Raw genomic sequence first — 109,444 nt, 5'->3', positions numbered from 1 at the left:
GAACCCCTAAATCAATTACTATATACCCAAAATATTCTTGCTGAAATAAAAAGTAAATATAGTAATTGGGATAACTTCTAGTTCTGCATTTATACACAATGACACCAGCATCTGATTTTCTGTAAGGTAAAGGTTCCCATTGCACATATGTGCTAGTCATTCCTGACTCTAGGGGGTGGTGCTCATCTCCGTTTCAAAGCCGAAGAGCCCGTGCTGTCTGAAGACGTCTCCGTGGTCATGTGGCCGGCATGACTAAATGCCAAAGGTGCACAAAACACTGCTACCTTCCCACCAAAGTGGTCCCTATTTTTCTACTTGCATTTTTTACATGCTTTTGAACTGCTAGGTTGGCAGAAGCTGGGACAAGTAAAGGGAGCTCACTCTGTTATGCAGTTCTAGGGATTTGAACCGCCAAACTGCTGACCTTTCTGATTGACAAGATCAGCGTCTTAGGTGGGACCAAAGGTGCACACTTAACAGGAACACCCAGATGAACTAGAGAGAGAAATATTTAAGACTAGACCCATGCCCACCTATATGGGAATAAATTCTACTAAACCTGAGATTATCGGGGGAGGGGGGAATGCAACAAGTAGATGGTCCTAAGTCAATTCCAGCCCTTGTTATTTGCACATGGAATATCTTATTCAGAAATTGATCTTAAGCACAGGTGCAGTTTGTTAGGTTCATGTTCCTAAAGAGCCACCATCCACTTTTGTGTAGGAAAGTGTGCTTGGGTGGCATTGTGGCTTCACTATGAGTAGTCACATTCGACTAAGGTAGCCAAGATTGGTTCCACCACAAAACAGCGGTCGACTAAAGCGCGCTCGACGAAGCCGCGTACCTGACGTCATCACAGCGCGACGAAAAAAGCACGCTGTGAGCGCTAAAGCTAAAATTAACCCCTAAACCTAACCCTTAACCTAACGCTTAACCTAACGCTAACCCTTAACCTAACCCTAACCCTTAACCTAACCCTAACCCTTACCTTAACGTGAATCGGCTTGCTTTCAAAGCACTTTTTAAAGCGCCCTTTTTTCTCCACGGTCGCTGTTGTCGCGCTTCTGATGACGTCAGCGACGCGCTTTAATTGGGCGCGCTGTAGTGGACTGTGGTTTTGTCGTGCCACGGCCAAGATTCACATATCAAAGATGACCACCACCACACAACCACCACTCCCCAAATACCTCTTTGAGCATTACCCTGAAATGAAAATAATTTAGATGCAATTGTGCTGACCTGAGACTTAGCCAATGCAGGGAAGCAACCTTCGTAGGTTTTTCAGCAGGTAAATTGCATTTATAATTTTCTGCTAGTGTTTACTATGCCTTCAAAGGTGCTATAATAAAGATTTGCATATATCATAAAGTAGCTTCCTCTGGGAAAAAGTGGATGAAATGAGTGAAAATGTCAACACATGCCCAACTCACAAATCAGTAACAGATCTTTGGTCAACACTATCATATTTTGAAGATTTTTTATGATTTGGGCACATGATGAAACGAAAGTAATTTATCATGTACACACATATATTTTAAAAAATAAATTTTCATCAGTGTATGATGATTGTATTACATACTAGTCTTGTCTGAGAAAAATTCATGTATCAACACAAAGCTGCTATCAGCTTTTTAATGTTTCATTGCAAAGATATGCCTTAACCTGCTACTTAAAACATTTAAGATACACCAGTACAATACTCACTTCAATTTGGAGGTGTGTGTGTGTGTGTGTATAATTTAGTGTCACAACCCCTGGTATGCCCCAATTATGGGAGGAAGCTAACTGCTTCCATTATCTGTCTATCGGCTCGTCACAAGAGTCCATCACGACAGAAACCCAATATTTTTACTGTTGCCTTTGTTACATTTGTGCTGATAAATAAATAAAGGGAGACTAATATGGATCTATTTCAAGCTATTTAGCTCTCATTGGGGCATACCAGGGGTTGTGACACTAAATATATACCTACCTCCCTGGCTTCAGCTGATAAGGAGGAGCACCTGTGGCTCAATGGTTAAGACATCTGCCTAAGATGCAATACAGCACAGGTTCGAATCCCAGTAAGGGTATGGCTAGCTGATGAGAGCTAAATAGCTTGAAATAGATCTATACTAGTCTCCCTTTATTTATTTATCAGCACAAATACAACATATATATATGTGTGTGTGTGGGATAAGACACACACACACATTGACTGAAACAAGTAATAGTGAACCAAGAGCTCCATATCTATTACCAAAAGGAATGAGCAGGATCAAAAGCCCTCCAGCTGTTGCTGGATCAGCCACAGTGGTTCTACACTGTATTGTGTATTATTTCTTGCACACAGCAAGTTTCTAATAGACAAAATACAAGGGGTTAAGACTGGTTAGAACTTAAAAATTTTGGTTTTTTTATTCCCAGCTCTGGACAAAAATAGGGCCTAGTGCAATAGAGAGGAATGTGTCGCCAGTATGTAAGCCCCTGAGGCACTTCTGTGCTAAAACACCAAGAACCTGTGTTATTAAAGTTCAAAGTATAAGTTTCTAGCCATCATGGGTCAAAGGAAAATGTTGAGAACATAAAATCCAATGTGCTCATATCTGCATTCTTCCTTTTAAAAAATTGAAGTTTCCTTCTCTCTTCGCAGTTACCATATTTTCGGAGTATAAGACACACCTTTTTCCCTAAAAAAAAAGAGGCTGAAAATATGGGTGCGTCTTATACACTGAATACAGTATTTTTTGCCTCCCGAAACCCCGCCCCTTCACCAAAATGGCCGTGCAGAGCCTCTAGGAAACTTTAGAGAGCCCATTTTTGCTCAATTTTACTCTGCTCCCCAGCCCCCAGGAACACTCTATAAGCTTCCTAAAGGCTATCCATGCCTCGTTTTTTTTTAACCAAAAAAAGGGCCATTTTTTGCTCATTTTTGCCACACCCCCCAGGAACACTCTGCAAGCCCCCTAAAGGCTATTCATGCCTTTTTTGGGAGGGGGGAAACGGGCCAATTTTTGAGAAAAACGGGCTGTTTTGGGGAGGTTTGCAGAGTGCAAAAACTTTTTTAATTTACCTCTTCAAAACCATCTTATACTCCCAAAAATACAGTATATAGTTTCTGCACAGCTAAACAGAGTAGATAGAAATTTTGTCACTTTCAGTAAGATCCCTTTACATTCCTAATTTATACCCGTTGAAGTGATCTGTCATGATTCTCCAATGAGGAGTTTTGGAAATGATGTTCTGTATACAGTCTAAGATTCTATCCTAAAGAGTTGTCCGCATCCTCCATAAAGTTCCCATTGTTTTTAATGCAAAAACCGAAACTGACTTCCAATTGTGAACAGATGTTTCCTAGCCAACATTAAGTACAATGGGTCTGCAAAACCACTGAGAACCTAGAATGTTGTATAACCGTGCCCACCATAATGCCTCCATCACCTGATTTTTTCAAGTTTACCAAGAATAATTCTTAATATGTACGGTGTCCTCTGGCATTGCAATCTTTTAGCAATTTAGCCTGCTGTAAACAGGAAGAAGCCAATCCTAAGGACAGGAAAACCATCACCTGGGTTTTTGATAGAAAAAAAAAATGGTTCTGACCCAATTCCATTCCCTATCGTTTCTATGTCCCCAAAGCATTAATATTGGTGGTATGGTCCATATAGTCCTTATATAAGAACACTCACTGCTAATGAAAACATACCACACGCACAGACATAGTTATAACTCTCTGCCCACTGGAAAGAGCCCGTCTATAAATCCTACATTTATTTTAGACTTTTTTGGTGATTATGTAAAGGTACCGCGCGTTTATCCCACGGATTACAATACTGAAAATTAAGGTGGGAACTCTTAAAGTCTATTTCCATCTAGGACTAGACAGAAGATCATCTACTCCCATTTGCTTTCTTCTTTCCAAAACTGATTACCAGATGACACTTCTCTCTAGAGCAGAACCCAAAATCTGGAGTCCCTCTTGCACACTTTTGCCCTTAACATACAGTCATTTCAGCTGTTCCATTACCCCTTTGTAGAGGGCTAAGGTACCTGGGAATACTAAATCATTTTTTTCCAGTTAAATAGTTATATTTTTAAAAAACAGGGAAGAAAAAATAATAATAATAATAAAAAGCAATCGACTTTGGGCAACAATCATGAAAATTGGAACGAAAAAGGCTACCTGAACAGAAAAGAGAATAAAAAGCTATTTGATTAAAACCTCCTGGCACTTCCAGCAAGCTATTTTTTCTTGCCAATCACCAAAAGAAAGGAGGAGCCATCAGGGCTATCAAATGCTACTGTGGGGAAAGGGAAAGGAGAAGCCATTTGGGTGCTGAACATAAATTATTTCAGCTCAGATGAAGATTGGGAAGTAGGGGGAAAACCATATTGCCTCATCTTTCCCCCAAACTGACAATGCACTATGGTGAGTGAAAAGCTTGGGATCGGGTCAAATAGACAAGATGAGAGAAGGAAGTGAGCTTTTAGCCCTCTGAGCCAGTCTTTTGGGTCACCAGATAACCAGGAGAGGGATGCCACAAAAGCTGGGTCATCATTTCTGCCTCCCTCCTCTCACCAGATATGGTCCAAGCCCTTGCCCTTCCCCACAATGTTGTCTTGTTTTCAGAGGCAAAGGAAGGCTGAAATGGCTGAGACACGTAGCGTTGACAGAGTCCCTGTTCTCTCCCTCCCCCTCACTGGCTTGGCCCGTTCTCCTCAGCCCATGAAGGAGTCGCCCTCGTCTTCTTCGAAGTGGCACTGCTGGAGGACCTTGATGTGATACTCATAGATCTGAGGGCCGGTCCCAGGCGAATAGAGAGGGCCAGTAAGCAAATCAGTGCGCTGCATTAGCAGCAGAGATTTCCCATCAATCTCCTGGGGAGGAATACACAAAAAAAGAACATCATGAGACAAGTGCACCAGCAGCACACTAGGAAGAGGTTTCTTCCTTTCTATAAAGCAGGAAAGAGTTCCAAGTTCTAGTTGATTAAAAACAACACTGAGGCATCCATCACGCATGCATACACACACCCATGCACTGCCATATATACGTTACCTCTCACCAGTCTGTGAGCTGAAAAGGCCATTACAGAATCACCACTGCCTTATTGGAAAGGACTGTATAAGACATCTAGTCCATTACTCTGCTTAGCACAGGGATCTACTAAAGAAATGTGTTCTAGAAATAGATACAGCTGCAACTAGTCTCTCAACAATACAGGTATTCTTATTAGATTTTTATATTACTTTTATTAATCCTTCTTTAGTGACCACAACTGGGACCAGTTACTTCTTTTCGTTAAACAAAGCCAGTTGCTAAGCAAACTATGACTCTGCTTATGATCTTACCATTTCAAACTTCCTTTTGCTTTACAGATCTGAAAATATTGTCAATGAAATCTTAGTTACTTTTATCTCTGTCGTAACTGCAAATGGCTGCTAAGTGAAAATTATACCTGTATTTACAGGTATTTACATTTACATTTTATTTACTTACTAATTTCAAACACATTTATAATAAAACTAAAAACAACCAATCCAATTGAATTGGCTTGGCCAATCCACCATTAGGCAAAGTAAGGCAGGTGACTGGGGCCCAACAGACTCCCTAGCTGCTTGTTGGTGCTTGTCATTCTATTCCTACCCTCTTAAAGTAACCAGGCACCACAGATGTGCCGGCAGATTTTGCCAGTGGGGAAGTAAAATTCAATAATCAGTTGGCTTGTCAAAATGGAATTCAGATGTACATCTACGATTCCTAGGCATCAGAATGGTTTAATTGCCCAAACACCTAAATTTGAGATGGAAATAAGATCTAAAAGATTTAAAATCTAAGCTTTCAGAAAGCCCAAAAGTTTTTATTTATGCAATAAAATTTAAATGTATGCAATAAGCCTTTACTGAAAAGTAAAATTTGCACTTTTGAAGAAGCCAACAAAGAGCACAGGCCATAGTGAAGAATTATGGAGCATGGCTGCGGGTGACTGAAATCATCAGGAGGCAAAAGAAAGATGGGGGAGATCTTTCTGAAAACATGTTTTAGTGAGAGGTACCAAAATCTTGTCACAGCCTGAGCTCAAGAAAACTAGTCATGAAAAGGAGGACCACAAATGTCAAATGACATCCAGTGAGGGGCTGCTTTCTCATCTCAGTTTACCAAGTTTTAAAGGGAGTATTTTTAATGAAACGTAGAACATATATTGTTACCGAAATAAACCAGTGATCACGCAGTATATAATTCTTTTAAGCAGATTGTTCTCTTGAACTACCAAGAGACTGGAATGGCATTGAGAATCACAAGGGTAAGAAAGCACTACATGAAAGAAAGCCATATAACAACTGATATAGCTTTACCCAGATTTTTAAAGCAATTGTCTCAGTCAAATGGGACCCAAAATAAAGACAGAGTTCCAGCACATCCTCCATCAAAATAAGAGACCAAGACTTTTAGGACCTATTTCACAAGCACTTTATAGCTGAAATATAATCCTCCAATCCTTTTTCTGGGGATCCCCAAGATTCTCACCTGCTCCTGAAAAGCCGAAGCTTGCTCAGCAAACCCAGCTTCTGTGAAATAATCCACAACGTCACTGACAGTCCATTCCACAGGGTCCAGAAGGCTTCTCTTTCACTGAACTGGAGGAGGGGGAGAGAAAGTGAAATTGAGATCAGAGGCATTGCACAGCTTCTTCTCCAATCGAGGGATTCCTCATCAGCACCAGATCAGGGATATTGTTCATGCGTACTTATGCATGTACACTCAAACTGCACCGAAAGAATTCATCACAAGTGAATTGTATAGCATCTTTCTGTAGAAGTTTAAATCTGCCTTAAAGCTTCTACTGCAGGCAGTAGAAAAATGCACCAACGTAATACATATTTTCAATCACACTGTCAGGAGAGATTACAACTTAAAACTTAAAAAAAATTAAGAAAATTAAATACCACACATCCAGAAAATTGTAAAGAATATCACAAAACTGACAACTAAATATAATGGCCTTAAAAACATTGGGAATATACAAAGTTATTGGCCTGAAGCTGAAAGGAGGTGTAAGACAATTCTCCTCTCAGGTCAATGCTCTACAACTGGAATGACAACTTTTCATTTTACATTACTGCTACCTAAAGGAGGCAATGAGAAGTTAAGTATATATGAGGCGGAGTGGCCAAATACTCTGGTTCTTAGCTCTAATGATATCTAAAAGGTAATGCATAAAATAGCCGGCATTGTACAGGCATATTACAATAGTTAACATCCAGCCATGCTTGGTAGTTTGCAGCTGGGGTTTGCATTAAATGCTGTTTCCAAACAGCAAGCAAAGCCAATCCAATATAGAGGTCATCAAAACCAATAGGCCAGGCACAGAGAACAGAAGCCAGGATAGTCATGAGTCTCCTCCCAAAACTGGAAGCAACCACCACACCAAGAGTTCTAGCATGGTATGTGACACTTTAAGGATAACAAACAAAACAACCCCAATGTGGATATTTCAACCCCCACAGCTCTTATTTGCAATCTAAAAGGAAGAGGCGGCTCACTTCCTCTAGCAACCATTACGGAGACGGTAGCCAAAGAATACTTATAGCCCTTCTCCTCTTCAGGCTATCTTTTTCTTCTACAACAGTTCCTTTCCCAAGGCAGGGCATATTAGATCCTTGGTGCTGTTGCCATTAGAACCAGTCAATGTGTGTTGGCAGTATGGCAGGGACCATCATAAAAGTACACAGCAAGTGAGATATGACCAAGCTCCCTGAGAGATCTTCAACCTACATTAATTGCTGAAAACACTGCTCTAGACTCCAAAGACAAGTGATAGTAGCAGAAGATGGGGTCAAATGTAACTACTTTTTTCCATCATAATAAACCAGGTATAATTGGAAGAACAGGTTGTGATCTCTGCACAAAACTTACACACAACTGAATGGTCTCCCATCTGCCTGGATGCCAGGTCTCCCAGGAGATGAGGGCACAGAGGGATCAGCCCCTGCAACAGCTTGGTGACACTGGAGAAAAAGCAGAGAAACAAACAGAGATATGTCTTTTTTCTGTATCAGTATAACTGGAACTGGACAGTATACTGTGCTTGGGGTTCTTTAAAAGCAATGAAAAAATATTGTTATCAAAAGAACATTTTAATTTTCAAGATAGTCAATACCACTAACCAGATTCTTGCCTTTCACTTGCCCCAGCTCTAGTTCCACCTACTGAGAGCTCCATATTATTGTATACACATATACATCGACATACAATGCAAGCATGCATGCATTAAATATCATTCAATCCATGTATTAGCATTTAAATGACCAGATCTTTTGCCTTACTATCTACTACGTTTCCCAGAAAAGCCAAGTTAAGCCACTGATTCCCTGTCTTCTGCTACTTCTCCCTGCCTAACCCGTACCTGCTCTGTCTGGTTGCTGATAGGCACTGCCATCTTTCTTGCTGCCTCCCAGATGGTGACAGGCACTTTCTCCAGGCCAAGAGGCCTTTGTGTGACATTGCTCATTTCCTTCATGCTGAGAATGCTCCAATCCTTTGTTCAAAGAGGCTTCCTCTAGGGAGGGCAGGTCTCTGGGGGTGGCACTGCTGAGTGGGACCTCTTTCCCACCATGCTTGCTGTCCTTACAGTCACCATTCACCTGGCCTGTCCCAGGTCTGCTGTAATTGCTGGCCTCAAAATCTTGTGCCACTTCTGAGCCTTCAGACATAGTGGAGACTTCATCCTCTTCTTCGTCTTCGTCCTCGTCTTCTTCACCTTTGATCTCCTCCCCTGTCTTCTATTAATATCACAGAGAATAAATAAAGAACAGCAAACACATTTTAATTTGGCATTCTTATGACTTATTGGGATTTCATCTATTGTGAAGGCAAGTAGTCACACATGGGAGCAAGCACAACTACTTTTGAGACATGTCATTGCACTGTTAGTTACTTTGGATAAGACATCTCATGTCCCAAACCTAGGCAGTTTCTGAGCCATTTTTTTTCCCTTTCCCTTATTTGTAATACACTCGGATATCTCTGAGGGCAGTTGATGCAATCAGACTAAGTGGTGCTGGGATGGGAAACTTCTTAAATGTCTCCACTGCTCTAGCAATGCGCTTAAAAGCTCCTTGAAGCAGGAACAGGAAACTTTTTATCCAGGGAGAATTTTGTGCTACTAAACCACTGCCTCCTCCATCTTCCACCCGCAGCTTCTATGAAAATCTGCGATCATTCTCATCAATTAAAGATTGCAAAAATAATGAAAGAATAAAAAAGGGGGCAGGATTCCTCCCCCCCACCTACTGCTAATCCCTCCTGGGTAATTTCAAGGCTGCTAACTGAACTGGGTATCATTTCTGAGGCGATTACTTCCCGACCCACACTGCATGATATTTTCCTCCCCCTACTCAAGCGTTCATTCACCACTGCTCCCACCACCTCTTGACTTTATTGGAGGTTACCAAATTCTTTAGGTCAAACACAAACTGACTCTTTGTTCTGTGTTTAGATGGAGCCTGGTACGACTGGAGTGGGGGTAGAAGGGGGCGCTGTTCTGGGCCCAATGCACACCGATGGCAGATAAACTAACCTTATGGAAGGACCACACACACACAAACACACAGAGGTGAGCTAAGAAAGCACCCTCCTATGTTGGGAGAGCGTCGCCCGTCCCCCCTCCCCCCTCCAGAGAGTCGACCTTGAAGTTCTCTGGGCGCCAAAAACCAGCCAGAGTCCGCCTTCCTAGCCTTGCCAAAATACTTCGGAAACATACGAGGGAATATTGCCCCGTTTAAAACCACGCACCAATCCTAGCGCCCCCTCCAGTGCGACACGATTTGATTGGGTGCTGCCCTCAACTCTTCCTTCCAGACACACGCACACCTGCACGAGAGCCCACTGACAACATCTGGGGGTTGGGCGCCGCCCGCCCGCCCCCAAACTGGCGGCTCTCTGGCGCCCACTGGCGCCCCTCCCCTCCCCCCCCCAGCATTCGGGCACCCCTCCCTGCGCGCGCACTCCAATCGGTCCGTTTCCTTCCTGGGGAGCCTCACCTGTTCTCAGCCGGTGCGTCCCCTTCGCCCCACGCCAGACCCTGCCGCCACCGCCACCCACTGTTGCCAACCCATCCCCCCAGAGCGCGCCCGGCGTCTCCTCACCTTGTTCCTGTATGGTCTGGCGTTGGGGGCCCGGGCCTGCGCGCCTCTCTCCGCCCTGGGCAAAGCGACGCTGTTGCTGCTGCTGCCGCCGCCACCGCCGCCGCCACCCAAGCGGGTTCTTTCCAGCCTCTCCTCCTGAAGCAGCCCCTGTGCTCGGCCTCGAGTCACTCGGCCGCCCCCCGGCGCGGCGCCGTCCCCGCCCAAGTAGCGCACAATCTCTCGCAGACTAACGGGGGAGGATTCCTCCTGGGCTGCGGGCGGCGGCGGTCGCTCCCGTCCGGTCCGACGAGGCGGAGGCGGCGGCGGCAGTGGAGGCGGCGGCGCGACTGGCTCCGCGCGAGGCGCAGCACGCTGGGAGGACCGGGGCGTCGCGGTGGCGGCGGGAGCGCTGGGCGGGGAAGTGCGGGCCGGTCGCTGCGGGGCCGCCGGACTGGCGGCGGGCGCTCCACCTCGCCGGGGAGGCTGGACCCGCGCAGCGTTGCGGTACGAGATGCTTCCCTTGTAGCTGACTCGGAGCACGGCGCGTTGCTGGATGAGCTTTTCCAGCTCGGCGCGGGTGCGCTCCGGCTCCGGGCCGTGCCGCCGGCGCACCATGCGGCAGATGCGCTCCAGGTCCGGGCGCGCCTTGCGCGAGCGCAGCGAGTCGATGGTGTCTAAGATCCACTCTTGGTAGCGGGGCGCCTCTTGGCCCGGGGGCGGCGGCGGGGGGCCGGCCATGGTGTTGCCGCCTCCCCCGGGGCTTTGCTGCCCCCGTGCGCCGCTCCGCCTTGGCCTCAGCCCTTGTCCGCGCGGCGCGAACTGGACCCTCCACCCGGCAGGCGCTGCTGCTTGCTGGAAGCGGCGGCGCGCGGGCTGCTCCGGGCAGCGCGAGCTCCTCCCTCCCCTTCCCCCAGCCGCACGCGCCGCCGCCTCCAACACCGCCCGAGCGGGACCCGCAGCCGCTTAAGGAGGCGCTGTTGCCTCCCGTAGTCTCCCTACACTTGGCGACTTAAGGTGGAGCAGGAGAATTCTCGGGCTTCCTTAGCGGCCGCACGGAGGGAAAAGGCGCTCGCAGGCCGCCTCCGTCAAAAGTCAATCCCAATCCTACGGGAGAGATCCAAGTCTGTTCTATTTATAGCAGCAGGAGTTTGCACCGCGTCCTCCAGCGGGCAAGTAGAAGGGAAGTTTTCCTCCTAGCCGTTATTCTGCAGTGCTTTGCTTTCTCGTCCCACGCCCTTCTTCATTAGTCCAAATAACAAATCACAAATCTAGCCCCCGCCTCCTCCACAGCCAACCGATTCGGCAGCCCTGATGTCGTCTTACTGTCATAGTTACTTCCTATTCCACGGAAGTTTCTCTTCTGTGATGCCCAAAAGAGTCCACCGCTGGATGTAATGAGATTGAGTTTGGAGTAAATGCCGTAGACAAAGACTGGACTTAAGAGGTCGGAACACTTGAGGCGGGGAACTGCCTATCCTTTACAGAAAGATCTGCTGCCTTAAGTTTGCATTTTCCTCTCTGGTGAACGTGGCCTTCATTTTCTAGATCTGAAGCATATTTTCTATCTTGCATTCGGATTACTTTTCCTTAGGACCAAGGCCTAGATGCCTGGTATGAAGAGGAACAAATAAAAGCAGTGATTTTTTTCTGATTACAAATACGATCAATAAAAGAAAGGTTTCTGTAAAAATATGGATTTTACTATGGTGCTGAATTTCATATCCTGCTACTAGCTTCTAGCTTGAAAAAATATGTGCTCCCCCATTATTGATTTAACCATGGCTTAATGAATTAAGAGTTACTGAAGTATAAACTAACCATACTAGTTGGGAACCCTACAATAAATTAAGATAAAATATGGTTGACAGATTCAGTGTAGTGTGTGGGCACAGTCAAAGAGTAGAGGTTTAGTGTATCACAGAAGTGAAACTATATTATATAAAGACTTTATAGCTGCTGCATTTGTCAGATATACATCTATTCTACCTATCATCACAACATCTTCAAATAAGAAACCTATACATAATTGGTGACAGAAACAAAATTAAGATATTGAGAGATTTGAATTAATATTTTCATATTAGCCACAGAAAGTTGAACATGCAATCATTTGACATATCAGATTGGATACACAAGAACAATTGAGACTTTCATGTATTAACTCTGTATTCAGTCTATATTTCTTTGTAGCTAGCAATCCCCCCCCCCCCCAGGTTAGTCAGAGGTAGAATTGCTGTTCCTTCTCATCAAATTATATAGTATCTAACACTGATCAAGTTATGTTAGCACTTGGGGGGGAGGGAAATTCACAAGTATCAGTTGTTCAAACTTCACATGATATAGGTGGCTCATCTTTTAGTATATCCAGAATTGCTCGTAAACTGAATATAAAGACTTAGGGTCATTATTTAGATTCTGGGTTGGGCTAAAGCGCCGGCACTGAACTAGAGTTTGCTGGCAACTTTTTAACATGACCAAGCTTTAGCAAACAGGTGAAAACTGCAAAAATTGGAATTCGGACGGAATTGCAGATCCAAAACGCCACCAGCCTACAGTAAATTAAAGCAATGCCATACAGGTAGTCTTTGTTTAGGAACTGTCTCATTTAGCAACCATTCATTTCAGTAATAATGAAAAAGTAGCTTTGTTGAAGAGTATAGAGTCATGGTTTTGATTAGCAAAAGCTTTGCTTAACAACCAAGTTGCCAGTCTGAATTGTGGTTGCTAAAGGACTACCTATAATGAAACATTTTATATTTATTTTCTGAATGTGTCTCACTTTACTACCAATAAATTATGACTAGCAGAAAATAATAAGATAATTTAAATAATTTGATTTCATGCCGGAAATAAGTTGACATTTTGTGATACTTAGGAATATAAAAGGTTCCTTTGCTACATGATTATCACCAAATATATCCACTGCAGGATGAATGGCTTCTTCAGTGAAAGTTATAAACCCACACTGAGCTTGTCCAGTGCAGGATGATTTTTTATTATTATTATTTCCCAAGCTAGGGCTGTGAAACAATGATTAACTCAATGTTATCTTGCAATCTTTCTTACCTGAGAGAGAAGAAGAACCTGGATTTCTTCACTACTAGATTATTTTGGGTTAAGTTAAAAAGCAGATCCAAAGTTTGCTTTTTGAAATATGGATTCTGTGGTACACTAAAATTTCCACAATAATTTTAATATATACTACTAGAAGTTGAATTATATTAGACAGTCAGGTCAGGATTTAGCAGTTATGAGGGCTGTGAACAACAGTAGTTATATCCACTTATGCACAGGAAAAGGAAATAGGTTCATATTCAAAAGCTGTTTCAGTGGCAGGAAGTGGTCAAGAGTGCACTGCCTTTCAGTATTTTTTTTCTTTTCAAAGATGGGGATAAATACATTTTTATGTTTAAATTATCAAAATATCAACTGAATTTGACATTAACAGCAATTGTTCTGAAAGGGTGTTGTAGGAATTTTTTGCTATTCTAATACCACCATTTCTAATTTTAAATTTTTCTTTAAATCTCAGATACATACCTAAATATTTGTTAGCAGTAAAAGTTTTCCAAATATAAACAATTTCACATTCTTCTAATATAATGTTCAAATTTGTTTAAATATAAATAAAAAAGTTCAACTCAAAGTCTTGTTCACAACACACACACAACCCCTATTATAAATTTTTTGACAATTGTGATATTGTAATTTGGACATACATTTCTTAGAAGCTGTCCCTCTTAGCTCATGTTACAAAATAGGAAAAGAAACAAAACACTCAAGTTCTCAAAAAGGCCTGAAATCTAGATATAATCTATGAGATCATCAGTAGCTTGGAAAAGCTGCTGGAATGCTGTGTAGTTTCTTGGTTTACAATGCCGGCATCACTGCCTTTCTTTGTAATTTTTTGATCGTTATTAAGAACAATCCATCTTTTTCTTTTTGCGCAATCATTGGACTAAGGCGTCATTCTCTAGTCTATTCTATACTGTAGCCCAGCTCTGACAGGGTCTAAACAGCAACAGAATTAAGTGTAAGAAATACTTCAATTTCCAGACATAGGATGGTGCTCTTGAATGTGGCATCAACAAAATGTGTTGGGATGTAGCTTCCAAATTAGCACAGTCAGTTTCCAAAATCTGTAAGTCACTAGGCTCAGAAAAGTTGGCATGTGTCAACTTCTATTACATTATTTTTGTGTCTTTTTAAAATAATACAGTTTTAGAAGCAAAGCAGGATTTGTTTTCCAGAGTTTGGGGAAACCAATTTTCTAGTTTAATTTTTTTTAAAAAAAAATGAAGGAACTGTGAAGAACCTATTATTTTCTCTGGTAACTCTTCTATATAAACAGCCAGCTTGTTGCATTTACTGGCTGAGGTACACTGAAAGAAGTAGTGCACTCAGCTTTTCAGTACACCTCATTCTGTCCTATTGAAAAGTCCCCTCTAAACCAATATGGTAAAATTGGATTTACAGGTTGTAATGATGTATATACATGTTACAAAATTAAATTATTTAGTATATACTTTTTAGCCCTCAATATGTTATGATTTTTTTATAATTTTATTATTGAGATAACTTAAGCAATGATAATGCCTTCTTTTATGGAAAGAAGAGCTCTTCAAATACAATCAGAACCTTAAATGCAGATGTTCAAAGACCTTGTAATAGAGTTGTATTTCCAATGATGGTTGTGGATTTTCTTATAAACAGTTTTTGCTACTAACCCAAAGGAACTCAATTATTTTTGTTTTGAAAAGTGATTTCCATTTTTTCTGCCTAATCTCAAAAGAGTTTGAGTGGTCTTATTTAGTGTTTGAATACATTGCACAACAGCATCTTAAGATGGTGCCTGCCAGATGCATTGGGCCACCACTCTCAAGATATTATAGGAATAGTAGTCCAACATATTTAGAGGGTATTGAGTTGGGGAAAGCTGTCATAGAACATTATGTAACTAGATACATGCCTTTATTTGCTCTGTATAAGTTTTTTAAAAAATACAAACAGTGGAAGAGCTTTCCATGCACATTAACATGACAGTGTGTATGAAATTCTAATATAGAAACTCAAGAATCTGACAATTCTGGGTTGCTCACATAAATTTTAGATAATTGACATGTTGATTTCACAGTCATTTGATAAATTGCCCCTTCCATTATCAATACTCTCTAGATATAATTTAAAAGCTTCAAAATATAACGTATATTTGATTAGAAAACAAATGCATTTGTTTTTCAAAAAGCTAATACTTTTCATTGAGTGACAACTTCAAATTAAAACACAGAGCATTCAATTCACATATCTTCAGTTATATGTCAGTTTTAAAGCTTTATACAAAGGGTAGGCTGTATCAATAGTTAACGAAAACTGCATTGTGAATTCCTAAAAGTTCCATACCTTTTTTATTTCATGTTATCTTTTAGCACCGGCCATCATTACTCAAACTCCTTACTGCTGTTTCCCATCTTATACTAAATTTTAGGAATTAAACTTTATTTTTTTAAACAAAACTTTATTGGTAATAGTTTCAAATATGTTTACAACAAAGCACACTGTTAAAGAGGAAGTAGGGTTTGTTTTTTCTCAGTGAAACAAGTTTTGTTGGATTACACAGAAGTGGTTTTTGTTTCTTCCAAGACTGGGAGCAGATGACTTTTAAGTCTACTCCTCCCCAACTTCACAAAAATGGGACTAAGGAGCTTCTTGGTGGGAAGGGATGATGAGAAGTTGGGGTGGAGGTAAATAAAGCTTGTCTGATCCTAATAGCACTTCTGTGCAGAATACATCTATCAATCCAAAGATACTTGCTCTGCTCTCCAGCCATGGAAGGAGAACAGAAGAAACTTAAACTGTGAATTTAGAAAGAGTGTATTTGGAGTCGGGTAGGTGAAGACAGAATACAAGGAGGCATTGCATTGGAAAGTTGAAGGGGAGTATCAGAAAAATTTAGGACAAAACAACAAGCTGCCTTCCCTCCACATTGTTGGAGTCCAACTCCGACTGCTTCCGTCTTTTCAGAGAAAAGACTCTAAACAGATGCCACTTTGTATTTCCAATCTCAACAACAGACCAAAACTGGTCACTCCCTTGTCTGCATGGCACAAGTGAATGGGTTTTGTCTATTTTGTTTGTAAATCTCACCATCTTTATTATCAGGGTTAGGTTTGCCATCCTTCTCTTGTTATCTCAGCATAAAACCAGAGCAGGTGTATAGAGATCTTAAGGACTGGAGTAATGGAGAGTCCACACCCACAGGTCCATGTATCACCAACATTGAGGTTTGGGCTGGAATAGGAAAAATCATATCCAGCCAATGTGTCTTGCCAACATCTTTCACTACACATCTACTTTTCCCCATTTTAATTGCTACTAAAGGGGACAAACTCTTCAGACAGTGACAGCTAGATTCTCATCTTTCACAAATCCTGCTTGTTTCTCATCCATTCAAATATTCCAGCAGTTACCTTATGCAATAGAACTGATCTTGAGATACATTTTGGAGGGGGTGAGGGTAGCTGAGAAGCAAAAAGAATGGGTTTTGGAAATACACATTCAAATAGTGTTTCTTCCCATAGTATTCCTGCTCCAGCTGCAGCCAGTCATTGTCCCCCTTCTGCAAGTGTGAATATTATTGCCTCTTTCTTTCCCAAAACTAGGGACAAAGATATGAAATCAAGTGTAGAAAGAAAGAAAAGAAACCACATATTCTTCATGCTAAAATCCAGCTGTTTTTACAGAATTAAAATTCCTGCTGAATTTCATTTAACTGGGCTGGAAACAGAGCATATAAAAGCATTGCCCCCACCTAGACTGTTAAAACCTTTTTTTAAAGCCAGTCAACTATGTCTTTAAACTTTTTCTTTAAAGTTAATAAAATGAGCCTTGGAAAGGGATAGGGGAGGAAAGGGCTATTGATAAAAGGATAGGGGTTGTCTCACAATGGGAGGCGAGACAATTGGGTAGGAACCCATTTAATGCTGGTCTAAACACCAAAGTGCCGTTGTGGATGTGTTTACTTTCTGCCTTCCCCCCAATTCCCTTCCCCCCCCTTTTTTGCAAAGCCCCATGAACCAAATCATTAGAGATGGTGATGAATTACAAAGTATTCCCTTTCCCTTAAAAATAAAAAGCCACCAAAAATCCAGGGACTGTCCAATTAGGGTTTGTGTTATCGATTGGAGTCAATGTGAGCAGGAAGGGAATTTGTTTTAAAAACTGCCTGAGAGTGGCTGGGAGCCACCTTATAGCTTGCAGTGGATGGTGGATGGATGACATTCAGACTACTGTCTTTTCCACAGCTTCAAATGAATTCCCCTTTTCTCTCTTCTGCCCAAACAGATCCAGGTGAACCCCAACACTCTCCCACCTCCCAAAATTAACAAATAGGCAAGGAACTCTGGCCCTTGAGGCTGATCAAATCCAGCCCTTTCTTTTCCTGGGCACACAAAGCAAAGGGGGCTGGCCCTAAAATTCTGTAAACTCCTTGGCGCATTTTTCAGTGATAGACACCCGGATCTCCTCTTCCTCATAGTCATCAAAGTTACTTGTGTCGCCAGGTCCTTTGCACTTTGGTATAAAAGGAGCTTCCACCTGTGGAGGAGATAGCACTGTTAAGTTATAATATGGGGACACTCATCATGTGTTTATAATCAATTGATTAATTATAACATGAGGCATGAAATAAGGCTACCAGTTTGGTTATTAATCTAAGTAATTTGCTCATTTTCACCCTCTTTAAACAGGAACATAAAGGACATAGTGGTCCTGATGAGAGAAAGTGCATCACCAAGTCAATTCGGTTGGCATGGTGAGTGTCAGATCCTCAACAACAGGTCTTAACAACTTTTACACTCAGATGAATCCAATGAATACTGGATTAAATGTATAGATCCAACAAAAATGTTTACCTGTTTATCTATAAAGTGGGGCTAAAGAGGCCCTGCTTCTCTATATAGAAGAGAATAAAACACACAGCTGCTTAAAGCTATTTCCGCTTAGGCTAGCTCACTTCTAATATTAACACAGGACTGGGAAAATTTGCTTAACGTAGCTCCTGCACACACACTCACGTAAGGATATGATTTAATGGCTTTCTTAATCAGGTAAAGCGGTAAGAATTCTCCACAAACAAGTGCATCATTATTTTGTTTCAGCTCAATCAGAGCTCTACCTACTTCCTTCCATGTCTGCTACTTAGCCATTTCTTCCAAAATAGAGGTTTATCAGCTGAGTCTCCTGTTTCTTGTTTTTAATTTAGGAAAAGTCAAATTAAAAATTATTCAGAATTACTTGATGTATATGCTTTGTTTTAACTAACCACAATATGCTGATTAAGATATTGTGATGGTAAACCGTAGGTTTGGGTTAATTTAATGTAAAAAAAATCAATAAAGCAAAATAGGCTACTATGTCTTGCTTAGAAAGCTCTGATCTAACACAATGTATAAAACCAAGTCATTGTTTATAAATCAACCCAGTAGAAAACAGAATAATAAGAGTTGGAAGGTACCTTGGAGGTCTTCTAGTCCAACCCCCTGCTTAGGCAGGAAACCCTACACCACTTCAGACAATATCTTTTTTAAAACTTCCAGTGTTGGAGCATTCCCAACTTCTGGAGGCAAATTATTCCATTGATTGTTCTGTCAGGAAATTTCTCCTTAGTTCTAAATTGCTTTTCTCCTTGATTAGTTTCCACCCATTGCTTCTTGTCTTGCCCTCAGATGCTTTGAAGAATAGTTTGACTCCCTCTTCTTTGTGACAGCCCCTGAGATAATGGAACACTGCTATCATGTCACCCCTAGTCCTTCTTTTTATTAAACTAGACATACCCAGTTCCTGCAGCCATTCTTCATATGTTTTAGCCTCCAGTCCCTTAATAATTCTTGTTGCTCTTCTCTGCACTCTTTCTAGAGTCTCCACATCTTTTTTACATCGTGGCAACCAAAACTGGATGCAGAATTCCAAGTGTGGCCTTACCAAGGCATTATAAAGTGGTATTAATACTTCACATGATCTTGATTCTATCCCTCTGTATCTAAAATAGTTCACCTTGTTTCATGATCTTGTTGTGTCTTATACCACATTTAGAACCTTCCAGCTCCATTTTACATCACTAGAATAACCAGTGATAATTGTTTGGTAAACAGTTTTCAAAAGGGGAATCATTGTCACTGCTTCCATTATTCTCCTTTCCTTCAAATAATTCATTTCACATAAATAACCATACAACATAGAGCAGTGATGGCGAATCTTTTGGGCTTGGCATATCAAAAATTTGGAATATGGCCTAATTTGACTCTGCTGGCATATCATGTCCCCCCCAAATAAAAGGGAAACAATTCTCTATATCTTTATCTATTTGTATCCTGCTTTTATGATTTTTACAAATAACTCAAGTTTGTGAACATATCCAACACACCTTCCTCCTCCTATTTTCCCCACAGCCACAACCTTGTGAGGTGTGTTAGACTAAGAGTGTGTGACTGGCCCAGCTGGATTTGGTGGATAAAGTTGGACTAAAAGTCATGGTCCCCAGCTTCTAGCTTGGTGCCTTAGCCACTAGACCAAACTGGCTCCCATTTAGGTCATCCTGAACTGTGGCATTCAGGGGCTGCACTGAGGCGGTTTCTAAATAGAGGCCTGGGCTTCGACTTCAGTCCCATGGTCTCTGTTGCCACTCAAAAAGGCCATCTCATGCCATTCTCCAATGAAAGCGAGCCTTGGGGAATAGCACAATTGTCCCCGCAGCCCAGTGCTTCCCAGGATCTGCCATATCCTACTAGGCAGTGTTCTCTTTTGACAGGCTTTGGAGCCTACTTGAAGCTGCTCTGGGTTCACGAAGCGTTCACTCTGAAGTAACTTGAGAGAATGCTCTTCTGCATTTCTGTGGTCTCCCAAAAACATAGGAAAGCATGCCCTGTCCTCAGGCAATTTTTGGAGGCTCCGGAAGCAACACAAGAGCAGAGCCCTCTTATGTGACTTCCAGAAGACGTGGAGGCCACACCGAAGCACAATCCATTCTTGCACAACCTCACAGCCTCCAGAAATCACACAAAAACATGTCCCATTTTTACATGAGTTTTGGAGGCTATGAAGGCCATGCAAGAGCATGGTCCCCTCACATAACATTTGCAGCCCCTGAAAAACACAGAATAGGTTATGCTTCCAAGAATACCATAGTTATCAAGTGAATTCTGGTGTTTCACTCAAAACGTTGTGGTCTGTCACCCTTGACATGTGTGCCATAGGTTCACCAACACATAACAATAAATAATTTAGCTGCATGCTTAAAATTTTCTGTCAAATTGACGAAGGGCAAGTCTCATAGTAGCTAGTTGATATAACATGATATAGCACTAACAACTTTGCGCAACTGACCTAGTCCAAATCATGCACAATTAATATAATTTACTGCAAATACAAATTCAGAAAAAGCTGATTCACATCTGTATTTCCTAAACAAAAGGATAATGATTTTGTTGTATTACCACATCCATGGTAGTAATGAAAATTATATTATGAGGATTATAATACAAGCTGTATTATGAGTCCTACTCCAAATCCTACAAATATGTTCATTTTAAAATCGCAGCAACTTATTTGCATTAAGTCTCTAAACTCCTAAACATTGAAGATAAAAAGAGTCAGAAGTTTGGTCCCCACTCTCTCAGCATTGGAATCATGCCACTGACTTCCTTCTTTTGGCCCTTTAGTGATTGACAAGTAGTCAGAAATTGTGCAGGCCCTGCTGCCAAAAGACTGCCTTCTATGTCCTAAGTGGCAATTTGTGGAGGAAACTAAACTCAGATATGAAGATGAACAATCATTAATTGTTTAGCCTGTTCCTTGGTTGTTTTCCCTCTCCTGCTCTTGTGCCTGGTGTCTCTAAAGACTGATCAGAGGCTTTATCAAGGCATACAAGCAAGCCAAGAAACCACAAACAACCCATTTGAACATCGCAATTTAGACAACTCAGAAAGCCATAACTGTAAATAAGTAAAAATAAAGTTTAACATTTGCTGGTCTAGAACAAGATTCCCTTTTTGTGAAGTACTATGGAAGCACTTGTGCTGTTGCTAACTTGGTGCTTTAAGAAGCTGCTCAATGAATCCCCTTTTGTATATGAGCAAATGGCAGTCTTAAGCCTAGTAGGCAATTGACATTAATGTACTCTTTATTTTTAAAAAGCCTGTTGGCTGCAGTTGTTTACCTTCCGTTGGTAGATGGCAATCCAATCGGTGGTTGCAAACCACTTGTGATTCTTGATGTCGTTGACTCCATTTTTGAGGTTGCCAAAGCGTTTGGTGAGGTCTACCTGTAGCAGGTTACGCAACAGGTCCTTTAGATCTGAGCTGAAGTGGGATGGGAAGCGGACCTGGATGCAAAAAACCCAATATTTTTTTCTGTCTCCAGAAAGAAATCTCAAAACTATAGGAATAGGATAGGCAGTAGGATGTCTCATATACTATAGCAATCTATTCCCAAATTTGTACCCTCCAGGAATATTTGGAATGACTAGGCTGGTGGAGAGCATTCTATTAACACACTTTTGAAATTAGAACATTTACCACATAACTACAGTTCCACGTCGTTTTTCCAGTACATCTTATATTTGAATTCCCAAGATCTTATTTTTACAAGGATGTCTGCCTCTCGAGAACTTGAAGATGGGAAAAGTACAGATGGTATAATAAGAATTACTGACACAAGAGAAGCATGAGGATTAAAAAAAAACCCTAACAAAAATATTCCTGAATAAAACTTATAGATTGCCAAACTACTTTTCAGAGTAGAATTTAGCATTTAACTTTCCCTCAGGGTACGCAGAGGGCAAATTGTGTGGCTTGCATTATTCCTGACTCCCAACTGACTGATAATAATAGTCTAACATTATACTACTGAAAAAAATAATTTATTTGCCTGAAACTATACAAGGTCTGTTAAGTAGTAATATTCAAAAATAAAAGAAAATAAATATTTTGAATTCAGGGTTTTAAAATGTAAATGTGTGTTTTTAGCATTTAGATCTTAGATTCCAGAAAAGTAAAACAAGATAAAGCAAAAGTAGATCCTTTAGATTTGAGTTTGGCACATCTTTTCACTTTTTCAAGTGGACAGACTCTAATGGAGAAAAAGTTGCACCAAGGCTAGAAAGCAACTGTCTTAAGCCAAACCTAATGTATACAAGTCATTAAATTAAGTATTTGCCTAATGCATATAGCTGGAATATTTTTAAGAAATACTTGCAGAAATTGGTTACTTGGTTCATTTAACTTAATTTGCCCCTGCAATAAATTAAGGTGTCAAACATAAGTATCTGAGCAGAATAAAAAGGGTTTTTTTCCAATTGAGAGACTTAACCAAAAATTCAACTGACAGGTTGTGGCAAGAAATGAGAGGAGAATGTTGACAAACAAGCTATTGAAAGATAAGACTGCTTTACATCATATGCACCACCTACTGCACATCTGCAGTTTCTCCAAAATATTTTTTTAAATTGGGACTATAAAATGCAATTCAGAGGAGATGACAGATAGGAGATTCTAACATAAATAAGAAACTCTTTCACTAATTAAATTGAGCTGTTTCAGTTCAAAAGTACAGCACAAAGTTCTGATATATTTTATATTAACCCAACAAGTTAAAAATAATATCACATGTCTAGCCACAATGTTAATGTTGTTATTGGGAAAAACTATTGAAACTATTGCTAAAATTTAGGACACTGCTTTGCTGAATGACATTGTAGGAACTTGTTAAACCTGCATGAATTTCAAATCAAAAGCAAATCAAGACAATGGTCTATACTAAATGAAGCTATAAAATATTATCCTTGATTGTTTATTAATAAAGGTAAGTTTCCTTATAGTAAGATTTGTACGGAAAGGTTGAAACAGTTTAACTTTTTGCATATATTCTGCCTCATGCAGCAGGTGGTATCAGAGGATATTTTTTTAGAACAATGTGCATAAGCAGGACCCCTTGAAACTTTTTCAGGAAAGTAGTAAAGGAGAGAGAAGACAAAAAAGAGGCAGATGAATGAAAAATTAGCTTATGAATTTTGTTGGGAGTATAGATTTTTGCCTGGATTTGGAGTTTCTTTTCTATTTATTCTTTCTCAAATGAGATCCTGAAAACTCACACCTTCATGGTTACAGTACAGTAAGACTACTCTTTTTTTATTCTCTTAAACATTATGCAGAAAAAGAGGAGCCATGAAAATTTCCATAGATTTTGTTACTACAGTGAAAGCTGTGAGTAATGGCAAAAAGGTAAGTTCAAAATGTTGTCAAAAGAATAATTTAAAGGTGTCCACTTGCAATCTACAGAACTACAATTACTCTAGCATTTACTTGGCCGAGTAAAGTTATATCCAAGTTTTAGTGAGTATTACAGGTAGTCCTTGAGTTATGAGTAATGGCGCCAGGCCATTCCATTCGTAACCCGAGGATTTGTGGGAGTGAATCTTGTACCTTGAACAGGATCATTCCCTCATTTCGCCCACACATCTGCTAATCAAATGTGACGCTCATTAAGTGGACATGAGGTATTTCAGGGTGGGGAAGGCCATTGGGGGCCCAGTGATGGAACAGGCCACCTGCCTAAGACCACTCAAGGCTTCCCCGACCCACTGAAATACCTCATGCTCCCTACAATTGCTTTCCCCTGTACCCAACCTGTCGCGCCGGATCACTTACTGTGCAAAGATATAGCAAGCAGTCTCATCTCCAGCTTCTCAGCCATGTGCGCCCTTCTGATGTTCCATTCAGGCCTCCAGAGTTCTCCCCCAGGATGTTGCAGGCCGAAACGGAGCATTGGAAGGGTAAATCTTCCCCTCCGGAGCTCCATTTCAGCCTGCAATGTGCCAGGGGAGGCCTGCGGAGGCCCGAATGGAGCTTTATTTTGGCCTGCAATGTGCTGGGGGAGTCCTGTGGAGGTCCAAATGGAGCATCCTTCCGGAGCTCCATTTAGGTCTGCAACGTGCTGGGTGAGGTCTGCGGAGTCCAAACAGAGTGTCACAGTGGAAGATCTGTCCCTCCAAACCTACATTTTGCCTGGCAACGTGTAGCATGAATGTTGCAGAGCCTCTGTGATTGTTCATAAGGGCAATCATAAGGGCAAGAACAACTGCCGTGGTGCTGCAAGATTCATATTTTGGGATTTATTCATAGATGCTAGGGGTTGCTTATTGCATAACTTTGAACGATCACTAAGTGAACGCTCATAACCCGAGGTTAGGTTAGGTTTAGGTTTATTGGATTTATATGCCGCCCTTCTCCCAAGGACTCAGGGTGGCGTACAACATAAAAGAAAGCACATATTACAAAAATTAAAGGGGACATTAAATAAAGTATCCAAAAAAATCCCCAATTAATATTTACAATAAAAATTTAAAAAATTAAATTAAAATTAACAACCAAATTAATCCTATATTTTATTCTATTCAGGCCAGGCCGGCTTGCTGGAAAAACCAACTTTTTAGGGCGCGTCGGAAGGACCGGAGGGCAGGGATTATGTGAAGCTCCGGGGGCAGCTCATTCCAGAGGGAGGATTACCTGTATAAATGTTTTTATTTAATGTGTACTCAAGGTAAAGTCTGAATTTGTATTCTATAAAAAAAAGACCAATAATGTACAACAGGCAGGTGTAATATCTTGCATGCAGCAAATAAGGCATCTGCTGAAATATTACCTTCCCAGAGACAATTTTCTCATAAATCTGAATGGGCTGGTCTGCAAAGAATGGAGGATAACCAGCTGCCATCTCGTAGATGAGGACACCAAGAGCCCACCAATCCACTGCTTTGTTATAACCCTGCATCAGGAATAAAAACTCAGATCACAACCAGAAGAAGCGGAATATCCCCCAAGTTGACCAGACATAGAACCACAACATACTGTCCATGGAGAATGCAGATCACTCACCTTACTCAAAATGATTTCAGGAGCCAAATATTCTGGAGTCCCGCAAAGGGTCCATGTTCGGCCTTTCACTCGTTTGGCAAAGCCAAAATCTGTGACCTGAAGGTCAATTTTTAAAATGAGAATTGTCAACAATAAAGGTGATGGGAATGCATGTTAAACACAAATCCAACCTAGGTAAAGGGAATATTTAAGGCCAGAATAGATAGATTAAGGAGATTTGTTTTGCAAAGATCTCTTAAGAACAATACCAAGATTTGCAGTATTTTCCAAGATAAGAAAAATGTTGTACAGTATTATTCAGAGTACATTTAATTAGACAGACTGTTGTTGGACTGATATATTTCTAATACAATAATTGGAATAATTGGAAACAGATGTATCTGTTTTTTGCCAGCAATTCTATAACATTCATACAAAATTGCTTATGTATAGTAATATTCATTTACTTATACAGTAGTTCCTGCTTACTGACTATTGAGAGACTGCTTGGTGTGACGACAATTGTGAAAAAATAATTTTACAGTTCATTTAAACTTTTATAGTTGTCTCTGTCAGCTGGAAAGACCAGGACCACATTTGAAGTTTCAATTAAACTGATTTATTACTACTCATGCCTAGGTATAGTAATCTACTCAATTAACTAGCACTATTTAGGTGTTAGATAAGGGTAAGCAGAATTCAAGAGAAGTTGGACTTAGTCCATTGTGGTTACATAGATTCTAGGCTGATTCCTCTTTTGACTCTGCCCCCAGGTTCTGCGCAGGAATTCACTGATTTTCCCTACTGGTTCGCAAATATGAGAACTCGCTACACTCGCACTCGCCCTGTCCATGCATGCGCTCAGCCTTCCGTACATGCACTTTAGCTTGAAAACATGCATAGATAAATATGACGGCATAGAGGCGGGGTGAGTGGACAGGCCCACCTGAGATTTCCACTACCGGTTTGGGACAACTGGTTCGAACTGGCTGAATACCATCTGTGGTTCTGCCACTACTTTTCCTTCCCACAATCACAATCACTGCATGTCCTGTGCCTGATGTTTTTTTTTTCTCTTTCCCCCTTGCTTGTTTGGAGAGAAAGGGTTTTGAAGAAAGGAAGCGATTCTGCTCTGTGACGTGGTGGTAGGAGAAAAAGAGCAAGTGGTTTTTGTAGTAATATGCCCTTTGCCTGATCCTTCCCTGCTTCCAGTGTGATCACATTGCTGTTGATGTGTAGAAGAGCAAACAGTTTACTTTCTTGCAATCTTGCTATCAAACAACAGGAAAAGATTAGGCAAAGGAGACATTGCCTACAGAAATCACTTGCTTTTTTTCCTCCCCATCCCCTTCATCAAACAAGGAGGTTAGAGAGAAGGAGAAAATTAAAGAGAGTACTCTAGCCTGCCCACAGTTGCCAGTCCCAGGCTGTGGCATGACTGCATTCCTTTCAATGCATACAAGACAATAAGCAGGCACTTGAGCATCCCAAAGGACAGGGGATGGTTTGGAGGCAAACCAAACCAAAAAATGTAAAACTTTTGGGTAGTAGTCCTGTCTCTTTCCAGCAAGAAAGGACTCTTGCAGGCACACGATTTCCCACTTAGAAACCCCTTCACTTAGCAATAAGGTTACTTATCCCAATTGGAGTTATTTATTTATTTTTAAAGAAAATTTATTGGTTGCCCAATACCCTGAGTTACCTCAGGGTACCTCGGGATGGCTTACAATCATAAAAAAAATAAAACTCTATAAATATAAAAGCATAAGTAAAATACATATAAAATAAAGCACATAGAGCAGCCCAATTAAAAGATGGGGAGGGTGGCAGCAGGATGGGGGCAAGGTGGGATCTGTGTTTAATTGATTAACCCCTTCCACTGTGATGTTATTAAGCAAGCACACTACCTAAAACCCCAAATAGTCAGATGCAGGAGCTTAGTTCACATATGCGGAGACAGTTTATTTTATTATTTATTTATTTTAATTTTAAAAATTTATACTGCCGCCTGCTCGCACATGGCTAGTCATGTTCAGTCATGGCCCATTAATATAATCTAGTGGTCAGATTTGCACACAATGTTCACTGTGCCAGACTACTGACATGGATAGCGATTCTTAAGAGTGCTGAATATGAGTATGAAATTGCTAGAAATAGTGCTACCTCAATATATCCCTGCTGGTCAATGAGGAGATTTTCAGGCTTCAAGTCTCGGTAGATAAGATCTAATGAGTGCAGGTACTCAAAAGTCAACACAATCTGAGCGGCATAGAACCGGGCATGAGGTTCACTGTAAAAAACAACAACAGGAAAACAGAGAAAAACATTTTTACTACCGATTTCCAAACAATGTCAATTAGGCTTTCATTTTACACTGTTCACCGGGCACTAGCAAGGAGCCAGATGTTTCTTTCTCCTTTTTCAACTTTTCAACTTAACTTTTCTATCAACTGTCTTATAAGAGCAACTCTAGACTAAACCTGTACTGAAGCTTTTTTCTTACTCTGATTTTGCTAATGTTATGCCCAAATCAATCAATAGTCATTTGATGAAAAGTGTTAAGCTCCAGTGACCCTACCAGGCTTGGCCATCTAGCCATAAAACAGTTTCCATCCTATCTTTTGACTTTATCTCAAAATGCATAACTCTGTATCAGAGATTAACAGGACAGGGTATGGAAAAAAATGTATGGATTTTCCCTAGATATACTGTACTTAAGTAGAAAATGAAAGAAACTGGAAAAATGATTATTGGGTTTGCTCCTTCCTTTAAAACCTGGGAATCAAATATAAGAACTACAATACCAGTTCCTCTATTCCCACTAACATAATCGCATCCTTGCAGTGATGAGGGAACACACCTACCTGAACCTGCCAATCCGTCGTAGGTGGGAGAACATCTCACCACCTGGGACGTATTCCATCACCATGTACAGATTTGAATTATCCTGTAATTGAATGCAGAAATAAACTAAGAGTAACAATAACAAGAAGCACTTTGTTCTCCCCTTCACCTCTGATGATTCCAGGTATAAAACTAATCATTACAAAAAGACAACTGCCTTTCTAAAGTAATGCAGTAATGTGCAGAAAGAGGAAGGAAGGAAGATTTTCTTGTAAACAGAATTAGTTATCTTGCAAACTAGTGCAAGAAATTAATCCAAGTATCTTGCTTTATAATTGCAAAGGAATCCACACTCCATTATTTTTACAATGCCTATGGATCTGAGCTGGCTACAGAGAAGATTTTACTGCTTAGAATTCAATATCAATGTTTTACCTCTTTTGTCATGGCTAATTTACCAGAGATATGACAAACAATTCAATCTTACAAATGTTCCAATTCATGAACTAGATCGATCCAATTTTACCAGAAACACTCCATGTTAGTTTACAGAATACTCCAACCTTCATTTTGCTGTTGGAATAGCAAATTGTTCCAAAAGTGGAACATTTTGCATTGTTTACTTTTCTCCAATCTTTATACTAATTTAATTTTACTTTACTTATTTCCATCTATTCCTTTTATACACAAAGGGAATTGATGTGCATAAGTGCATTGTTCCTTCCCCACCAGCAATGTCTATACTTGAAAACCTGAAATACACACACACACACAACCACAAAAAACATTTCTTTGTTTATTTTATTTATATAGCCATACAATTCAACAACTGGGCAACTTACAAACAACTTAAAAACAATAATAAAAATGCATGGGGGAAACAGAAAAAAATTGCCAGAGGATACCAATCAATATACTACCGTGCCTTAAGAGATGGATTCATTCAACACTGGTCCATCATGTACAGTTTTTCCATAACCTTTATAAAAGCCAATAGGTCTATCCAATTTTGGGAGTTGGGGTGGGAAGGGGGAGACATGCTGTTCCATAGGGCAGGTACCATATCAGATAAAGCATTCTTCCTGGATTTCATTAGTTGCCATTGCTTGATGGAAGGCATCCAGAGCATGTCAATTTTGTTGGATCTGGTGGGTTGAACATAACTAATAACAGATAGGTAGTCCACAAATATCTTGTGCCATGAAGAGCTTTCAGAGTAATAACCAGTACTTTGAATTGTCCCAGAAGCCTCTGGAGCCCAATGTAGTTTGCATATGGTAGTGTAATATGGATACATTGGGACATGTCCAGTCTGTAATTATCTGCTATCCAAAATATGAACCAGTTGCAGCTTCCAAATACAGTTCAAGAACAGCCCCATGTAGAGTATATTACAGTACTCCAAGCCATGAGGGACTAAAGTTATCTTATGCCTCAGTTGTGCTGATTCCTGGATTGGGAGGTATCCCAATCCAGGAATTAGCACATCTGAGTCATAAAATAAAATTCACAAAGATTCTCCTGTCCACAGTTGCCACTTGCTCTTCCAGGAGAAAATGAGAGTTCTTAAACTGCACATCACTTCTGCCTGGGGGAATGCTACGCCACCCATAATGAAAGATGGAAAATCTGCATAAAACGGCTAGCCACTGAATCTAATTGGAGTTAAACCAAAGCCTGTTTCTTCCTATCCAGACCACTGTAACTTCTCATGCTGAGTCAAACCTTGATAGCATCACTTGTTGACCAGAGGTAGAGATGAATAACCGAGTATGATCAGTATACGGATATGGTGATCTTATTCCATGCCAGCAGATGTCTTTGGCCAGTAAATTAATGTAGATGTTAAATAGGAGCAAGACTCCACAGAACAGGAGACTAGGGCACTAGAATCAATCTTGGGGAAAGAAGGAGGATCACAGTAACTTAAGTCTGTCTAAAAGGATATCATGACAGATGGTATCCAAAGCTTCTAAGAGATTAAGGAAGGTCAGAATGACTGCACTATCCCCATCCCTCCAGAAGTTATTTACAAGTTTGATCAATGCCATCTCTGTATTAAACTCAGATTTGAAACAGGACCTGAATCTGTATTATCCAAAATTCTCTGAAGTTGCAGCCTAACTACCGTCTCCACAACCTTGCCTAAAAAGGGAAAATTGGAAACAAGATGAAAGTATCATTGGGCCCAATGATTGTTTCTTGAGAAGGCGGCAGGCAACTGCCTCTTTAATGGCACATGAACCACCATCTACTTCATCCCATGGATGCAAACCAGCAGCTGGATAACAACACATCACCTTCAAGCAGCCATGGCCACCTAGGAATGACACAGATGTTAATACATAGGTGGCCAAGCTTACAGTCTTGAGGATTCTGTCCACTTTCTTGGGACCAACAGGCTCAATCTCTTCCCAAATCACACAGTCAGATCATGGCATAGTCAATTCCATAAGAACTGTACTACTAGAATTCAACTTAGAGCAAGCAACTTCACCCATTGGATGCTTAGAATACGCTTCACAGCAGCCCTGCAAACTGCTCTTCATCCTTATTCATTTATACCACATATGTGCACAAATGTAAATTCTGGCTTGACAGCAGATTGTATTTAAAAGCAGACATTTTACCTTCATTTTCTATGAAAGGTATTTTCATACTATTACAAGAGTTCTAGAAGAAGCTCTTTAAAATGAGTAACTAATTAACCAAATGGCAAACAGTTCAGTTCTATTTAAGTAGTGTAAAGTGGTCTGCATTACCCCCAAACCCAGCAAATTTTCTTATACAGAAATTGGGTCTGAGCTTCATGCAACTAACAAAAAACAAAAAGACTCTAGAGGTTGCAGATAAATGAAGGTCAGCTAAGTCTGTGGCAGCTGTGAAAAATGCAAATTTTCTACTAGGAATCATTAGAAATGAGACTGAAAATAAAATTATCAACTATTGGGATATTGCTAGGAGTCAAAAATAGTAATATTATACCTTACAATTACAATTGCTATGTTTAAAAAAGTGATATAAGAGTTGGAATAAATACAAATGAGGATAACAAAATGATCAGAGAATTCAAATATCTTCCCTTCAAAGGCTAGAATCAATTGAAAAGAAAAACAACTATATTAGACTACATAAAATCAGGCATGGCATGGGCAAAGCAGACAAGCTTTCTTTTCCTCATATTCTCAAAACGCTAGAGCCAGAGGTAATCTAACAAAGCTGATTTAGTGACTAGAACGGACAAACGAAACACTTTTTTTGATCAATTGAACGGTGGAATTAAATATTATAAGACATGATCATGGCCACCAGGAACACAAATAAATAGACCACAAATCTAGTATGGGCTATCAAATACGAGTTGTAGGAGAACATTGGAGGAAGAGGGATATGTCACTCTCAATTGTCTATGTCACACCAGCGATATCTGGAGGTCATTATGAAAAAGGAGAATATTGGACTAGAATAGATCTTGGCTTGATAACTACAGGTAGTCCTCAACTTATAACTGTTCCTTCAGTGACCATTTGAAATTTCAATGGCACTTAGAAAAGTGACTTATGACCATTTTTCACACTTATGAAGCATCCCCATGGTCACATGATCAAAATTTAGATGTTTGGCAACTGCCTTTTGTTTATAACAGTTGTGGAATCCCTAGGTCATGTTTGCAACATTCTGACAAGCAAAGTCAATGGGGAAGCCAGATTCACTTAATAAACATGCTACTAACTTAATAACTGAAGTGATTCACTCAACAACCATGGCGAGAAAGTTTATAAAATAGGGCAAAATTCACTTATCTTGCTTAGGGATGGAAATTTTGGTCAATTGTGGTTGTAAGTTGAAGACTACCTATATTCTATGTCCTTAATGCTATTGCAACCTTAAGAAGTAACATAAAAACCCATTGATTACCACCTCTATTTCAGTTCTACACATTATTCTCACTCGCAATGGAACAAATTAGATATGCGCAGATATGTTTTAACATAAGATTTCAGTCCTAAATATTGCTGTTAGGAAGTCACTGCCATAAATTTAAAAGTGACTAATTACTAAATAAACAATTGTTTAGAATTAACTTTCAATCCTTATCTCTAGAGTCAACAGATGTTATACAATATACAAGGTTTGCACATCATGTGTCTCACCAAGGAGATTTGTGCACTTGGAGGGTGTTTTTAACAAAGTAATAAATACACTATTACCCACTGCCCCAAAATATGCACTCCCAAGCATCTCTAAGCTTTCTCACCGCCTCCAGCACTTTGTTAGCTATGGAAAATACAGATTGGCAGGATGATAATTCCTTTAGAGTTTAATTTATCAATTTACCCTTTCCACTCTACAAGTTGTACAGTTCTGATACTGCATAAACTACGTACAACATTTCAGGCAGATTGAGTCATTAACACTGGTATTTTATTGTCAAGGACTGCAATGCTTGGGGAAATACCTAGCACAGATCTCAACTGGGCATGTTTTCAGACAAGTATTAAGCTCATAATCTTAGGTCAAGGTTGGGCAGAAGGTAGATCAGCATGTTCTGGTAAGCCTTTTGGTAATTTCCAATAAAGATGACTTGTCGCTCCTAGATGTTTAACAACAGTAACAACTCTCCTTCAATCATAAATTAAACTATTAGAATAAAACAAAGTTTGGACACAGGAAGTTATTAACCCAGAGAGGATTTTTGAGTGGAAAGGCCATTCGCTTGTTATTCCAGTGCTCAGAACACATTCTTGGACTCATAAGTCTTTCATGTTAGATCTATTCTTCTGCATCTGGTGGACCTCAAGGTTTTTTTAGCAAAACCCAGACACAATATCAACACAGCTTAGCTCATCTTATGTTATAAACATGGAAAATACCAGAAGGATTTTAAAATTCATTTTGCACTTTATAGCAAAGATAGGTTGAGCATAATGGCTTTTTATAATCTGGTCTGACAGGTGGGTTAACTAACAGAAACCCTTAGAGCAGGTCTGTCAAACTGGCAGCCCGGATGCATCACGCAGAGGCCACACCCACCCCAGCTCCGCAAAGGTAGAAAACATCACGATACATCACGTGACGTGATCAAGTTTGACACCAGCATTTGGAATGATCAAGTCTTTAAAGCATATGATCTCGTGTTACATATACTAAACCTATGTACTCACTATGGCAGTTTCATATTGATCATTTCAAAGTATTTTTTTCTAGGCTCCCCCTATGAAATTGTCACTAAGACATTTTAAACACATTCAGAATGTTACATATTCATTTCAGAGGCAGATCTATTTCCAGGACTGGCACTTCAACACTGAGAGCTATTCATTCCCTTCTAGTACATGCAGAAAATGTATGATGAGAAAGTTTTGCTAAGTGTTTGTATGTGTTTTAATTGCAAAGGACACTATATGAAGATACTCTCTGTTCATTTGCTCATTATCTCTAGAAAGGAAAATTCTTCTTTGGAGCCAAAATTTCCGACCACTTTGGAGCAACAGAAGTTCAGAGAATTAGGAATCCAGCAGGTGAGAGAGAAAGACTTTTCCTTGACATTACCTACCTTGAAAGAATACTCTAGCCTGACAAGAAATGGGAAGTTCACAGCCTGAAGAATGCGTTTTTCATTGAGGGTGTGCTCAATCTGCTTCAGTTTAACAACCTACAATACAGAAAGGAGATCAAGTCAGATACAACTTCCTCTTTAAACTTTATTTGCAAACCAAAGATCATCAACATGTCCAGACTTACTTTCTGCTTATCAAGGATTTTCATGGCAAAATAATTTCCAGAGTCCTTGTGCTTCACAAGCATCACCCTCCCGAAAGAGCCTGTACCCAGGGTCTTGAGCCGGTCGAAATGATCCAAACTGGATGTGTTCTGCAAAAGGAGAAAGAAAATGGGGGAAATGGCTTCATATAACAGGCTATAGCTATTACATTTGGAGAGACAAAGCTTCAAGTTGTGGGATGATTAGGTTTTGTCTGATTGACAGCCCTCTTCCTTTGCTATATTATGTTTGGGCCAAGCGTTCAACTATTAATTTCGTCTATTATCAATATCTTATGTAGGATTTGAAAGAGTTAGGATTCCACCACTAGAGGGCACAAGATATAAATCCTTTCAGTAGGCTAGTAGCACATACAGTAAAAGCAAACTTAATCCACCAAGAGTAGATTAATATATATTTTATCTCTAGCCAACGACACCTATCAAATAGTAAAATAACACCACCAAAGCCTGAAGTTTGTAGTCTAACAGCGTAATAAATCCCCAATGAGCTAGTTAGACAACCAGGCATAAAGCAGATAGTGGAACACAGAGAGAAAAAAATACTGCCTATCTTAGACTCTAAGGTTGAGAACTACATTTTGCTACTTAGAACATGGTCTGCGGGCGACTGAATATTTTTGAACAGTTTGTATCATTTGTCCACTCCTGGGACATACAACCATCCGGATAAACACTGCTGATCTTTAGTGACAGATAGCTTCCACAAACTAAATTTATGGAAAGTAATGTCCTTCAAAGAGAAAAAAGGTGTTATATATTTCAAGATTATTTACATATAAAACACTAAATAAACTTTAAATCACAAGAGCAGGAAACTGAACCATGGGTATATTTCTAATTATATAATAGTGAGATTGAACATTTAACACTGATTCAAAGCTGGTTTTCCTGCTTTTGAACTTTATGTTTTCAGTTTATACCCCATGGTCTGCTCTCTCATGCTTCAGCTATAATCAGTATTCAGATCATTTCCTGCATTGGTTAATTACTGAAATAAAGTTTTTCAATTCATTTCCATAAAAATAGCAAATCTGAAACAAACTGAAACCTAAACTTCCCCTCCCCTCAGAATCTCTAATTCTAATTCATATTAACATCAAAATATTTGCATCTGGGGTAAGTACTAGTGACAGAGGACAGGTTTCTGACGAGCACTTTCAAAGACGAGCTCTTTGAAAACAACAATGGCCAGAGTTAAAGAGTCAAAGCAAAAAGTTTTCATACCTCTACATTTTTAATTTTGTAAAAAACTATTTGCCACCTTTCAGATTTTCTGAAAATGACCGTTGGCTTACCTGAATGGTCGTTCTCTAGGCGCTGCGGGAGTGTCCAAGCATGAGTTAACTTCAGTTTGTTGCCCAAGGACTGAGTTCAAATCTTTGTGTAGCCACGGCTCCTGTTCCCCACAGAAGCTCAGTTTTAAAAACGAAGGTATCCGATCCAAAGGTTGCTGTATAGAAAAGTCCGTGTCTTATGGTGCAAGGTCATATACTGATCCAAGAAAAAAAACCCAGGGCGGGGTTGGACACTTCCACAGCGCCTAGAGAACGACCATTCAGGTAAGCCAACGGTCATTCTCCTAGGCGCTCCTTGGAGTGTCCAAACATGGGACATACCCAAGCTATGTGGTCCTAGGTTGGGAAGAAGGAACGTCCTGGTTAACAGTGGCTGCAAGGACCGCTGTAAGACCCTCCTTCCAAACGAAGCCTCAGCCGAGGCAAAGTCTGTAGTTTCGAATGAACGGAGACGCCGAGGACCAAGTGGCCGCCTGACAGATCTCCTCAATGAGTGCTTGGGTGGCCCAGGTGGCCGTCGTCGTAGAGTGTGCTGTTGTACAAGGAGGAACAGGCCTGGCTTGTTGTTTGTAGGCCAACTTTATGCATGTGCGCAGCCAGTGACCTATGGTGGAAGATGACACCTTCCTGCCCATTGAAGTAGGTTGGAATGAAACAAAGAACGATTCCGACTTGTGAAAGGAGGCTGTCCTCTTTTTGTATACCCGCACAACGCAGCGCACATCTAGCTTGTGCCAGACCCGCTCCCTGGGATAGCAATAGCAGTTAGACTTATATACCGCTTCATAGGGCTTTCAGCCCTCTCTAAGTGGTTTACAGAGTCAGCATATTGCCCCCAACAACAATCCGGGTCCTCATTTTACCCACCTTGGAAGGATGGAACGCTGAGTCAACCCTGAGCCGGTGAGATTTGAACAGCCGAACTGCAGAACTGCAGTCAGCTGAAGTAGCCTGCAGTGCTGCATTTAACCACTGCACCACCTCGGATGGCTAGGGTGCAGGCAAAAGTCAGGGAAGATCACCTCCTGCATTCTGTGGAATAAGCTGTTAATTTTTGATAAAAAGGCTGGGTCCAACTCCAATCACAGAATGACCCTGTCCAAATGTATGATTCAAAGGTCCTCCCTATTAGCTCTGACATTCTGCGCGCCGAAGTAATGGCTATGAGGAAGGCAGTTTTGAGCGACAAATGTCGTAGACTAGCTGAGCGAATAGGTTCGATTGGCGGTGATGTTAGGGTCTGCAAGACTATAGAAAAGTCCCAAGTCAGGTAACGGTGCACCGTCGGGGGGGCGTAAGTTGGTAGTCCCCTTCAGGAAGCTGCGAACCCTTGGGTGTTTGCTGAGCAGTTGAGAATCGTCTCTGGACAAGATGGTGGCCAGGGCTGCAATCTGTCTCCGAAGTGTATTGGGAGCAAGACCCTTGTCTAAGCTGTCCTGTAGAAAATCCAGGATTTGTGGAATTGTCGCAGCCGTGGCGATGATTTGATGGGAGTGACACCAAGAAGAGAAACTGGTCCATGTTCTGTCATAGATCGGCACAGTGGAAGGTCTCCTGGACACCTGGATAGCATGGATGACTCTGCCAGAGAAGTTGTCCTGCCTCAGGAGCTCCCCCTCAAATGCCACACAGGCAATTGAAGCCATCAAGGGTCCGGGTGAGCAATGGCCCCCTAGTAGAGGGAAATCTGCTCCTGAGGAATGCGCCAATGCTCGGTCACTGACAGACTGACAAGGTCGGCGAACCAGGACCTCCGTCGCCAGTGCAGAGCTACGAGCAGTACCTTGGCCCCCTCCAGTAGGATCTTCCTGATCACCTGGGGTATCAGTGGGAGGGGCGGAAATGCGTATAGCAGTCCCGGGGCCAGCGGCACCGAAGAGCATCCGTCCCTTCCGCGTCGGGGCAGTGGAACCTTGAAATAAACCGGGGGAGCTGAGCATTCTCGGGACTGGCAGAACTGGGAGACTGAACCTCTACGTCAGCTGTGGAACAGAGATGGATGAAGCTGCCACTCCGAGTTGCTGATGGTCGTTCTGCTCAGCCAGTCCGCCGTCACCTTGTTCTCCCCGGAGATGTGGTCCACCCTCAAGGACTCGAGGTGGCATTCTGCCCAACACCCCAACGCTTCTGCCTCTGACATCAGGGCCGTCAATCGAGTGTCACCCTGATTATTGATGTAAGCTTTGGTGGCGATGTTGTCCGTCAGAATGAGGACATGATGGCCCTCGATGAATCGACGGAAGTGGCGCAGGGCAAGTCTGGCGGCTCTGAGGTCCAGCCAGTTTATGTTGTGGGCGAGCTCCGACTGCGACCACCTGGTCTGTGTCACATGTAGGTGAGTGCCCCAGCCGTATAAGCTGGCGTCTGTTGTTATGACCAGGCGCTCTGGTTCCTTGAAGAGGGATCCCCTCGCTAGTGCTGGGGATTGCCACCACCCGAACGACCAAACCACTCTTGGGGGAACGGTGACCACCCTCTTGGAGTTGCTGGCCTTGCGTCGCTGTATGGGGAGAAGGAACCACTGAAGTTTCCATGCATGCAGCTGCGCCCATGGAACAACAGTGATACACGAGATCAGCTTCCCCAGCAGCCGAGACAGAGTCACTAGAGGTGCTGACCTGGATTTCCTGACCTGACGTATTAGGGATGTGATGCTGTCCCTTCGCTCCTGCATGAGGAAGACCCTGGAGTTAATCACAGTGCCCAGGTGTTGAATCCTGGAGGTAGGTTCCAAATGGCTCTTCTCCAGATTGACTGAGAACCAGTGTTGCTGTAGTGCGTGGACGGTGACATCGAGATCCTCCCATGCCCTGTCTGGACACAGACATTAACAGGATGTCTTCCAGGTAGCAGATGATCCTCATCAGACGAGTCCTGAGGTGTGCAGTGACAGCAGCCAGGAGCTTGGTGAAAGTTCTGGGGGCCGATGACAGGCCGAAGGGGAGAGCCTTGTATTGATAATGTTGGTTTGCAAACTGGAACCTCAGGAACTTGCGATGCGCTGGATGAATGGGAACATGCAGGTATGCTTCCTTCAGGTCGATTGAAGTCAGGAAGTCGCCCTGCCTGATGCAACTCAAGATGGTCTGGAGGGACTGCATCTTGAAGCGCCTTGTACGCTATGTGGATGTTGAGTTTCTTGAGGTCCAGAATGGCTCTCACCCCTCCCGAAGCTTTGGGAACCAGAAAGAGGATTGAGTAGAATCCCCTGCCTTCCTGACCCTGGGGCACCTGCTCTATGGCCGCTATGTCCAGTAGATGCTGGATCTGCATCATTTGTCGCTTGTGGGGTGACTTTGGGATGAGGCAACGAATGAAGGACCGAGGAGGAAGGGATAGGAAGTCTAAGGTGAGACTGTGACGAATGGTGTTCAATAGCCAAGCGTCTGTTGTTGTCTCCTCCCACTGGTCGGCATAAAGCTGAAGCCGACCCCCGATGGGAGGGGACCGGTGATGGTCACTTGAATCTGCAAAAGGAGCGGTTGGAGAATCCCCCTCAAAAGGACCTGCAGTTCCCCTGCTGCCTGGGTCTGTCCCTGAAGGATGCCCTATCATGGGTGCAGTCCTGTAATTGGGAATAAGACCTGCCAAAGCTCCCCGAGGTGGAAGGGGAATCATTGTTCCGAAAGGACTGCCTACAAAAATAGGGCCGACCTTTGCGGTCTGGTTTCTTGGTGACTGCTGGTAAAATCTTCCGTTTGTCCTTGGACTCAATCAGGACAGAGTCCAAGTCCTCCCCAAATAGCTTGCCACCCTTGAAGGGTGCCGAGGCCAACTTCCACTTAGCCTTCATGTCTGCCTGCCAGTGACATAGCCACAGCAAGCAGTGGGTGGTCACATTTGAAGCCATATCCCTTGATGAAAATTTGTTGCGTTAAGTGAAGCATCGGCCGAGTATTCGACCGCTGCAATGATCTTGTTTACATCTTGGCGTGACCTAGTATCCCCAGCAGGGAGGTTGGCTAACAGCTTGCAAAGCCAAAATAGTGCTGCCCTGCTGAAGTAGGAAGAGGAGGCCTTCATGGCCCATGCAGTGGCCATGTGAGTTTTATGACAGGCCTTCTCCACCTTTTTGTCTTCCGCTTTCAGACCTTCCAGTAGGTCAGCTGGAAGGGCCAAGTTGGAGGTCAGTGCCACTATGGGATCATCCACTTGCAGAAGCTTCAAGACCTCCTCCATAATCGCTGAGGAAGGAGGAGGGGAGGCCCCGGAGGGTTGAGGGGGAACTCTAGTGTTCTGCCCTCTGGCTTTGGCTTTGCTCAAGAGGGGCAAGGATAAAACCAGTTGTTGGATGCCATTAGCAATCCCCTGTGATATTGCTCTTGAACCACCTCCTACATTGCTTGGGATAACTCAGGAGCCTCCCCAGCATTAGGGCCAGTGGGAGGAGCCTCTTCCCCATTAGAGAACAGGCCTCTTCCATGTCTACCTCCTCCAGAGGGGAAATTAGAGACCTGGGGGAAGCCCTGGAAGGGTTGGGAGAGAATCCAAAATCCCCATCGTCTGCCAGAGATGGGGAGCCCTCCCGTGGAGTCTCCACCAAGGGAATGTCTGTAGAAACTGGTGGTGGAGGTGGTTCCCTGGCTTGCACAGTTTGTGCCTGGGCACTAACTGCCTTTTGAAACTGTTTCTTTAGGGCCTTCTGTCTCCTTTCAGCCAACCTTGCTTCAACTTTCGAGACTTTCTTGGCTTGGGGCTGTTTCCCTTTTGCAGAGCAGCCTGCACTATCCCCCTTAGCAGCAGGGTTGGGCCTGCCGCGTTTGTTAGCAGGAGGTTCAGTTTAATCCCTGGCTTCAGAGATGTTCTTGCCGGCCATGGTACACTTCTTTCCCAGTCAGAGCTATAGATGTGAAAATCCCAGTAATGCAATAGTTCTGGAAGTATGCCCCTTTAATTCAGTCCAAGTTCTGAGAAAAACAGGGCCTTGCCGGGATCAGTAACAGTCAGCAATATTTTGGCGCCAAAATGGAAGTTCCAAGGCGCTGCAGATCTACACAGTGGTAAAGCAAGGAAGGGCCCGAGGAAGCCAAACTCCTTGCAGCCGTTTTCAATAGTCTTCCTGGGGAGGGGCAGACCTGCCTGGAGACCCAGAGCGAGATCCCAAATTAAGAAGACCTCCAGGTGGCGATCTGCTGTGGAAACCAGGTTGCAGCAAAGCAAACGGCTTGAAAATAACGTGCGCTGCTTTTTTTCTGTCCAAAATGACCACTGCAAGCTACAGAGCGCACCGGGGAGCTGCCGGAAGTTCGGAGAGCTCAGTAGAGCCTCCATTCTAAATTTTAAGCGCTGGCAGCGAACTCAGAGGGGTCCCTACCTGCCTATCTGCCCTCAGAGCTCGCCAGCAGCCGCTGACGAGCCTCCCTGTTGTGCCTCAACCGCAGTGGTCGTGGAAATCAGCTGCGTTCCGAGCACCTGTTCTGCGCTTTAATTAGCCATGAATCTTTATCCAGTGAATTTTTAAAGAATCCTAACACTATATGATAAACACAAAAATAAGAAAAAAGGCTACACTAACTACTTGGAGAGTCCAATTTGCTGTTCAAGGACTGGAACTCTCCAACTGCATCCTTTTAGGGCGACTAAGTTTTTAAAACTGAGCGTCTGTGGGGAACAGGAGGCGTGGCTACACAAAGATTTGAACTCAGTCCTTGGGCAGCATGCTGAAGTTAACCCATGTTTGGACACTCCAAGCAGCGCCTAGGAGAACATGCTAAGTACCAGTATGAAAAAATAATCAATGTCCTACATTCAATAACTGTGTAACAATATCTTTAATTTCCATAACTGCATTCAAATGTTTCTGGTCATTAAGGGTATCCCATTCCTGGGCTTATTTCTTCATAGCAAAATGCTTCTATTCAACAACATTAGAGGATTTTCTAGCATAAAATGTTTATTTTAATGTTGTCACAACAGTTCAATAAGATTTAGGGTATTTTTTTTGGCCATTCTAAAACTGAATTTGTTCTCCTTCAATCCATTAACTTGCATACTTGCTTTGCAAGTATGTAGGATTACAGTCTTCCTGATCCATTTGTATTTCATTTTTCAGCTTCTATTCTCATGTGGAATTTTCAAATAGAAACCGAATCCTTCCTTCCTTCCTGGTGGCAATTTGTCCTAGTCCTGGAACAACAGTATATTGCAAACCACTCTACCACTCTAGGTCTGACAGTTGGCATGCGAGTTATGAGATAATTATGAATGCAATGCATAGTAACCGCCATACTTACTAGCACTTAAATAGCCCAAAAAATCTCACTTTTGACTCATTTGTGCGTAGAACATTCCTCCATTAAGTGTGGATAGTTATTCAAATGATTTTTGGGGCAAAACTAAAGCAATGACTGATGTTCTTCTTAGTGATCAATGGCTTCTGCTATGTCACATTCCCATTTGTACTTAGTGCTTTTCTGCTGGTGAAACCATGAACTCTAATTTTAGACAAGTGAGAGAAGCTTCTAAACCCCTTAATGTTCTTCTAGGCGTTTTTATGACCTTGCTGACTTTATCTTGCACTCAACTCTTGGTAAGATTTAGCTATTATCTCAAATCTAGTCTTCAAGACTATGATTCCTTCTGTGAATTTGTGAAACTTCAGAGTTTGAAAATGGTTTTGTAACTTCTTCCAAACTGGTTGGATAAATAAATAACTACATTTTACAGAGAATTTTGGATTTTGAATTTGTGAGCATATTATTATGCATTTCTAAAATCTGTGTAGTGAAAACTTCATAGGGTGATGGGAGTCAAGGTTTGTCAGATTTATATTGGACAGAGCTGCCCCCAAATAGCCTCAATTATTTAATGTAGTACTCAGTCCCATATAGGCGTTTATTTATTTAGGAAATGTATACTATCACCCATCTCTTATACACAATTCTGGACAGCTAACAATTAAAGCAGAATAAAAACAGTGGGAATAAATAATAACCAAAATAGCATAAAACAGCAGCCAAGAACTCTCAGACTAACCAGACAACAGGCTCACTCCTAAACACTCAGCATAACCACAAAACAGGCTTACCTATATTTATCAGGGCCCCAGGCTTAATAACAAAACTGTGTTTTTAGTGACTTGTGAAAGGCCAGGAGGATTATTTCTGAGTGGGTGATATTCCAAGGAATGAATCCCAAAGCACTTCTTCTGGGTCCCAACAGATGGCATTTTCTCATGGATGGAACCCAGAATATGCCTCTCTTGCTAAATCTAACAGGATGCATAGGCCCCAGTGGAGAGAGATGTGCCGGTAAGTAGCCTGGCCCCAAGCCAGGAAGGGTTTTTTAAAATAGGTAACCACCAGCAACTTGAAATACATACTGGTATGCTTTCAGCTGAACTAACTGATGGGGGTAGGATGGTTATATTTTCATGCTGACAATATTACACGTTGGATGATTCTGTTATGAAATAAATGAAACAATTTCCAAACTTTGGTGGGTTTTGTTTCTTTGTATATCCGTTGGACCCATATGAAGCTCTCATAAAAATAATGCAAAGATTCAAAATATCTGAAAGAACATGAGTAACTCTTCATCAAACTGCACATCTCCATCATGGCACTGGTTTTTAGGTGTGCCAGCATTTTACAAGACAACATTAGAATTCTTGACAAACTTGTTTAAATGCAGTTTCAGTCCAGTTTGTGGTTCCCTTTACACACCTGTTGTCATTTTAAAGAATGACATTCTTTAAAGACCCATTTAAAGAAAAATTTTCATTTCATTATTCCTAAGAAAAAAGAAGAATTGGCTATGAGAAATGCAAGGGTATCACCATACCTGTGACGGATTCTCCCATTTCTTAAGGAATTCTTCTTTGGCTTTTACAAGAAACTCCTTCACTGTAAGAAAGCAGAGCGGAAGAAACAATGATGAAAAGGAAGAAAGATGCTTGGAGACCTCAATGGTTGAATAATATAAATTGAGGAGGCTTCAATGGGAAGCAAGAGTCCCTTTTTAACAAGTCTCTCTCTCTCACTCCTTTGAGTGGCATATTGATGAATACTAGATTCATTTATTAGACCAGAAGGAGCCTCTTTTAACAAGTCTGACTTGTAAGGAGTCATTGTTTCCAGGACTGTAGAAAATAGCATACACACTCCAGGACACAGCTATTATACTCTGGATCAGAAATGATCGATTGATCAATGGCTGGCTGAACACATGATAAAGACTTACCTATTAAATCCATACTATTCTAACAGTAGTAAATTAAAAAAGCTACTGTATCACCTGTTTTAGATTATAATTGCTCATCTATAGCCTATCAGCATAATAATTAATGGGCTGAACTATATGTGTTGCAAAAATATGGATGACCATTAGATGGCAGGAAAAAGCTACAGAAAACATTAACTCTTTGGATTTTTGCAGCTCCAAGGTAATGTCCTAATATTGGAGAAGTATCAGCATTTTTTTACTAGAAACTTCCCCGAGATGTCACCAAGATGATAAATAAACCAAAGTACAGGTAGTCCTTGACTTACAATCACAATTGAGCCTGTTTTTGTTGCTACGCAAGACATTTGTTAAATGTGAGTTTTGCCCCATTTTATGACCTTTCTTGCCACAGTTGTTAAGTGAATCATGCAGTTAATAAGTTAGTAACCTGATTGTTAAGTGAATTGGGCTTCCCCCTTGACGTTGCTTATCAGAAGGTTGCAAAAGGTGATCATATGACCCCAGGATACTGCAACTGTTACAAACAAAAGTCATTTGCCAAGCAGCTGAATTTTTATCACATAACCATGGGGATTAGTGCAATGGTCATAAATGTGAAAAATGATCATGTCACTTTTTCAGTGCCTTGTAACTTTGAATGGTCACTAAACTAACTGTTGTAGCTCAAGGACTATCTGTACATTAAAACACCATTTAAAACTACAAATGAACTTTAAAAAAAATTAGGATTGCCTTACTTGGGTTTTCAAAATGCTGAGATAACAAAGACCAATCTTATCTCTTCTTACATGCCACATACAGTTTCAGGAATCCCAGCCATTTAATTGAGAGCAAGCAACTATTACAATATGACCAAGTGAGGTACAGACACTTTGAGCTCTCATTCAGGTTTTAGAAAACAAATGAATAAACAGAATTAAAGATGCAGTGGTGAACCCACTAGCTATTAAGACTAAAAAGCTTTTTTTCTCAGATGGCAATTGCCAAATTCAAAAACTTGGAATTTGGTACAACTGCTTTTATGACTGAAGTTCCGTGCATACCTTCCTTCTTTAAGGAGAGTTTCATGACAGATCCTAAAATTTATTTATTTTTTGAATTTGCAGTTATGGGGCATTTTCCAGAAATGAAATTCTCAGAAAAATCTAGGCATGCACAGATTCTTCTGGAACACATTCAATACTTCCAAACTGTTGAGAAAAAATGGAGGTATTTGCAACTAAGATACTCCTTTTAAGCATTCTGCAGTCACCACGAATTTATGGAAAACAGCAACTGCAGCGATGTTTATATGTTTAAAGCAATAATTAGATATTGTATAATGTGTGTATGGAAATACACATTTTCTCTCTCTCCCTGGTAGTTGCACACCACAAACCAGATTATATGCAAGTTTTCTGGGCTAAGCACAGCACATAGGAAAAAGAGAACATGTCTCACATATGTTCCTTGGTACCAAGTAGTGTATACTTTCTCCAAGTCCTCCCCGTTCAAAGTCATCCTGCACTCACAGCCCCGTTCAAAGAGCAGGTAGCCAAAAAAGCTTTGCACATCTCCATCTGGTGTGCCAGATGCACTTCTTCCTATATCAGGAGGTCCTTCAGCCAGAAGAATGCCCTGGTAACCTCATAGCTTGAATATCACATGTTTCTCATGGGGCTCTTCTCAAAGACCATTCAGAAGCTTCAACTAAACCAGATACAAAGGAATGGGCAGTGGTGGGCATGTTTTGGGGTGAACACATTAAAGCTTTACTTTGTCATCTGTGTTACTTCCGGGTCTGATTCAAGCTGCTGGTTATTATCTACAAAGCCCTTACACGGCATGGGGTCGATTATTCGAGAGACTGCCTGTCTCCCAAGGTTTCTGGCTGGCTGCTATTCTGTTACATCGCCTATCTTCTGGAATAAGATCCCTTCTAAGATCCGTAAATATTTATTATCCTAGTAATGCTTCAGTTGAAAAAGCCTTTCTATCAAAATATAAGACCACACAATTAGGACTTATTGTGTAGTGGGCTTCACCAGATCAGCATAGCTTCAACAGCATTTATTGGCTCAAAACTGCCTGTAATTTATACTCTGAGTCCACAGGGTCTTAACCAATCATAATGCTTGAAAAACCCACCCAAATATGAATGTTCAAAGTTTCCTTCCAAAACAGTTGGAGCTAACAGTGAGGGTCATCTAAAGGTTAGTTTCATTTTAGCAGGGCTTAACACAACTATAGCAGTGGTGGGGTTGTCAATTTTTTTTTACTACTGGTTTGGGTGTGCATGTGCAGAAGCGTCTGGGCGGGAGGGGAGAGCCTCCCGCTGCCACTACTACTGGTTCGCCCGATCCGGGAGCATCCCACCTTAAACTATATACATTCAATGCATAACAGGACTCATTGACATGGATTAATTTTGAGAAAGCCTATTCATAAAGAAAGATGAATTCACAATAAAACAGAATCCTGAAAGAATCAGGAGAGACAAAAGGAAGATTTTTTTTATACCGCACATACTTAAACTTTGGAATCTGCTACCATAAACTTGACTGGCTACAAAAATGATTTGGACCAATGAATAGAAGTCATGGGAATCAATGTCTATTAGCCTTGATAGCAATGTGACTGCTTCTGAAGGCCATCTGTTGGAAGACTAATGAGCTTCCTTATGCAGCTGGTTGGCTACTGAGTTCAGAAAGCTGGACTAGTTGAGCCAGAGATCTCATCTAGTAAGCTATTGGTTATGCACTAAGGTAATATCTACAGTTGGGTGAATTCCAGAGCTAGACAGGCTTTCCAAAACCCATTTGAGGGTATGACGGAGAGGAGAGATCTTTCTTCCTAAATAGTAGGAATCCAGAAATTCCAGTGCCTTTTCTCTGTTGTAATTACACCACAGTAAAATAAACATAATTAATGATGTTACTTTCATGTGCAAATCTGGAAGAGAAATAGAGCCCACAACTTAATTACTTAAATTATTTAAAACTACTAAACAATTTGGGATGGTTATAAGACAAATAATCATACCCTCATTCTGTCCATTATGTAAGCTTTATATTGTTCTCAATTATAAAAATTTGGATTTTGCCATGAAATAGCTCAAAGTTTATGGAGATCTGCCAACATGAAGAATAGGCTTTAGAAAGCAAAGGGTATAGCTCTAGGCTGAGTCTGTACAGCTTAAGCGATCAGGCAACTAACTCCTCATGCCAAAGTCTCCATCTGAGAGACGGCATCTTGCCAATGTTACAATTAGGAAATGGAAGACAAATTTTACAAGACAAAACTAAGTAGTACTGCTTGAATAGTAAGGAGTGTGTGTCTATTTACGCTCACACTACTGTATTAGGGAAGTCTCCAAACCGTAGTTATTCTAAATATCTTAACTTAAAAGTTGAATCCTCAGGGGCCCACTATTAGGGAAAAAGATATTACAGTTTACTTAAAATGGGCTGGAGGAGTAAAAAAGCCCTTCCCAATTCTACACTGGATACAGAAACATGGCCTGGAAGTACATTCCCAGAACCCTGACTCTCAGAGGTTTGTGCTGCCACTATTATTTCTAGAAAAAAAAGGCTTTTTTTCTTTCCTATATCACAGGACTGCACTTTCTTCCAGGAGAAAAAATAAACAAATCCTAAAATATGTGGTTTTGCAAAAATTACACTAAGCCACCTGGCTGCCTTAAATGCTGCTGAGCACCATCATCGATGTTTTCACACCAGTCCTCCCAATTCCTTCACAATGCAGCAGAGAAGTTTTCCTGAGACACGCAGACATGTAGCTGCAGTTCACAGCCTGTCTGACCTAGTTTTATCTTTACTTATAGAGAGACACTAGCCTACACTTTCTTGCAGCCTTTTCCCCACTTCTCACAGCAATTTCTTGTGTTACAGAGAAAAATCAAGCATTTTGTTCTCTTGTGTATGCTCTCTCCATGTTATGCTGAGGCTCCATATGACCCATCCAGAGTAGCAGTTCCCTTCTCTACCTCAGATCATTCACTTCTTTTATAACCAGAGGGATCTGAGTTTATGGCAAAATATCACAAGCCTTAAGGCAAGACTCATCACTGGGTCTAATTTGTCCCCCACCTTAGGCAGGCAGTCATGCTGGCACATGAAACAACTTCCAACTAATATAATATATTCCCTTATTATCTTAGCAGGGGAAGAATCGAACCATTGTGAATCATAAGATTCAGCGGCATATAAATTTATCACTGGGAAGCCTTAGCAGCCATTGTATTCTTTAAGCAGAACAGTTAGACAGAATGGGAAAGTTGGGATGAAAGACAAACTCCTCATATTTGAGTTCTGTCCATGACAAAGTTCATGGTACTTGCTTGTAACAGCTTCCAGGTTAAGAGAAAATTATAAGTTCATAAACATCATTGTATACAAATGTGTCTCCATAATAAAAATACATTAATAAAGATGAAATGCTTAAGAGTCAGATATTCCTTTTTCCTCCCTTATATATGAATCTGAATTCTTAAAATTCAGATGGCCCACCAGGACAAAATAAAGTTGTCCCAGAAATTTGATGTAAGCGATTGACCCCCTGCTGTTCATTTGTAATTTATCTTTTATTTTATTTTGGAACACAATCTAATCTTAAGACATTGATAACCCTCTTAAGCTGGTTCCTGAAAAATCCCTTTTCTTAGTTTTTACATTTCATTGAATCAAAGACCACCTAGAGAGGTTGGCTTTGCAGAACTGTCTACTCCTCACCTGCACAACACACAGAAAAGAAAAGCAATGATCACAACTAAGGTTAATAATAAGCAAGCTTCACACATTGTGAATGCATTAGTTATTTGTTAACTAACCTGGGTAAGTATGTTATATAAACCATGTTAAGATTTATTTCCTACGGTATAATAAACTATTTAATAACAGGGGGCTTCCTACATAATCCATATTTTATGCAATGTTCTCCCCTAGCTTTCATCACAATCATGGTGTGGCAGACACAGTTCAACTTGGACCAAGAATATTTACTCCTATGCACAACCTTTTTCTCAGCCTAAGGGAGAGGACAGTTGTTAAAACAACAGCCTTATCCTAACTTCTGAGTTTTAGATGACAAAATCTGTTCATTTCGCATATACTGCCTTGACTCTGGGCAGGATAAGCATGTTCAATAGCAAGCACTTATTTATACCCTTATATAACTTATAAGGGTATAAATAAGTGCTTATACTGTACCAGAGAAAATGGGAATCTTCTCACAAATGAAATATGTATTGCATTTAAATGTGTAATGTACATTATTATTCTATGAGACTACAATGCATTCTTACTCAGGCACAAATATGTTAAGGATTGCCTCTGCAACATTAAATATCCAAGGGCCACAGCTGATTGTCGAGTAAAGCGCTGCGAGGTTCAAATAATAATGGACAAGGCCAGAACAAAAATTATATTTTATTGTGACTCACAACTGTACACTCTGATCTAGACCAGTATGGTTTTTCCAACAATGGCAAACAGAAGATGATAGATTCAATAACTATTCCATACAGTTTGTCCACAGCATCTGGTAGGCAGAGATATAATCTGTTTGTTTACAATTCGTATGATTTACAGCTATTAATAGTTTTACCTGCAATACATGATACTGTTTTAAAGCCTTTGGGAAACAGCTAGCCAAATTTCCTGCAGTGAATTTCTTGCGTTCACTATCCATCACATAAAATAGTAATTAACTAAAATTTGTCCTGAATTTTTTTGCTGTCATGTTACTCTTTAGCCTTAAGTGACAATGTTCTGAAACGCGAATGCTTCCTCTCTCTTCACAGCATTAATAAATGTTGTTTAAGACTTTCTTTAAAGGCAATTCCTACCAAAATGCATAGTATATATTCTATATTTTCTATGCATTTCTTTAGTTTCTCCTTTACATTCTTCTACAATATATATTCTGAAATTAGTCTTGAAATTGCATGGTATTCTGAGAGTAAGCAGACTACCAATGTTTAATGTTAGTTTCATTTGCAATCCTTTTCCTAATTTGTCTACTGTCTGGATTGTTCTTTTCAGCAGCACAATGAGCTGACTCAAAGGTCCTACCTCTCTGTAATTTAGATCCCATAAGTTTATGTACAGAGATAGTTTTTTTTTGTCCTATCAGGGAATACTATGCATTTGTTCACTTTGAATCTCACTTACCACTAAGCAGCATGTGTGAATTATCCAACTTGAAGACTGCTTTGCAGAAACATTCCAACAGGCTCTCCTCAACTTATGACTGGTTGCTTAGCGACTGTTCCAAATTATGAGGGACTCCCAAAAGGTAATTAGGACCTGGATTAAAAGTTCGTAATTCTGCCCCCCACCCTCCAAATTATGTCATTACATTTTGGGTGCTCAGCTATCAGCCCACACAAACCATTATTTACAGCATCCTGCTGCCATGTGACCGTGATTTATGACGTCTCCCCCCCCCCCCCCACAGAAAGCAGCATTTACCATCAGTTTCTGGCAAAAAATGCTCAGCGTGGCAATGGATTTGCTTACAACCACTGCAAAAAATGTCATAAAATTGAAGACATGAGTGCCTTGCCTTATGATCTTTATGACATCTGACCAAAATTCCATTTCAGCAGAAAGTGGACCTGTACTCTTTTGTAACCTTTTCCCTAGATGTTTTAGAACCCCACTAGTCCATGCTACAATACAATAATATTCGTCTTTTTTTCCTTAATCTAACAAATTCAACCCTAACCCCTTTTATTTCCCTAATTAATATCCTAAGGTTTTATAATGTTTATTTTTGACACATCTGTTTTAAACAATTTGTTTACTGAGTGATTATTACCTTCTGTGTATCTTATAAATATTTTCTGAGCAGTGGAACACAGGCCCCACTTACTATCACAAAAATCAGAGAACCATGGTCCATCTAACACAGTACTATAGCTAACTAGTGCAAAACTGCAATTCTTTATATTAGTCTTTCTTGGTCTATCTGGAGATTCATAGGATAAAAGAGACATCCTACGTGCAAAGAATGGGATCTACCACTCAGTTTTCCCTATAGACAGCCATAGTCTTCTCTTCTACAAGGGAGAGGGAGAGGGAGAGGGAGAGGGAGAGAGAGAAGCAGACAGAAACCCTAGAGAACACAGTTGTCATTGGCAAACAAATGTAACTCATCTGTTAGATATTGTTTCAAGAGAGCCCACATTCCTTACAAATTGTTACTTGATTAAAATTTCTAAAATTCTTAGTTAACATGTCAAAATCTCCATAAATCTAGAGGGGTCCATCTACAAGAAGGCCAGTGGTGACATCATATAAAAATCACACAAGTCCTTATAAAACAAATTTTGCATTGTATTTCTAGCTGTAACAGATAAAACTGTTGTGGCTTTCTAACCTATCCCAAATAATCCTCCATTCTATTAAAGACAGGGTGATTGGGACTGTTTCTATCTTGGAGTGCAAGGTTTTGGATTCCTACAGGGATTGTTTAATCATTGCCAGTAACCCCATTGCTTTATATGTGTGTATCTATTAGTTTCACATGGTCTACTAATTCTAGGTGGGACTCCTTTCTTTCTTCCGTAAGGGAGGAGAAAACAATGATTTGAATTTTGGAGGAGGTTAATAATGGCTTATCTCATATTGAATTTGCAAAGTCCAGTTGATGGACTTCAACCCATATTTAAAATATAGAAGCCTCTGGATAGTAGAAAGCAACAAAGGATAACTCAATAGGTTTTATATGCTTAATAAATATATATCATTAAAACTAGATATAGTTTAAAAATTAACTACAGAACACCACCAATACATTTTAACTATAGAAGTCAAATATGCATACGAGATGCAAATGCACTGGTGCTCTTACAGGCAGAGGAATGCTTTCAGGGCCCTACCAGAGACTGAGACAATATGCCGGTGGAAATAAAATTTATTTGACCACTAGAGGGCTCTTGTGCTTTTTCAGCTAACTGTTGTTATCACTATCCAGGGATGGGTGGGCCCTGAATAGGATCTGCCAGCCATTTCAGTTCTAACACGGACCACACATTTTCAACCACTGCCTGAATTGCAAGCATTGCAAAGGAATACCAGTACAACAAATGTTTCAGGAAGAGATTCAGCAAGGAAAAGAGCAGAAACATATAAGGTATGTCTCATTTCAACAGAGTTGTAAATAATACTTTCCATAACACAATGTTCCCTTGCCCCAGTGAAGTTGGTGGCGCTCCATAAATAAAGGAAACAAACCTATCTCTGTTGGTTTGGCGAGACTCAACAAACCCACCATCTGGATTAAACTGATCCTGTTTAATCTCAGCAGAGCCTAATATAATGATTTACCCTAAATAAGCCCCGGAGATAGTAATAATAATCCTTCAAAGCTACTGCAATCTACTTCATGTATCTAAACACAATAGCTAGTCCATATATGGATAGACAATGCAATCTAAATAAAAATACCAAGCAATAAGGCAGAATAATCACCTTTACTGCATTCATGACCACACAATCCTCTGAGTGCATGTTATTCCCCATGTGTATATATAATATCTCACTGCACAGAAACTGTGATAATTAGATATATAATTTCATCCCTTCTTCCATTTCCTTCAGCAAATAAACAAAAACAAAGCAGAAGCTTTTCATCAAGAGAGAGTGTATCTTGTTCAGCATGCAGGGCTACGCCAAGAAAGCTGCTGAAGCTGTTAAATCGCCAATAATTCACATATAAGCTGAATGTGACTTTCATGAACCTGATCGATCAAAAGCATAATTCACAGACTTACTTCATTTTCCTGCACCTCAGTTTGGAAGAAGGTCTTTGAGGAGTGAGAAGCAACCTATCATACATTCGTCCATTTATGAAATCAGCTGTCCATCTCGTTATAAGGCGACTCTGGGCAGCTTACAACATTAAAAATATACACGTGTATGTCCATGTGTATCCGTGTACACACACACTACACCTATAAAAACCACATTAAAACTGCAATAAAATACAAGTTATAACTAAAGATGGGGCGGAAGGGACCAGTATACGGGGGGCGGACGTGGACTGGGAACTGCTATTACGTCAGTCGACTACCTCCAGTGTGATATTCTCCCAATGGGGCCTCAAGCCAACTGGCAGAGCCCGGTCTTTAGGTTCATGTGGAAAGTCAGGAGCGCGGGAGCTAATCTCTCCTCAGGGAGCACCATGTTCCAAAGGGCAAGGGCCACGACAGAGAAGGATCTTCCCCTGGATCCCACCAGTTGGAATTTCTTGATGGACCTGTAGCATTCTTCCTCCACCAGCATCGGTGGGGCGACATTGTCCGATAGGGGTGAGACGGTTCGTCAAGTAACCTGGACCTATATCATGCAAGACTTTATAGGTAATAACCAATACTTTAAATTGCACCTGGAAGCAGGCCAGCAGCCAGTGAAGCTATTGGAACAGTAGTCTAACATGGGCCACTTTAGGACCCCCAAAGATTGCCCACGGTGCTGCACCGGTTGAAGCTCTCGAATGCTCTTCAGTGGTAGCCCCATGTACACTGCATTGCAGTAGTCTGACCATGCACTATTAATAAAAGTCTTTGTGTTTTTTAGAAAAAATAATTCTGTAACAGAGAAGCAGCTCATCTTAAAGCAGCTCAAAGGAAAGCAGTTCGTCTTATTCCGTGCAAGCCCATCTCCTGACTATTATGGTATTTAAGTTCATGCTCCAGTTTGAATCTAGTCATCACAAAACTAAACTAGAGTACCAATTATCTGCAATGAATCCCCAGAACAGATGCAACGGTAGAATAGAAGTTGGGGAAAAAAAGAATGTTGTTTTTATTTATACTGGTCTGTTGCCTATTTTTGAAATGGGAATGTTCTTTATCCAATGCTGATTTATAAATTTAACTACATTTATTAAACACTTTGCTCATTCCATTTCAAAAATAGGATTCATTCCCAAGGAGGTTTCTTACTGTGTGACTACTTCTAAATTTCTGGCAGTTTTTCTTCCTTAGGTTTTTCTGGTGACCATCTGTTTCCTTTCAGTCTAGTTTAGAAACTATTTAGATAAAAATCCAGAAGGAAATATTGTAATAAATACACAATCTAAATTATATTTTCTATCATTGAAGTATGCCACAGGCTAGTGCATGCTAATCACCTGGCAAAGGTGCAATTTGTACAATCCCTAAGAAAAAAAAACCTGCTTTGCAAAAATACTGAAGTCAATTCTAGTAATTCAGCATTGACATTACTTTTGATGTAGCGTTACTCTGGAACAGAAATAAGAACTTAACATCACTTCTCTACTGTTGGCACCTGGAGGGTTAAATCAAGATATTATTCAGCACTGGGGAACATTTCCTCCAACGAGATTTCCAAAACAACACCTATAGAAAGTCAACATTTTGGCTAACAAGTCTCTTGAGGGGCAAATAATGGCAATGGTGTATAACTATTGTTTGATCTCAGAGGGGTGTTTTAGCAGCTAAAGAGCTTCAGCTCAAAGCAAGAAAAAGTCAGCCTTAGCATTTGAAAATATTCTTAGGATTTCTTTTTCTTCCATTCAACTGTGTCTGATGCCGAGACTGCCTAGACAACATCCCTCATTTCAGGTGTTTGCAGTTCCAATCAAATTATGTTAAAAACCATTTCTATTTGCAGACTTCACCTTTGAAATTGTGGATATTTTTAAAAAGTAGCATACAGGTGTCGAACTTAATTTTTTCAATATCACTGATATCTCACTATTCCTATCAAGGAACTAAAAGTACCATACCTGATACAGAAAAAAATTACTATACAGGTAGTTTTGACTAAATATACAGCTTCTATCATAGGTAAGGGTGTAGAGGTAGTCCTCAACCTTTGACTACAATTGAGCCCAAAATTTCTGTTGCTAGATGAGACAGTTGTTAAGTGAATTTTGCCACATTTTATGACCTTTCATAAAGGCCATAGTTGTTAAGTGAATCACTGCAGTGATTAAGTTAGTAACACGATTGTTAAGTGAATCTGGCTTCCCCATTGACTTTGCTTGTCAGAAGGTTGCCAAAGGGGATCACATAACTCCAGGACACTGCAACTTTCATAAACGTGAGTCAGTTGCCAAGGGGTGAATTTTGATCACATGTCCATGGAGATGCTGTAAGTTTTAAAAACGGTCATAAGTCACTTTTATCAACGCTGTTGTAACTTCAAATGGTCATTAAATGAACTGTTGTAAGTTGAGGACTACTTGTATTTGAGTATGTCAGTCCTTATCCAATGCTCTATCTAACTAGTGCTAAATAAAACACATACTGGCTTTATTTTTTAAATGAGACTGGCACTAGAAGTCTACATAATGGAAGCTGGAATTGTTTAACATGAATTTGATCTTAGTGATTAGATTTTTGAACACAGGCCCAAGGGGTTAGGAGATAGTAGCTGAATATACATAGATTACTTCACAGAACTGTTATTATGTTCCAAGGCCAGAAGATGCAACTTTCAGATAAACATAAGCAGATATTATTAGCAACATAAAAAAAACTTTCCTAAAAACCAGGACAGAGATATTAATCAGTGAAGGCCAAAATAGATGCAGTGCTAAATACAAATTAAGAAGATAGACAATATTAATAATAGACAGAGACAGGAGTGATTTTTAACCCTTCTCATTCCACTATTATCCCAAATAAGATCTTTGCCCACTACTATTACCTTTGGGAAGCGGGAGAAAATGTACTTTATGCGCCTGAAATAAGTGACAAATATATTAGAATTTTAAAATGCAGAATCTACTTCATTACAAAAAGAGCTCCTTTTAAATGCAAAAACCCAATGTATTAATTATTATTGACACTATCTTCTTTAGGAAATAAAGGTGATAAAATCAAGGATAAGTCCTACAAAGGTGAAAATTTAAATAAGGAAACTATGTATGACAATGTACCTGCTGCAGGCAAGGAGTATAGATCCCTTTGTTTCCAACAATCTCCTGTTCCAGATTCAGCATTATAAATGGGATTATAAGAATGCATGCTGTTTTAATGATCCCTGCTTTTCAGCATATTCTGCAAGAAGAGGAACTGATGGATGGGGGTGGGGGGAGACGGGGCAGGAAGGAGAAGCAGAAGGGAGACTTTCATCCCATCTGGAAACCCATTATTCCTTACCATTCATTTGATAGGCTTCAATCCCAGGATCCCATCAGGTGACCCTGCTGTTTTTGAAGTCACCACCATATAGTTCATGGTGGGTTTTGGGAAGGGCTGACCTGATGGCTCACAAAGGACTTTGCTCTTGGAGGCAAAAGCAAACAGGGCCCTTCCCTGCAACATAGTTATTCTACAAGCCAAACGGAGCATCTTGTCAGTTCAGAGCTAAGTACAGCAAAGGAGATCTGTTGTGCCTTCTTTTTCCCCCTTTGACTGCACCAGTATGGACCTCCATATAAGAAAAGGGAGGAATCCACCATCATTGTTGTAAAACCACTTTGCAAAGGCCAGCTGGTTCCTTGAACTCGGTAGTTTCTTCCTGGAAGATACATCATGTTTCCTATTCCTATGGCTTAGGCTTGGAAAGCTGAGATATAACTTGGCATCATGGTCTCAATTTAAACTTTAGACAGATCCACTCTTGTACAATTATCTATTTCATCAATGTAAAGCTGTACATCAATATCACTCTTTCACGCCAAGTTCTGAAAGCAACTCTTCTGCAAGTGGGGCACAGTTATATTGGTTATAAAAGAAGAATGGCTGCCATTAGCATATCTGAAGAGGTGGTGAGAAAGGGAATTGCATGATGACAATTCAAAGGGGAGCGTTTTGTTGCCAGTCACAGGCAGTTCATTCACTGGCCTATCACAATAGTTATCGTAGATCCTCCCACACTTCCTTCAGATTCACCAAGCCAAGAGTAGCTGGCATTGTTAGTTTGCTTGTTTTCAAGTAATGTAATACACATCCCTTTGTATTCCCCAGAAACAGAGCAACAATAACAAAAGCACAAAGAGAAAGACAAGCTTCATGCTGGTACTGGTACTGTCCACCCCCCTTATACATGAAAATAGCAAGAAATCTGGTCTGTAAAAGCGCCTTAAATCTCTCTCCCCCCCCCCCCCCATAGAAATTGTTCTGGTCTTGTCTGATCTTGTCTCTTTGGTTTTTGAATACTTTGGCTAAGGTTTTTGTTTTTATATATCAAGTGAATTATAACTGGCCATTGTTCAAAATTAAAATAGAAGAACCTTCCCTAGAAGCAACACTATCAAAGACAGCTAACTTTAAACCTCATTTTGGGAAAAGAAAAAGAATAGCACAGACTTAATATTAATGTCTATAGGATCAATTCCTAATTCATATGAAAATGCCAAGGAATAGATACAGCAACTTGTTTAAACCTTCTTCAACAAAGGCCAACAAGATAACAACACATGACAGATATGTCTTGACAGACAGATGCAATTGCCAATTTACTATAAATTTCAATGCTTGTTAAATTTACAGTCTAAGCTGGTAAAGCAAGACCTTATCATGTGGTAGAAATACAATGTAAATACAGCTAAGTTATGGAAATGAGAAAAGCTTTAATTAGCTTCAATACATCCTTGTTTAGGAATTACAATTGAGACCACAAACTCAGCTGTTCAGTGAAGTGATTGCTAAGTGAAACTGTGACCATGCTTACCTCATTTCAGCTTTCCTTTGCTTTACAGACCTGTGAAGATCATAAATGCAAGGATTGATTGCAAAGTCACTTTTTCATTACTGGAGTTAACTGTGAACAGCTTATTAAGTAAGGATTACCCGTACTATTTTGGAATAATACTGTCTTGGAATAATAAAAAAGCATGAACTTACACCAACCAGGAAAATCTGTATTAAGCTATGATTTGAGAAATGAAATATTTTAGACTTTTCTGAAGTTAAAATTGGACTCATTTCTGAATATTACATGATGAACTATAATTAGTGGTTCTAACTGTTTGACCTGGTAGTTCAGATAAGCAGAGGATGCACAAACAGCAACCAAGCTCTTATTCTGAGAAAAGTGTTTAGAATATTAGCTGACAAGACTCTGCTAGAATGGCAACCAATATTTGTTTATCAGTAGTACATAGTTAGTAGGGATGACACGATCAGGGACCAAGCTCAGAAGGCATATACGCAAGTAAGTGAGTAAATTCCATCAGTGATTAAGATGGACAACTCACACAGCCATAAAAGTTGACAAGGCCACAATAAAGAAGGAGTATTTACCATATGTGATGGTTTTGGGGGAAAAAAGACTCAAAAGTACTAGAAATATACCAAAGCCTCCAGAAAATAGAATTAGAATTAAAACCACAAATATTTTTATTAGGTAGAATCGTCAGAGGACATAAAGAGAAAGTATCACCATTTATTAAGATATCCGCTGAAGTGACAAGAATCAATCTGGCCCAATGAATGATTGTTGACAATATAACATTGGGAAGCTAAAGTTGGAAAATATGCAGAAATGACTGTATATCTTCACAGAACGCGTTCCAAATTTAAGTTTAAGATTTAAGAACAGATTTAAGAAGAGTTAAAAACTTCAATTTAAGAACAGTTCTCACATGTACATCAAACTACACAGCAAGGCAAACCAAGGCCTTTAAAAAGCTTTATTATTTAGAATATAAAATAGTTTTTGAAGAAAAAGAGAAAATGTTAAAAATAATTAAATACAAATAAACAGTAACTGCAAATATTGAACGCATAGTATAAAATATTTAAGCATCAAGCAAGCAAGCTAGATGTATCTGAAGCAAGGTAAAAGTGATGAAATATTGGTTAGTGAGTTCTAAGGAAGAGGGAAAGGAAGGAAGTACTAATTGATACAACTATCAATTATTTGATAAGTGTTAATTCTTTCTTTGGTACTTTAGCAACCAAAGTTGAGCAAGGTCAATTTTCATCCTCTCAGTTCATTACCCTTCATAGACAGTAAAGCATCTTTGTCGTCTTTTGATACCAATATCAATACCCAGGCCCAGCATCAGCTGCTACTTTTTTGTTAGAGGTCAGTATCTTCAGGAGGGTCTTCTTCCATCTACCCATTATAAATGACAATACCAGCTTTCCAATATAGTTGTTTTAGTTGTATGCTTTGTCTAACTCTCAACAAATGTGATACAAAACTGTCAGACAATCTATGCTGATCAAAGCATAGTACCTAGTATATAGGTAGACAGTCCTTGATTTATGACCATTTGTTTGCTTTACGAGAGCCTTGAAAAAAAGTTATTTATGGCCTATCCTTATGACCATCACACCCCTTCACGTGGTTCCATGTTTGGCACTTGACATCTAGCTCACAGTTACAACCAGCTACAGCATTTTGCTGTCACATAAATTTGATACATGATCTTTGCCGATTTCTGGCAAAAAAATGCCTATTGGAAAGGCTGGAATTGCATCTGCTACGATTTGCTTATTGACTAACGTAAAAGTTGTAACAAAATCGGGTGATTTGATTTGCAATTATGATGATTTCTGATGGAAATCCCAGTTCTAATTGTGGTCATACATCAAAGACTACCCATATTTCTTGAAAAAAACAGGGTATATATGAAGGCCAATGTTCAAAATCAGCCCCGACCTCTTACAACTGTATGGGCACATATATAACCACCCCCTTTATATATTATTTCAGTATTTTATACATTTTCATCATGATTCTAAAGTACAGATAGTCCTTGCTTAACCACCACTCATTCAGCAATGGCACTGAACAATGGGTGCTAATAATTGGTCTTTGGAGTTCCAGCCATAGTAGCATTCCCACAGTCATGTGATTGTGATCCAGGTGCTCATTCCCAGTTCATGATTATGACGTTGCACTGTCAAGCAGTTGCTATTTGTCAACTTATTTGCCAGCTTCCAATAACCAACCAATGGAGAATCTGGCAGGAGGCTGCAAGTGGTGACCATGTGATACCATCACTTAAAGATCTGCAGTAATTTGTTTAATGATGGCAACTGGGAGTGTCGGAATTGCCATCTTGCTTAATAACTACATTGCTTAGCAATGGTAATTCCAGTACCAATTACGGTCTTTGACACATCAGGTTGAAGCCAGCTGTTGGCCACCATTTGAGAGGTAGTGTTGAAGTGTGTTGGCTCATAATCATAGAGGGGAAGGAGACACATTTGGACTCTACTTCAGGCAGTAAAATATCTTGGATTTGCATTATAGTTTTCTTGTTGGCCAAGTAGTCTTTCCTTGTGCCAACTGAATAAAGATGTTCTGGACAGCTGTGTGTTGTTATGGTGAAAATTCTTTGTTCCAGGGTCTGACAGTCACTATTTTTTTACAACACAAAATGCCTGTTTGCATTCCTGTTGGTAACCCAAATCAGTTTGATGTTTTTTCAATTTTGTTTTAAAGATTCTATTTTCTGTCCTGATCATTTTGAGGAGAAATGTCAGGTTTTATTTTTATCATGTTTTCTGCTCTCATTTTTTTCCACACACTAAAATTTGATTATCTAGTTTTTATAATTTTTAACAAAAACCATTTGCTTTTATGCTCTTCTTCCTACTTTAGTCATCATAGTTCATGATGCTAACAGTTCATAACTATTTCCCCTTAACTTTATATAGTTTTTACAATCTCAAACATTCCCTTCCTATTAGTCAGATTACGATTTAAAAATAGCATACTCCAATTATTTCCTTAATTTTTTGAAGAATACATTTGTTCAGAACAAATAAGAGCCGTATTTATGCTCCGTCAAAGAGAATTTCCAACAGATAAATCATTTCTGATGGTAGATAATTTATCTGAAACGGTATAGGGTTTCCTGCCTAAGCAGGGGTTGCACTAGAAGACCTCTAAGGTCCTTTTCAACTGTTATTCTATTTTATTCCATTCAGCCCTAATGTTGTGTGTTCTTAATATTCGTTTATAAGACTATTTTATCCCCAATGGAGAGATGTTAAATGGCTGGACACTTTATATTTTACAGTGACAGTAGGAAGAATTTATTTCCTAGTGACCATTCCTAGTTTCTCGAACAGAATGAAGGCCAGCCAGATTACCCTAACACACTACAATTTCCACAATTCATTCTGGCCCATCTAATATGACTGAATGACTGGATGTTTTTCAGAGCATAAGAACATTATGATCTGATTCCTATAATACTATTTATGTCTCTTATAATCTGAGTTAAATCCCTACTTCCTACTGAACATTGCAGAAATAGAACGTTGGTCCTTACCTGAACGTTTCTTTTCTGTGGTAGAGGTGGGAAGGGTTACAACATGGTTTGTTACAGCCTGATTGGTCCAGAGACTGAGGGATTTTTCTTAAGTATCCTCCTTTCCCTCTTGTCTCCCAGTTTCAAGAGGTCAAATGGAAAAGCTGACAGCATTATGTAAGGAAAATAACTACATATAGCAAGAAAACACCGATCACCCCAACCCCATTTGATCAAACGAAGGGTGGGAAAGTAGCCCCTCCCGCCTCTACTACAGAAATGTTCAGGTAAGGACCAACGTTCTTTTTCCTGTAGTTTTGGTGGGAGGGGCTACAACAGGGACATACCCAAGCTAAGTCCCAGGGTGGGTCATTGACTCTGGGGGAGGGGGGGGCGCCACCTTTTAGAGTACCCGACGGCCAAAGGCCGTGTCCGCTGAAGCGAAACGATCAAGGCGATAGTGTTGAATAAAAGGGGAGGGAGAGGCCCAGGTGGCCATCCTACAAATATCCTCCAGTGGGGCTCTGGTAGCCCAGGCGGCCATGGTAGCCGCGCTCCTGGTGGAGTGGGTGGTGATGCCCTGCGGCGGAACCTGGTGGACTGTCTAATAGGTCTCCATGATGGCCTGCCACACCCACCTGCCTATGGTGGCGGAAGACACCTAGCCCCTAGCGACCTAGGTTGGAAAGACAGGAAGAGGGCCTCCGACTGCCTGATAGGAGATGTACGCCTGAGATAAATGCATAGGGCACGGCGGACAACTAGGCAGTGCCAGTGGACTTCCCTCTCATGGGAAGGATGACCTCCTGCGACCTATGGAATAGGGAGTTGACCTTTGGCAGGAATGTCGAATCTAGTCTCAGGACAACCCTGTGTTGGTGGAATTGGCACAAATCCTCCTTGGACAACAAAGTGCCCAACTTGGAAATGTGTCTAGCTGAAGTGACAGCAACAAGGAAAATCACCTTCAGGGTCAGGAACCTAAAGTGCACGGTCCTCAAAGGCTCAAAGGGGGCACCTGCAAGGGCTCTAAGAACCAGCTAGAGATCCCATGTGGGGAACCTGTGTATCGGGGGAGGGCACAGGTTTGTCGCACCCTTGAAGAAACGTTTCATCAATGGTGACTGGATTAATGACCAATGACCCTCTCCTGCTAAGACCGAAGATAGGGCAGCCGTCTGTGCTCGTTAGGTGTTATGGGAGAGGCCGTGGTCTAGACCGTGCTGTAGGAATTTGAGGACCTGGGCGACCGAGGCAGAAGCCGGGGGTATTTGGAACCTCTCACACCAGGACACAAACGTCGACCACGCTCTGAGGGATTAGCCTCGCAGTCTGAGAGACTCCTGCGCCCAGCTTATTTGCAGACCTCCTGTTCTGAGGGCAGTGCTGCGCCAGCCGGCGAATCTGATCGGCGCGCCCTCTGATGACTAAGCAAACCGCGGCAGGTCTTTGAAGCCGCGGCGAGGCTGAAATCCGAACAGAATCGGCTAGCTTTTTAAAAAATGATCGCTAGAGGCTGTGTTTGAGCCACCGTGTTGAATTTAGCGAAAATGGCCTCCGCTGCGCTCAGAAGGAGCAGGCAGCTCTCAGGTTGCCGCGGAGCTCGGAGGCAGAGCCCCCTGGTCACTTTTGTGAGACTGGAACGTCTCTCTGATGGCAAGTTGTTTAAAATATCCAATAATCGAATCTTTATCACAGTTAATATAATACTTCATTGGAGCCACAGTGCTTGGACCAAAGACTGAGGGAAACTGGGAGCCGAGAGAGAAAGGAGGATACTTAAGAAAAATCCCTCAGTCTCTGGACCAATCAGGCTGTAACAAACCCTGTTGTAGCCCCTTCCGCCGAAACCACAGGAAAACCACTTAATTTTACTTCAGTGCTTATGCAATTATCCAGTGTTGTCTTTAAATATATTTTTAAACAGAAATCTCAAATTATCAAAATATTTCATTCATCTTGTAATTTATCTTTGTTTCAGTAAATTCCATTTCTAGTATTGTTGCCAAGGAACAGTTGCAGCTTGGAAGGAATAATATTATCTAGTCTCCATTTCAGTGTTCCTCTCAATCAAGGACACTAACATGTTTATAGAATTTGAGAATCATATAGTTGGAAAGGGCTTAAGAAGTCACCACGTCTAACCCCTTGCACACTGCAGGATTCACTACACCATGCTTCACAAATGACTAGCCAGCCTGTGTTTGAAATGTCAAATGAAGACAAAGAAACCACAGTATGCAATAACCTAGTCCACAATATCTAGGATTCAATTCTGAATAGGAGCTATTATTACCATATGACTTCTCAGACTGTACTTTTTTAAACAGCTTTAGTGATACATTTGATAGTAGTGAAAGTAATCTAGCAGTGATGAACTTCTATAATTTCTCCAGGACTTTATATCTGAGCTCAAAATACAATCTCTAAAAGTTAAACCGTTTTCTTCAACCCAGATTTACTCACACCATCTTATTACTTCTTCCACAGTAGCGAGTATGTGTTGAGCTGCGGTAAAAATATTGCTGTTGCTTCTTATCATAGTACTGTAGTTGGTCGTGAAGGCAGGATGCAAACAATATATTTAAATATAGCTTGCATTATTTGCAATCTGAAATCTTAATTTTTTAAAAAAAAGAGATGTCACCCCATTGACCAATTTCTTTGTATATAGCATTCAGATTGCCACCCATCAGGTTTTGTGGCCCTGGGGAGCAAGGACTCATTTCAAGTGTCCATTGTTCTTATGGTGGAATATTCTCGTACAAGAATATTCTGCTCAGTTATTCTGTTGGAAAATTCTGAATACGGGTGTTCTGTTTTGTTTCAAATGTAGAACAAAATTATTATTTCCTGCATTTTCTATCAAATACTATTTTCAATGTAAAAATAAGCAGCAACAAGCAAAGAAACGAGTATGGGGCTTTATAGATGCAGAAAAGCACATGCTGGATTTGTTATTTGGTTCACATGGAGCTAGTGATTAGAAAATTTAATGTCTCTACTATCATTGATAGATCACTCTCTGGTGAGTTTGAGATTAGTGATGAGTATAAGATTCTGCAAAAATGGCTAAAATACTCCAGCTCCAAACAGATATGTTCAAATGGCTTCCCACTTTGTCAGAGATACTACTGTCGTTCCAGCTAATCTATGGAATACAAAATTAACCCAAAGGTTAATTCAGAAAGTTTCCTAACAAAAAGCTTGACGTTTGTCTTGAAACTCTAATTTTCAAACATTCTGCAACTCCAAAAGCTTTGACCATAATGCTTAAATTTCTTTGTCCGTTACAGTGGTTTTCAATACCACCTATCATCATTCTTAGTATTAGAATAATATACTTGTGGATTACTAGATAATTCTTTTGGATATTGTTTTACTGTTATTTCAATTATTTCTGCTAAGCTTTGTTCAGAGGATAATATTAGGGGGCTACCGTTCAATACAAGGCCACTGATCTACAGTGACTTGTATTTATGAAACTATTCAGAAAGGTATTCTATTGCGAGTATCCTCAGAATGATACTCAGCTCTGCTGCTCTTTAACATTTAATTTCAAAGATGTATTCTGAAATTCAGTAATAGATTAGTCACCTAAAACTCTGAATAAGATTAAATGAAAAGAGGTAGTTAGGAAATTAGACCCAGGGATACAGAGTTTATAGCCAAGTTTATGCAATGCTCCCTGAAAAAAACAATTCAGTGGTCTGAGAGTGCTCCATGATCTTCAGCTGCCAGTGAAAACTACAGAACTCATACTTCCTCAGAAGATGCATCTAGACTTTGAGCATTTAAAAAATCTGTAACATGTCTTTCCTATGCTTTTAAATATTAATTTAACTTACAATAGTATTTTTAAAATGTTTCTATTGTTCCCTAATTTTCTCTGCTGATCAAGAGCTTATCTCAGCAGAAAGGAAGGTATATTTCAAATAAATAAATGAACATTTACTGTAAATAGAAGTTTAACATTATTTTGACAGAATTCAGCTCATGAAGCAGGAACAGTCCTTCTTGTTAGAATTTTTCATGCTTGGTGCAAATCTAATACATTATGTAAGGGGCTAATTAAATCCAGTATTTATAAACTTCAGCTGATTCCATACCCAGTGACAAGTTCTCTAAAGATGTTTTGTTTGTAATAAAAGTATGTCATAACTGTCTTCCAGTTTGTTTCCAAGTGCAAAGGCCATATAAAGAGAGGAAAATGCATAGTGTGAAACAATGCCATGTAAACACAGATGCAAACTGCAACAACTTCAGATGTGTTGTGCTAAAACAATTGCAGAAAATTTGCCAGAAATAGTTAATACTTGAATAGTGACATAATTTTGTCAATATGTTTGGAAGTTCATCTATAAGCGGAGAAGATTGCATACAACTGCCAACTTGCCTAGGGCCAGTTTTGGTCAGCAGGTTCAACCCAAGAACAGACCTGATTCTGAAATAAATATCTAGGAATCCCAGAATTTCATCATATGACTAACAAGACAGTTCTTGTCACTATTGGGGAGAAAGAACAGTACCTTTAGAAAGAAGTTAGATATCACATCCTCTTCAGACAAACTATTGCTTAAAAATTGTAGACTTACTGTGTTTCCCCGAAAATAAGACAGAGTCTTATTTTCTTTTGACCCCCGAAATAAGCGTTTGGCCTTATTTTCGGGGAGGTCTTATTATTTTTGAGGTGCAGGTGGTGACGAGTGTGGTCACCTTATGGCTGCTGCTGTGTTGCAATATTTTCAGGGAGGGCCTATTTTGGGGGGAGGGCTTATTTTAGTGCATGCGCTCAAAAGCCCAATTGGGCTTATTATAGCAATAGCAGTAGCAGTAGACTTATATACCGCTTCATAGGCCTTTCAGGCCTCTCTAAGCGGTTTACAGAGAGTCAGCATATTGCCCCCAACAATCTGGGTCCTCATTTTACCCACCTCGGAAGGATGGAAGGCTGAGTCAACCCTGAGCCGGTGAGATTTGAACCGCTGACCTGCTGATCTAGCAGTAGCCTGCAGTGCTGCATTTAACCACTGCGCCACCTTGGCTTATTATCCGTGGAGGTCTTATTTTCAGGGAAACAGGATAGCTGTATTATTTCCCTGACTGCCTCTTTTTAAAAGTCACTTTTTGATTTATATAATCATAGTTTACATTGGAACTAACAAACAGTGTCATAAAAGGATCACCTAAACCAGTATGTCAAGTTTATCACAATAAAGTAATTCATAGAAGCCCAACAGCCACTCTAAAGATTAATTTTATGACCCTGGGAATCCAATAGAACACAGAAAGTAAAACCTGAGAATAACTGCTTTTTTGCAGCTGAATTATTATGGCACTATTTTCTTTCAGAACCAGTGAAGCAATAAATGAATTAAACCTACAATAGGCTTAACGTGTGTGTGTGTGTGTGTGTGTGTGTGTGTATGTATAATTTAAAACATCAGAAAAAAATAGAAAAGGCAAAAAATTCACCTAGCCCCATCAATAATATGACTGCAATTTCTTCTGGTTCTTAACCACCAATGTTACTGTGCATAAACAAATGTAGTATGTTAAGAATAGAGAAGTCAGAAAAGCTTGGAATTCTTCAAACTAGAATCTTTGTTGTATTGATCGGTTATTTTAATTTCAAATATTTTTGCTATCTATGAAACTACTGTACCCTCAATTTCTAAACCTCAGCCATGATACAGCAGCTTGATAAAAAACAAAGGACAGGGCAATTTTCTCAAAGGGATAGTACATTGTGACCCTAATAGATTTAAGAATAGAATTAGCATCCATGTCCTCAACACAGCAGTCTCAATTAGAATCAGAAACTGATTTGGTTCAGAATCAGCTAACAAGCAGAGTAAAATATCACTTTTATGCGGTTTTAATGAGAGAACTTCCCTAAGCTAAGCTCAACTCTTGGTGATTAAATGAACTTGTCAATACTGTTTCTTGGTACCAGATGGGAAAGGTTCACTATCATTTTTAATGGGTTTTTTGGGGGAAGACTAATTAAAGTATTAACCAAATCAAATTCTGTTCATCCTTTCAAATATCTTAAGTTGATTAGATACTGTTAAATGCTGTGACCCCTAGCTTACTTCTAGCTACAAAAGACCCTTGAATACTATAGCCACTTGGGTTAGAACTTAAGTATCTTCAATATTTGGTACTACGAACATAGCATAGTATAAGATGATTGGAAAAGATGTGGCAGAAATGGGGGAAGAGACTGAGCTAGTTACCCATTAAAAAGTTAAGAATGAAAATCCAAAGTTTTCTCGGTTGAAACATTTCAATATAGAGTACATACTTACAGATGTGAAAGTGTGGTTAAACAACATATAGAATAAAGAAACCGTAGATTTTATCCATTTTTTCCTCCAAGGCTTTTTATCTTATTTCTAAAATATGGAAAAACTAAATTTTTGGAAAAAAAATCTCCAATGGAATATTTATTTTTAGAATAAGACAAGGTTTTCATATACTACGACACTATCCTCACCCAAAATAATTTTTATTCAATTGTAACATGATGCATGCTACCATTATCGCAAAAGGAAGGAAGAAGCTTTCAGGATCTGATTTTGATCTAATGCTGATTTTTACCAGAAGCTGGTAGATCTGCTGGATGAACAGGTGAAATAAGGAGTCCTCAAAGAAAGATTTTGAAATGGCTTAAAATAAATTCAGTTAGTAAATCCAATTACTAAAACAGCAAAGTAAACTTACATCAGTAAAGAGAAATATAAAAATGAATGGAATAGATTTACCCCACCCATCCAAGTTGGGGAAGGTTAAGCAATTTCAAATATGCAAAATGATATGGAGTTTGTCTAGGTGTCTACAAAGTATTTCATGAACCTATACTAAAGTGGTCAAGTTGATTTTATTAAGCAACAGATGGTATTATAGAAGTTAAATGAATTAAAAACCTTTTAAAATAAACATTAGATTTAATTCTACATTTGTCAAATGATTTAAAAAGTCTGAGGGGTATCTATGATTTTGCTTGTTTAACGTTACCTCTTAATTCCTTAAAAACAAGGAATCATGTTTTAACTTCCATGCGTGCAGGTTTCAACAACATAAAAATACCTGCTCACATTTTTCCTCACTTAACAGATCTCCAATAGAATAGAATACTCTATGGCCAAGTGTGATTAGACACACAAAGATTTTGTCTCTATATTACTGCATTACCCTGCAAATTACATGGGATTTCCCCCCCCCCCTTCTCATCTGAAGAGATCTGGTAATTATAAAATGGCTGAAGAGAAGAGGCGGGGAGGGCTTTACAATGGCTACATTTTCCCCCCAGATATTTTTTTAGCTCTCTCTTTGCTCTCCTATTTCCAAGCAAATGCATTTTTATTTAGACTAGACTTTATCAACATTTGTCTTTTTATTGCTCTATCTGTTTTATCCTCTGATTTTCTTTTTACTAATTTTCATATATTTTTCTATTGTAATTTTATATACTTGTCATTTTCATTTCATTGCTAGTTATCTTAAGTTTGTATACAGAATACAAAATGGGAATAAAAGGTATGAAAGTACATCAAAAACATTTCGGAACCAGTAGAACATAGTTTCCAAAATCTGCAAGTGCCATCGCACACCGTTCAGAGGCTACTACATGAGGAAAAATTATGCATTGTAAAGATTACTTGGAGGTTGGAGATACTTCCAATATAATTTACTGGATTCCCTGCATTGATTGCCTGTGACTATGTAGGACAGGCGCGGAGGAAGCTAACTACCAGGCTGCAAGAACACAAATGAGCAATCAGATGAGGAGACCTGAACTCACTGAACAAAGACTTATATTCAATGCTGCAGCTACTAAGATTGTTGGACAAGCAGGTACAAAAACAGCCAGGGAAGAAACAGTCAATAGGAGTGCTGAATTATCATGTTTATCAAATACCTAGGAGGCAAGGGCTTGGAAGAAGGAGGAAACAGCCAATGACTTAATAGCCAGTCATCACCCCCCTCCCCAATTAACAACTAAAAAGCCACACACAACCAGGCATCATATAAATACAACACAGAGTAGCCCAAAGCACATACTGTACTAGAGAGATGTTCCTTGAGGATGGGCTCCAGCATGAATTTGAAAGCTTGGAAGACTAAACCTCTGGTACCAGTGACCGAACAAGATTGGATCCTGCAACATTATCCTAGGATACGTATATTTGCCTTCATTTGTAATAAAAAAATATATTTGGGGAGTGTAAAAAAACCATACTGCACCAAAACACTGATGTACAATAAGCCTTTGCAAAGGCAAAGATAGACTGGTCATCCAATTAGTAACAAAGGGGCTAATCAAACCTATGGTTCAATGAGAAAAGGTTCTAGGAAATAAAGGACTTAGAAAAGATTTGAATTGCTTATACCCATGTCTCCTAATGCTGCCAATCATGAATTTCAATTCTCAGAACTCCTATTCAACTATTCTTCACCCATCTAGAAGTTGCCAAGATTGGGAAACAATACTAGCTTAAACATTGGAACATAAATTATATTACACGTTAATGAGGAAACAGATCATACTTCACCATGATAACTTTTCATAAGTGTTGTTAGTTGTTTCATGCAACTTTTTCATAATTTTAAACTTCAATTTTAAACTTCAGTTTTGAAGGAAGTCTATCTAAAAATCCTTAATAACCAAGATAATATCAGCTTGGATATCATGCATTTCACATCTGCATTGTATAACTCACATAAAGAGGCTCTGGTGAAACTTAAGGTGATGTGGAGAAACAAAAAAATGGCCCAGCTAATGCTAGTTTGCAATGACCAATGAAAGAAGTCATTTTTATTTGGTATCAGAAATTCAGCTACTCTTTAAATGTATGTTCTGACCCTATAGAAGAGATGCTTACAACTCTCCTATAATCTTCTTAAAAGATTGTGAAATATACAGTTCTCATTTAACATCCATTTGTTCAGTGATAGCGCCAAACAAGGGGATACTTACAATACTTTCTTATAGTTGTGGCCAGCACTTTCTCCTGTGGTCACATGATTGCTATTTATAACATTCAGTGCTGGCTTCCAGTAGGTAAAGTCAATGGGGAAGCTGGCAGGAGGTTGCAAATGGTAATCATGTGCCCGCAGGAAGCTGTGACCATGTGGTATTCATCTAACAATGGCAACTGGATGGCCAGAACTGCCACTATAAGTCAGCGCCATCACATCATGTCATGCCTTATGACTTTGTCTCTTAGCAACATAGTTCTCGGTTCCAATTACTGTACAGGGCTACCTGTACAATCTTATTCTCTTTTCCATAGTAACTGACTATTAGGTAGATGACAAATTGTTTATTGTTGTTTAGCCTTTAACTGTCTTAAATCACAAGACAATATTACTTGAGGCATTGTCTCCCACAATTATATCTACCCATCTCATTACATCTGGCAGGAAAGGCATATTCTGCTTCTCATTTATTAGGCCAGAGGTCCCCAGTCCATGGACTGGTACCGGGCCGGGCATGCCAGAAACTGGGTTACAAAAATAAGCGAAGCCCATCCACAGGATACAGGCAGGATGCAAAACTACGCCCCCTCCGGTTCCTGGAAAAACCTCCACCGAACCACTCCCTGGTGCACAAAAGTTTGGGGGCTGCTGTTTTAGACAATGTCATTCTATGGGGCCCAGGAAGAAAAATTTTTTTCTGTCATGATACCCACCTTTGGAACATCAACCCAATGGAAGTTTGGATTGGACCCAACCTTGCTGGCTTTTTGTTACGTCTTAAAGACATGATTACATTAAAAGTATAGCACACCCTGCACTAGTTAAATTGAGTGTTGGCCGTTTTGTTTTCTACCCAGGCTGTCAATTATGTGCATATTGTTTTGATTGATATATGCCTTTATGGTGTTTTAACTGTTGTTTACATATCCAGGAATGCATAAGAGATGGGCAGCCATACAAATTAATCAAATAATAAATACATTTGAAGCTAGATTTCTAGAATGCAAGATGTGCCAACAAATAAAGAAAACTTTTTTCAAGCTCACTGATTGAATGGACATCTGAAAAACCAACATAAAATTTCCACAAGGCTTATTAGAACTAATCAGATATAGTATCACATTTTTCTCAAGAGAGTTTAATAGACTCAGTTGAGGGAACATACAGTGAATTTAAGAACAAAGGGGAAAACAAAGTATCATACTTCTAAACTGCCTAATTGTTAAACATCAATGAAATTGTACAACAATTTGTCAAGATGTAGCCATATAAATGAGCAACGAAGATAAAAATTATCTCAGAAGGCACACAGAAATCACTTTTAAAATTCATATCCCTAGATTCAATATCTTATTCCTGGATCTTTTGTCACATATGACCTCCTCCCATTCTGAACCTGCTATTCATGTACAACAGGCTCAAATGCAGGAAGGGGGAGATACCAACATCAAAAGATTAAAGGATCAAGACATCTGGCATCAGATGTTCTACAAGCTTTATTTTAAACTAGGTGACAATAAAAAAAACCTTATTATGACTATTTTGTTTAAACATATTTGAGCATCAAAGTTTGCATTCACTCCTTCCTACTTAAATGAGTCAATGAATAAAGCATAGGCATTGGAACGCCTTCTACCTACTACTATCCCATCATCTGAGATAGGCTACTCTAGGAATCAAGACTGAGCCAATGAAACAAATGAAGTACAATTTCAAACAAAATTAAATAAAAATTGTAACTTAAGTCACGGATGACAAGGGAAACAATAAGAACACTATCAAAACTATGTCTCTATGGTGTTTTATCTGCCTTGAACCGAAATTGCTATATCAAAAAATCAGAATAGGTACTCAGATTGAAACACAATGAAGAGCTTACATGGCAGGTGAGGCCAAAGATTACCGTATTTTTCGAAATATAAGATGCACCTTTCTCCCCCTAAAAGAGGGTGAAATTTTGGGGACGTCTTATACACTAAATGTAGCCCCACCCTTTGGCTTCTGCCTCCCAGCAATTTATCTCCTTGTAGCAAACGGGAAATGGGACTTGCGGAGGCTGCAATAGGCTATAGCAATCCCTGCAGCCTGAAACAGCTGATGATCGGGAGAGCGCTTAAACCGAAAGTGAAACTTGCTGTTTGCTCCAGGTGACAAATTGCTGGGAGGCAGAAGCAGATTTTTTTTTCTTGTGCTAATCAGGCTGTTTGCTGTAAGAAGATGTCAGTAACTATAAATGCCTATAGAATGTTCAAATTATTAGACTTATTTTTTAAAAGACTGCTTTAGTATTGCTCTAGACAGCTTAACAAAATGAAGACGCTTTTTAAAATAAATGCTTGATCTGAAGAGGCTCAATGATACTGCATCTTCTTTTAAATAGCAGAGAGTAACTATACTTCCAGGAAGCACATCAATTTTAACAGCATCTGTACAAGTATAGTCTGAAATGTAACACCACAAACAGTGTATATTGTCTGCACTGTTTGCTGTTTGTTGCAAGGAGGCAAATTGCTGGGAGGCAGAAGCAGATTTTTTCCTTGTTTTCCTCCCCAAAAGCTACGTGTGTCTTATACTTCAGAGCATCTTATACTCTGAAAAATATGGTAGTTATCAAGGTGGGAATTAATGCTTGAGATATTAGAGTAAAAATAATTTGCTACTTTTTGCTACTTAAAAATGGTTTGTTTGCCAAGCAGAAACAAGCATTATTCTCAGATACATATTAACACAAGCCAGAGGCCATTATAGAATAGCTAAATCGTTGACTGGGAGCAAGTGGAAGTAGAAGTACAAAAATCAAATATACTTTTTCACCCATATGCCCATTCTCCAAAGCAGTAATATGTCAGAGAACAGTTAGGTTAGAAAACAGTATATGAAACGGAGTTCCATCTTTGTTTTCTTGTCATAGCAATGCATAAGCGGTTTATCACCTCTGCATGAAAACATGTATTTGGGGGCCTGTCTTCCATTTTCTACGTGGCAAGTTATATATTTATCTGAATCGCATTTTCATATTTCATGCAGATTACACATAGAATATTGAATCAATAACAGTTAGTAACTGGATGGCCAAATTTGAGCAAATAAATCCTGTGGATTTTAGAATAAAATGCTACACAACAATAAGCTCTAGTGTTATTAAATAACCTACCTACCTTTAAAAACTGGGTAATTTGATATAGAGAATGAGGTGGTTCTGTATTTAAAGCCAGAATGGCCTCCACAGTAGTGGTATCCATTTTTATGGGCTAGGCTGGGAGAGATCAGAGGCCTGTTTTAATGTTCTGCTCCACACTCAGGCATTAATATCTCCACGTGTCATTATTAAAGAGCAGCAACACCTCTAAAGCTTCATTTGAGTAGCAGAGCTGTTGGAAACTCTGCATCAATTCCCACTCCCTTGGAAATCATGCTCAGTTTGTCAACTCACTTTGCTTATTCCAGGCAGTAGTATGCTCTGATTCAAAGACAGCCTCTCCAGAGCTTGGTGCTCCTGCATCATTCCATGGCCCCCAGTAAAAGATCCGCCCTGCAAGATTCTCCAGTTTCTGTAGCGCTGACATTTTACTCCCGTTGTTCTTGTTGGAGTCTTGACTATTTATTTCAGCTCCATAGCTCATGTTTCTCTTAATTTTAGCAGTAATTCTTTTGTCATTCCCAGTCTGCTCTCAGAGCAAACACAATCAGGCAGCTCAGTCAGGATTTAGGAGAGCGCTCTCTTTGATCATTGCTATTTACCCACTGGTAGAGGCAAGCAGGGTGTTTTTCCTGTCCCAAAATGTGAAGTGAAGGCTAAAGGAAGCAACTGGAGAGCAGACACACTTCCAGCAAAGCTCTTTACATTCCCCCTCAGCTGACTGATACAGACATTTGGCTTGAACTGATTGCTCTCAACTTCTAACCAGGACAGAATTTCCAAAAAAACCCACCTCCCTGGACAAAAGAACTCATGTCAGTTCAGCAACAGCTACATAGCTCTCCAGGGCAATCATCCATAAACATGCCAGATTTTCCCAACCCCCACTATACCCACAAAGGCTCCACGATAGTCCATTCCATATTGGAAGCTTGATCAGTTATACAGCTGGTTAGAGGGAAAGCGGCAGACAGATTTGATTAATACAGAAAGAGGGAGGTCTGCCAGATCGAGGGTAGCAAAGGCCATGCAATAAGGCTTAAAATAGCTCAGAGATTCTTTGTATCTCATTTGCTCTCAGAGTTGAAGGCAGGGCAAATAAGGATCTCATCAGGTAGGGAAGTCCTATTTAAAAATATATATATACATTAATTCTTTAACAGGAACTAGTTTCACAGAGGTATTTAAATAATAATAGCAACCCCAAATAAAGAACTGGTTTAGTAGATGGGACAAAACCTGGTGCAGCCCATAAAATACAAGTTCAAATTAAGAGACTGCCCAAGGTCATATTTCTTTGGGCGCGCTACATTCTAGAGATGGAAATTTCTTTCTCTAAATGCTAAATTTAAATGTAAACAGCTTAACTGCAGTAGTGCTAACCACAACTTTTGGAATATCTAAGCAATTCCAAAGAACTTACAAGGAATTAAATAGAAGCATGACTCTCTAATGTATGTATGTATCTCTAATCCAGAATATGCCAAACTACTAATCAAATATACGCCACTATCCTACTTTTGAAATCAATCTGCTGCTTTGATCATATCCCCAAGCTTTAAAAATCATGCTTAAATAAAGTCATCCATAAAAGAGAAAAATGGGTGGGAGAGGGAGAGAAAAAAGAAAAGGTATAAGGCAGGTGTCCCTTTCTAAAAAAACTGCTTACCAATAAGATTCAGATTAAAGATGATAATTAAATATGACAGTAGAAATCTGAAGACCAAACTGATTAAAGGGCCAGGAAGAAGTCATTACTTTAGCCCTCTGAAGTTACGTAAGATATAACTGACCAGCCGACCAAACAAATATATCCACAGAAAAAGTTGGGTCCAAAACTGGAAACTGAATTCAGAGTCACCTTCCCATGTATTTTGAGGACTGCTGGGTTTAGAATCCATATTATCACCTCCAGATTACAGAGAGTTAACACAGTTGATCCAGATTCAGGCTGCAAGATCAGTTCTTCCAATATTGGACAGCCCCATCATCTCCAACCCAGAATTAGTTTGTCATTAAAAAAACTGCATGGCAAGGCTGCACTTCTTGACAAGGATATCATGCAGAATGGCAGAGTAGTTTTGCTCTACTACTGTTTCAGAAAAAAACCCCAAAGGAACAGCCTTGAAGCAAGAAGTGGCTGGGCATGATGCCAACTTTGTTCAAAGAATTTAAAGGAACAGACACCCAATTTCAGATCTTTACAAACAGACTTAGTTTACAACTGCAAGAGGAAATTTTATACAGTACATCCCAATCATTTTACTATAGGGAATAGGCAAACTGCAGAACACAAGTCTCCCCAGCAATATCTACACAGCCATAGGCCAAACTACAGATCATACTAACAAATTCTGACAGGAGATAGACAGACAGTTGCAAAATTTTGTTTATGGACTAGTGATTAGAGTAACCAAGTAAGATTATCAAAGAACATGACATGGCTAGAAAATACTTTAAAGTTATATGTGCTAGCAAGAAATCTTTGTGGCTTGTTTCAACATTGACAGAGATATAAAATTTTCAAAATATTAATATCAATTAGATTATATGATAATAAAGTATGTTGATAAAATTATTATAGATAACTGCAAAGCAAATTTAAGATACATGTAGTCAAGTATGTAAAATAAGGAAACAACCAATTCCTTTCTTAGAATTTGATGTACATGCAGGAAGATGTATGTGTATTTATTCACCTGTGGATAAACTACAGAAGATACATATTTCTTAGCTGAAAGAATTAGAAATCTTAATTGGTTGCATTGAAACAAATGGATTCTCACTTCCAAAAAAAGGGTTAAAATTGTACAGGTGATGTTTCATTATTTTTTTTTTAAAAAAAATCTGTATATTCTTGGAGGTAAAACTTTGGTGGATTCAGCACAAAAGCTCAAAGTATTTTTCTAATGATCATGCTGGAATGAATATATTGAGCTAGAACAGCAGAAAGCAAAGGTTGTATAAGTCAAGAAGTGGGACACAAGTAGGACAAACAGAATAATAATCCTTGAAAAGCTTTGCTTTCTCAGCAAGTCTCTGATTTCCCATGCTTCTAGAGGATTATTTTATCACTCCAGCAATGGACATGCAAATTAGCAGGAATTTACCTAGAGAAAGGTTACTTAAACTGGAATAACTATAATCAGTTTGGGAGGAAATCAAAAATATCCCTTTCCTATACCATTACCAAGTATTGGTAAATGCAATCTCTAAACTTAGGCTCTCCCACAAAACTCCTATGAGGAAGAGGATTATGCCAAAAAAAATTTAATTTAGTAAAACTGTTGAAGAACACCACTAATTACTAATTAAGAACATAGTGTTACTTTCATATATTCTGATGAGATAAATATGGATATTATAAAATATAAAGTTTAAATAACTAATTGTACAAATTAGTTAACTAATTAAAATTATGCCCTAATGCCTTGATGGTGAACTTATGGCACATATGGGCACACGAGCTGCTGCCCCAGGTCAGCTCCACTGTGTATCCATGCGCCCCTCCCGCTGATCAACTGATTTTTGGGCCTCTGCCACGCACATGCGGGAGATGTGTGTGCATATACCGTGTGTGTGTGTCACAGGTGCCTGTGCAGGGGACAGAGGAGAGTGTGTTTGTGTGTGTGTGGGGGGGGGGGTTGCAGCGCCTCCCATGCCCCGTTTTTTGTCCCAGGAGGCTTCAGGGAGGCCTGCTAGGCCCCAAACGGGTCGCATGATTGTTGCACACGCATGCACAGGAGGAGCACTGGTGGGAGCAGGGGCATGCACACATTGCATTATGGATATAGCAGTAGACTTAGGCAAACATGCTATCGCGCACAGGTGCTGTCATGTGTGCGCACTTTCGGCATGCCACACAACGACAAAAAGGTTAGCCATCACTGCCCTAATGTATACAAAATTCATCTTCAACTGTACAGCAGGACTTTTTCTACAGATGGTACAGAAATTATAGTTGGAATTCTGCAAGAGAGTAAAAATATCCATTAAATGAATCTTAATGAATCTCAATACTGATTTTAAGAACAAAATACCTGCTACTGCTACTAAACAGAAATTTCAAATTTTCATAGGAATTAATTCAGTTGGTAAAATGTTATCAGAAAAGAGTCAGTTCTACATCAACTAAATTACAGGACTTTAACCCTATAGAACCATTTTACCTTATCTGTTGCTTTCTAGATTTCCAAGTTTAAACACCCATAATTTCTCAATCTCTACAATCATGCATGGTAGGAAGCTGTGGAAATTTATGACTGTAAAATTTATGTGCTGTAAAAACTCTTCATATACCATAAAGATGAGATTAACCTATCTAGAAACATGACATCCCAATGCACAATTACTACATTTCAAAATAAAAAAGTCATCTTCAACATTTTTCTCATTGATGTAAATCTTCTAATTCAACTAATAATCAATGCAACATTTTCATTATGTAAACTGGGTAAGACAGTTCCTCCAAATTTTGTTTTTTCTTTAAAACAAAACAACGATCTAGCAGAAAATGGCAAAAACAATTCTAAGAATTAATATGGTTAGAGATTTGGAGCCTCTATGTACCGTAGAAGTTACAAGTGTAACATTGAAAAACATTATCAGAAAATAAATTAATAAGATGGTCCAGACATTATAAATCACCATCATTAGGAGAAACAGAATAAATCATAAACATTAAATAAAAATCAAATAAAACACTAGCATTAAATTACATTAAAAACGGCAGGGAAAGACATGTATTTACAAAGCCTTGCTGAGAGAAGACCTAACCAATATTTTCCTTTCATTTATTTAAGCATAATAGTAATTAGTATGACATAAATTGATACAACAACTACAAAGAATTATCTCATTGAAACTTTGCTGTTGGCTTCATCAGTGAAATGTGATGAAATATGCAAACAGGATACATTTGAAAGACCATCCATCTTCCATATGAGTAATCATGTGTACCATTAACTGCAGAGGTGGCAAAATCAGCCACTTGTTTTTATATTTCATGCATGACAAAACTAAGTTTAAGAAAATATTTTTTTTAAAAAAATAAGAAACTATCTTTTGAATTTGTTTCCTGTGTAAGATTGAGATTGTCTTGGCAACGTTTCAGCGAGGTTTTGGTAAAAACCCAGCCTGAAGATGGCGAGTGAGACCTCGCTGAAACTAGCAAATTAATTAACAATACAGTATTGCTTTAAATCAGGGATTTGGTGAAAACACATGGAACTCTAATTCTAAACCAAGGCTTTAAACATTTTTTAAGAATATCTAAAACAGATAACAAAGTTAAGAAGGAATACTTATCCTGAAACTTTTTAGAAATACTTATCCAAAGCATACATTTGCAATATCAAGTGATGCAGTGATTCAATATAAAAGGAACCTGAGATGAAAATTTGGAGGTCGGGGTGCTTTGTCTTCAATTGTTTAAATCTTGATTTTTTTAATGTCACTAGTGTACTGGTATTAAGGGTAAACTAGCTTCAAATGATAATGAGAAGCATATTCAATACTAGTCAGAACACCACAAACCAATACTGTTTATGGCACCTGGTTTACTGATATGCATTCCATTAAGGATGTGTTGTTCTGTAAGAAGTAGCATACTGTAGTTTATCTGCTTTTCTATGAATATTTGGAATCATTATTATAAGTTAGAACATACTGCACCTAACCATTATTGTTGCTTACCTGCAAACCCAAGTAATAAATTTTGCATAGTTAATTCAGATTTGCAAATACATCAACAAACAGCTGTAGCAAGGTATATAGTTTCCTGGAATAGGTCTGCAAAGTGTTTAGAACTTGTCAGAATCTAAACAAACTATTTACAGCATAAGGCAGAACAGCTCACAATAATTAAAATACATTTACACTTAATATATTACAATAATTTGCAACATAAGAAATCAGAAAATGTATGTTTTGCTTTTGTGGTATGTTTCTGTATGTTGTATCTTTTCTCCTTATGATTCTGAAGTATAGGAAGCAGCAGGAAACTATTATTTTTGCTGACTGATGAGGGAGGGTACAATTTCAAGCTGGACTAATCCAATTAGTCATCCCACAGTCAATGCCCACATAGCTCTGTCAAGTTTACATATTAAACAAAACCATTATTTGTTCTTAAAAGTAAAATTCAGTGTGCCAGGCTGCAATGCTAACCAATAGCTTACTTCCTGAATTTTCTGTTCCTTGTTTGCACTTCACCTTTTTTTTCCTAAGAATATACTTGTAAGGTTACATGTTGGCCCTCACAGTCATGTCAATTTATTTACTTTTCTCAGCATGAATATTTTCTAATTTATTAGCAAATTTGACATCTTTGGTATGAACATTGCCACTAACTGTAAAAGTCTGAAGTCACTCAGTATTTCAATGCTTCTACTGTGCCAATGACTGATGCTGAAAAATATGTTATTTATATACTGGCAGAGGGAATAATCATGAATTTTCTCTCTATCTCCAATAACTATGTTAAGATTAAGCAAAAATAAATATATGCTTGTCTCAATAAAAGATGGAAGAGGGTGAAGAGAGTTTAGGACTGGAAAAACAATCTTCAATAGAATAGCATGTTTGGAAATAATATATAATACCTCCCTCTAGTGGCTGGACCATACAGAACAAGACCAAAGTATAGTACAGTTTGTAACTACAGAAAGAGCAACATATCATCCTACAAACTTTTAAATACACCAAATGTTTTAATCTTTTCATCAAAGATGTTGGATCAAGACTTGGGGGGAACACAGTGTGTATTTAATAGTGTTCTGGATTAATAAGTTTAATTATAGTTACTAATTAATTACCAGTTTTTAATATAAGTTATAGTTATGCAATATAGTGTTATGTACAGATCAGATAATGTAGTGAAAGGATTATTTCACTCTTTCCATCTATTTAAGTGGACCCAGAGACTGTTGGAAATTATGTGAAAATCAATATGAAGATTACATTTATATTTATTTCCATGTTAAGATTTGCTCAAGGTTCCGATGTAGTACTTATTTCTACAATAATCCCATGAAGCTGGATTCTCAGTCTCTATACATTGAGAGGGAATACCTAGCCAAAAACCACTCAGTATATTTCTATGACTAAGGATGGATTTAAATCTAGGTCTCCCCAGTTGTAGCCTAATGCATTGACCATTTACACCATATTGCCTCCCCAATCTTCTATTTCAGTGCTGCCCAACATTTTTGGCACTATGGAAGAACATTTTTCCATGGACTGGGGGGGAGGGGGAGAGGATTTTTGGCTTCACTTGCTTGCCTGCCATTCACCTCCAGCTGTGTGACCCGGTCCCTAACAGGTCATAAACTGATTCCAATCCATACTCCAGGGGTTGTATTCTATATGAATACAGAAGTACATAAATTCTTCAACTGTTTAACATTCTGCAATACTTCCTCATATATTTGTATTTATTCTAGCATTATATTGACAATTACAAGGTAACATAAATATACTAAACAGTTTAAAAATCCACGTCTGTTATGCTTTATATAATAAATGTTCCTAAATTAATTTATGACCTTAAGTTAAACAAGGTATTTTCTGTGGACCTTGGTGCCGGAAATCTTGCCTGTGTAGTATGTGTTGCATAATATATATATCCATATATACACTAAAAATAATCTGCACTATATTGTATCAGTATAGAGAAAAAAAGTCAAGAGTTGTATAAGGCAGCTTCAACTCTTCTGGAAATCATATATATCTTTTCATTTATTTCATCTGCTTTCTAAGTATGCTGGGTAGCTGAGGGGGGAGTGGGAGAGAGCTGTTTATTTTGAACTCACATGAAAATATATTGAATAGAGATGATCCACAATAAAGGAAGCACTTCCCAAAAACTCACTGAAAGATAAAACATTTGTTTTAGGAAAGTAGCACCTTTTTTCCTCTTTGAATTGTTATTATCTTAATGCCATTGCTTCTTTAATTATGTAATTTCTGTTTCAGTTTGCTAATACTGTAATTACAAACTACTCCTTTTCCAGAGAAATTGGATTTAATATCACATATTTCTGAATAAAACCAAAATTTCACAGTCTATTCCTTGACTGCAATATTTTTGCAATCACAATTGAACTGCTCCTGCATTCCATGTTCAAATCTGAACATCATTAATTCCTGGTTTGTAGAAAGATTCCCTCATTAAAATTCAAATGTATGGATGCGTACACAAACACACTTACTTAGGTACATCACAAATAAAAATATTTAGATTTTAACAATATATTTCAGAAAGATTACTATTAAAATTATTTAATCCAGAGAATGGTAGATGCAGAGAAAGTAGATCACTTCTATGGATAGATATCTGATATCTTGCAGCAGCTCTGAAAATTTATAATCTCAAGGTGTTTAACTACTTGAACAAAATATCTTCCCCTTCAAATTTCTGAAATAAAAAAGTACAGATGACACAGATAACCAAATTGGTTTTTCACATGGAAGGATAATTCAGCATTCCAGGTTGACCTCTAGACTCATAATACTTTAATATTGTCTTTTACACTAATTTTAGCTAGTGAATTTCAGGGTTACTAAAAAACAAAGGCGATCCACATGAAAATGAAGTCTGGGCCTAATGAAGTCTCCAGATCCATTAGCACTTGCCTCCCAATCATCTGTACTGATACACTAAAAAAGTAGGATTAAGATTTTGAATTCCTATGTTTGCTATGCTCCGCTTTCAGGAAGAATACCCAGAGAACAATTCACTGCTGTTAAGTTTTAGCTCCTTAAGAGGTTGTTGCAAAACAGTTAGCATCCCATATCTTCATGAAAGAACATAAAGCTGAATTAGCATAATTTCCAACCTAGCACAAGAGCGAGTCCATAGAGGCCAACGGGATAGGAAAGAATAAGAGGACAAGAGATAGTAAGCTGAACTGAGTGGCACTGTATAAATCAAGAGGCCTACCTTTTTTAAAAAACAAAAACCACCAGGCTGTAGAAACCAGAAGGCAGCCAGTTCCCCAAAACCATTCTTCACCTTCCTAAATTCCTTTGCTGGGCCCAGATTAGATCCACCTCATGGTAATGTGGAAATTTCCAATCAAACCTCCCTCCCAGGACATTATGATCACAATTAGCCATTACTAGATAATGCTAAGATACACTTCCTTTGGCCTCCTCACAAACCTCAGGCCTACCCTCACATGACCAGGCAACCTGTTACTCCTCCTCACCTCCAGCATCCATCTTGCCAGCCTGGAATGTGGCTTCTCGGCACTTGCCTACGGCTCCCCAGAAGGGTCAATCCACGCTAACTGCTTGCTGGGACTGTTAAGAAGCAACTTCAGGAGCAAGAAGGGAAACACACACACTCACACCCACACCCACACCCACACAGGGAGGGAGGGAAAAAAGAGAGGGAGGGAGGGAGGGAGAGAAAAAAGAGAGGGAGGGAGGGAGAGAAAAAAGGGACCGTTTCCTCCTGAGACCATATTTGTTTGCTTTATCACATACTTCTAAGAAATCTAAGCTAAAAAACACAGACTTCTAGTTCTCTCTCATCTCTGTAGATTTAGAAAGGTGTGACCCAAATGGGCAACTCATCATACATGCCTACATTTACATTCTTTTAACAGATTTTTTCCGTTTGGATGAGAAAACGGGATGGATTTCTTCATAATTAGTGGCACCTGTAATTGCCTAGCATTTACACAATGGTATTTAATTTGGCCAGCTAAAGCTAGGGTTTCCAACCCCTGGTCCGTGGACTGGCACTGGGTCACAGCATGCCAGAAACCGGGCCATGTAAACAAGCTAAGTCTCATCTGCAGGATGCAAGCAGCATGCGAAATCACGCCCCCTCTGGTCCGCGGAAAAACTTCTCTTCAGAACCAGTCCCTAGTGCCCAAAAGGTTGGGAGCCACTGACATAAAAGACCATTATAGCAATGTTTTTCAGTAGTGTCAGGCATTTCAACTGCCAAGAGAACAAATCCGCTGACTTAGGGAAACCTGATTCAAATTTTCATGAAGATATATAAGCTAGATATAAGTCACATAATTATTGTAAAGATTCATGGCAGCTATAGTGGAAGGACCATGCACTAGGTCTTTAGTGCTTGAAGAAAAGGAGAAAGAGATGGCTTTAGTTAGCTTTGATAAGCATTGGTTACCCAAATCAACTCTCAAATGTATTTGGATTCATTGCCAGTTTTTACCTCAGCCCAAATGTTTTTCACCTCTGATTTCAAAACCCTAAACTTGTCTCATGGTTTTTGAAAATGTATTACTTTCAGCATGTGAACTCACACTTCTGAGTTTGCTTAAAGGAGTCATGTTAATGGTTTCATTGTTTATTGTGAAGTTGCGACTTCTTTGGGACAAAATTTGGAAGTTCTCTAATGAACTCTCAAGTTATTTGTTTAGAATCTTCATTCTTACATGTTTGAATTGGCATTGGAATACCCAAAGGTTGCATTCTCTTTATTCTTAGTATTCTGATTTTGCATTTTGTCAATATATACATTCCTTTTAAAGCCAAACAAACCATAAACCTGAATATTGTCTCAATGATGCTGCTAACAGCAGCATTCATTTTCATCTTGAATACAATGATCCCATTATAAAGCTGATATTTCATGCTTTAATCAGCATGTTAGCTGAATTTGATAAATAAAACAAATTCATTCACGCCCTCATCACCTCAAGACTCGACTACTGTAATGCGCTCTACATGGGGCTGCCCCTGAAAAGCAGCTGCGCGAGTGATACTGGGTATACCAAGATACACCCACGTTACACCTATACTCCATGAGCTGCAGTGGCTTCCTATTGGTCTCTGAACGCAATACATGGATTAGGACCTCGATACCTGCGAGACCGCCTGCTGCCGCATACCTCCAAACGGCCAATAAGATCGCACAGGGTGGGCCTTCTTCAGGTACGTCAGCCAGGCAATGTCGGCTGGCGGCTCCCTGGAGGAGGGCCTTCTCTGTAGCCGCTCTGACCCTATGGAACGAACGTCCCCCTGAGATCCGGACCCTTCCCACTCTCATGGCCTTCCGAAAGGCTATTAAAACCTGGCTATTCCGGCAGGCCTGGGGGTTGACCTCATGACTGAGGTCCGGCCCCGACCAGAGTGGGTGATGATGTAGTTTTAATCTATTCTCTCTGTTCTTTTTTAATCTCTTTATATTTTTTAAGATTTGTTTTCTGTAAGCCACCTGAAGTCCTCCGGGATTGGGAGGCCTATAAATCTATTAAATCAAATCAAATCAAATCAAATCACCAGCTGTGAGTGTTTTTTGTATTTGACACTTTCTCCACAAAGTGGCATATACTTTATTGTCCACCATTTTATTTGTGCAATCATCATGTGAAATGAGTATTGAGATTACAAACTGTCCTAACATGGGAGGTGAACTCCACAGCTCTGAAGTCCTATTGTAACACTAATAATACTGGCTCTAGTTTCCTCATATTTTAAGGAAATATTCCTTATCCCACATAAAAGACCATAAGTGGCTAACAGAAGACTATTTCTGTGTTTTCTTCTGGCAAAAATTTCTATCAACTTTCCACAAATATACAACTATTTAATCATCCTTTTATAAATGAAGGTAGCATTTGATCTAATCCACATGTGATCAGAACATTTCCCTCTCCTTTTAATACAGGGCCATTTTAATCCTGCATGTCTAAAAGTTTGAAAAAGATGGGCACTCAATACATTTCATTGAGATACTTCCTATCATAATTTAATAATTATGGTGAAAGGAATTAAGGCCATATCTGAGTCTATGCAAAGCAACATTTGTCACACAGAGAGACACTCTGCAAGTAGCAGCCTGCTCTTGAGCTGCCTGTTTTGGAAAATAAGGAAAAAGTGATGCTAAACCTATTGGTGAAAAGACTAAATTGTATTCATAAATGTTTGATTCCAAAATGTTAGTTACCAGGAAATACATAAAATTAATCTCATTATTGTCTTAATTCTATACCACGGTTAATGAAATTATGCTGTATATCTCTCTGTTCAAAAAAATGTGTGGTTTCTATTTTAGTGTTACATTTATTTGAAATAAAGTTTAACACTTTCAAATTTACTTTTAATAGCATATTGAAATTGCTGAGAATATTGCAATGATTTAATATTAAATGAGCATCTTCCCTATTCAGGTTTTTCTTCTTTTTGGGTAAATATAGGAGTAGTATCTTGAATTTTCTATTATATATAATGTCTTAAAATTTTACATTTTAGCAATATTTGGAGAGCAAGAACTTTTCACAATTAAGCACTTCACAATAGGAATGTGAAAATGTTGATGTAAGCTACTTTGACAACATCTACATACCTTTGGAAAGTGAAATCTAAGTATTATTTGAGAAGAGGAACATGGAACTTCTAGTAAAAGCACCCAGCTTAGTCAACTAGTAATAAGACAGGAGGGAGAATCGAAAAGAGAATTTTCTCTTTATACTACAAAAGGTCTGGCAGAAAGGAGAAAAATATGAATATGGTTTCAATCTTTTCCTATCAATTTGCACCTAGCATAACCAGTAATAGACTGAAAGGAGGCCTCTGAAAAAGAGAAATGAGCACTATTTTATTTTCACAGAATCATCCTGGATGATGTAGAATGAAACATTGGGCTTTCCTAAAACTTTCAAATATTTTCCTTACCAAGAATTTGAACCTGGATCTCCACTGTGTCACAGGTAAATAGTATCATAGCTAGTTAGTATCAAATAAAAAGCTGGGTTGATGAAAAACAGAAGGCAGTGTTTGCTCTGTCCTGCAATCTTCTTTCTGGTACATATGAACCTATTCAGGAAACAGTTAAAAATATGTGGCATATTTGCAGCATAGCACAAAATAACATTGTGAGGAAAAACAGAAAGAGAATGTTAGAAAGAGATGCACTTACTTTCTTTAAGATATTAGTGCCTCTACTGCCCAGGCTCACTATGCTACGAGAGCACTAAGATCCATCAAATAGACTGAACATAAAGACTAATAACCCAAGAATATAAAGACTAGCAACCCATCCTTTAAATTTAAAATCAAATTTTCACCCTGCAGATTGTAAAGTCATGTTTAAAATCTGATCTCAGAAGCTTGGAGAATAAAGTCTGCTGAAGCTATAAAAAGTATATAGTAAATTTTACTGCACTACCAACAGACTTATGAAAACTACATAAAATGAATGGCAATTAAATTTGCATAATTTGTAAGCACTGTGAAATATGATTACATGCAACAAATATAGATTATCTTTCAGTAATACTGGGTATGGGAAGAATTTACAATATGCATAAATCAATCACAAACAATTCTTTCAAGCTGCATTTATTATTTACTTAGGGCATATGTGATTATTAAGATAATCACATATGCCCTAAAGTTTAAATGGTGCCAAACCTTAAGGAATCCTTCCCTAAGGAATATTTGATTGCAACACTCTTGGTCTTCAGATGGCAAATTAAAAGCTCTCTTGGGTACATCACTAATGGTTAGATGATATAACTGCTAGGAAATGTGAATGTGAACTATAGTTTAATATTTATTACCTGTTCATTTAATTCAATAATATTGATATTTATTTTTAACACAATGTAGTAGGATTTAACTTCCTAAATCTATTCTACATTGAACTGCAACTCCCATGAGTCCTTGAGCGCATAACCAAAATTCATGCCAACTGGGAACAATCACAGTTGACTTCTAGTGAATTTGACAGATAACAGTGACTTGACATGCTAGCAATTTCATTTAAAAAGCTACTATCAACTCAATCATAAAATGCATATTTTTCTGACCAATATATTTTGTTGAAGAGATTCTCTGTGGTTGCTGTTTTACATTAGCAGGGAAAACTGCAGACATCTGGATGTTCCATTTAATTATAATAGTACTGAAACAATTTAAGCCCTGAAAAGCTTCAGGCACATCATCTATATTTAGCTGTTTAAAAGGCAAAAGATTATCAGTACAGATCCTCCCTGGATCAGATAGCACATCTGTAAGGAAGTTCTATGCAACAACGAAGAGTCTAATTCTTTTTTCTTTACTCAAATTTACTGAGAGCAGAATTGGATGTACTGAGTCAATGAAGGAGCCTACTTTGTACTGCTGCAAATTAAATCTAAATCCAGACTGATCAAGTATATAAGTATTTTCCTGCCTAGTTAATTCTTCCTACTTTGATTTTTAATTTTATACAAATAATGCTAAATTTTACATGCAATTAATAAACTATATTTTGTTTAGTTATACCTTGCCTTTTTTACTGCCCACATATCAGTTTGAAAGCATGCAAATGTGAATAAATAGCTACCACTTTGGTGGGAAGGTAACAGCATCAGGGAACTTCGGCTTATACTCATACTGGCCACATGACCATGGAAATGTCTTTGGATGAAGTTGGCTCTTTTGGCTAAGAAACAAGAGATGAGAACTGTCCCCTAGAATCAGACACAATTGGACAGGAGAAAACTTTACCTTTATCTTGCCTTTATTTTTCCAAATAACTCAAGGCAGTTAAAGTACCTATTGCTACTTCATCCTATTTTCCCCATTTGTACAACTAGCTATAAAAAACATACTCTTCTAATCCAATTTTTTTCATCTGATCCACTGAATAGAGTTCTATAGCATAGCAACATATAGAACAGTGAGAGCAACCTAACTATATAAAGTTCCCAAGTGTGATTTGCTGTTTCTGGAGTCCAGTTTAACCACACTTAATGATTATAGTGCGGTTGCTTGCAATTTAAAACAGCAAACACGCAAAACAATACATGCTCTAAGCTACAGCTAACATATTAATATAATAACCTCTTTAAACTATCCCTGAATAAGTCCAAGAAAATAAACAAAGGTGGTTTCACATGTGCATGACATTTCTTCTGCCTTGTATATAATCATTCCCCTATATTGGGCATTAACAATATTGCTTGGCATGTAATGTAGCTCCAAGCAAGCCAAAAGTTGTCGAATTATCATGAAGAAGTTTTGTAGCACTCATATTTTGCAAACTTCGTGTAATAACTTCCAAAGGAGGTTATGTTAAAAATGTACAGATCTGAATGCATAGATCAGGAAATGGTTATTACAATATGAAAACTAGAGGACATGTATTTTGTGTACACATAAACACACACACACACACACATATTCACACATACATACTAAATTAAAATACAATTAATCTAACAGGCATATAGGATTCAGTTACAATAACCCAAATATATTTTAAATTAAAATGCCTACTTCATTTCCCTAATTAAAAAATTCTGCAACTGAGCACTGCAGTCACAATGGGAAAAATGTGATGTGCTTTTTTCTTAAATACACAAAATAGTCGATCTATCCATATTCTATAATTCTACACATAAAATACTTTGTAAATCATTTTCGTATTAAAACATTTGAATCTAACATATTCAAATTCAGAACTGAGATATATATATATATACTTTGCAAATTTAACTATAACTAAACATATCATTAAACTGTACAATTTATTTCTAATAGATTTGTTATTTTGCTCTGGCAACTTTGCTTGAGGTTAATAAGGGAAATATGAATCAGGATATTGATGTTTAGAAACTTTTAAAAAGAATTGAACTTGGTTTATGTCAGCTGAGTAGGGTAAAAACAAAATATTGTGCACATTCTGATTCCATAGTAATAAATAGGACAATTTTCTTAAAACAAGGATAGCACATGATATACTGGATTTGTGACCTATTATGTAGCTGCTCCTTGAACAAGGTTTGCTTCAGCCTCCGCACCATTAGGTAAATTGAGTAAGTTAGAAAGTTTATTCCTAGACAAAGCCAGATATCTGAACCCCACCCATAATTCTGGGAAGAATTCTGAGATGATATACTCAAGCAAACACTCAGTCAACACCTGTTTAGAAGTAGCAAGCAATAGGCAGGGCTAGTACTGCACTGCATAAAGAGATGTTCTTTAGTACTAGATTATAAGCTCATTCACAAAGGTTCTGATCATCTTCTAATGTGAGGAGTGATGGACTCTTCTATCATACATTCAAATTCATAGTTCCGATCAGTGGTGGTTGCAGACGGTACACCCTGGTATGGGCATACCGGAGACTGCCCGGAGCGTCAGATACCATTCCAGTACTCCGGAGGGCCCACCCACCCGCACTCCTTACCGGTCTTCTAAGTCTTTGACGCTTCTGCGCATGAGGCGTACAGCGCCTGCGTGATGCCTCGCTGAGCAGCTGGAGCATCGCACAGGCTCGCAGATCTGGTAAGATGCATGTGTGTGCTGCGAGCATATGCTGTGCAAGTCCATGTGGACGGCGGGCCCGTTCCAACCGTACTGGTTGGAACGGGATCCGGAACCCACCACTGGTTCCGACTGATCTTCTAGAGCAGAGATGGGGAACCATGGCCCTTTTACGACTTGTGGACTTCAGCTCCCAGAATTCCTGAGCCAGCTGGCTCAGGAATTCTGGGAGTTGAAGTCCACAAGTCATAAAGGGGTCATCGTTCCCCACCTCTGTTCTAGAGCAGAGTTCTCTAACCTTTCTGGATTTGCAGACCAGTGAGGGGGAAAAGGGATGGTTCCACATGAGTGGCTAACAAGTGTGCTTGTGTGCACAGCTCCATTTGCCCACTGCTTCCACAACCTGGTTCCAAATGGCTCATGGCCCAGTAGTGGGCTACAGCCTGAGGGTTGGGGACCTTTGTTGTAGAGTACATAGACTTATGCAAAATTGCTTGTTATTCTTTCTCTTGTTCTTTCCAGATACTTTAAATCAGGAATGTCCAACCTACAGCCCATGAGCTGTATGCAGTCCAGGACAGTTGGCATTACAGTCCCACAAGATGATATAAAAAATGAAGTTTGTTATTTATATGAAGTATATATTTCATATGCAACCAAATCCTCTTCACTCAATGCAGAGCAGGTAAGCTAAAAGGTTAAGACAATCATGCTTTAAATTAAACCTACTTTTAAGGATATCAATTTAGTAATTGTACAGAGAAGTGCCAGCTGTATTTATATTAAAGACATTTTATTATTACTCTAGTAAGCTTCCAGATGAACAGTTCTTGGTGCTAACAGTCAAAAGGTATTCATCTGTTCATGCAGCATAGCAAGACACACTATGATGTATTAGGTTTGGGTTCAATGTGTTGTGTGAAGCAGCCAAGGTGATTTGTAAACTATACCTGATTATTTAAAATACTGTGAGAACATTAGCAGTGAGAATGCAAACAACTGTGGCTTATTCATATAATACAACTATGATTTAGCTGTTCTATCTTTCCTCCTTAAACGACATTTTCCAGTCAGAAAGGAGACAGGAAAACTGACAGAAAAAAAATAAGATGAAAAGTAAAAAAAAAAGATTTTTAAACCTCTGTAAAATTCCATGATTGAAGAGATAATTATGCAATATAGGTTTCACCTGGAACATCCTGATAAAAATAAAAAGGCAAATTTGCATGCATGAAGAGCACGCATACCACTAGTTTCTTAAAATACAGATAAAAGAAGTCAGTCAAAAGGAAAAGGGGGACAGAACAATTTTTTTAAAAAGTCTTTGAGGTCTGGTCATCATCCAGTGAATATACATACTCTTGGCTAAAAGATTCTGTCTTCTGCTTCCAGTATAAAACTATGCCGAACTCTCTGCCTTCCATCTAGATATGCTACAAACATTGCTTGTTGTTGTTAATACTTCCATCTGAGGGCTATTTTCCTGCCTGCCTGCTCAATTTGCAAGTCCAGTTCTGCATCTTCCTTTAGGGGTGGGAGGAATACTTCCGTCTTTCTTTCCTGAATTAAGTAGCCTTCATTTGCGTTTTAACAGAGCCAGCTGTCTACAAACAGGAACCTCTCATACCTGCCTAGAAGCAACAGCAAAAAGTGTTAGCAAGAAGTATGCAGTGTATAATCCTGATCAGAAAAACTGAACTAAGCAGCCTGAATAAAACATTAGACACAAATGTTTCTATACACATTTCACTTAGGGCAAGCTAATTAACAAAGGATAGCAAAAAAAAAAAAAAAAAAGCCGTTAAGAGTTTTAGGACCAAAGGAAACGGGCATCAGATTTCGGGAACGCATGATAAATAAATAAATCGCATAGACTGGCTGTCCTTTCCAACAGAGCCAGACAAAGCATCCCGGGGAAGAGAAGGGTTTGCTTTGCGCCTAGAAGCTCAAGAGCGGCTCCATGTGGGAAAGCTGTTCTAGCTGAATCCCAAAGGAACTGAAAGGACCGGGAAGCCTAAAAACACAGAAGCCGGGCCGGGTAATTCCGGGAGGCCACGAATTAGATGCGAAGGAAGCGGCCAAATACCCTTGGAAGGGCTTCGGCAAAGGCCCTAAAGGGGTTCCGGTGGCAACTTGGGCTCTTCCCTCCTCGTCTGTTCTCCCCGCAGCTGCCAGCCTGGGAGACCCCACCGTCACTCCCTACTTATCCGCACCCCCATAGTCTTCTCCGAGCCCGATTTCCCCAGAGAGAGAGGTCCGCTGTATCGGGAGCCCGCATCCCGCTTAGCAGACACTGCCGGACACGGACTCGTCCCCGACAGCCCTGGGGCCCGGCTTCCCCGGTGGCTCCTACCTCGCCCCAAACCGGCTTGCAGTAATCGCTATTCCGCCACCCCCCACCCCCCCCAACATACACACACTCACCACTCTCAATCTCGCCGCCTTTCTTGGCCGTGGCCGCGTTGCCCATGGCCAGGCGGGGCCGGGCTTGGGCTGGGCCCACGGGGAGGGGGCGTTCTCCCCGCACAGACGGTCCAGGCTGCAGGAGGCTCCGGCTGGGCCCAGCCAGGCCCAATCCCCCCCTCCCCGGCAGACCCGGTGTTGCCTCCGCCCCCTCTCCCTCCTGGCAGCGGCAGCTGCGCAGGCACCGCCCCCACCTCGCATGCTATTGGCTACCTCACCTTCGCTCACTGGTCTCGTCGGCATGGCCCGAGCTGTTATTGGCCCTCAGATCGTGACCGGTTCCTCATATACGGTCGCCTCCTTCCTGCGCAAACGTGCCGGGTTGAAGCGCTTGCGTTTCTACGATTGGCTAAGTGACGGTGTAGAGAGCCGCCCATTCCCTAGAGAGCCGCTCGTTGGCTGGGCCGGGAAGAGATGAGGATCTCAGCTGAGCGCTCAGGCTCTCTAGATTCTCCGTGTTCCAAAGTATAAAGGGTGGAGCTCGAAGGGGTGGGGTGGGGTGGGGGGGTTGGAATGTATTTTAAGAAGGCGCAGGAAGGGGGCGGAGCGTCCGCGCTCTAGATTCGGGACGAGTTCGGAAAGGAATATTGAGCAGAAATAAATGCAGAGATCCATTGTACTGCAGGGAAAAGGGATTCACAGGGTGTTTTTGTTTGCTTGTTTGCTGCAAGCTCTTCTCGTGTCCTCAGTTGACCAGTGCAGTATGGTCATTTTTCAAATGGTCAAAGCGATTGGCGTCCGGAGTAAATTGATGTTCGGTTGAGCCATGTGCTTTAAACTCGCCTTGTACCTATTAACGGCTAGCACGCTTACTTCGTGCAGTTAAAGAGGACAGAGAAGGGATTTTCGGAACAATATTTGAAAGCCTATATCACATGTCCATCTAGGCTTGTTTACTCATCCAGTCTTGTGCTTATCTACAAAACCGGTCGGTAGTCGGTCTCCTTCGCCATAGCGGAAGTAGATCATGGGAGAGAAGGAGTTAAAAGTAAATTCAGACATTTCTGCAGGATTACAGCATGTAAAAAAAAAATCTTGGTAAAGTGGGAGAACAGGATTCAGTGTTTATGTAAGGTGGCTTTCTTATGTATGTAATGCAATATGTAGATTTTGCAGCACACTTCTGGTTTTTGTTAGCATCTTATTTACCAGATGTAAAGATTATGGAGAGTTCTGGATTTCACATTTCTACTTATCTGTGCTTGATTGTTGTGAATTCTTTAACAGACAACTTGTATCATTGTCATTATAAAAATAAATGAATTGGTCAAAAATCTGTCTTGTGACAACTTAAACACTAATATATTTCATATTTATAATTGGATTTTTCTCATTGGCATCAAACTCCTCCAGTGTAGCTAAATGCAGACAGACTTGAGTAATAAACGGAAGTATTTGTTTAAACAATACATAAAGTATAAAACTTCCAGATGTAATTTAGGTGGCTTTAAAAAGGAATTAGATAGTTTAATGGAGAGAACGGTTGAAAGGCTGAGGCCTTCATAGCCACCTAATTTCACACAGTACTTCCCATTTATCAGTAGAATACAGGTAGTCCTTGACTTAGGATCACAATTGAGCCCAAACTTAACAAATGAGACATTTGTTAAATGAATTTTGCCCCATTTTACGACCTTTCTCAAGTGTTGAAGTGAATCATGAAGTTAAGTTAGTGACATACCGTAATTGTTAAGTGAATCAGGCTTCCCCACTGACTGCTTGTCAGAAGATTACAAAAAGCGATCACATGACCCTGGGACACTAACTGTCTTAAATAATAACCAGCTGCCAAGCATCTGAATTCTGATCACATGACCTCAGGGACACTACAATGATCGTAAGTGAAAATCAGTCATAAGTCATTTTTATCAAAGCCAGTCTAGCTTTGGTCACAAAATGAACTGTTGTAAGTCAAGGACTATCCATAGGACTATTACTTCTTGTTGACTCATGTGGTGAAAATTAGCACAAAATCAGGACCCATAAAAAGCTAATATTTCAACCAAAATTATAAATTTATGAAGTATTGTGCAAAACATGTAAGGATCAGACAATATAATTTTGGTTCTCTGGTGGTCCCAGGAGAAGCAGAAAGATGCCATAGACAGCTATAAACATTCCCTGGAAGTTAGTTAAAGCTAAAGATATGCAAGTGATTATAGAGCAAGAATAATGTATACATTTTATGGAAAATGCTTCCAGGTTCAAATATTCTTGTTGCATTCAGCTTGGTTTGTGTTATATCATGATTGATTTCTCCTCAGGTGTCATGTTTATTTCTGGAATGTTCTACAGAAGGTGGCCTTGTTTTTATTTGCCTCCTGCTTCTCCAAGAGAATGTCAGAAAGCAGCAGGACAAATCTATATTCACATGAAAAACTTGTGTTGCAATAATGCACGTATTTACTTAGGAGGGCCAGGGAGATTAGTTCAGTAGAACATACTGTATATGAAATCTGGTAAAACAGCTGCTTGAAGTTTATCACATTAGGTTCTGAGAATAGCTATGTAATATAGTTCTTTCCGTCAAAAATCTTACTTTGCTGCAAAGCTTTCTTGAGCAGCTTGTTTCCTTTATATATTATATTTCAGCATGTAAACTATTGTACAGTTACCTCTGCTTTTATTATTTACCTTATTTTGAATTTTAGGTTTTGATCTGTTTGGAGCATAGACCTGACTTTTCATAGTTTGTCTAGCATACAAATATGCTAATAAGACATTTCACTGCTGATCCTACAAAAATTTAGTTGGTAAACATACACATTTGCTTTTATTTTATACAGAGTTCTGACAAAGAATGGAACCTATAGGAAATGTGCAGTACCACTGATATGCCATACTATTCAGTGGGATTCAATCTTAGTTGCGGTGGTTCACAACTCAACTATAAAGGTACTAATGCTCTAGTATGTGCTATTTGATAATTCAAAGTATGTCCTAAATTTTTATGTTAATCTCTCAATATTAACAATTCAATAAAATTATTTCTAAAAATATAAGAAAAGGCAGATAAGACCAATGCTAGTTTATTCATATCCTGTGGATTGGAGTATAATGTGAATAGGGAGAATTCCCTGATGGATTTGATCTGAGAATTGGTTATTGCAATGACAGGGGAAAGAATATTGCATTTAATGCCATGCCACCCCCACTGATTAGGCTGGCTGATGATAATAAATATTAAATGGAACTCCCTGACCCACATCCCATCGCTTCCTCCCATCTGTTTCTTGCGCTCAGAAATAACCAACACTACATTACTGTGTGTAATAGTAAAAAGTATTTTGCTGCTATAGATTAGGTATATTTATTTTTCTTTTTTTTTTAAGGATGAATAAAAATTATTTAGATCTGTGCTTGCTGGTTAGGCCGTGTGTATCCAAAACACTTAGGGGATTTTGTCAAAGGCCTGTCATGCAGGGTCTCGGTTTCTGTGCAATAGGCCACATTTCTGCTGCTTGCCCCCAAATTCAATCCTTAGATGTATTACTAAAGCAGTAAGATGATTCAGGACTCCCAAGGAAGCATGACATGAATTGAAATGTACTTCGACTGCACAGAGCAAGGCCAACTTTAAAAGCCCCCCCCCCCCCCAAATCACTGCATGAATGATGGGTGCAATTCAATTCCTTCCTGCTGATTTCAGAGGGAAAAATAAATTCAGGTTAACACTGCCTTCTCCTTTATTGCCACCCCAGTGGTGAAATAAAAGTATTCGGAGAGCCTGCCGCATCCAATCATAGAATGCCACCATCAATACATAAATTCATCATATGTAGAATTTAACAGGCTACAGGACATATTGACAGTATCTCTTTATATCTCACGGCAGCATTCACTAAGGGGAACACTGATATGGTTTGACTATTGTATAAACTGGAAGTTCACTGCATCATAAAAGGGAGACTTTGCAAAAAGAAAAATCTACACAATGTTTTCTCCTTTCATCCCTGTGGCTAGAAATTTACTAGTTTCTAGTACCAGTATTATAGCTGCATTTAATGCAGTATTATAGCTGCATTAAAAACTCACTCTAGAATCTAGGGTTGTATGCCCACATAACTGCTCAATGAAATCAGGCACGCAAAGTGGGGAACCAGCTTCATCGCGGTTAATTGGTCTTATTTTTCCTGCTGCAACTGACTTTAATACAGAGCATTACTGGAAATGTATTGACTCAGTGCAAGAGTTTACTATATTTTCCTTATGTACCAGCAGCCAAGGACTGTTAAAGAACAGTGTAAATTTTCCAATTCTACTCACCAGTCAATGTTCATTGTTTTGTGGCTATTTTTCACTACTAGTTTGGGACAGGAGCTGGACAGAGGAACCAAGGGTAAGGTACACTGAAAATGATATCATCTTTAACTTTCTAAGTGCAGAGATTTACTTTATCTATTCTTGTTTGCTAGTTATGAAATTTAAATAAAATACAAGTAATAGATATAAAAAGGGAAAAAAATTACAAGGATGTTCTTTTTTCCCAACCAATAGTGACTAATTAAGAAATTAGGCAGTAAATAACAGTTTATTTTAACTGGTGATTTATATTTTATAAAGCCGCTGAGATTGAGCTGATAAATAATATTAAAGTTTTAAATATAATACTGTAATATTTTATTGATTAGCCATTAAGCCACATTGGAATACAAAACAGAAAATACAGAATAAAAGATCACATATACAAAATAGAATACAAGGCATAACTAAAAAAGGTAGATCATATTTGTATGTCATCTTTACAATTCACTCCTATCAGGTCCACATAGGCAATTGTTGTGTTTTGTTCAGGTAAAGAGCTGTATTATTGGTGAAATTGTTGGATTTACCCAATATGTTAGGCAGATGGCTAGATGGATTGGCTTACAAATTGTAGGTTTTGAAGGTGAGAAAGAAAGATTAGGAATTTCTATGGGGTAAAGAAATTCTGCATGTTCCTGATTTTTAGTCCCTTAATTATTCTTATCTCTTCTTATTAGAAATCCCTTACTTTACTTACATCAACTCCAGAAGAAAAATATATATTACAAACTACACATATTGACTCTGACGTAAATCTTACCATCTTCAGTGGGTTTTTGGACGTTTCTTAACCGTTACTCATGCTAGCTCTTAGCCTTCATTCACTGCCTGATACTTAACTGCCCCTGAATAGGTAATGTATTGTACTCCAGGGCTTCTCAAATGATCTGTGATGAAGAACCAGTTTTTAAAATAATTTCCAACATACTGTGTACTGATTCTTTTGTAAAATACAATAATATGAATTATTAGAAAAATGAAATAAAACTCCCCAATGACATATAAAATACAAACCTGTCCAAATTGCACTTCAAGAAAATAACTTTACAAAGATTTAAAGTGAAGTGATATCAAGAACTGGTAGAGCTGAATGCTATTTCATGAAGTTCAGAGGGGGGGGAAATCAGATAAAACCTCCCTTCCTATTTCCTTTTCTACTGCCCTGAAATGAACAGGCTTAGGATGTGGATGTAAATCAGCCCTTCGTCATGGCAGAGCACTATCCATATATAAGTTTCATGCGGGCAGGGTATGAGTTTAGATGATGAGTCACGCCACAGGTGGTCTTAATCATGTCATGTGCTTTTAAGAGCTCACAAGGGGAAAGCTTTGGTGATGGGAGCCTGTGGAGAAAGGGTACTTTGCACACCGCAGGAGAGCACTCCACATTTAAAAACCAGCCTCTTTGAGGAAAGGGGTTGGGAGAATATTAATCCTCTTCACTTGAAAAAGTGTGTGTTCACCTGCTCTACTAAAACCCCTACAGGTTAGCCTCACCAGGACTATGGCAAGAAGGCCTAAATACCCTCTCCAGGAACAAGGTTATCTTGACCATGATATCCACACCAGTAAACTAAGGAAGAGAGAAGGAAAATTCTGTCAGCATGAATGGCCAAAGCAGTCTTTCTTGGCTTACCTTACATACACTTCATATTAACACTGTGTACTGCTTGCGTGGTATAAGCCAAAGTATAGTGACATATATTATCATTAGTTTCTAAGAGAAGGCTTGGTATGGTCCTCTTCTATTCCTGCAATGTCAGGAGGATGAAAGGTGTGGTCTGATCAGGAATGGAAAAATAGACTATCAGGGTTTCCCAAACTGTTACCACTAGTGCTTCATTTTCTCAAAATTCACCACTGATGCTGTTGAAATGCAGATAGCTAACACAATTAGTTCTTAACTTGATGATTGTTCCCAAGATTAGGCTGTTGGTTTGAGCTCCAAACTTGGCAATTTGGTTGCAAACGTTTTGTTACCATTTGAGGAGACATCCTCAGTGCATTTCAACGCACTGACGATGTCTCCTCGAATGGTGACGAAATCTTTGCAACCAAATTGTCAAGCCTGGAGCTCAAACCAACAGCCTAACTACCAACCTGAACTACTAATATTCAAACACATTGTTCTCAAGATGTTATGCATCTCTCCAGAACCTGTAATTAACTATGATGCATTTACATAGGTGTCTGATACCACATCCATCATAACACATTAAAGAACAGGAGTCACAATGCTCCCATTTCATTTCCCCAGCAATAGGATGCATAAACCACAAGTACCGCTGTATTCATATACCATAGATTTAAACACACTACATTGCTATGTTAGTTCTCTTACAAAACAGCACAGATGACTGCAGTTGTTTTTTTTGCTCCATTTTCTTTTGCAGACTGAAATGTAGATATTAGCCATTTTATTGTTGCACTAAAACCAGAACTAGCTATGTTGAAATATCCAGATGAATCTTTTAATCCTCTCCATTTAGCCAGGCTTCTACACTCATATAACCTAATACAGACATGCCAAAGATGTGGTATTAGATATCACACTGTCACCCCTGACCATTATTCAAATCACGGGATGCATGTTACATAAAATGAAACAACATTTTTTTTCTCTTGGTGAAATTTTTAAGGAATGAAACATTTTAAACAAGTTCTATACAAGCTGCTCACATTTGAATTTGAATTATTAACCTATACATATATAGAGGCTTAAAGTGTTGGATTTGGATGATGTAGAGCTGTGTGAAAAAGTCCTGCACGCTTTACAGTTTATGACATTGATTTTATAATGTTTTATGCTACCTGCTATGCAAATATTGTTTTATTTAAATAAATACTGGTGGTTTTTAAGTGAAAAGCATAAGCTTTTTGCAATTCAGTGCTGTTTGTATAGGGATTGTGAATTTTCTTGCATGCTTACAATGACTATGAAAACAGATTAACTGATGCATACCCAGTGGCATATGTGTTGCAATTACTAAGGCCGATACTAGTGTTTTGTTAACATTTTATTGTTTGTGGCCCTGAAAAGGACCATTTAGGTAACCAAACATGGTTACTAATATGAAATTGGCAAGCCCTTATTGCTTATCACCAGGCGGCATCGCTTCGGCATAGACTGTATAAACCTTTGCACGTGATCTTTGGTGACAATGTGGTGCCAGGGTGCAATAATGGATTCAATCAGCTCTTGCTTGGTCTTCGGATGCTTCTTGCTTATTTCGTAACCAGTCTTGGCCCACAAGTTCTCAATTGTGTTTGAATCCGGGCTCTGAGTTGGCCAATCGAGTCAAACACCATGCTTCTTCATCCACTGCTTGACGGACTTGGCTCAATGACAAGAAGTTTCGTCATCCTGGAAGTAAAAGTTCTTTCCTACAAGTTGCTGAGCTGAAGGAAGCATGGTCTTTTCCAAGACTTCAACATACTGCTTGGAATTCATAATTCTCTGCACGATTTGTATCCGATCAATACTAGAAGCAGCGATACAGCCCCAGATCATCACGTGCAATAGATGCTTCACAGATAGATTCAGGCAGTATGGCCTAAATTCTTCAGCTAGAAATCTTCTGACATACTTATTGCACTGATTCCAAGTCAAGTGGAAATTGCTCTCGTCACTGAAGATGATCTTGGCCCACTGTTTGTTGGTCCACTTGGCATACCTCTTGGCCCAAGCATGTCAACGAGAGCGGTGAGCATCTGAGCAAAGGTTCACTTCGAGCCCTGCAGCCTTTGATCCCTCTGGCAAGCAGTCTGAGACACACTGTGCTTAGGCACACTTTTACATCACATGTTTCACCCCAAATTCTTGTAATCTGAGGTGAGGTGAGCTTCCTGTCAGCCATCGAAATGCGTTGCAAAACCCGATCAGAACCGTTTTGTTGACTTTCTTGGTCTTCCAGAGCGGAGCCTGTCATCAATTGAACCAGTTATTTGGTATTTTTCAACCACTTTGCTCACTGTGGTGTGATGTCATTTCACTCTCGTGGCTATTTCTGTACAGGACTAACCCTCTTCATGAAGCACAATGATGCGATGCCACTGCTCAGTACTGGTGAAAGCAAAGGCCTTCATCCTTGCTCGCAGCCAGTGCCAAGTTAAATTTCTTGATGCTTTTCATGCCTATTTATAGTCAGAGAGTATGACAACATTGATTGGCTCATAGATTTAGCCTCTGCATTTTGATTGGTCAGCCAAAGATTGCTGCCGATTGGCTACTTTCGATTCTAACATTCTCAAAAATTCAAGTTGTGTTTGTTTTAGCACATAAACTCACTCAAAACCTTAAAAAGACTTTCGTTATATCAATAAAAATTATTGATTATTGATTATTGCGTCTCAATCCAACTACAGAATTTTTCATCAAAGTACTAATTTTGCATGGTTTCTATGCGTGAAAAGTTGATTAAACATATAAATAGAGCTTAAAACTGAAAGCATGCAGGACTTTTTCACCCAGCTGTATTTGACCATGGAACTCATCAGCTGCCTTTGGCCCAATTGTTTTCAACCTAATACTTTCTCAGAATTGTTTTTATTGTGAGATAAATGCAACGAAGTATTTGCAATCACAGCCTAGTTAGAAACTTTTCTGTTTCCTCCCTCACCTCAGATTCTTAACAGATAGTTTCAATTATACTTTGACCATTGAATATACCAACCAGATGGATTGTGTAATGTAAGCCATCTGGCCCTGCCAGAAAATAGAAGATTTTCCTGGCCAGGGCTGCTTCCTGAGGGTGGAAATTGTCTCATTGCTAAAATGTGGGCATTGCATATGCTGACATAATGAGAGATACTAGTTATCAGTTGGGCTGTACCAAACTCATCCTCTCAGCATCTTTCCTCCATTTGCCTGATAGGGCATGTCTAGAGCAGTTGGCTTAGTACTTCTCCTACGGACAACCTGGATTTCCTACTTCCCTGACTTTTCTGGTGGGCTAACACTACCTCCACCCTAAGAAGACTGTTGTATCACAGGACAGACACAGTAATACATATACAATTGTGGAAATAGATACCTATGTTGACACTAATTCAACATAGCAGTCTGATTAGGTTTGAAATATAATTTAGAATACCATTTGTAAGAAGATGATAATGGTAAAAGCTGTTGTAAAATATCTGAATCTTAGAATTAGTACAAAGTTCTAGTTGTTATTACTCAAGAGTTATGATTACTGAGAAATTTTTGAATCAGAATAATTTTGGTGACTTCAGCTTCAGTTTCAAATAGTGCAAGACCTCCATTTCTTGTTAAAATAAATACTTTGAAGAATATTTGAACCCACTTTTCTTTTATGGATAAAGACTTAGCAATAAAATTAATTGCCAACATCCTTCTTTCTTTTTGCATTATTGGAATTTCAAGATAAATTAGGAATTTCAGCAAAACTCAGAATGATAAGAAAATAGTGGAAACACAGCACTCAGCTGATCCATAAAAGATCTCAATCTAAGTGAATGCAACAACATAGAGGTAGTCAAGGGCATTGTTCATTTTTAGAGCCCCAGCACAATGCCTTGGTACATCTACCAAGCATCCCATCTTGATCGTGATTTTTTAAAAAAAATTATAAACAAGAATTGAAAGCTAGCATATGCAAAATCCCCATCTAAAGATGACCAAAACATTTACAGTGATTACAGAGTTTTGTCTTCCGGTCTGTGGATATTTTGTGATTGATTATATTCAGAGTAGCCCATAAGATGCTCTCAGTATTTTAAATATGTCAACTGGCTAAGAAATGTTGAGTTTCCTTGCATATCTGAGCTCCATTTCTATCCTATCTTTCAAAAATCCCAAAACAGGAATATTGATAATAATGGTCCTGAAGGAATTGGTACCAATAGCAGTATCAAAGCAAGATAGCTCTGTTACAGACACCTGCAACATAAAAAGCGGGTTGCTATTGAAATACTGTAAAATACGGTGTATACAGAAAACAAAGAAACAATCAACGGTGATGTTACTTGGTGATCGGGGGCAAATAAGAACTGTCTCTAGGTACCCAAATGCTTGTAAAAGTGATTACACTGCTGCTGCTTCTTACTTAATAATTAAGTGGATGGGCTAATAAAAACCAGGTATGGGAACTAATTGTTTTGAGAAAACACTAAAAGAAGACAAATAGAAAACAGTTGTGGCGGAAGAGTAGCAGAGCACCAAAAGCAAACATTCAGATGCCAAGAGAGAATTCGTATCTGTACGGCAAAGAAATGGCAGGTAGTCCTTGATTTACGACTACAATTGAACCCAAATTTTCTGTTGCTAAGCGAAACATTTGTTAAGTGAATTTTGCCCCTTTTTGTGACCTTTTGTGCCACAGTTAAGTGAATCACTGCAGTTGTTAAGTTAGTAACAGTTGTTAAGTGAATCTGGCTTCCCAACTGACTGCTTGTAAGAAGGTCACAAAAGGTGATCACATGACCCCCCCATACAAATACAAGAAGCCAAGCTTCTGAATTTTGATCATATCACTGTGGGGATGCTGCAACGGTTGTAAGTGTGAAAACTAGTCGGAGATCATCAACCAATGTGACCAATACCGTCTCCATGCTGTACCGGGCCTGAAACCTGACTGAAACTGATCCAGGTAGGCAATGCCATTGTAACTTTGAATGGTCACTAAATGAACTGTTGTAAGTCAAGGACTACCTGTACTTTTACCTGATGCCCAATGGCTAAAAGGCAGAACAATACAGTCATAGATGCTGGGTAAAGATTCTGAACTGTTTCGTTTGTTCAGACTGCTGAAATCAGGTAAGAATCATCTGTCACATAAAGTAGGAATCAGCAATGCGGTGTTTGCAAGCACCATAGTACAATTAACTGCTTGGATAGTATCCACAGGATCCAGTCCTTAAATTAAAAATGTGAAGAAATGGCTAAAATGGCTAAAATGTACTGTAATCTCAACTGTTATAATTTTACTATTTGCAGCTGAAATCTTGTAAAATTTGAGATGGTCTGCAGTTTTAGTTAACTTCCTTTTTAAAAAAAAAAGGTTTACTGCCCTCTCTAGAGATACTTCTTGGAATACAAATTAGGATTTATGTCTTTGCTGAAGAGAAATTTAAAAAGACCTGTGACAATTTCAGTGTAGTTTACATTATAAAGGAGAAGATGATCATGAGATGTCCTGAAGGCCATCTAGAAAAAAATATATTAGAACTTTGAATTGGGCTCAGAAAACAATTAGAAATCATTCTAACAAACAATTAGAAATCAATCTTACAAACACTGTCATCTTTCTCAAACCTTGAGTCTTTTTCCTCTATTAAGTTTGTAAGCTGAAGTGAGATTATTGATTATGAAGAAGTATCACAAAACCTGAAATACAATATTATGGTGAACATCCACTTATAAGACAGAGATAGCAGTAGCAGACATCTTCTTCACTTACTGGATCAACGTTTTCAAATTAGAATTTTGCTAACAGATTTTTTTTTTTTCTAAAACTTTTTTATTTTTATTTCATTTTCATTTTCATTTTATACAATCACTTATATACTGTGCGTAACAAAAAACAAAAAAAAGGAAAAAATCCACCATAAAAAAAAAAACCCAACATGACACTTCAATCCCCCATACACCCTTTCTTCTCCCCCTCCAACTTTCATTTCTCCCCTCCTGCATTCCCCTCTTCTACTTCCCTTCCCCCTCAGACATCTCCCCCCCCCTCCATCTCACCCTCCTTACATTCCCCTCTCACTCCCTCTTTACTTCTCCCTCTTCTTTCCCTCTTCTCCTCACTTTGGTGTATCCCTACAATTAATCTATTCAGTTTATTTTTTTAGAAAATAAAAGAGAAAAAGAAAAAAAAAGAAAAAGAGCCGCAGTATACAAGTGAATTCTTATTGTTCTAAGAATTGAAACTGTAATTCCACCCTCCCCCCTCCCCCCCTATAATCCCCCCTCCCTAACCCCTACGGCTTCCCAGGTCCCATACCCGGCATAGTTCCTTAACAAGCACTTGAGTATAATAAAACCAGCTAACTTTAAAGTTAAAAAATAAAAGAAAAACAAAAAAAAGGGAATAGTAAAAAATAGAAAAGAAAAAACACACACAGAAAAAAAAAGAAAAACAAGAAAGATCAATAAACCCACTACATTAACACAGCTTCCATCATCTGTAAATCTTAAACAATGTAGCTCATTCCAAATTTCGGTTATTTTACTACTTGCAGGGTTTCAAACTGTGTTAGAACCAGGTAAGTTAATCAATTAGGATTCCCCAACTAAAAGTCTCATTGCTTTATCTATCTATTCAGACCTTTAATTTATCTCTTTTTTATCCGAATATCCAAACCTTTCTATAAAACCATTAAACTCAAGTACTTCTTTCATTTTTCATTTCCAACACCTCCCATTCTATCCTTACCCAGATCCACATGTAAATTTTTTTACCTTCCACCCTGCCTTTATCCATATCCACATATATATTTTACCGCGTCCATTGCTCCTCACATATTTACTCCACCTTCCTGGAGACTCTCTGACTAATCTTTCTTAACCTTATATTGAAATAGCAACTGATACAAACATCAGCTTGCATTCTAGCCCCAAGTAGTCTAGTTAAGCTTTCGCTACCCTTCCCTCTCCCACGCGCCTCCCAACTCCGTTCGTCCCAGACCACAACTCAAAAAGATCGCGATCTCCACTCTCCTTGCCTAGGAAAATAATTCATGCGCAATTTGAGTTAGAGTTCAAACAAATCTTATATACAATATGTGTCCACAATCAGCAACGCTTCTTTCAGTCTCCATGTCTCATCATCGATATACAACTTTTCCATTTTATCCCAGGCAGAAATCATAAAGTTTTAAGAACATCGCTAAGTCTTTATTCTTTACTCTTCTGCCCTTCCGGAAGAGGAAAGCAACACCCTCCGCCTTGTAGCCACGTGTCTCGCTGCTTGTCTTCTCCTTCTCCTTGTCTCTCTCCAGGTCCGGATGAATCAGGAAGTCCCGCCTTCAGGGTCTTGTAATAAAATTCTCGGGCTTCACAGACAGAATTAATGCGGTGTTTTTGATTGCCAAATGTAACTGTAATGCCAGCTGGGACTTCCCATTTGTATGGAATCTGAGAGTTTCTGAGTTCTTCAGTTAAGAAAATGTAATCTCTCCTTGCTCTTAATATTTGAGATGGTATCTCTTTAAAAACAATCAAGTCCTGTCCATCAATTCTCAACCTCTTGTTGTAAAGCCTCTGTATTATCACATTTCTGGATTCCCTTGTGGTAAAGTATATAATTATGTCCCTCGGAAGCTGTCGCTGTTTTGCTACCCACGAATTCTGGCGGTAAATTTTTTGAATCTGCCAATCAAAGTTAAGTCCCGGACTTCCCACCGAGCGGCTAAGAGCCTCAAAGAAGATCTGTTTCAAATTCTCCTGTTCGTTTTCACGCAGTCCTCTAACTCTTATTGCGAAGGCAGTCTTATTATAATTTATCATGACAAGTTGTTTTTGAGCATTTTCAATTTCCTGTTGTAACGTTTGAATTTTGGATGTCAGATTAAAGTTAGTTTCTTCCAAAAGTTCCAATTTATCCTCCGTTTCAGCAATATAATCTGTCATGACTGTCATTACTCCGATCATATCCTCCTTTGCTTGAGCAATTTTAGCATCAAATTGATCATATAAATCCGATATCAGTTGATTAATTTCCTGTCTGAAATTATTAAGCGTTTTGAGAAGAAATTCTTGTGTTAACAAATCTCCAGTGGAGGACGTAGGAGGCAAGGGTAGCGGCTTCATAGCAGTTTTTTGAGATATGTTATTAAGGAAGCGCTTCTGCTTAGATTTGGGAGCCATTCCAGAATAAAAGTAAAAGACAAGCAATCAGGCTAGCCAAGAATCAAAGTCTCTGCTCCCCTCAGTTAATCTTTTAACAGTTAATACGGAGAAGCCTTCAGAAGAGTAGGGCTGACTAAGTACGTCACATCAAACACAAAAGCTATAAGATCGCCATCTTGTGACGCAGCTAGAAAAGGGAGCCTTTTGCAAAGTTGAAGCTGGTATTTTAGATAGTAATAAAAAAAATTCCTCAGGAATGGTCCCCGCCCGGATTAATTTTTAAAATAGCTTAGCTTTGTCCTGGGGGGGGGGCAATCTGCCTAGGGCTGCAAAAAAGGCAGCTGCGGAGAACTGGCTGGAGTAAAAGCTCAGCTAATGTTGAACCTCTTCTCCATTCACAGCAAAAAAAAGCTATGAATTACAAAGAGATCCTAACGACTGACCTTCTCCCTGCCCCTTTCTGCCAGAAAGGGGAGATATCTATAGATCTTATAAGATATACAGACCAGAATCCTGAGAGGAGCTTCGTTGAGCTCCCGACGGCGGCAGACTCCTCCCCCCGAAGCCAATTTTGCTAACAGATTTTGATGAAAATAAAATCAGGTACCTAAGATATATGCAAATAATTAAAGATCACAAAACCTCTGGGAATCTGCCACCCAGATTCACCTTGTAGGGGAGATGAGAGGCATAAAAATTTAATAAAGAAATAAAATTCAATGTCACAAAATAAATAAAAACCAAACCTGACAGTCAAAGACTAACTTTCTAAAGTATGCTTTTACATCTTTTTGGAAAAATTAATAGTAATTTTATTTAACATTGCATTACATTTAAAAAGATCAGAAAACAAAAATAGAATAAGAATACAGTATAGGAAAAGAAATAAATGATTTCCCTCTCATCACAAATATAAATTATTTTAGTAACTTAGCACTTCTCATAATGTACAACAAATTATCTCTTCTTCCCGTATCTCCTCTTTTATCTATAAACAAGTCCTGATCATCAAAAGTCCATTAATAATTATTAGAGATAACATGTATCTATTTTAAATTTGATCAAATAAATCATTATATTCCTTTTGTTTTTAATAAGTAAATTTTTGATCTTTAATCATTTCAAATAATGTCCTAGGAACATGATTTTGTTTCCTTTTTCTTTATCGCTTCTCACAAAATTCTTCAAAGATTTAACAAGTCTGTCCTTTAAATCCAATGTGGGAAAATTATTCATGTCATTCTTTTGATTTGTTATTTCTATATCCTTTTTAATTGTGTATATTCAGAGTACAGATAGTCCTCAAATTGTGACCACAATTGAGCCCAAAATTTATGTTGCTAAGTGAAACATTTGTTAAGTGAGTTTGTCCCATTTTATGACTTTTCCTGCCACAGTTGTTAAATGAATCATTGCACCTGTTAAGTGAATAACATGGTTCTTAAGTGAATATGGATTACCCATTGACTTTCCTTGTTAGAAGCTGATCACATGACCCCAAGACAAGGCAACCATCATAAATATGAACCACTTGCCAAGCATCTGAATTTTGATCATGTGACCATGGGGATGCTACAAGTTTGTGTGAAAAAAGGTCATAATTTACTTTTTTCAGTGCTGCAACTTTGAATGGTCACTAAATGAACTTTTGTAAGTCGACAATTACCTGTAGTGTCTTTTTCTGTATTATTCCAGTAGTCTGTCATTTTAGATAAGTTTCAGTTTTGCCCAGTATAACTTGTTCCTCCTCTGTAGTAACTTTTAAACACAACCTAGCTATAAATGACAGACACTCCTAAAATTATTTTCTAGACCATTGTATAAAAATATCCTCCAATACTTTTAACATAAAAATATTTTGTTCCATTCTTTATTAGTCAAACTTAAATATTCTTCTCCCTTAATTGTAATCTTTAGTTTCTTCTGGTCTCGTCTAGTGTTCCACCTTCCCACCTTCTCATATTTTTTTTAAAAATACTTTAAAAAAGAAACCATTTTCCCACAGGAAGAATTATTGTAATTCCAAACTCATTTTTCAAATCAATCTAGACTTAACTACATTTGTAGCATTCCAGAATCAATGTATTAATAATCCTTTTGCAGTTTATTATTTTTTTAAAGTCCTTAAACTTGTGTTTAAAAATTATTTTGCTAAAGATTGAAGGAAACTCACTTGGTGCTATAAAAATATAAATTTTAAGGATTCCTTATAGAAGAAAATCACTAAACAAGCAATTTCCAAGAGTGAAAAGTAAGTACAAGTAGTCCTTATGACCACATAAATTGAAGTTGCTAAGAAAAAAAAAAGTTAAGTTTTGTCCTGTTTTATAACTTTTCATGCTACAGTTAAGTGAATCATTGCGGTTGTTAAGTTAGTAACACGGTTGTTAAGTGAATCTGGCCTCCCCATTGACTCGTCAGAAAGTCACAAAAGTTGATCACATGACCCCAGGATACTGCAGCTGTCAGAAACATGAATCAGTTGCTAAATGTCCAAATTTTGATTACATGACCATGGGGATGCTGCAGCAGTCATGTGAAAAGTGATCCTAAGTCACTTTTTTAAAGTTCCATTGTAAGAGCCGAGGTGGCCCAGTGGTTAAATGCAGCACTGCAGGCTACTTCAGCTGACTGCAGTTCTGCAGTTTGGTTGTTCAAATTTCACCGGCTCATGGTTGACTCAGCCTCCCATCCTTCCGAGGTGGGTAAAATGAGGACCCGGATTGTTGTTGGGGGCAATATGCTGACTCTGTAAACCGCTTAGAGAGGGCTGAAAGCCCTATGAAGCGGTATATGTCTAACTGCTATTGCTATTGCTAACTTGGAAGTAATTGTTAATTGCGGACTGCCTGCATGCAAAACCAAGATCCTTAAAAGTACCAACTGTGGTTTGAGTGAAAATGACTTTTCCTTATCTCTTAAAGCTCTAAATCCACTGGAGGCTGCTGAGTTGCGTTCTCCTCATGAGGACCAACTTTCTGGAGCACTTCTGGGTGGTCTCAAGTCCTCTCCTTAGCTGGAAATGAATTATAGACAGCTGTTCTACTTGCCAGGTCTCCATTCCGCTGTTATTGGCTCCACTTCTAGCTGAGTGTCTTTCTTTCCCCAGAAATCTGTTTAGAACTCTGTTCATTCATTTGTACTAATATTTGTATGTTTGCTTACAAAAAGTATTTCTTTTTGCAGAAACAAATTTAGATTGAGATTAGTTAAGAGAAGCAAGATTCTGATGCACTAGTGCAAAGGTGTCAAACTCAAGGTGCTTAGATCTGGCTCACAGGCTACCCTGGAAACAGTGAAGGACTGGCCTGCAGTGCCTCTGGCAGTGAAAACAGAGCTCAAAAAGGCTGCACGCAGCCCTCCCGAGCTCCTTTTTTGCTGGCAGAGGGGTGCAGGAGGCCGTTGCAGCTAAAAATGGAGCTCTGGAACCCGTTTTCACTGACAGAACACTCAGGCTACCATAGGTACCCCCGACACGAGTCACATCAACCTGGCCACACTCACCCACCCCTCCCCCGAAGTCAAACACAATCCTAATGCAACTCTCAATGAAATCGAGTTTGACACCCCTGTACTAGTGAGTGGACTGTCAGTGTTCCAAGTAACAGCCCCCAACAAAAGAAGACTCCGAGGCTTGAGTTTCCTCAAAGTTCCATTTTATTAGATATCATATTGGCACATCTGGAAAACCCAAATCAGAAAGTTTCCAGGTTTTCCCCACCCAAAAGAAAGTTCAAGTCCCTGCCCACATGTCCATCACATGATCCAATCAGGCACCATCCAAAACTGCAGGTGCCTCCGTCACCTCAACACAGCTGCAGGGGAAGGTGGCCTTGACTCTAAGAATGTTATTTTGATTATATATCATCCACACCAGTGGTGGGTTGCAGGTGGTACACCCCGGTACGGGCGTACCAGATCCTGCCCGGAGCACCTGGTATCATTCCGGTATGGTGTTCCGGAGGGGCCGCCCGCCCGCGCTCCTTACCTGTGCTTTAAGCTTTTAGTGGTTCCGTGCACGTGCATGGTGCGTACGGCACCTGTGCAACGCTCCACTGAGCAGCTGGAGCATTGCGGAGGCTTGCGGAAGTGTCATTTGATGCTACAACGCATGTGCATGCCATGTGTGTGTACATGTGGGTGACTCCGGGGCCGTTCCAACCGTACTGCCGAGGTGGTGGTGGTTAGG

The 109,444-nt window shown here is 39.3% G+C and overlaps 2 protein-coding genes across 2 annotated transcripts; both read right to left on the bottom strand.

The window, feature by feature from the left end:
- Window positions 1-3,135: 3,135 nt before the first annotated feature.
- Window positions 3,136-11,073, bottom strand: SAMD1 (sterile alpha motif domain containing 1). The gene is made up of 5 exons (XM_032239030.1): window positions 10,129-11,073; window positions 8,388-8,763; window positions 7,097-7,107; window positions 6,509-6,607; window positions 3,136-4,857 (listed from the first exon to the last, which is right to left on the bottom strand). The coding sequence occupies exons 1-5, from the start codon at window positions 10,843-10,845 to the stop codon at window positions 4,699-4,701; spliced, it is 1,362 nt and encodes a 453-aa protein (XP_032094921.1). The 5' UTR covers window positions 10,846-11,073; the 3' UTR covers window positions 3,136-4,698.
- Window positions 11,074-17,475: 6,402 nt separating this feature from the next.
- Window positions 17,476-91,297, bottom strand: PRKACA (protein kinase cAMP-activated catalytic subunit alpha). Its single transcript, XM_032210217.1, has 10 exons — window positions 91,101-91,297; window positions 42,722-42,783; window positions 33,603-33,731; window positions 33,415-33,513; window positions 27,878-27,960; window positions 27,177-27,303; window positions 25,035-25,130; window positions 24,802-24,924; window positions 21,320-21,484; window positions 17,476-17,700 (listed from the first exon to the last, which is right to left on the bottom strand). The coding sequence occupies exons 1-10, from the start codon at window positions 91,144-91,146 to the stop codon at window positions 17,575-17,577; spliced, it is 1,056 nt and encodes a 351-aa protein (XP_032066108.1). The 5' UTR covers window positions 91,147-91,297; the 3' UTR covers window positions 17,476-17,574.
- Window positions 91,298-109,444: the final 18,147 nt, after the last annotated feature.

Source organism: Thamnophis elegans, chromosome 2 (genome assembly GCF_009769535.1).
Source record: "Thamnophis elegans isolate rThaEle1 chromosome 2, rThaEle1.pri, whole genome shotgun sequence".
Taxonomy (NCBI): domain Eukaryota; kingdom Metazoa; phylum Chordata; class Lepidosauria; order Squamata; family Colubridae; genus Thamnophis; species Thamnophis elegans.
Note: the sequence above shows the minus strand (reverse complement) of the source record. Positions and strands in the feature narration are given on the sequence as shown.

What these genes read in the sequence shown, in the direction of transcription:
- SAMD1 (XM_032239030.1), bottom strand. Translation starts at nt 10,845, where the DNA reads ATGGCCGGCCCCCCGCCGCCGCCCCCGGGCCAAGAGGCGCCCCGCTAC. An exon ending in CCAGACCATACAGGAACAAG is followed by an intron (nt 8,764 to 10,128) that starts GTGAGGAGACGC and finishes TGATATTAATAG; the next exon opens with AAGACAGGGGAGGAGATCAA. An exon ending in CTTCGGCTTTTCAGGAGCAG is followed by an intron (nt 4,858 to 6,508) that starts GTGAGAATCTTG and finishes ATTCCTCCCCAG; the next exon opens with GAGATTGATGGGAAATCTCT.
- PRKACA (XM_032210217.1), bottom strand. Translation starts at nt 91,146, where the DNA reads ATGGGCAACGCGGCCACGGCCAAGAAAGGCGGCGAGATTGAGAGTG. An exon ending in AGAAAATTGTCTCTGGGAAG is followed by an intron (nt 21,485 to 24,801) that starts GTAATATTTCAG and finishes TTTTGCATCCAG; the next exon opens with GTCCGCTTCCCATCCCACTT. An exon ending in TTGCCATCTACCAACGGAAG is followed by an intron (nt 17,701 to 21,319) that starts GTAAACAACTGC and finishes TCTCCTCCACAG; the next exon opens with GTGGAAGCTCCTTTTATACC.